This window comes from Henckelia pumila, unplaced genomic scaffold (genome assembly GCF_033568475.1).
Source record: "Henckelia pumila isolate YLH828 unplaced genomic scaffold, ASM3356847v2 CTG_461:::fragment_3, whole genome shotgun sequence".
In the NCBI taxonomy this organism is placed as follows: Eukaryota; Viridiplantae; Streptophyta; class Magnoliopsida; order Lamiales; family Gesneriaceae; genus Henckelia; species Henckelia pumila.
In genome coordinates this window covers 6,819,607-6,929,857 of record NW_027331831.1, presented here as the reverse complement: position 1 = coordinate 6,929,857, position 110,251 = coordinate 6,819,607, and the positions used below count along the sequence as shown (strand labels likewise).

Here is a 110,251-nt window from a genome sequence, read left to right as displayed (position 1 = left end):
CATTTGTCAAACTTTTTGCGTCACTTGCCACTCAGATTTCAACTCAGAAAACAAAACAAGTTTTTCTCATGTCTACATTGCAAGACTTTTTACTGCATAAGGTGACGGATGAGATTATATATTATTTTTAAAAAATAAATAAATAAAAACACTAGTGATGCTATATGTACATCAATTCTTACGTTACAAACAATTCAATGTAAAAATTTTCATTTATCAAAATCTTGTGATAACATTGAATACAAAATCTTGTGATATATACTAGCAAAATCTCGTGATATAATATATGTAATTCATTGAGGTACACGGTATTTGACTTCTCGTGATATATACTAGCAAAATCTCGTGATATTAATATATGTAATTCATTTAGGTACACGGTATTTGACTTGCTTTAGGTTTTAGCATTAAAAAAAAAAAAAAAAAAAAAGAGTGGTTGTTCAAATCCAATTAAACACACTAAAAAATGGGAAATTTGATCCTGCGAAGAGGGCATTATCTCTATGTAAGATCAAAGATCGACTCATGTCGGCTATGTGGCCAAATCCAATTAAATTTGGAAAAACACATTATTGTGAAGGTCGACTGGCCTTCTAATGGACAAAGAAATTTCTAATTTTGGATTTTTATATACCAATACAATAAAATAAAAACCAAAAACAAAAATAAATATTTGTTTTGAATCTTCACAAAATCCATATTCTATATTAGAATCGAAAAAATCCAAAATTATAATCTCAAGTCCCATATCTACTTTTGTCTCCAGTAATCTACTATCTAATTTAATATAGTACTCTTATTTTTATTTTTTATTCTCAAATATATTAGACTGTTATCACTATGTTATATAATGCTAACAACGATCTTATCAGTAAAAATGAAAGATTGATCCGCTCCTAAAAGCTGAGTTTTTCGGAGCATTACCGAATCATAATGATTTGGTAATGATGTAAGGTCCTACCTTACAAGTTACAATATCCTCGAGCGAAGTATTTCTATCGTATCTTCTTTTCATCTCATTTTTTTATAAGCATTTTTTCGACCGACATTCGAGTTTGATTTTTTTTAAAAAAAAAAATAGATTTGTTCCATTTTATGTGTTTACTGTGCAGTACAAATTTTTTTGCGTACACTTGTATAATATTACGTGTGATGTGATATAATTATGATTTGACAAATGCTTTACTGTGTTTATATTTTTCATATCATTTTGAGACGATTTTGTAAGCAAATGTGGAAAAATGAAAAACTACATTTAAAAAAAAATAAAAAATTATGACCGATTGTTTGAAATAAAATAAAATAAAATTTCACCATCGAAATAAAACGTCTAACTTTCTCCGGATCTAAGATTATTTGAATTATGTGGATAAGTAATTTTGAGTTATAAATTACATCGTGTTTGGTAGATGAGAAAATGTACATGACCCACAATAGCCAAAAAAAAAAAAAAACAATAATTTTGGTCAAATTTCATTTTTCAATGATAACCTCTCGAGTGTATTTGAGTGTATTTAAATGTACGTGAGAGGTTCATTTTTCCAACAAAAAATAAAAAATAAAAAATCGAGGTTATTTTCTTAGCTATTCCAATGAATATGGTTGACCAATAGATAACCGATCAAATTGTATGTACTTCTTGATATATCTATTTTACATAATTTTTATTCGTTTATGCAAGTGGAGTACTTGCAGAAGTGATAATGTCATTTTTGGTCCAATATCGTTTACTAAGTTATATGCCTATCTATCCATGCCATTCCATTCCATTCAAATTATTGTAATTATTAACGTCTTGATTAAATCGAAATAACATATATGAAATATAAACAATATATATACAAGTAAGATCATTTTATGACACACGCGACACATGTGCTTGTTACATTAGTATAAATATATTTTTTTTGTCAATCCAAAGATTTGTTAATAATTGAATTTGAGCATATTTTTAGTATTTAATTAATTTCAATAAAGATAAATAATACGTGATCTATAAATGATTTTAAAAAACTCCTAATATACCTTTCGTTCACTTCACAATAACAAAATTGTGATTTTTATTTAATCAAAATTCTAATCACAGACTTGTTAAACTTAAATAAATTATTATACATTAAATTCAATTAATTTTAATAATCACGCTATAAATTACAGCTAAACAATCATATCCCAAAATGAATCAAGCCAAATAAGAATTTTCAATCCCTTCATGTGAAAGGGTTGTCACACCATTTGCCTACCGCACAATATCACGGCCTTTGAAACTAGGTCGAGCTTTCTGAATATGCAGTATGCACTGAACCTATATAGGATGTCAATGGATGTGGTATCAATCGACTCTCTATTCATGTCTCATAGACGTCGTTTTATTCATACGATGAGATGATGAAATGTTATAATATAGAGATAATTAAATAATAAATCGATAACCATGGATAAAAAAAATGACACATATTTTTTATAATTGTATACATTTAGTGAAATATTGGACTAAGCTCGCATGCATACTTTTATTTTCTTGTCGTTCACTTTCGATGATGTCTAAGTCTAACAGTCTAAGGACATGTTAAATAACGTGATGAAGTGAACAATTTCGTCTCATTTCACGTGCTCATGCTTATTTTTATGAAAATAATCATTACATTTATTATAAGTTGATATACTCATTTTCACTTGCCATAAAATTTTCATTTATCTTTCGTATTAATCATTGTAATGAAATAAACGTATAATTTAATTTTATTTTTATGTCATATCGATCTTGACTTGAGAGAATAATAAAAGGAGAGGGGAGGAAAACAACAAGAGAATATTATGTGGTTTGATTTGTTTATGTTAGAATAGAGTAGGCATGCTTAATGGTTCGGTTCGGCCCGGAATCGAACCGGACCCGACCCAATAAACCCGGAACCGGATCCGGTAAGTAGGAACCGGACCCGGAACCGGGACCAATCCATTACTTAATGGATTGAACCGGTTCATATAAATATGAGCCGGTTCGTCCGGTTCCGGTTCCTGAACCGAATCCGGATAAAACCGGATCCGGAACTGGTCAAAAATATAAAAAAAAAAAAGAAAAAGAAAAAGAAAAAGGGGCCAATTAAAAAAAAAATTTTTTTAAACCCTAAAATTAACTATAAATAGTGGATAGTTTTTATCATTTTGACACAACAATTTGCTCTCAATTCTCTACTCTACTTGCTCCATAATTATTACTCAAATATATACTTATTTAAATTATAATTTTTTTATAATTATATCTCAAATATATATTTATTTAAATTATACTTTCTCTACAATTAATGACATTATCTTCACAAACAAGAGAGACAAAGCTAAAAGCGGGGGAGACGATTTAGAAACAAATATATAGTTTTTTTAAAAAAATACAAACCGGCCTGGAACCCATAAAAATGGGTTCCGGTTCGAATTAGCTTGGAACCGGAACCGGAACCGAACCGGTTCATGACCGATTCCTACCGGTTTCGGGACCGGACGGGCCGGAACCGGCCCGAAACCGGACCGCCGGGACCGTTAAGCATGCCTATAGATTGTCTTTAGTCGTTGAAGTTATTATTATTTGTTTTTTCCCATTATTTTGAATAAAATAAAAGCGAAAGCGAAAAATAAACTATAAATATATCTCATGTTTATCAAAATTATTAATTATTCTAAAATTGTAATTAATTATTTTTTATATTTTAAATATAAAAATAATATTCACAACACATTGGCACATTGCCAAAAGCCAGTGAACAAAATGGGAAAAAAAAAATGTTATTATTATTTAATTGTGAAACCCCTTTGATTTAAAACCCTAGTTAAACCCTAGTCACGGGGAATCTGGGATTCAGTTCCTGAACCACAATTCGTGAATAACGCGGCTTTCAGTTGGAAGTGAATCCAGCGTCCAGAATTCAATCTATCGGAGGTGGTAAATTTTCTTATTTTTGGGGAAATAATTTCAATTGAACTTGTCTGTTGCATAACTTGTTTTCCCGTCTTCCCAAATCTCATTTTACTAGAGTTTGCTGTCAGTGATTCGAAGGATAAGGAAAATGGGGAAGCTTGGGAAAAAAGCTAGGAAATTTGCGAAAAAGAATCTTCAGTCCGTGCTGAAACAGAGGCGAAAAAACAAGGCTATATTCAAGAAGAAATCATCCAGTACTCAATCAATGTGTCCCTGTCTTTGTATTATCTGTATATGTATTTATGTGTTTTATGCAGCATAAATGGACCCTTATGCTTGTTGGGCTTTAGCTTTTTACTGTCATGTGTGTATTATTCCATCCAGTTTCTATTGTTAACATTATTTGGTTCCTACTCCTCTATGAAGTTTGAAAATGGTATTTAGTTTTTATTCTTTGCGTGTTTTTAGCAAAAGTTTATGTTGGTTTTTTGTTTCCTGCCTTTCTTTCTTTTGTTCACTCTGTTTTTTTTTTCGTTTTAAATTTAAAAACAAGGGTGGTGGTGGAAACTTCTGCGAAATGTGCTGAGACTTCTGAATTCATGAAAGAGAGATTATAGGAAACCATGAAATTCTGGGATTTGCAAAGTCTTTTTGTGTGTTATTGATAGGATGCTTTGAAATTGACCAAGAAAAGACAATTAATTGTTCAGTCTTCATATGTGTGTTACTTGTTCTGCAGAAGGTGCTCCGAATGACAAGGAAAAATTGGTTAGTCCGACGGAGCCTTCAAATGAAAGGTAATAAAGACGAGTTGGATGTTATTGTCTCATGTTGTAGCTTTTGATGTTCTGTTCTGTTAACAAAGTATTCATAGAATAATCTAAGGCTATAGTGCAAATGAGAGACTTCAATCAGATGATTTTGAAATTAAGGAATACTTTAAGTTTAGAGTTTCAGAATTACCGGTCTTCAAATTTTTAGCATTGAATAACACTCAGAGTGAGATAGTTCATGCATTATCGACTTCACAATCAATGCTCTATCACAATACTTTTTCCTGGTGCACAAATTTTTTTTATTTGGACCAGACCCAGTGGGTGTAGTGAATGGTAGGCCGTGGATCCTGCCAATACTTATGTCCTACCTTCCTCTGCTTGACCCACCATCAACAATAATATTTGTTCAATGTCTATATGGTCTTCCATATGCTCTTGGAAATGCCGTATGATCCTTTAGAGAATCATGCCACCATGATTTTCTACTAAACATATCTACATTTGTGTTCAGGGCCACTGAATCAAGAGTTACTGAACATATTTATCTTGATGCAATGTTCGCTGAAAATGACAATAATGACATCGCGAATGAATCAGACAGTGATGGTTATCTTTTCGAGGTTTCAGGCGTACTACACTTCATTTTGAATTACATGACTATGATCTACTTGCCTACCATTGATTTTGTACTCTTGTATTCAGGACTCGAGCTGTTCGCATGTTGAAGAAAATGGAACAGAGAAAATCCTTGGTGACTCTTCCCATAGATTTTAATTTTTTTTTTCTAACTCAAGACTTTCTACTTCCCAAATCAAAATATCTGCTTGTTTACCATGTAGTCTTGTGTGCAGAGGAGACAGCTACTAGTACCTATTCGGCTCGGAACCAAAATTTGTTTGCCGATTTGACCATTTTGAAGAAGAAGCTGGATAGATTGAAAAGGAAGGTGATTTTCTCTTTATGATTTGTTGATCCAAAATTACATTAGCAATTACAAGTCTTTCATATGGTGAAACTTGATGGTTGATGTTAATTGCTGGTATTATCATGTCCATGCTGGCATGCTAAGATATATGAAGTTTTAGACGAAGTTCGATAATTTATTCAAACTTAATGATACAAGCATCTATGTTTGCTCTCTATTGGTTTTTGACAACCTAGCGAAGCTACGAGATGATTACTCAGCGCATGGGAATTGGGGAAGACTAAACTACTACCGAAGGGAGATTTTAACTCTCTTTTCTTGAAAGGGAGGTTCTAACTCCCTTCTCTCGTGAGAAATACCTTTGAACTGTGGATTGGTTTAAATCCCCCTGTTGATGTCTGAACCCTATTCTTACTCTCAAAACTGCCATAATGACATTATGACAACCAAGTATTCGGAGATCGATAAGCCATTCATCTAAGAATAAATCAGGAGTGGTGAGTTGTGCTTGACTCATGTTTCAACCAAGCAACATGTGCTAGCCACCCTGACCAAGAGTGTATCCAAACAGACCTTCAATAAATTAACAGGAGAGTTGGGGTTGATAAATTACATTGCTCGAGTTTTGGGGGTAGTTTTGAAATCCTTTCATGATTTCCTCCATGATTGAAGGGATATACCAGCTAGTTTAGGAGATATATCTTTGACAGAATCAATCCATACATTTTTATTGGCATCAATAGATTTTGGTTTCTTATCAAAAGAGAGTCACGGCACGCCTAAAATAGATTCATATTTGTGGTTTGGAAGGTATTTTTGTTTAATATATATTTGTTTTGTACCATTAATATGGGAAGGTCGGCACTGTGCACATTCTGATGATGTGTATTACTTTTTTTGCTTTTACTATTTCTATGCACTGTTCATTACAATCATTCATTGTTGCTTTTCCTTTGATTTATTCATGCAGCATAGCATCATTTGACTTTACTATTTTTGTCGAAGATTTTCCATTGCCAATCTGTGTGCGAAAATTTTTCCTTGGTTCTAAACTGACCATCTACAGACATGCACACACTTTCTGTATGCTTCTTATGTGCATTTCAATATTACTTCACTCTATTTAAACTTTTATGTCTTGTTAAGACTGCGTATCCCATTCTTTTTTATTTTTCTCCTATTTCTTTTGGATGCCCACTCATTTCTTCTGTTTTGTTACTCAAATTCTCGATCTTTCAAAAATTTATAAACTATATGTGGTATTTAATTTGTTGAAGCACCTTTATTTGAGCATTTCAGGATCCTGAATTCAGTAAGTTCTTAAAAAACAACACCACCAGCAATGAAGCATTTCCAGATGGAGATCTGGTGAGATGTTTAACTGTCTTTTATAATTATTTATATTTAATTCTCCCCTCTTTTTTTTTTTTTTTTCTGTTGGATGATTTATTTAAATGTTCGTGTGCTGTTTAATTTGTGTTTTTTTACAATGATGCAAATGCCTTCTTAAATCAGACATGTTCTTTGCATATTCGTTCTTGCCAATATCCAGACTGCAAAATGTAGATTCACATTATTAGTTAGATTATTAGATAATTGCCTGGATATGCACGAGAAATTGTTTTTTAAGTTGCTTGATGATGACTAGTTTCGAACTTGTACTCAACTAGCCAACCAGGCAATATATAAGTTTTCTTCCTTACCTCCTATTGACAATTTTTATACTTTGTACTAATCTTTCTGTTCTTTTCTATAGTACTCAGATGAAGATGGAAGCGATCAAGGGGAATTGGGTGAAGGTGGACTGGCCACAGAGAAGGGGAAACTCTTGACAAATAGTATTGTCAATACATGGTTTCAAATGTCTAGAGAAGGCCGTAGCCAATCTGCATTCACCAGTCTGCTGAATGCTTATCGCACAGCGTGCCACTATGGAGCTGGATCAATTGGCCATAGGATTGACAACAGTGAAACCTTCTGCAACATTCTGGTTCTCACAATTTCTAATGCAGATGACATATTCCGAGGGCTGTTGCAGTTATCATCGTCAAATTGCATGAAAGAGACAATATTGGAACTGAAAAAAGCTTCGAAATGGGAAAGCTTGAAACCACTTATCAAGTCATATTTGAGAAGTACGTTGTTTCTGTTGGATCAGGTCACTGACAGAGATATTTTGGCTTTTGCTCTGACAAGGCTCAGAGCTTCTCTAATATATTTTGTTGCTTTCCCATCACTTGTACAAAGGCTCGTGAAGGTATTTTTATTTGAAACACCTACGAATGTGATTTTGTTTAATAATTATTTGTCATGCTTGATTACTTTTTGCATGCTTATGAATTTATATGATCGTTGTGCTTTTGTAATTTCCCTTTTTGGATGGGCCATAGACGTGCAGGTATTGGGGTTTTTATTGTTCAAGGAGAATCCCACTTGGTATAGATGCCATCTGTTAGCTTTTTTTTAGGAAAAGGTGCAAGTTAATTTGGTGATGTAATCAATGTATCTGGCAGATAGGATTTGGTTGTGATTCTATTGTAAAATTCAATCCTGCTTAATGAAGGCGCAGATTCGCCATAAGTTAATGGGCTCAGCCTAAATGTGAGTGTTGAACTATAATTTTTTTGGTGGAGATTGTTATAAGTTCCCGAGTCCCAGGGCACATTCTAGTTATGGATGTTAATGTGCTTATGGCTGAACATGGATGGATTTTACCTGGATATGTAGTTAGACAGCATGAACTTAAATGGGTCTGGAAATTTTTTAAATAATACTTTTGTATAGATATTCGCAGTTTCTTAATTGTTAGTCATCTGATTCTAGCAATTCTAATTCTTTTAAAACAGGTGATTGTGCAATTGTGGGCAACAAGTGGAGGATTTCTATCAACAGCTTCCTTTCTTATCATACGAGATGCTGCTGCCATGTTTAATCCCATTTATTTTACTACCTGCTTGTCAAAAACTATGGTAGCTTTTATTTCGCGGTCTAGAGTTACAGAAATTGCCGATATCAAACATATGCAGTTTTTAAGAGATTCCATAGTTGATTTGTGCTCCCTGGATGTGCACAAATCATCTGTTAGCGTTGCTGCTTCTATTAGTCAACTTGCAAAACTGATGCAATACGGGTTGCAAACCAAGACGAAGGTAGTCTGATATTAACTCTCCGTTTAGTATAAGGATTATGGATGTTCTTCCTTGTTCTGCAAAAATTCGACTTACACTTGATGATGCAGTTACCACTCTTGTTCCTTTTTGCTATTTATTTGTTTTTTAATTAAATTCTGTTGCATATTTGTAATTTTGTGTTCATTTTCTTGCAAGACAGGAAGCTCTGAAAAGGATTTGCAGTTGGGACTATGTTAATTGCATAGATCTGTGGGTTAGGTTCATATCAACCAACTTACGTGACTATGATCTCCAATCTTCATTCTTTATGACTGTTCAACTTATATATGCCCTGGCTCTCATGTTTCCTGGTCCGAGATATTTCCCTTTGAGACTTAAGTGCATTGAGTGGCTTAATTGTCTCTCCAGTTCCAGTGGTAATTTTATTCCACTTACTTCATTGGTGTTGGATATTTTGGAATACAAGGTTGTTGTCAAGGAAAATAGAAAAGCTCAAAATAACTTCAATATTGCATCGGTCCTGAAGGTGAGGGGTTCTACCTACTCCATCGCATCAAAAGGCTTTACTGATTCCTTTTCTAAATATTTAAAGTAGAATGCACTTCAGAACCTTCTTGACATTAATTACGAATTAACCCTCTACAGTTACCCAAGCACTACCTGAAATCAAAACATTTCCAAGAGGAATGTATACGCTCAGCCATTGAACAGTTCTCACTTCATTTTGCTCAATGGAGTTTGCATATTTCCTTCCCTGACCTAGCTTGTATTCCCCTGATCTGTATGCGTAAGTTTATCGAGACCATGACTTCTGAGAGTTTGCGTCGTTTGGTGAAGCAGTTGATTGATCAGGTACTTATTCTGGGTTGTGCCACCTATATCATCAGGTTATACGCATGTACCATTTAGTAATTACTTCTCAGAAAAAGTATGTATGTCCCATATAACCTACCAAAGAAACTGTGTAAAAGAATGCTCATAAGTATGAATGCTTGTTTTGGATCTGTAGGTGGAGCAGAATGTGAACTTTGTGCAACAAAAAAGAGATGAGGTGCCTTTCTCTCCGCACGATCACCAATCAGCAGACTCTTTCCTTCAGGTTTGTGCGTTATGAATTCGGCTATCAATACCACTTCGAGTGGATGGGCGTGATTGGAACTAACATCTTGTTAGAAATGTGCAGCTTGAAAAGTCCAGCCTCAACAATTCTTTTACCAATTACTACAAAAGTCTCCAGGAGAAGGCCGCTGAAAGGCGGAAAAGAAGATGGTGAGGTGAGTGAAGCTACTTCGAACTGTAATCTGTGTTCTTTGAGGATCTCAAATTGGTTCACTGGACATGATGCCATAATCCAGGAGTAGAGGCGGGTGCCAGTCCTTGTACTCGAGGAAGATACAAGTGTTGAATTGGATGTTAGAGATTCGCGGTAAACTATAATATAAACTTAATAATTATATATTTTTATTTTTCAGTCGGGCATGGAATTTCCGGACTCGATATTTACGAGGATGAAGTGCAATGATCTGAATTCGCGAAATTGGAATTAGAAAATATCCATCCAAAATTTTGATTATAATTTTCAGTTTTTATTTGGCTTATCATGAACGAGTTTCAATAGATGAACGACAATTAGTTTCATTTATTTATTTACTTGTTTAATGCTGATCTATAAATTGGTATGTATTCCGAGTTTTAAAGGCATACATGATACATGCCCTCAAGTTTCCCCTCGTAGTTGATTTAAATTGCTAACCTTTCAGTTGATTTTATGAATGGTTTTTTGGACGAGTAAGTCGCTTAGAGTTTGTTGAGCGAGTTTTATTTGACTAGTCTGATTTACGAACTATTGCATTGGTCTTGAGGTTAATTTAGTATGTATCCAAAAATAATGAGTATCATCATTAAAAAAAGGTTGAATTAGTGATAGCATCACAATAATGCATGATTGTTGATTAAGGCTACTGATAGAGTCAGAGTTCTTTTGGAAAAGAATTTTAAAAATATTTTTAGAGTTTAATAAATTGAAAAAGAAAAAAGAAGTTAAAGCATGTGTTTGAACAAAATTTATGTAAAATGTTTCCTAAAATATTTTTAAAAAATGTTCTTAAAAAATAGTTTTTAGAAAACAATTGAGATAATATTTAAAACAATGATGAAAAACAAACATACTATTTTTAATTGTAAAAATAAAAACATAATATTTTTTAATTGTAATAATATGTTTTTAAAAAATATAGAATAATAGAAACATAAATATTCTTTAAACAATTTTTAATACATTATATATTATTTTTTAAAAAAAACACTATTATAAAAACATTTTATAAATATTTGTTCACACGAAATCTAAACAACAAACTTGATCTATCGATCAATTAATTTACTTTTAAGGCGTATTAGATGGTTACATCTTATATAACTCGATCAAGGTTTGAGAAATTAATCAATTATTTTAAATCCACCAGAACAAAGTCAAAACAGCAATTCGTAAAACATCTGTATAAAACTCAGGTTTCTGCTCTTATTCAATTTGCCCATTGTCAAAGGTATTTGTTCATATAAAAGTCTAATATTTTGACTTGGGCATTAACACGAAGCAAAGACATAAAGGCCTAAAAACATCCATGACAGAAGATATATGTGTGTATTTTCAAACATGTTAGGAAAAACTGTACACTATCATATATGACAGAAGAAGCATATAGAAAAAAAACAGGGAAAACAGTAAGTAGAGAATTTATCAACATTGGATGGGAAAATAGGAAACTGAACTTTCATGCAAAATGTAAAAGTAAGCAAGAGAGAGATGGTTACAGAAGTTAGTCGTACATTGCAGTGGAGATTCTTCTTTTGGCTATTCAACATTTATATAAGAGCTTCATAGTAAAGAAGAACAAAACATTAAACTAAACTAAACAAGCAAATAATGTAAACCAAAATATCATAGGTCGGAACTAAGTTTAGAAGAGTTGGTTAAACTTTGCTATTATTTAGTTACTATACTTATGGAGTTCTTTCAAACTGTGAGAGATAATGCTTACTCTTCGATGATATAGTTGTTGTTGTCATCCCTTTGGACTCTGAGAAACTTGTAGCTGAGAAAATGAAAGAAGTGAAATTTTAGCAAGAATAAACTAAACAATGTGAAAATATAAACGAACTTACTAAACGAACAAATTTACTTACTAACAAAGTAGTTGAAATGTAAGTATAATATATCTCTCAGTCTTCTTTATGATGTTTGACGCTTTTGTGTGCTGTCATTTCTTTAGAGTCCAAGCTTCTTTTTCCGGTTGTTGGATTTGTGGCGGCGTGTTCCTCTTCTAGCTTTGACGTGCTTTCCTGGGATTCAATCATCGACATGTCTATCACCAAATCTTTACCAACTTGTATAGGAGAAGTTAGTTCTTTAGAGCTATGCGTTGATGATGACGAATCATGTTGTTGCAGACATTTTACAACTGTATTTCTTACAAAAGTTTTTCCTCTGGTTTCATTCTTAATTGTTCTAATTTGAAAAAGGAACTGTAAATCTTTAAGTTTCTCGTTGATAGTACGAGGGTTCAAATCTTGTTCCTGTGAAAGATGAGGGAAATGAAATTTAGAAGTTATGGAAATTTTTGTGCTACCAATAATTACTTTTCAGCTAATATACCTCATGTTTTGTTTCCATTACTTTTTCAGCTGATGCACCTAATAACATATCTGCTTCTTCATTTTCTACATAGGCAGATATATTTCCTGTTCCATCAAGTAAATCCACCTGGAAACGTAACCTGTGTATATATGTTAAATAGTAGTTTAACCTCATAAGGATTTATGAAGATATTTGAATATTATATTAATTCTAAGTTATTAACATAACTTACAGTGGTTTTGGGCTTGGGAAGTCATTACCACAATAAAGACATGTAAATTCACATCCATATATAGCTCCACAAGCTCTTGAACAATCTGGACAAGCTAAAAAGTATAGATGATGTTGTGGCTCTGAGATTTTAAGTGTGGCTTTTATCCAAAAAGATTTGACCTGCAAGTACAAATATAGTTATGTTAATATGTGTTATCGAGATTTAGATAAACATAAACAAAATTGTCAATGAGTATTACCGTTTCAGTCAAACTGAGGATTTGACTGATCTTTCGAATTTGGAACTTTGATGGCTGATCTATGTTTTGGTGTGATTTTTCATACAGCTTTTCGGACACAACGGTTTCTATATAATCTTTGTTGCCCTTTATCCTACATATATGTTTACATATTAGTTAATTCAAGTTCTATCATATTGGGATGTAGACAAAACGACAAACAAGAACGGTAATACATGCGTCACACAAAAGCGTTTTCAGAAAATGTAGATGAAATAAATCTAAGAGGATATGAAGATTAATTTTTCTACGAGCAAGTGTAATTGGACAACAAGTGCATAAAAAGAGTCATTGATAATAATGTTAATGTAGGTACTGAATTTTAAGCCATGCATATAAGATAATATTTGGTAGAGAACAAAGATTCGTCAAATATCTTTGAAATAACATTAGATAAAGGTTTTGAATTACCATAGTTTCAAGTGTTCGACATGTGGAATTGGTGGATCAAAAAGGACTATACTGTTTGGTGCTGTTCCAACGGATAACCCTATTTTGATACAATTTAATGAGTAAAATCTATTATAGTAAGTATAATATATTGGGGTAAATATTATTTTCTGTCATATGTGAAAACAATGAGAAATTATTTTACCATAAAAACTGTTGATCGAAAGTCGCATGCCCAGAATGACAGGTATTTTGTGTATATTTTCAGACAAGTAAGGTCCTTCATTTTGCAGAAATTCTTCCCATAATGTAAGCAATATAGGTCGGCGCCTGCATGTATGTTAAATATGAAAGTTTAAATACAGTAAAATTGTAAGAAACTTGTAGCAACATTAACTGATTATTTTTCTTAAGGTAAAATGTTTTACTCTTCATTCACAACAACGAAGTCCTGCAAATTTATTCTGGTCTTCTGCACGAAGCGTGGTGGGAATACATGTATTACAGCACAAAGTAAGTCTAAAACATCAAATTTATAAAAATTAAATTATCAAGATTTGTCGTAATAAAAATAAACAGAAACAAAAAAAAATATAAAGGAAAACTTAGCTGATCTGTTTGTTTGTGACATCTGCAAATTCAGAAAGCTGTCCAAAAGGTGTAACCTGGTATATGTCATTAATTGGGATCTGCTCTTGTTGGCCTGAAATCTTGATGTATGTACTTCTATTAAGCACCATTTGGTACTGTGAAGAAGCCAGAATCGGTGTGTTCCCAGAGATTTGTCTAATTTTTGCATTTCCTATGAAGTATGTTTTGTACAAGTCAAGTAACTTGTCCAATTGTTCAAGGTCTTGATCATAAATAATGCTCTGCATTCTTCCGTTCTGTTTTAGAAGAAAACAGATGTAAGATCAGTTGGTGTAATAACTGGTATAAGTAATTGAACAGATAGTATATAAATATTACCTCTTTATCGATAAGAACAAGCTTCTGAAGTCTACCCCATCTTGTATTTCGTATTGGAGTTTTCTCAATAACTAATACTTTAACGAACAAGTTGTGTAAATTCGGATTGAGGTGTCCAAGAACTGTGCATTTATCTTCTAGCGATCTTATCAGACAGAGAAGAAAGAAATAGTTCGTTACTTAAGAGATATTTGTGAACAAACTGTTGGGAATAAATAATAAGGTTGAACTATTGATTAAAATGAATGTTGACTGGGAAGGAATGTCATGTGGAATTTTGAAATGTAAAAATTATAACTTCTTATATTTTTTTCAACAGTAATGGGAAATGACAATTAAATGAATATAAGAATTGAGAATCCATCGAATGAAAAAATCATATCATAGGTTAAAAGTATCTATCTTAAAGAGAACCTGATGTCTGTAAGACATCATGGTACACAACGTTTTTTGTGTAATTAGTAGTCTGGAGCAACTGTGTTGATGGTCTAATAAGCACTTTTAGCTGATCTATGGTCTTTGTTCTTGACAACGCAACATAAAGTTGTCCATGTGAGAAAACAAGTTCTTTTAAATAGACACCAACAAAATCTAGAGTTTGACCTTGTGCTTTATTAATAGTCATTGCGAAGCATAGTCGTATTGGAAATTATTTTCGTTTGAATGGAATGGACGAGAAATTATCGTGAGGAGTTTTTAATGTGATACGGGGAATAAATATAGCTTTTTCAGCATGTATACCAACTGATATTTCAGCATAGATAACATTTATGTTGAAACCTTTACAAAGAAGCCGTGTTTTGTTGCAAAGTCCTTCAGTTGGATTAATATTTTGAAGAAGTATGATTGGTGCATTTAGTTTCAAAGTTAGTTTATGTGGAGGAAGTCCTTGAGGAGTTAAAAAATGGAATAATTCTTCTTGATCCGGTACAATACAAGCACTTATGTTTTCATCTTATGTTTTCATCGTAGCTATAATATGTGGTTTCTCTATTCTGAGAAGTCATCACCAACTGAGCTAACTTATTTATATATGTACGTAAAAAATGATTAAGGTAGTGTTTGGGAGAGCTTCTTAGAAGCATTTCTCAGCTTTTCCGTTAACAAAAATTTAAAATTTTGTGAAATTTTGTTAACGAAAAGCTGAGAAGTGCTTCTTAGAAGCTCTCCCAAACACTACCTAAAAATCAAATGTAAAATTCTCACTAGAAAACTTCACAAGACGATGAATGAATATTTCATCGCTGACGTATAGTCATTTCATATAATATAACAGAGTGATTCTGCCAAATCTGATGGCGGAGAGATCGAACGACGCCGCCGCCGCGACGGCGAAGAATAGCAATAGCCATTTGGATACCAGCAAGGCCGACAGGCACGTGTGGCTCATGAAATGCCCCCCCGTCGTCGCACGCGCCATGCAACGTCACCACCACCCGCCGCCGCCCTTCACCTCCGCCGTACCATGTCCCACCGTCGCCAAAGTCATCGTCGCCGTCGATCCTCTCCTCCCCAACGACGACTCCTCCACTCAGGTTATATTTTTTACTCACATTGTATCCATCTTCTTCTTATTGTTGTCATTCTTCTTTAAATTGCATGTACAGCTTTGAATTGGATGCTTTCGAAGTGATTTTAGCTGGGATATATCTTGAAAGTTGTGACTTTATGACGTAATATTGTGAACGCGTCACTAGTCTACATTTTGCTGCGAGGCCTTTTGTCCTTTGGTTCTGGGTGATACTGATTTCATGGGAGACACTTCTTACTTCTCCCTTGTAATTTTGTTTGATTTCTTATAGTTTTCCCGAGGTCTTTTGGACCGTTTTCTCATTTCTAGAAAAATCAGAAAACGTGTAGCTTGAATGTATTACATTCATTAGGTTGTCAAATATTTATCATTGATGTGCAACTTTTAAGTTCAAGTAGGCTTTTGTTTTGCTTGGTTTGAGTTAAATAAGATTTGACTTCGGAGGCTTGCTCAGTGTGTCTTATCATCTCCAATTTCTATTCTCAAATGGGGGGTATACAGTGTACTGTTCAAGCTAATTTACAATTTTGTAGTTTCTTTTGCCCCCTGGTAGAGAACTCTGCTTTGTTTACCCTTTATCGATTAAGTGCTTATGTGCTAATGTGGTTTGTTATCAAGATTTGGGTAGTTCATCTTGTCTATCTATTGTCCCGTTTTTTGTGCTAATGTGAAAGTTAACGATGGGTTTAGTATTTATGCTTCATGTAGGGAGTCTTGTAAATGGAGTAGGTTATGTCACTCTCTCCCACTTGAAAGAGAAACAAAAGTTAGAATGAACCCACACAATGCCTTAAAAACATATTTCCTTCATGTCGTTCCTTAAATCTGTCATTCATTCCTACTAAGCATATCATCCCATGGAAAAAAATAATACCTGATACCTTCCCAAAACTCCTATATCGATGTAAATTGATTTAGTGGGTTCAATTGCATAATGTCTTTATAAAAGTGTGGAAGATTAAATGCTTTTCATAAGTTTGTGGATTTAAGATTGAAAAAATGGTGACAGCAGTTTTATTTCACTCATTTGTTCAATTTGCTACTTGCACTTGTTTCTCAAATCAGAGTACCGAAGGTCTTTTTTTCTGAGCGTGTTCGATTTTGGTACTTCATTCACTTCTTCTATTGGCTATTAAGTTTGTGATTTTCCTCACTATTCTTGGGACCTGCCACTCTTTTTCCTTTGGTTTTTAGTATTGAATCTGAAACTTCCAGAACAAATGGTATTTTCAGGACAGTTTGAAAATTTTTTATCTTTGTTTCACATATTAGGAAGTGAAATTTCTGCTCCTGATTTTCTGTTTACTTTGAGCTAACGCTCGATGATTCTCTATTTTTGGTTTTATCACAAAAAGTAACAGTTGAACATGTCATTTTTGGTCATGCTTTTTGGGTTATCCAAATTTGCGTGTATATGACTACATCTTCAAGTTCTTTTAATCCATTTTTTTAAAACTTTGTAATCTATTCCAGATTAATGGTAAAGGGTAGAGTTCTTTTTCTGAGCATCAACTTCTGTTGTTTCCCCTGATAATGATGAAATATTGATGTACTCAGTTTACAATGGAGGTGGCTGGCACTACTTATGAAAACGTGCCCAGTTGCTTCTCAATGGACATTTCCAAAGATATTATTCCTATGGCAATATTTTCTGAGTCACCAGAAGGTCAGTCAGCATCCCGCTGTTAATGTATGAAGAAATTTGGTAGGTTTCCCCTGTTCTAGTTGATTAGTACGCAAATATTTCAGTTTAAGTCGCATTATGGACATAGAGCATTTTTGCATAGCCCACACATAAGGGAATTCTTTGGTTGGAAAGAATCAAGCATGCTGATAAAATTCTAGTGAAATTGTCACCTAAGAGACACCTCTTTAAGGTTTTCTGAAATATGTTACCCTTAATCATTTTAGGACTGTATTGCTCTCTAAAAGAGTGCTGCCAATCCATCCGTTCTTCGTTGCCCTACATGTGACGGAGAATGAAGTAGATACTTGACAGACAGTGGATAAATTCTCTATAAATTTTATTTGCCGTAGTTCAACCCAATAATTTATTTAGCAATTGTAACTATCAAGTAAAGATCAATCACATGTTGAACTAGTATTCATGCAGACATATGATTAAGTGTGTGGACGATGTCACTACAATTATTTCTCCAAAATATAATTCTTATTAAGAGCTTAATCTCAGCTAATCGTAATTCCTAGGCATAATATGTATTTTTTAGGGAAGCTTGCTGCGAAGGGGAAAATCTACCGGAAATTTGACATGAAACCTCACAACAAAAACATCGAAGACTATGCAAAACTATGCCATGAACGAATGACCAAATATATGAATAAAAGCAGACAAGTGCAGGTAACCTTTCAGAAGAACAGTTAATTATCACCTTACTTGCATTACTTCTTTTATGAGAACTGTTACTTTGTTCTTATTATATTGTCTTTCCATGAAGAGCAGATAATTGACAATGACAGTGGAATTCATATGAGGCCGATGTTCAGAATGGTGGATGTCAAGGCATCTGGAGCAGCAGTGATTAATCTCACCTTCTAACTTTTACTTATCGAGCGACTTTCTTTAGTTGTTGGCTGTGCACCACAAATTGCTTGATGTAATCATAGAAATGAATAAAACTTGCTGTAACATTTGGATAGGAAAAGAAGAAGATGCCAGCAAAGGGACCAGAAACGAAAAGAACAAGAAGAGACCCCGAAGAGATGGAAAAGATCATGTTCAAGCTCTTTGAGAAACAACCAAACTGGACACTGAAACAACTGATTCTTGAGACAGATCAGCCTGAGGTATGGAAAAGATCATGTTCAAGCATCTTTAGCCCCATGTGTCAATCAACTCATGGCTCGATCTTATCGACAGCAATTTCTGAAAGACATGCTTAAGCTCCTGTGCGTCTACAATAACAAGGGAGCGAATCAAGGATCTTATGAGCTGAAGCCTGAGTACAAGAGATCAGAAGACAGATCAGCTTCAGTGTAGGCGAAACGCTTTGCACATTAACATTGCATATTCGGCGATAATCTTTGTTTTTTCAAGAACAATCAAGTGTTTGATGCATTTGATCTTTTCTGTGGAAGCATTCTGAGTAGGTTGATCGAATTTTCTATCTTTGGACTTTGATTGATCTGTGGCTCTTTTGTTTCTTCTCTTTTCATATAAACTAGTGTTTCGTGGCATGATGCTTGTAGCATCAGTTATTTTTTTAAACTTTCTTTGGATTTTAATCAATTTTTTTTAATTACTTTGATTTAGTATTTATAAAATATGAGTAGTATTGCAGTTGTATAACATTATTTTGGTTGGGAGTATAATAAAAATCTTAAGCGTTACGTATCTGTACACTCCTTTATCTTCTAAAACTTTTTGTTGGATTTTAATTTTTTAGTAAATATATAATATTATAGTTGTGAAATTTTGTTTTGGTGAAGAGTATAACAATAATATTTTTTTATAATAATAAAAATCTTAAGCGTTATGTATATGTACACTCCATTATCTTCTAAAACTTTTTGTTGGATTTTAATTTTTTAGTAAATATATAATATTATAGTTGTGAAATTTTATTTTGGTGAAGAGTATAAAAATAATATTTTTTTGATAATAATTTTATCATATAGTGTTGATATTCGTAGCTACCGGCGTTAAGTATAGTAAATCGTTACATATAATTTTGGTCAATGGTAATTGTATTTTTTTTTAAAAAATCAATAACTGATAATAAATCCATCCAATATACGTTTTTTGTGGGAAAAAAAAATGCTCCGAATCGGAGAGCCATGGCCGGAATTCAATGACGGCATATGCTACCGTGATACCGTCGGCGACTCCAATGCCGGTATGAATGGCGGCTTCCACTACAATTTATCCCTGTTTTCTGGAACATAGATTCATTAATCGTGTGCATGTGGAGTGAATATATATATATTTTTTCATGTTTTCATTTGTAGGTGAATCTATAATCGAATACTACTCTAGGAAACACAAGAATTCAGCTCCTTTACACGGGTGATAATCAAGTTCTTCTTGTTTTATTTTATTTATTTTTGAGTTGGTGGTAATAATAATCCCTACAAGTTTAGTTTAGCTCCAAGTATTTTGGGTGTCGATAAGAGCGTTAGATTCCCTCCTGTTTATGCTACGGATTGCGGGAATTTTTTTGATATTTTTACTGATTGTTGAACAGTTGGCTGCAAAGAATTCACAATAAGCAGATAACAGTAGATGGCTGCGTTGTCACAGAACCCGATACAGTTCTCAGGTGTGTATATGATATAACTTTGTGTTTGCAATGTGTCTGCAGTTTAAGAAAGAATTTTGATTTTTTAGATAAAAAAAACTTTTGCAGAGCAGGTGCAGAGCTAGCATACTACCGTCTTCCTTGGAAAGAACATGATGCTCCATACTTGCTGGAAATTTTGTACGAGGATGATGATGTGGTAAAAATCTGAACTTGAATTGGGATGCTTCTCTCTGTTGGGAATCATATGTGTCAGATTACTTGTTCATCGTATTGCAAGTGTTATGATGCTACTTTGGGCATTGGTGGGTTCAGATTCTGAAACCAACTAATCCGTTTATATTTTTTGACTTTTGTAATATCTTGATTTAGATTGCTCTTAATAAACCCTCGGGATTACAAGTTTTGCCTGGAGGACTATTTCAGCAGCGAACTGTGTTGACACAACTCCAACGGCATGTAGCAACCACATCAGGATGTCAAGAGCCCCATCCTGTTCCAGTTCATCGACTGGGGAGGGGCACATCTGGTTGGTCTCGTAGATTCTTGTACTTACATCAGGTTTTACTTTGTCAGCTCATGGTGTTCAGCTTCAGAGTTCTTTTTGTATTGTTAAATTCTAACTGGAATCGAGAGCAATCTGTGAATGATAAATGAATAGTCTGTTCTGGAATATTATGTCAAAATGGTTGTTTGTCATTTCCTATGTGGCACTAGGTATATTACTCTGTGCAAAGACGAAGCTCGCAAAATCTTGTCTTGCAGCTTTTTTCGCAGATGGGACGGCTGTTTTGGAGATCTGTAGGTAATTTAATATCTTCTTTTCAATATTTTTCTCAACTGCCATTGAATTCTTTTGCACATTATGGTGATTTTGCACTATTTTGCTCAACAACTGCCATTCAATTGTTTTGGAAATTATGGTGATTTTTAGAAGTATGGATGATATAATAATTAAAAAAAACTGCAATAATACAGGAAAAATGATTCACGGATGAAAACAAGGAACATCACAAAACAATATCGAGCCCTAGTAAGCGGGGTGATTGCTGTGGATGAGGTAATAATAGTGCAAATGTTATGTTTGTCATTCAGTTCTTCATCCATTCTTTCTCTATCATGTTAATGTGTTGAACCTCCAAGATAGAAAACAAATCACCTAACTTCTGCATGACGAGCAAGTAGTCAGTTCTTCCATCTTTGCTTTTTTCATAATTATGCATTGGATTATTTCTATGCAGGTCGCCATTGATCAGCCCATTGGGATTGTGAAATATCCTGGTGTTGCGAAGGGATTATATGTTGCCTCTGCTTCCGGTTTTGTAAATTCTCTCTAGAGATTTTCATCCAACAACAATATAATTTTTTTCTCTTTTTTCTTCTACCAGTCTATTGTGCCTAAATATTTTTGTCCTCTAAAACAAAAATTACCAGGAAAACCGGCCTTGAGTAAAGTAGTTGTTTTGGAGAGAGATTTACCGGGCAAGTCCACATTGGTTCAGGTGTGCTAATTAGTAGTATATGCCTGCATACTCCCTTCCTTCTCTATTTATTGTACCGTACGTTATGTTAAAGAGCCATTTATAACATATTGATGTTTTCTCTCTCAAGAAACTTCATTTGTTATATTTATAAGTGCTTCATAACTATCTACATAGCATAGAAGTGATTTTCCATTGGGATTTGTGGCTTGGTGAATAAAAGTTCGTAATCAATTTCCATGTTTAAATGCTATGCAATAAATAATAGTGTTTGTGATTTCTCAGTGGAGTTTGTGGTTCCATCATTCCTAGTGACGTTATAATGAGAGATGCACATCTAAATATTTTATAATTTTGTAATAGGAGAAGAACAATGAAACCTTCCTAGGATATGTTACTGCAATGATCGTTTTTTTCATTTCATTTTATCTCAATGGTAAACTGCCTGTTAACTTAGATTTCATGACATTGAAGATTGATTAACCTTTATGTTCCTTGACCATACATTAAATATTATAAAGAATTTACCTTCTTTTTATCTCCTCTGTTGAAAGGTTGAAATTCAATCGGGAAGGCCACACCAAATTCGCATTCATCTCTCTTACATTGGGCATCCACTGATAGGTATATTTGAAATAGGTTCTATGTTTTGTTTCACAAACTGACAAACATCTCACATCCTCGAAGGGGTGTAGAATTAATAATAAAAGCTCATTTAAGTTTCATTCATTCAACAATGGTGTTTACTTGCACACAAAAGGCGGCTCTCGTTGTGTCCTTAATCGACAATCATACTTTTCATAAGAACTGGATTTTGTTCCTAGTAATTATTTTTATGGGAATCTCACTTCTCAATCTTTATACTTCAAAAGTCATGTTGTTTGTTTCAACATCACTCTGTCCTTTGTTTACAATTTTTCGACCTTCTTGCTGATTAATGGAACACTATGCTGTGTTTTGGCAGAACTTTGAATGTTTTTAGCTTTTTTCCCTACACGCCGATGCCGTTTCCTCTAGTAATTGTGAGCAACTAACAATTGGTAGCTGCAGTACAATATTGTTTTTGGATTAATGTGTTTCCTCTGGACACAAAATTTAAAGAATTTTGAACTGCTTTAAGAGAAACAAAATTCGAATTCGACTATATAAAGGTAGTCGCTTGTAGAACAGATAATTGAAAGGAAGCAATAAATAAAATCATCACTGTAAACATACACCTACTAAATGTTCAGCAACTGGAAACGAACAATACTTACAAAGATCTGATATCCACAACCATTGAATGTGAGATTTTTCTGTACATACATCTTACTCGACGATGGTCGTAATCTTCAAGGACCATATATGCCTCTAAATTTTAAGTTCACTTTTGTACATTGAAATTTCTATACCTGTTGACATTCAAAAATATTTATTTGTTTGTGACTTGTAAGAGTCAAGATGATCTGACATCTACTTTTCATTGCTTTATAGGTGATCCTCTTTATTGTACAGGTGGGCAGCCAAAATGTGTCAATCATGAAATTGCAGACGAGTGTTTTGCTCAAGACGGGTATATAGAGTAATCCTAAATTTCTTTCATCCTACCTGTTTCCTTTAATGATCCTGAATCCTGTTAATGATTATGATTATCCGGAATGATATTCTTAAGTTGTGATAATCCATTATGTTGAAGTTGAACACATCGGGATGATAAAAAAATTGAGTGGTGCGAAGGGCTCAACTGATTATTGAATCAAACACAAAATTTATGGTTGAAGCAAGATGTGTTTTTTTAATAAACTTCATCTTTATATTTTTCTTATGTTTTCCCATGTTGATTTGCTTACTTAGTTAATTCACCACGCTTCTTCTTTTAGAGGTTACCAGAGACCTGAGAAACCTGTACCTGGAGACTGTGGGTACCGTCTGCATGCACATCGTGTAGTTTTTTCACATCCAGTGACAAACGAGGTGTGTACACATATTAGTTCACACATTATTCTTTCACATACTTTGCTGAATGGACTTCGGTGAATTCTTTTCATGTTACATAAAGGTAGTGTTTGGGAGAGCTTTTAGAAAGCACTTCTCAGCTTTAAGAGTTGGATGAGAATCAATTAAATTTCTCGTTAAAAAATTATGCATTGCGGTCAGTAACCCACCTAAACAACCATCGACCAGCAACCTACTCTTCAAAAAAAACATTACATATTGGCATCCGAAAAACGGATACTTTCGTCATTTAATTTAGGACAGTATATACTGCTGTAAGAGTTTGGTCAACTCATGGAATTGTCTATGTCGCATTGAAACTTATGTAAAGCTATACTCTCTGTGGCCTGGATCAGGGGCCAGACGCTATGGGAGTACTATGAGTAAGAATGTAAGATTAACCGCCATTTGCAATTAGGAAATTTCACATTTTATGCCTAGTTTCTCAAACTGATACATTTCACTCACGCCAAAATGCATCAAGTTGTTAAATCCTAGACCAAAACCAAGAACGGCTGGTTTTCTGAATGCAATTTCATGGACTAGAAGCTTTGATCGCACCGGAGTTTTAAACATATCTATTTTCATTTTGAAGGTTATTGAAGTCATCGCGCCTCTTCCATCTATTCTACAGACGCAGAAAGAATCTAGAGCAGAAAATGGTATGTGAAATATGCTGTATTTGACATCATGAACAATCCATTTGAAGCTTACACAAGCTTCAAATTTGTTGATTGAGCTATATTTATAGCTTTTCCACTAAACATCCAATGAATTTTCTCGATATTATGTTTGCATGGTAATTAAATTGTGATGAAGACCGGCAATATGATTGTACAATCATTCTTCGGGTAATTGCTATGCTACACAGTGCAACACTACTAGGGTAATCCCGTACCTTTGTTTTGCACTAGTTGAAGTCCTTAGTTTATATGCATGCATTCATAACAGTGTAGATTATTATTAATTTTTTTTTTCCAATTATTAAAAAACACAATTGATGTGATAATAATGCCATATCCATTTTAATTATTATATATGCTTTTATATATAAAAAAAAAAACCCCGTCAATTTCAATATCATTTAATATTTCAGTAATTATACTAAATCTTTTTAAGCTTCTCCATATTGTCATCATGGTTTAATATGCTAATTAATTTGGTTTATATATTCAATAAATTGAAAATTTTGGATGATGAATTATGAATAATTTATATTATTTTCCTGCACTAATATTTTTTTTACTATTTATTAAGTTTAAGCACCACATAAAAACTGAATGGTGTTTTGGTCTGGTTTTCCTAACCTCAAAATGCACCTCCACTCACCCACTTTTTTCTGTCATTTCCAATTAACACTTTTTTTCTCCTTTTCAATTAACTTCTTTTCTTTTCGAATTATGTGAAGAGAGATGTTCTCATGCCTATACATAAATATTCATGTATTACGTCGCACATACATTGAATGTGCCTAAATCGCTAGTATGCTAATAATAAATTAGGTTTAAATATATGTTTGCGGTATTGAAATTGAAATAGATTAGCAAGTGCAATAAATCAATTAGTTGTTTAGAATTTTTTTTGAATCTAGTTTAAAATTAAAATTATAAATTTTTATGTTTCTCCAAAAACGCAAAATCAGGAGAAATGAGAAATAAACAAATTAATAAATAAAATGATTAAAAGACCAGGAAAAAAATAGCGAAGAAATGAATGTTATTATAGACCAATGTTATACTATATATGGACTCGCAGACTTACTTGTTCCTAAAATTGGGCCTATGTATTGAGTAGGCCCAATTTGCACTGGACTTTACAATTTCCCACGCTGTGAGAAAGAGATCGAAACTTTGCTATCTTACGGGTTAACGAGATCATCCAATAGTTCAAGTATTGTTTTTACCGCAGATCTAATGACCACGGTTCAAATACGTGGAATTTGATTAAATACAAAAATTTCTATGCGTTGTTCTCTCATGAAAAAATATTATTTTTTATATTGAAAGTATTACTTGTTATCGTAATGTTGATTGGGTCGACTCGTCCAATAGACATAAAAGTGTAAAACGTTTCACAATATATTTACTCCGTATTAAATATGCATTATCGATCCAATCTATATTTGGCCTGGTGCCCCCGAAGGACAATCGAACGGATCCGATCTTTTCATCAACATGGTAGTACCCGTCTGCCAGCATAGACCGACCCATATATTTGATCCCAAAAAAAAAAAAAGAAAAGAAGAACTATAATAATTATTGCTTCTACCTTGAAGGGTTCTCTATATTTTCAATATATTACATAATTTCTTTTTTTTAAAATAATTTTTTTATGAGCTTAATCCGTGGAACTGCATATTTAAATATCCATTTCGTGCTTGAAGTTGAGAAAATTATATTTTGATCTTGTAGGTGCAACTTTGCTATTTGTTATTTTACATTATCAAATTTTAGTCTTACTGAACCAACTTGAATTTGAACTACGATTCAGATCAAGTCTTACCGAAATCGGATTTTGGTAATGTATCTTTCGATTTTTTATATATTTTTGTTAATCTTTTTTCATGAAAAATGCTGACACTCTGCTGATATGACACTACACATGGCAGTGCCGCATTTGTGACACATCAAAAAAATAACTAAACTTAAAACTAAAAAAAGTTAGCAACTAAAATTAAAAATAGAACCAAAAAAATCTAATTTTTCAAAAGATACACAGCGCACATTGTTTAATACAGGTTACGGATTTGTCGAGGATGACAATGTATTAACACTACCCCCAATTTATTACGTTTGAATGTAATAATAGTCAGCTAAAAAGAAAAGGAACGTCATGATAGTTTTTTTTTTTAATATGAAAAAAAAGTCATAGAGACTCGTAATAGTTATTTATTTTTTTTAATTTTTTTAAAAATGATTCATCTCAATATCTCTCCTCCCTGTCTCCTCCTCAGGTTTCGAACTCATGCTCAACAAGAGCTTTGAAAGCCCGAAGGCTGTCCCGTCCTTGTCGGGAGATGCAAACCATCTCTCCTTTCAACTAACACAAAACACTGTTTTTTGTTCGGATGAGATTTGGTGCATTATATTATGTTTGGATCCGCGGAATTAGACGAAATTTAGAATTGAAAATATCGTTTTAGTGTTTGGCAAGACGAGATTTTATATACTTTACTTATAAATTTTAAATTTTCTTTATAATTTTTTTTACAAAATATAATTTATTCAAATTTTATACTATTAAATTCCAAAATATATTTTAACTTTTTTTCAAATACCAAAATGAAATTTCAATTTCATAGATTTAAAATTTAATTCCAATTTCAATTCAAAATCCTAGTTTTTAGACATTCAAACACATTGTTAATGCTGATATGATTCGCAATCTAACAGGGTTTTTCTGACTCATAGTAGTTGATTACTTGATGTCACTGGAGAAATTTGACATTTACAAAATTATTATATTTATTTATTTTTTTTTTGGGAAGGAAGATGAGATCTCACCTGCGGCTGTGTTCCTGTTACACGTAGTCAGAAAAATGAAACTCAAAAGATTTGCGTCACTCCCAATTTTATCAGTATTTTCTTTGACGGGTTTTGTTTATTATGTGACAATATTTGTAATTGTTCGAGAATGGTTGGGGTTATGGAGCTCATCTGGTTTGCTACACGCCTTGATCTTCACTTTCTCGGCCGCTCTTTGCCTTTTTTCCTTCATTTTCTGTGTTCTCACGGACCCTGGTGGAGTCCCATCTGGTTTCATCCCCGATGTTGAGGAAAATCAAGTCCCGGATCAAGAATTCAATAAAAGTGTGAGTCTTGAAATCTTTCTCCGTTTTGTAGAGGCTTTTTTTGTTTTGTTTTGTTTTTTGTGAAAATAAGAAATCATGATGAAACCCGTGTCGTTTTGATGTTATTTTATTTCCTTTATGCTTTAGAATTTCTGATTAACTTAGTATTCAGTTGATTGAAAGTTTTGATGTATTTGTGAAAGTCCTGAATTGGGTGCGGTGTGTATTGGGATTGTGGGTACATAAACAATTATATTAGCGTGCAATTTTTGGAGTGGGTTTGGGACCCAAGGCCACTTTGATTCTTTGGACAAAAAGGGGAAATGAGTAGTTGAAATCCAATATTTTAGCACACTGGATTTTACCTGTAAATTTGTTGGACTTGAAATGCACTCCTAACCATTGTCGTTTGAAATCTCTTGCATCTTAATTTCTCCCCAATCCAGATGTATTGAGTGTGCCATTTTTCCTTGTCTCCACTTTTCCTATTCTTCTTCACGGGCGTAATTTTGATTCTATAATCAAGTATAGCATTAATGAAGTTGAATGCTATAATGTGCACATAACATTTTGGCCCTTTCGAAAAATACTTGTGTTTTGTGGCCATTTATTTGTTATAAATGCTCTGGTAGTTTATATCATGGTATATGATATGTTATTTTAAATGACCATAATGTTTGTTTAGCTATATGTGAACCGATATCTTCTAAAATTTTTAGCACGTATGCATGTATATATTTTTATCATTAAATGATTACGTTTCAACTTATCTAAATACTTTTTGCATATTCTCCATCAAAATAATTTTTTTTATCTTCACTTTCAAGAATTTGAAATTGTAAGTAATCCAAATTAAAGAAATCAATGTTAACTGATGTCAAACATGAGTATTACATTACCACAATACATGTGTAATTTAAAAATGTATGCATTACAATGTATAAGTCTTCTGTAATTTAAAGTTAACTTAAGGTTATAGATTTTTGGAGAAACTAATTTTGTTTTATGTGGGCAAACAGATCTCTAAGTTCAATTTCTTAAGTTTAAGCATACATACGTTTCTTTTCTTGGACGTGTTCTGAAAATAGATTACTTCATGGATTCATGGCTTTAGGGCCTGCATTCTAGACGCTGTGACAAGTGTTCTGCCTTCAAACCTCCTCGTGCTCATCATTGCCGTGTCTGTCGAAGATGTATTCTGAGAATGGTGGGTGCTTTTCTACAGATTTTTTGTATGGATAACTTGGATATGTGATTTCATACGTCCCAGATTTTATTAAATCTTCCAACGTTTCATTGAATCAGGATCACCACTGTGTCTGGATAAATAATTGTGTGGGCCACAGGAACTACAAGTCTTTCGTCACTTTAGTTTTCTACTCAACTTTGTCCAGCACTTATTCAGCTGTAGGAAAAATCTGTTCCCTTCCATTTGTACTCTTTTGTTCTTTTTATTTGCTTTCTTTGATGTTTTGTGCATTCTTAGATCATTGTCATAAGTTGCACGCTTCATAAAGATATGGACTCCATTGCAGGCTTATCTCTGAAGAACTTATGTGTGAGTGTTCAGTAAATCCATCGGTAAACTATTCATTATCTCTATTATTTCAATTAAGTTTGTACAGAGAACACAAACAGTTCATTGATTACACTTCCAAAGCGATGCTTTTTCTGGGACTGCATTGTAAAGAATTCTTTAGGCAGCATCTCATTAAATTTTTTATTTCAGGTTGCTTGCGGAATGATCACTGTGGGTTTAAGTCTGATTCTAGGAAGTCTCCTGGTCTGGCATATATACCTCATTACTCATAATCTGACAACTATAGAGGTATGAAACTTGTCTTGCTTACTGAGTCGGCTCCTTCTACACAAATTTTTCTGCTTCTCCGTCTTAACCATTGGATTAACTTCATTCATACCATATTCTCATTATTTAGTTTGAAACTGGCAATCTGATGGTCAACTTTCTATTTAGTACCATGGAGGAAAACGATCTGCATGGCTGGCAAGGAAATCGGGGCTAACATATCGCCATCCTTTTGATGTTGGTGCTTACAAAAACATCACTTTGGTCTCTCTCTCTCTCTATCTTTCTTTGTATGTATGTTATAAGAAATTTAACACCATATTTTGATCCACATTTACGTTGAGAGAGTCAAACAAAAGTATTAGTAGTTTTCTTGGTCACCATCGAGGATTTTGTACGACATACATATATTTGCTTCATGTTTTCCTCAATAATCGTCAGAAATGTAAATTCTTTACATCTTTGTTCGATAAAATCTATTTTCCAAGCATAGACAAGGTGTGACTATGCGTCTTTGTTGTGCTTTTAGATCCTGGGACCAAGCATGCTGAAATGGACGTGGCCTGCAGCAACTAGTCATATCAGAGATGGACTCAGCTTTCCGACTGCACGTGATAACGATAGCTCGTAACACCGTTTCTCCGACAAAGATTTCTGGTATTACTCCTAGTATTCCTTACAAGATGTGTGTTGTATGTAATTAATCTTCTTATGCTTAAAAGGCAAATCACTGAGAATTGAGGTGATTTTAGCAGTTGTCCATGGTGCGAATCCGCAATGTGCTTTTTGTCAAAACATGAAACGATGTATTTCAGATTCATATTCTTTGTCAAAACGTGAAACGATGCATTTCAAATTCATATTCTTGGCTTAATACTTTTGTAGTACAGTTGGACGAATCTTTTTCTCCTTTTTCTATGTGTGCTACTTACTACTTTGGCTTACACTTCACCTATTCCAAATCTTTCAAAGAGTTACATCATCGGGGAAAACATAATTTACAGCCCGAGAGATTTGAGTATCGTTGAAAATGTTGCAGCAGCTTTACTCGCTCTCCAAGATGAGCAGGTCTCCCCGACGAATCTATATTCGTAAGACGACGTTACTGTCTCATACTTTTGGATAAAAATAATGTTTTTTTCATTGTAAATATCGAATAAGATATCTGTCAATCTTGTGAAACCATCTCGTATGAATTGTTTTCTCCAAAATTAACGAGAATTTGAGCTTTCTGTTGAACTGAGAGCGTTGTTTATCAAATACGAATATCGAGACAGACAAAAATCCAGGATACCTGAGTTTTTTTTAAAAATAAGATTATAGAGAATTAGAGTTTTTGATGAGTTTGAACACAGGAGTTATAATTTTAAAAATATTTAAATAAAGATGACTTTTTAAAATGTTTTTTTATTTAAAAAACAAAAGCAGTTTGACGTTTACATGGATATTAATCGGCAAACTCCGCTTAATATAATTGGCAAACTTCGAAGAAATTAGGTGTTAGTATTTTGGGGGGAAAAATACTCCAATTAGCAAATCTATCAAGAATCGTTTAAAATTGGGATAAAAAGAAAAAAAAATGAAAATGATCATTGAATATTTGATCCAAATTTTTTTTTTATTAATATTCTAACATGTGGGATTATACTATTTTGTTAAGATATAATTAGTTAATTATTAATTGGATTGAATCAAGTTGTTTATTTTAATATATTGAATTAATTATTAAACATTAGTTTAAAATCACGCTGCATTACTAAATGGTAATTACTTAAACAGGATTACATAGATGGTTATACACGAGCTTTATCTTTTTTCATAGCAAGTTCTATGTTTTTTATTCAATGTGAAATTCGAGTTGTTAAAATTTTTAAAATAAAATAAGAGTAAAAATTATTTTTGTACATAAACTATTGATAAAATGTCACATTGGTACATGAACTATTGAAAATGGTTTAATTGGTATATGATCAAACTCAAAAGTCAATTTTGCCCTTTACTTTAATTTTTTTAAAATTGAATATTTTTATTAAATTGATTAATTGAACTACATGCATATTTTTGTCTTTTAAATTAATATATTAATTAAAATTATAAATATAAATTCATATTTACTAATTACTATACTATAAAAAGAATATTATATATCATTATACGAAAAAATATTTAACGTAACATTTATAGATTATAAATGAAAGACACACACATATATATTTTTTAGTTTGATTAATATAAAGAATAATATTATAACATAGATAAACAAAAAATATATATCTTTTATTATATATTTTTAATATATATTATTTTTGAATATATAATTTATCAATTGTTATATATATGTGTGTATGTATATGTTTGTATTAATTAATATTTACAATGTTTCGTACAATGAGTACGATCTCTTTTCTATAATATAAAATTTAAATAAATATAAATTTATGTTTATAATTGTATTAATAAAATAAATTGTGTACCATTTTAATTTAACAAAAATATTAAAATTTAAAATAATGTAGGTGAAGGGTAAAATTAACTTTTTAAGTTGATTATGCACCAATTAAACCATTTTCAATAGTTCATGTACCAATTTGACATTTTACCAATAGTTTGTGTATCAAAATGAGTTATTTGCACCAAACACCCCTGTGAAATATTGAAAATACATATTTTTCCCCTCTGAAATTTTAATAGGCATCTTCAACTCTAACATTTTAAAAAATTAGCACACTCGCCTCTTCAGATGAGTGATTGTTGCGCAAGCGCCCCTCATGCGACTGGGCAAAGATTTTGATATTTTGTTTGCACCAAATACCCCTATAAAATATTAAAAATACATATTTGACTCCTGTGAAAATAATTTTTAAATCTATTCAACCCATAATACACAATTTTTATTAAAATCTAATTATAAAATATTTAGCAAACACTTTTCGTTTATTAATTTTATTTTTAATTTTTAATTTATTATGATTATATAACTATTTTCTAAAAAATATAATTATTTTATCTTGTTATCATTATTATATTAAATTTTATTCTTGTTTCCAACTTTTCCATTAAACATGCATTCATAAACAAGTATTTAAATAATTTCAAGTACCAAAATATTGAACTAAACCGATAAGCTCAAACATATTGCTTTTTTCATTTAGAACTATATATTATTTAACCAAAATTTAAATTTTTCGAGAATATGCATTGCACAATTTGTGATAAATAATAATAAAAAATAACATTCTTATATAATTCTAAATCGAAAAAGTAACATTCATGAACTTATCATTTGGTTCAATATTTTGGTATTTTTAGATATTTAAATCCTTATTTATGAATCATGTTTAATGAAGAAGTTGAAAACACGAAGTGATTTGATAAAATAATGATAATGAGATAAAGTAATAATTTTTTTAAAAATAAATTAATTAAAAATTATAAATTTAAAATAAAAAATAAAAATAAATAAAATTAAAAATTTTGAAAAATATTTTATAATTAGATCTTAATAAATATTGTATATTATTATTTAATGCAAATTCTTGAATGGATTTTAAAAATTTTAGATTTTGGTTCAAAAATCTATAATTCTAAATTGAAATAATATGCATGAAATAATCATTTTGATTTAATATTTTGGTACTTTTAGATATTTAAATATCGTTTATGAATGCATTTTTAATTATGAAGTTGGAAACAAAAAGAAAGTTTAATAAAATAATGATAACAAGATAAAATAATAATATTTTTTAGAAAATAATTATATAATTATAATAAATTTAAAATTAAAAATAAAATTAATAAAACGAAAAGTGTTTGCTAAATATTTTATAATTAGATTTTAATAAAAATTGTGTATTATTTGTTGAATAAATTTAAAAATTATTTTCGCAGGGGTCAAATATGCATTTTTAGTATTTCACAGGGGTATTTGCCCAGTTGCATGACGAGCGCGTGCGCAACAATCACTCATCTGAAGGGGTGAGTGTGCTAATTTTTTAAAAGGTCAAAGTTTAAGATGTCTATTAAAATTTCACAAAAAAAAAATTATGCATTTTTTAATATTTTACAACGTATTTGACGCAAATAACTCATTTTTCAAACAACACGAAAAAAAAAAAAGAAAAAAAAAGCAGCTTCGTATTCGTATGTTCAAAAGATGCCTTTCAAGTGACAGCTAATGTTTAATTGTTCATCATCGTCTTGAATGATATGGAAAAATTGGCGTGGGTCAAAACAACCCACAATTCAAGAATTCCATCACCCTACTGTTCAAATCGCTTGATTGATTCTCATAGAAAACCCATTTCCATCAATGAAACGCATCTCAAGTTTGGGATTGACTTTCAACCGATTAAGGTTCAGGGATTAGCATTACAGAGTAGCAGTTATGACGAAGGAGGCTCGATTGCCCAGCCGGCTGCGGAAAGCTTGCAGCTTTTGACGAATCTGGAGCCCATTTCCAGTGAATCCCAGTTCGATAGAGTCGTTGCCGAGGCCCAACAGCTTGAAGAATCTGTCGTGGTTTTATGGTATGAGTTTGGATTGCTGTACGACCCTTTGTTTTTCTTCTTCATTTTGTTGTTACTGTTCTGTACAAATTCTTTTGGTTTGGGTTGGTTTGCTTTTGTGCAGTTTGTTGGATAAATTCTAAGTGCTTTAGTTAGGTAGAGGAGGAAACAGAGAACCAATGATGAACTCTAGGAAGTTTGGATTGATTTGGTCCAAGCTGTAGTGCCAATAATGGAAGCTTGCTGATAGGAGCAAAGTGCATCAGTTCCTCTCTGTGTAGATGACTTGGTTTACCCCTAAAGTTTACTACTCCCTGATGCTTCCAAGACTTTTAGCTACCTTATTCTTACTTCTCCCCCGGATATGTAACTCTTTAGCTAGTGCACTGGAAGCATTCACCGCGTTTCGTGTATCATTAAACACACCTAATATTGGTTTCATCTGAAACTCTTTTGAATCTTTCTCGAATCAAATCTATCTAACTGAAACCAGAACTTCCATCTAGAAGCTGACATATTGTGTTTGTCATTGGATTTTATACTTTCATGGATCAGTGATCGTAAATTACGTATTTATAATTTATCAGTCATGTGTAATCCCATTGCTTTGACTAAACCAGTGTTAATCATGTTGAAAATATGTATATTGAGAAAATTAATCACATGGGTTGATAAGTATCTCTTGTATAATTTCTTCTAGTGTTTGTAAGTTTCTGCATGCCAGCTTATCCATTCTTCTCATATTTGCATATGTTTATCTAAGGGTGTACTTTGTGGCTAAGTATGTGAATAATTTGGATATATAGGATGGCAAGTTGGTGCCGGAAATGTATATATTTGAAACCAAAGCTGGAAAAATTAGCAGCTGAATATTATCCAAGGTTAGTCATCATCCGAGCTTTGTTTTTTTTAGTGCTCAATCTGGTCTATAGATTCATTTCTCCTCCATTGACATGATAGTGAAACTTGTTGTATTATCAACTATTTCTTATGCAAGATGGTAATGGAAAGCATGAATACCCTCATGCATTCTCGAGGTTATGCATGTGCATTTTTGTCATCGTTTCAAATATCTTACCCACACTCTAAATTTGTTTCTTTGATATATTGATGCAGTATACGATTTTATGCAATTGATGTCAATAATGTTCCCCATAAGCTTGTTGTTCGCGCTGGAGTTACTGTAAGTTCCTTTTTGTATGCCGTTACTCCACAAATCAATCAACATCGTGTTTTGGTGTATCCATTAGTTTGAATATGCTCATAATGTGCTTTAGGAGCTGTTCGATTCATTTGCGTTTGCCCACTTATTATTTTATTTGTATTTATGCTTATGTGAACTTTACTGGAATTTTGATGGAAACCTTTTTCTATCTTTCCATGTTTCTGCACCCTTTGACTACAAAAACTGAACAGAGAATGCCCACAATCCAGGTATATCGCCTGCACTTCTTATATATAAAACAATATTTACCATCATTATTCCGAGCTTGATGGGAAATGCAAGTATAACCACATAGAGGGTTACATTTGTGTGACAGCTTTGGAGGGACGGGAAGAAACAGTCGGAGGTGATCGGAGGCCACAAAGCATATTTAGTAGTGAATGAGATTAGAGAAATGATAGAAAATGAAAATAGCTTGTAATCTATTGTTTAGGCATCTTCTTTCTGACATTTTCCCTCTCATTTGAAAAATATATCCCTTGTTGAATTTTCTTGTAGAGAAGGAGAAGATTGATCTTGTTCAGTTCTTCTTGTCTTTCAATATTCAAGTTTCAACACAAAAGGGGTTTATTATTATTATTTTTTAATATTCATTTAACATTTTGAACTTTGAATGTGATGATTTAATTTATGATGAAAGATTTGATTCAATGTAGATAAACTAAATTCATCCAAACAAGTTGAATGAATTAAAAATAATCGATAAGAAATATATTTCAAATTTCTTCATCCATATCTATTGTGCGAAATCAAGTGTGTTTTGTGAATTGCATTTGCTGTTTCAAAATATATAGAACAACTAAGTTATGTCGAAATCGTGACAATTGACCCAGCTCCAACCTCCAAGGCTTTAAAATTGAAATAATTTTATACATGAAGAACATGTAACTTAGTTATTAAGGAGTAAGGACTATGGAACCAGCTACGTATATATTGAATAAGCTATTGGGTTAATTTAGTAGCCTACATACAATGTCACTCAGATAATACATACTAGATAAACATTATACAACATGCTCGTTCAAAAAAATATTTTTAGGGGATCAAACTCCTGAAACTTGGTCATACGATAACTTACTGCATCAACCCGGTTACCACTCAACTAGAAAAATTAAGTCTTTTGTGCCTACAATGGTTAATTTCAATTTCAATGCCTGCACACAATTGACCCTCCAACCTCGAAGGCTGTAAAATTGAAATAATTTTATACATAAAAACATGTAAATTAGTTCTTTAGGACTATGGAACCCGCGACCGTATATTGAATAAACTATTGGGTTAATTTAGTAGCATGCACACAATGTCATTCAGATAACATATATTAGGTAAACTTTATACGACATGCTTGCCCAAAAAAATGTTTTTAGGGGATCAAATTTTTGAGACTTGGTCATAAAATAATTTATCGCAAAATCTGATACCACTCAACGAGAAAAATCAAGTCTTTTGTGCCTACAATGGTTAATTTCAATTTCAATGCAAACTAATCGATTCTAAGTAAGTTCGTTCGTTAGATTTTATTTTATTTTTTGAATTAAATCTATCTTGGTGACCATTTTCTTTTAACCAACATTTTAGTCATCCCTGATTTTAATAATATTATTTATTATTTTTGTTGCAGAATTTAAAAAACTATAATATTATCCTGCTATTAATGTTTTATTTCATATGATTTATTATTATTAGCTTTCTTTTTTTAAAATATTATATATATTTTTTTATTAGTAAATAAATTGAGCCAAGCGGTTGAGATTGGACAATATACGTCAATGGCTACTTTTCTAATCTGCAACCAAAATTCTCATTTCTACTTTCCCCGTCAAACTAATGCACTGCCATTATCTATAATCTCTCATGTTTCTTCTTCTTCTTCTTCTTCTAGAAGGGCTTCTCAGTTCAGCCTCAAGCTTAAGCGTAGAATCTCAAAAGCATCTGCTCAAGGTCCTTTCTTTAAATTGCTTACGCTGCTTTCTTCATATTTTAGTTGTATTTTTGGTGTTCTTGAGTTTCTTGGTCTTATGGGCCTCTTAAATTTTTTGATTTTGTTCTTGTTGAAATAATAATTTTGATGTGATTCTTGAATATTGTCATTGGTTTGCCTTTTTCAATTATGTGGATTTGATGGTTCAAAAGTACATTCTTGTTTTCTTTCATGTCCGACTTTTGGGTTTATTACATGGCTGCTGCATCAAGAAAAAGGAATGCAATTCTGTAGTATGCGTGCGTTGAAGAGATTTCTGATGTATTTTAATTCCTTATATTTTAGCATATGATTTTTTTTCTTTTTAATTTTATGGTTTTGAGCAATTTAATTGTTCTAAAATAGCTTCTGAAATTTAATTAATCGTTACTATTGAGATTATCAGAACAAGCAGAGATCTAGAGAATTCGTGAGAAAAAGAACAACTCTCATTTTCATAAATCTGTGTATCTTATTTACAACTACCCAAGTCAACCTATTTATATGTACACAAAAGATAAAGAAACGTGTTAGTCCAAGTAGCAACTTTAACACTGCCCCTCAAGCTTGGAACAAATTAAACATTCCAAGCTTGGACGATAAATAATGATGTTGGCTTTTGTTCAATGCTTTAGTAAACAAGTCTGCTAGCTGTTGATCTGATCCAATGTGTGTTGCCTTGATCAGCTTGTCACGAATTTTCTCCCTTATCATATGACAATCTATCTCTATGTGTTTCGTCCTTTCATGAAATAATGGATTGTGAGCTATATGTAATGCTGCTGTGTTGTCACAAAATAAATGCACTGGCAGCTTCATATCCACCCCCATATCATTCAGAAGTCCCACAATCCAGACCACTTCACATGTTGTGTTTGCCATTGCCCTGTATTCAGCTTCTGCCGATGACCTTGAAACTGTGGTTTGCTTCTTTGTTTTCCATGATATTATCGAGTCTCCCATCTTAACGCAATAGCCAGTTATCGACCTTCTACTCATTGGACATGTCCCCCAGTCCGAATCACAATAGGCTGTCAAAGAGAAATCATTTTGTGATGAAAGCAATATACCTTTTCCTACTGTAGCTTTTAGATATTTCAATACTCTTGTTGCTGCCTCCATATGTGATACTTTAGGGTCATTCATGAATTGACTCAAGGTTTGTACAACAAAGCATATGTCAGGCCTCGTCACATTGAGATATATAAGACGCCCTATCAATCTTCGATATGCTCCTGGATCATCAAGCAATGGATCTTTACTACTCACTTGACCCACACTATCATCATATTCTTTAGTTGTCAGCCTTAAGTTCTGCTCCATGGGAGTATCACAAACCTTGGAACCAGATAACCCGGCATCAGAAATCAATTCTAAAGTATATTTTTGTTGATTTAAACAAATCCCCTTTTTTGAACGAGCAACTTCTATGCCCAGAAAATACTTCAAGCTGCCCATATCTTTTATCTTAATGGTGGAATGTAAGTGCTTCTTAAGATTCAAAATAGACGCTTCATGATTTCCCGTGATGACTATATCATTAACATACACCAGCAAGATCGTGATAAACCTGTTCTCTGTATTGACAAACATAGAATGATCATGTTTTGATTGGTTAAACCCAGCATGTTGCATGATCTGAGAAAACTTGATATTCCATTGCCTTGAAGCTTGCTTGAGACCATACAATGATTTGGTAAGTCTGCATACTTTCACATGAGTTTCCCCTTTACTTCGAAGTCCAGAACATAGCTCCCCCTGACTTCGAAAACCCTGTGGCAGATCCATGTAAATTTCTTCATCGAGATCACCTTGAAGAAATGCATTGGTGACGTCCATTTGATAGATAGGCCAGTTGCGCTGAGCTGCCACACTTAACAAGCAACGCACGGTGGTAATTTTGGCCACGGGGGAGAAAGTATCATGATAATCAATACCATGAAGTTGAGTATATCCCTTGGCCACAAGCCGAGCCTTATACCGATCCACCGTGCCATCAGGATTATACTTGATTTTATATACCCATTTGTTTCCAATTGGAACCTTACCAGAGGGCAAGTCAACAATATCCCAAGTATGATTCAATTCCAAAGTGTCCAATTCGTGGTCCATAGCTGCTATCCAACAAGGATCAAGAATCGCTTCATGGTAACTACATGGTTCCTTCTTAGCAGAAAGAGAAGTTAAAAAAGATTGATAAGGTGCAGAAATGTTAGAATAGGAAATATAATTGGCAATAGAATGAGGAGAAGAATTTGAAGTATGCAGAGTGGAGCAAAGGTAGTCGTTACTCCAAATAGGTGTTTTGGAAACACGACAAGAGCGTCGAGTTGAAGGTAAGGAAGATTCAATTTCTGAGGAAGGAAAAACAGGATCATTAGGAACTGCCGAAAGATGAGAGGACACTGAAATGATAGGAGAATCACTATCGGAGGAAGGAAGATGGTCCTTAGTAAACAGAGATGATGGCTCAGTTAAGGACTGCAATGGGAAAAGAGTTTCACGAAATTGAACATCCCGAGATACAAAAATGCGACGAGAACTAAGATCTTGAACCTTATATCCTTTTTGTGTGTTGGAATAGCCAAGAAACAAACAAGCAAGTGCACGGGGGGAAAATTTGTCACCCCGGGGTAGACGAGATGCATAGCATAAGCAACCAAAAACACGTAAATGCGAGTACGAAGGTGGTTTGTGAAACAAGGCTTCATAAGGAGTACGATGAGATAAAATTGGGGTTGGAGTTCGATTGATAAGATACACTGCTGTGAGCACACAATCACCCCAATACTTATGTGGTAAGGAAGCCTGAAATTTTAGGGATCGAGCTATTTCTAAGATATGCCGATGTTTACGTTCCACAAGACCATTTTGTTGAGGCGTATAGGGGCATGAGCTTTGGTGTATGATTCCTAACGAGGCAAAAAGCTCACGACAATCATGTTGAAAGAACTCAGTAGCATTATCAGTCCTAAGGATTTTGACTGAGGCAGAAAATTGATTTCGAACAAGAGTGAGAAAATTTCTGATCATTGGGAAGACATCTAGCTTGGATTGCAACAAATACACCCAGGTAGTACGGGTAAAATCATCTACAATGGAGAGAAAATATCGTTCACCATTATACGTAGGTGTATGAAAAGGTCCCCATACATCCAAGTGAACTAAATGAAATGCCGAAGTGGTCTCAGAGGATCTAGTAGATGGAAAAGAGGATCGGGTTTGTTTAGCTTTGGGACACACATCACAATGTGATAACACAAAATTAGATGGCAAAAAAGACAACATTTTCATTCTTGACAGAGAAATATGGCCAAGTCTTTGATGCCAAAGTGTTTCTTTATTGACACTTACATGGGAATCACAATTCGTGTCTGTACTTATTCCTATAATGTCATCATTTACAGCAGAAAACAAAGATTTACAAATGGGAAACACGTCATTTTTAGGAGGACTAATGGATGTATCGGCTGGAGTATGAAGGCTGGAACTGTCTAGATAGTAGAGACCATTTGCTTGTCTACCAATCCCCGTTATTCTCCCACTCAACGGGTCCTGAAACACACAAAATTGAGGAAAAAATGTGACACAGCAGTGGTGATCTTTGACGAACTTGGAAATTGATAGAAGATTATAGTTAAAATCTGGAACAAAAAGAACATGTGGAAGGGAAATAGAGGCACTAAGGTCTACTGTTCCTATGTGAGAAACTCGAGTTGAGCTACCATTAGGCAATTGAATAGATCCTGTGGTACCAACATATGGCCTTGAATTACGCATTATACCATTTTTCCCAATCATATGATCATTAGCACCAGTATCCAGGATCCATTTTGAATATAAAGGAGCAGAACGAAGAGTATTACCTGCCATATTTGCTATTGGCACCTCAGACTCTTTGTTCAACAATTTCAAAATGGCTGCATACTGTTCTGCAGTAAAAAAATTTGCTGCATCTCCATTGGAACTGGATTTTCCATCATCATCAGGCATTGATTTTACAGATGCATGAGCTCGACTCATGGGTTCATTTTTGTCATTCCATTCCTTAGGAGATCTCTGATTTACTCCTTTGTTTGGACCTTTATACAGCCTATGTCCAGGAGGATATCCAACAAGTTTGAAGCTGTGAAATATATAGAGAAAGAAAGAATTGGGAATAGATTCACACAATATTATTCATCTAGGCATAGGTATTTATATATACATCACATAGCCTATACAAGGAAAGTTCTGACTTAGGAAAATATCTATACAATCAATCCCTACAATTAATTTATTTACTTCCTAATTAGTATTATTCTGTAACACTCCCACTCAAGTTGGAGCATAGATGTTAATCATGCCCAACTTGTTACAAAGATAATCAACTCTAACTCCATTGAGTGCCTTAGTGAAGATATCCCCCAACTGTTCTCCTGTTTTCATATAACCTGTAGAAATCAAGCCTTGCTGGATTTTCTCACGAACAAAGTGACAATCAATCTCAATATGCTTAGTTCTCTCATGATAAAACTGGATTGGATGCGATGTGAAGTGCAGCTTGGTTATCACACCATAGCTTGGCTGGCATAGAAACCTCGAAACCTACTTCCTTAAGAAGCTGATATATCCACATGATTTCACAAACAGACTTGGCCATAGCCCTGTACTCAGATTCAGCACTGGATCGTGAGACCACATTTTGTTTCTTACTTTTCCACGAGACCAAGTTTCCACCAACAAAAACACAATATCCAGAAGTTGATCTTCGATCTTCTTTAGATCCTGCCCAATCAGCATCTGAGAAACACTCAATTCTAGTGTGACCATAATTAGCATACAAAATTCCACGCCCAGGTGCTCCTTTTAAGTAGCATAAAATTTGTTCCACAGCCTTCCAGTGATCAATAGTTGAAGATGCCATATACTGACTTACTACACTGACTGAGTAGGCAATATCTGGTCTAGTCACAGTGAGATAATTCAGTTTTCCGACTAGTCTTCTATATCGTTCAGGATCTTCAAATAAATCACCATCTTTAGTGAGCTGCATACCAGGAATCATTGGGGTGCTGCCTGGTTTAACTCCCAACTTTCCTGTTTCAGATAGCAAGTCAAGCACATACTTTCTTTGAGACAATAATATTCCTTTCTTGCTCCTGGTCACTTCAACACCTAAGAAATAACGTAACATTCCTAGGTCTTTGGTATGAAACTGAGTGTGAAGAAAGGATTTTAGAGATAAAATTCCCGCAGAGTCACTACATGTAATGACAATATCATCTACATACACAACTAATAGAATGATGCCACTATCAGAATGTTTGTAGAAAACCAAGTGATCGGACTTACTCTTATGCATACCAAAAGTTTCAACAGCCTGACTGAACTTGCCAAACCATGCACGAGGACTTTGTTTCAAGCCATACAAGGATTTATGAAGGCGACATACTTTCGTCCCATACTCCCCCTGAGCAACAAAACCGGGTGGTTGCTCCATATAAACTTCTTCCTGAAGGTCTCCATGAAGAAAAGCATTCTTAATATCCAGCTGATGCAAAGGCCAGTGATGAGTGGCTGCCATGGAAATAAACAATCTGACAGAAGTAAGCTTAGCCACAGGAGAAAACGTATCAAAATAGTCCACTCCATATGTCTGAGCATATTCCTTAGCAACAAGACGAGCTTTCAGTCTAGCGACAGAGCCATCAGGATTCATTTTCACTGCAAACACCCATTTACATCCAATAGTTTGTTTTCCCACAGGTAAATCTGCTAAGGTCCAAGTACAATTATCCTCCAAAGCATTCATCTCCTCAATCATAGCATTACGCCAACCAGAATGACCTAAAGCTTCACGAACAGTTTTAGGGGTAGACACAGAATTTATGGATGCAATAAAAGAATAAGAAGAAGGAGATAAATGATTATAGGACACAAAAGACGAGATGGGATACGTACAAGTACGTTTACCTTTCCGAAGAGCAATGGGAAGATCATCACTCAGGGCCGGATCTTGTGATGAAGGTACTGGCTCATTAGAACATGAACTGGGAGGTTCGGGGACAGTTGCAAAAGTATGCTCAATAGCAGGAGCAGAAGATCTGAGTCGGCGAGTGTAGGTTTGGGTAATGGCCGGTTTGACAGATATTGATGTAGGAGGATCCAAAGAATGAATAGCTGGATAGATAAGCAAATCGTCATCCTCTCCCTGAGGAATAGGTTCTGAAGAAAATTGTGTATGCTCCAAAAAAGTCACATCAGCTGATACAAGATACCTGTTAAGACTAGGACAATAACATCTATATCCTTTTTGTACACGAGAATATCCCAGAAAGATGCATTTCAAAGATTTTGGATCCAGTTTAGTAACTTGGGGGCGGACATCTCTAACAAAACAAGTACAACCAAATATCCTGGGTTGAATGGGAAACAATGCTTTGTTAGGAAAAAGAACAGAGAAAGGAATTTCATTAGACAAAACGGAAGAAGGCATTCTATTAATCAAGAAACAAGTTGTGGCAACAACATCAGCCCAGAAATATTTGGGAACCTGCATTTGAAATAACAAGGCTCTGGCAGTTTCAAGCAGGTGTCTATTCTTTCTTTCAAAAACACCATTTTGTGATGGTGTATCAACACACGATGTTTGGTGAAGAATCCCATGTTGAAGCATGTAATTTTGAAAATTTCCTGATAAATATTCCTTAGCATTATCACTTCTTAAAGTCTGTACAGGCACATCAAACTGGGTTCAAATTTCAGCACAAAAACTAGAAAAATGGGAAAACAACTCAGAACGATTTTTCATAAAATATAACCATGTCATTCGAGAATAGTCATCAACAAAGGTAACAAAATATCGAATTCCAGTCTTAGAAACCACAGGACATGGACCCCAAACATCAGAATGAACTAACTCAAAAGGAGCGGTAGCTCGTTTATTGACTCTAGGACTGAAGCTAAGACGATGGTGTTTAGCAAACTGAGAGAATTTGTGACTTGGCTGTCTCATATTCATATGGAAGACCAGCCAAAAAACTCATCACAGCCATCTTTTCCCGCTGAATTTGTTGTACTGTCACATCTGTACTAAAAGGAAGTAATGTATTTAGTTCTTCATAAGTCTTTTTGAAATCCATGAAGTACTTGGTAAGAGGCTTGTCACCCTTATCTGCCCTGTAAAACGCTTTACATACATCATAAATACGAGAGATGTTTTCCTTCCCAGAGTACAGAAAGTCTAAATACTTCATCAATTCTTTAACAGTGCGGCAGTGAGTTACCATACCAATTACCTCACTATCAATAGAATTACGAATTTGGAGAAATAAACAAGCATCCTCTCGTGCCCATACTCGTTTAGAGTCATCCTTAGGAGGATCATCTGTCAAATGAACATCCTTGGCAGTACTCAGTAAATATAACTCAATAGTCTGTCGCCAATTAAGATAATTTGTACCATCAAGTTTGTGATCCGTGATTTTTGACATAATAGGAATTACTTCCGATAGATTCCCAAGTTTCTTTTCACCCTCAGTCATATTTATAAACAAGAATATAGCTCACAACTCAGAACCAGAGAGAAGAAGTGAAAAATAACTGAGTTACCAATAGAGCAGTAGGCTGTCCAGACAAACAGTGGCTGCAGAGAACCCAAACAACACTTGATAGACTGGGTGAAAAAAAATAATTTCTGATCTGCGACAGACGCTCCTTTCTGAGTGGCGGTGACGACCGGTGATGCTCCGGTGATGTTGAACAAATTCCGGCAGCTTTGTACTCTCACCCAAACACTCAGAATTTCAAATTCCCACAATACCGGTCTCTGATACCATGTGAAATATATAGAGAAAGAAAGAATTGGGAATAGATTCACACAATATTATTCATCTAGGCATAGGTATTTATATATACATCACATAGCCTATACAAGGAAAGTTCTGACTTAGGAAAATATCTATACAATCAATCCCTACAATTAATTTATTTACTTCCTAATTAGTATTATTCTGTAACAGAAGCAATTTTCCTTTTTTTGTCCAGGCCAGATACAATACGTACAATGAAGCACACTCCTCTTCTTCTCTTGTGTAGAGTAAAACGCAGCAGCTGGTGTATCACTCTGAAATGTATTCGATCCCAACAAATTCCTATGCGATTCGTCTTGTGATAAAATCGCAAAAGCCTGACTAACAGTCGGAAGAGGACTCATCATCAACAACTGACTTCTGACATAAACATAACTGTCATTGAGTCCCATTAAAAACTGTAGGAGCTTGTGTTGTTGCTCATATTCGATATATTTTCTGGCAGATTCGCATGAACATGAAGGCAAAGGTACCATAGACCCAAATTCATCCCACAACTGTCGTAATTTCGAAAAATACACAGCTATCGTGGTATTACCTTGTACCAATTTACCGATCTCTCGATGCAATGTGAAATCCTTGATCCATTGACTTTATCATATCGTTCTTTTAGATCCTTCCAAACTGCAACTGCATCAGATGCGTAAACAATACCTCCAAGGATTTCCTTAGAAACGCTGTTCATAATCCACGATAATACAATCGCGTTACATCGTTCCCCTTGCAACAACTGATCAGAAACAGAATCAGGTCGTTGGAAGCTTCCATCAATGAATGCCAGCTTATTTTTTGCTCTCAATGCAATCAACATCGCGCGACTCCATATTGCATAATTTTCAGTACCAGTAAGCTGTTCGGTGATCAAGGTGAGGCCTGGAGTATCCGAAGAATGAATATGCAGGGGATCGTGCAGATCGATCGAAGAATTTCCAATCGAAGACGCCATCAAAGATATAAAAAAAAAACCGATTCAGTGGATCAGATATGATCAATCAAAGAGCTTGTTCAATGAATTGAACCTAGCTTTGATACCATATTGAGATTATCAGAACAAGCAGAGATCTAGAGAATTCGAGAGAAAAAGAGCAACTCTCATTTTCATAAATCTGTGTATCTTATTTACAACTACCCAAGTCAACCTATTTATATGTACACAAAAGATAAAGAAACGTGTTAGTCCAAGTAGCAACTTTAACAGTTACTAATAAATTTTGAGTTCAAGCTCGAGATGTCGAAAATAATTTTCTATCTACCATCACTTGACTTTAGTTCTCTTTATCGCATAAATTTGATTCAGGCTTTCTCTTTGTCATATCACAGATCTTCCCACAGAGTTGATCGAGGATTCCAAGTTTGTTCCCTTAAATGCTGAGGATGAAAAATATGGTCCGCCTGTAAGTTATGGTCAACACGCTGGAATTTTGTTTGTCAAAATGATCAACGGTTCCGATAGTTATTGATTTGTGAAGAAATTTATGTACTTTTGATGTTATGTTACGAAGAGGCTTCATGCTCTCAAGCTAATTTCGAGCTCGGGAACATGCCCATGTTGCTTTCCAGGCCTTGTGGTGTGATAATCTGTCTTTGTTCTTGATTCGATATAAACTGTGATAATTTGGCAGTCCTCAGATTTTTTCTTTTTAACTTTGATATTGTTTGATGATCTTCGTTATTAAGTTTTTGTGGTTGGCTCCGATGATATAGGAATTTTAATTATAGGAATTGACCTCGCAAATACATAACACATGCTTAAGACGCCGTACATTTCAGTTAGTTCAGCCAAACTTGTGAACCAAATGCAGATGTAAACCTGGCACATTTTAAACTTCCGGTATTTCAAACATGTGAAAATTAAGTTTCAAATTTATGAAATTTTCAGGCTTTATTGTTACTGGGGTTCCGGATGGAAGAGTCGGCAGAGGTAATATATCTCGCATTTATTCTCTCCTTTGTTTTTATACAGGCTGAACAACATCTTATATTAAGGTTGTCTTTTGGAAGTCAACTGGTCTTTGCTTCCTATGTAAAAGGTAGTGCTTGCAAACTTAAAAATAAGTGATTATGAAATTTTCCTTAGCAAATTTCTAAAGAAAAATAATCACTTATTTTTAGAGGCTGCAAACACCAAGTAAGTAACTTGGCTTATTCTAGTGATTTGAACTGTGTGATCTGATCAAGGTTAATCCAGATAAAGTTGTTTTCTGCCACGTTGAATCTGATGTAGGCATAGAGAATTTACAAGTTTCAGTTTGAATACCGAGGAACTTCTTATTCTAGTGATTTGAACTGTGTGATCTGATCAAGGTTAATCCAGATGAAGTTGTTTTCTGCCACGTTGAATCTGATGTAGGCATTTAACTTTCTTGGGTTTTGAATCTCTAGCGTCACTTATGGTAGGAATTCATAGCATAACATGGTTCTTCATTTCTTGGAGTTGTTTCTTGCAGGACTACATTTTTTCACAAATGATAGTCGTCACTGTAGAATCTCATTCTCTTCCTAGGAAGGATTGTGTTATCTTCAAATCATTAACTACACAAACTTTCATTTAGGTAAAATAGGGTTATCCGTTTTTTTTATTTATGAATGTCATAGCTTTTGACATTTTGTGTTTTTGCAGATAAAACAACTTCTGAAAGAGTTGGATGGCGAGTTTCTCAAAGTAATTGTCCACACTGCATGTTGTAGTTTAACGTTATCACCAGTGGTGCATTAGCTCAAAATATGGTGGTTTAATTTTCTATGCAGATTATTTTTTGTACTGAAGACATGATTAATCTTTCGTTGTGGCAAGCTGTGAATGCTGAACAATCAAATCTGGAAGCATCTATGGTTGTACATCTGAAACTACCTTGTATTTTCTTTTATCATATAGAACTAGAGCTGCACGAATTAAAAAAGTTTGCTCATAACAAATAGCAATCGACCTCGTACTTGAGATTGAATCTTCTTGCTGTGATTTTCACTCTGTGAATGATGGTTTTGACAACTTGATGTACACACTTTTTATAATACAAAAACAAAATAAAAAGTTGATTAACTAGGTACGAAAAATGGAAAATATGTGTGTGGTTTCTTTATTTTGCTTGTTGTACCTTGGGAGAACTCTTTCCATTCAATGATTAAAAAATTATCCTCGTAGAACTTATTTGATCTAGTCACTGAACAATGTTGCCTTGCCTTCTCTGTTATTCCTTTCCTTGATGTACTTTAAGGTATGTAAGCTCTTGATCATGATGACGATGGTGACATTCTGCTTAAAATGGTGTAGGTTGCAGCATCACTGCCACGGATTTGCTTCCTATCAGGTCTATCCGGGGAGGAGATGATGATGTTTATTGATGCCTTCCCTGAATGTGGTAACCAATTATTCAGTGAATTTGTAGTTCATGCATAAAAAGATAGTTTTCTTCGTTTGCTTCTGGTTTTCGCCTTGGTCAGAAACTAAAAAGGCTTCCGAAAAAAAAAATTACATGCAATCAACTCCTTTGAAGCATCATATCTGAATAATCTTAGGATTAATCCGTCTGTCATCCAAGGTTGCCAATTTGAGATGAGAAGCAGAGTACATTCTGTGAGATTGCATTTTGCTTGGCAGGAGTGAACATAAGCAACTCAACGGAAACGGCGGCTTTGTTTAATGCATTTCTTGATCCTGTGCAGGTTTAGAGCTTCCAGTCTTTGCAGCTCTTGTTCCAAATAGTGCTGACAAGCCTGTCGCAGAACTAATCGAAGAGATCATGGGCGATCATCAAATGCTAGTAAGTTGACTGCCTCGTTCTCTTGTCGAAAACCAACGAGCAAACACTCGATCGACGCTGTTTCCTTAACCATTCATGTTCCATTACCTCGTGTAGTCTGCAAGGAAAATGAGCTAGAGGGCAGGCTGGCTGCGTCCATTGCATGTTTCATGGAGCATTTGAAACATATATGTTAGATTAGGGGTGACTGACAATTTCGATAATATGTTTGAAATCGTTTCAAAATGTTGAATGATAATTTTATAATATTTATTTGGAGACTGATAATTTATAATTTTGTTGTTTGAAAATGATATTTTATAATTTTACCTCTACTATTTTGCATCAAAATTTTAAAATATTTATCGATGACTATACTGTTAAGTCACTGGATGACGTATAATAAATACGTCAATACTATATTATTGAGTATTAAATTATTAATCCCATGTGGAAAAGCAACACATCATCAAACTATCTCAATTTTATCCAAGTTTAAATTAAATGACCATTGATTAAAAAAAAAAAAAAAAATTAAATGACCATATTATTCCCCATCCAAAAGTTATTGTAAAACATGTTTTTTTTAATGAAAGGTCTTATCGTAAAATATATCAATTTAAACTCAAATAATTATATTTTAAAACAACACGAGATGAGTGGGTTGAGGTTTGTATTTAATACAAAAGGTGATTTTTTAAAAAAAGTTACATTGGATGCCAACAATATTATCATTTTAAAATAAAGTATGATTCTTTGCTTTTGCTTTTTTTTTCAATTTCCTCGTTATCATATTTCTATGTTTAATGAAAGTTAAGTGTTCGTGATATTTTGCAACATATTTTTTTATATAATCAAACCTAATTAATTGAATTGTATATCTTTATTATTATTATTTTATAAAAAATGAGAGGTACATAAAAACTGTCTTGAGGACACCAACTTTATTATTTCTCGTTTTATCATTCTCTTTTGAAATTACTTTTACATTTTATATATATCACGCAATCTTCTTCACGATCTCTTCCACGCTTCTCTTCCAAACTTCTGCTCGCTACCTTTCATTTCAACCACGGCTTATCCACTCTCATCTTATCACGTTCCAAGCAAACCCCTTTCACGTTCTTCTCTCCCCATTTCTAAATTCTACACTACCCACCCCACCGTTGTCTTTCTCCCGATCTTCTTCTTACCATTGCCGGTCCTTCTTGCCGCCGTTCTACCTCCACCGGTCGCCGAAATTCGAAAATAAATATACCGTTGGAAAGCTCTCGACGAGATCTGTCTTTTGATACCAATTTCGCACGGTTTTATCGCGATCTTCGAAAACCCGCCGCCGCTTCACCGTCTATTTTCACCGCTGTAAGTTGGCGGAAACTCAAAATTGATTGATGGGTTTTGTTCTTCATGTCGTAAGTTTCGTTTTGATATCAAAATTTTATAGAAAACTCACGAGATTATAGTTACTGTGAAATTTCAGGTGCCGCGCCGCCTTGCCGCCGCCGCCGTGGTTGATCGGAAAATATTTTGAGTTCGAATCAAAGTGGTATGAGCAAATGTGCATCCTCTTATATTTTTAAGGGATAATTGCATATATCACCCTTGTGAAATTTTGTGTTAGCTAATAACCCCCTGTAGCATACACACCCTTTTCAGCTAAAAAATGATGAAAATACCCCTACATAAAATAAATGATAAATTAAATAGTTCATAAAAGTCGAGGGCATTTTCGTTATTTTTTAGCCAGAAAGGGTGTGTATGCTACAAATCTAAAATCACAGGGGGTTATTAGCTTAAAATTTTTTTACAGGGGGTTATTAGCTAGCACGAGATTTCATAAGGGTGATATATGCAATTTCCCCTATTTTTAGCGCATTTGTAATTTATTATATTATTATTACTTGGTCAATATTTTCTTCAGGAAATAACAAATGGTTCGTTGAGATGATCCTGTTGTACAAGAATCTGATGAGAACCATTTTCTTAGCAATCTTCATCTCTTTGATGTCATCGCTGTTATAGTCAAGTATTTTTTGGTTTTGTTTCTTATCTCAACATAATTTCACACCGACTGATGTTTACATTAATTAAACACAATTACTTTCTTCATAGGAGATTCGGATGATATTCCACAAGCATTTTGTGATTTATGTTTTATTACTGTGTAATTAATTAGTTTCACACTTTGACTCAAACTTCTTATTTATGATTTTGAGTTAAATTTAATTTCAGGTTTCTCGAATTATTGTTTAAAATATATGTTTGTTAATCTTTGAAGAAGATATTGAAGAATATGATGTGTGTTAATGTATCTAAACTCACAATTTTGAGAATGGTGAAATATAATATGTGAGAAGTTACATCTGGAGCATACGTGACTTCTAATTGATCACATCTTCCATGGGTTTATGTTAATTTTTTCAATTATGATTTTTTTCCAAGGTCTGCTAACTTATATGTAGTATGCTAACATTTTGAATATTCGTGGTTTGAAATAATCTTTTTATCTTTTTTCTTATTTATGTCCCTGTTTTATTAGACTATCGAGTTTCATGAATGACATAATACTGAGTTTATATATGTTATCAAATTTATGCACAAGTTTATGTTATCAACAACTATGTCCTTTTAATTGTGACCCAAGGTACAATTATTATTTTAGATTTTCAATCTCAGCATAATTTTATATCATAGCACACTTATTATTACACATATTGTGCTTAATATTCATGTACATCTACAAATTTCTATGTTCGATAGGTAATTGGTTTTTTAATATTTTTCTGTCAACACATTTTTAGATTGGATGTGTTTTTAAATTTAAGTACTCTGATATATAGGTTGAATGAGTTTTTACATTTAATTGCTCAAATTCTGTCCTTGGAAGAGGTAAAACTTGGAAATTTTGGGGAGGAAGCGAAGCAATATCATGTTATGCAGACGAAACTCTGTCGAGAATTAGACAAGGTAAAGAAACTATGGCTACTGAACAATTTTTTATTTTTTGGAAATTATTTTAGCACTGTTTGGAATTTCTCGCTGAATTTGCTAAATCTCTTTGGTATATAAATCATTATAAAAAAAGTAGGAGATGATTAAATACTACATCTTATTTTTAAAAATATAATGTTTTATATTGATTTTTTTCAAACTTAGCATTCGTTATTATTATGTTTGTTTTCTTAAAATGATAATTATTATTATTATTGTTATTATTATTAATGTTTACTTTAAATTTCTACTTAATATGCATATCAGGTTTAAAATATGAAAGTTAAGAGTGAGAATCATATAAATAATAAAAAAATATATTCTGATTATGATTATTTATCCATCAGTTTAAATCACATCTTATTCGTACCAAAAGAATCATAATAAATCGGAACAAATCTATTCTTTTTTGTTTCAACCATTTTAAAAAAATGTTTAATATTTTAAATTACTTCTTAAAAAATATTAGATGTTTTTTAATAATAATTTTAGCTTCCCACCCAATCCGTTATTGAAGTTTAAAATTTAAAAATTACATCAAAATAAAAATTAGGAGAGAGAATTATAAGAGTATGAACAAATTTAAACTGATTTTTCAATCAGTTTAGATTTTAAACCATGGATATAATTTATATTTTCAAAAGAAAATATATTATAATTTGAAAATTATTTACATTTCAAATATTTATCCGTTTGCATATTGTTTTCTCATATTTAATGACTAGAATTTGTTATTATCTCTTGCGATTCTCATCCGTTAATTTCAAAATTTAAACTTCATACTTATTCTCCTACATTGCTAAGCAATTCCATATTTTTACTATATTTACTATCTTATTTACTATTTACTGTTTACTATCTTCTCCACGAAAAATTTCATCCTACCACATGAGTTTTACCCCATGTGATAGGTGGAAGCACATGAATAGTCAAATTATGCGGGGCCCACATGATTGATGTGGGGCCCCTATGATTTGAACTAATAAAAGAGTTCCACCTACCCCATGGGGTAATGCCCATGGGGTAGGATTGAAGTAACCCTTCTCCACATTCTCTCATTCCCACGCTATCCTTCAAGAGTTTCTTCTCTAAATTCTCACTCAATCTTCCAATTTCCACGCTTCTGCTCGCGGCCTTCAAATCAACCAACAGTTTGTACTTAGACCCTAATTTTCTTCTTCTCAATATTATTGTTGTTTTGATTATTCAAATGAGGTTCATGAGGTTTATTCATTGTGCCAACAGTTTTAGTTCGTTTTGTTTGAACTATTTTTAAATGTGAATATGGTAGATTTTTTTGTTCCCGTTAATTTTAAAGAAAGACATAGCAAACCGAAGACAGATAGAAGAAACAACATTGTTCAGGTACATATGCGCTTATAGTTGAAAGAAAAAAAAAATAATAACCTTGCTTATTATGGCATTATACTCTTGCATTTTTACCCTTATTTATATATTGGCAGGAAAAAAAATCAGACCTGCAATGATATTGACATAAAAACGGTACTACATAAATTACATATTATTCTTACTGAATATTACTTCAATGTAATAGAATAAATTCTCAGTTTATAATTGTTATTCATGCAGTTTTACGAGCGTCGCAAATAAGAAGACAAGTTTTGAACAATTGATTCAAATAATTATATCTCATGTTTATGAGATATATATACATTTAATAGTTTTATGTCTAGCTATTATAAATATATGAAAATTAGGGGATAAAAAATGTTGTAATGTGAAGGTGAAGATGAATATTTCTTCTTTCAATATTTTTTTAAATAATGGTAGCTATTCAATTTAAATCATTTATTGGTTTTTTTATGTTTGCATAGATTAAATAGCTACCATTATTTAAAAAAATATTGAAAGAAAAAATATTCATCTTCACCTTCACATTACAACATTTTTTATCCCCTAATTTTCACATATTTATAATAGCTAGACATAAAACTATTAAATGTATATCTCATAAACATGAGATATAATTATTTGAATCAATTGTTCAAAACTTGTCTTCTTATTTGCGACGCTCGTAAAACTGCAGGAATAACAATTATAAACTGAGAATTTATTCTATTACATTGAAGTAATATTCAATAAGAATAATATGTAATTTATGTAGTACCGTTTTTATGTCAATATCATTGGCAGGTCTGATTTTTTTTCCTGTCAATATATAAATAAGGGTAAAAATGCAAGAGTATAATGCCATAATAAGCAAGATTTTTTTTTTCTTTCAACTATAACGCATATGTACCTGAACAATGTTGTTTCTTCTATATGTCTTCGTTTTGCTATGCCTTTCTTTAAAATTAACGGGAACAAAAAAAATCCACCATATTCACATTTAAAAATAGTTCAAACAAAACGAACCAAAACTGTTGGTACAATGAATAAACCTCATGAACCTCATTTGAATAATCAAAACAACAATAACATTAAGAAGAAGAAAAGTAGGATCTAAGTACAAACTGTTGGTTGATTTGAAGGCCGCGAGCAGAAGCGTGAAAATTGGGAGATTGAGTGGGAATTTAGAGAAGAAACTCTTGATGGATAGCGTGGGAATGAGAGAATGTGGAGAAGATAGTAAACAGTAAATAGTAAATAAGATAGTAAATATAGTAAAAATATGGAATTGCTTAGCAATGTAGGAGAATAAGTATGGAGTTTAAATTTTGAAATTAACGGATGAGAATCGCAAGAGATAAGAACAAATTCTGGTCATTAAATATGAGAAAACAATATGCAAACTGATAAATATTTGAAATGTAAATAATTTTCAAATTATAATATATTTTCTTTTGAAAATATAGATTATATCCATGGTTTAAAATCTAAACTGATTGAAAAATCAGTTCAGATTTGTTCCTACTCTTATAATTATCTCTCCTAATTTTTATTTTGAAGTAATTTTCAAATTTTAAACTTCAATTGCGGATAGGGATGACAACGGGGCGGGTTCGGGGCAGGTCCGGCCAACATGTGAACCCGCTTGGCCGGGTCGGGTTCAATGCGGGGCCGGGTTTAGACCGACCCATTGTCATTCCTAATTGCGGATTGGGTGGGAAGCTAAAATTATTATTAAAAAATGTCTAATATTTTTAAGAAGTAATTTAAAACATTAAACATTTTTTTAAAATGGTTGAAACAAAAAAGAATAGATTTGTTCCGATTTATTATGATTCTATTGGTACGAATAAGATGTGATTTAAACTGATGGATAAGTAATTATAATCAGAATAGATTTTTTATGATTCTCACTCTTAACTTTCATATTTTAAACTTGATATGCATATTAAGTAGAAATTTAAAGTAAACAACAATAATAATAACAATATTAACTATTATTATCATTTTAAGAAAATAACATAATAATAACGAATGCTAAGTTTGAAAAAAATCAATATAAAACATTATATTTTAAAAAATAAGATGTAGTATTTAATCATCTCCTACTGTTTTTCTAATGATTTATAGACCAAAGAGATTTAGCAAATTCAGCAAGAAATTCCAAACAATGCTAAAATAATTTCCAAAAAATAAAAAATAGTTCAGTAGTCATAGTTTCTTTACCTTGTCTAATTCTCGACAGAGTTCCGTCTGCATAGCATGATATTGCTTCGCATCCTCCCCAAAATTTCCAAGTTTTACCTCTTCCAAGGACATAATTTGAGCAATTAAATGTAAAAACTCATTCAACCTATATATCAGAGTACTTAAATTTAAAAACCCATCCAATCTAAAAATGTGTAGACAGAAAAATATTGAAAAACCAATTACCTATTGAACATAGAAATATGTAGATGTACATGAATATTAAGCATAACATGTGTAATAATAAGTGTGCTATGATATAAAATTATGCTGAGATTGAACGTCTAAAATAATAATTGTACTTTGGCTCATAATTGAAAGGACATAGTTGTTGATAACATAAACTTGTGCATAAATTTGATAACATATATAAACTCAGTATTATGTCATTCATGAAACTCGATAGTCTAATAAAACAGGGACATAAATAAGAAAAGGATAAAAAGATTATTTCAAACCACGAATCTTCAAAATGTTAGCATACTACATATAAGTTAGCAGACATTGGAAAAAAAATCATAATTGAAAAAATTAACATAAACCCATGGAAGATGTGATTAAAAAATTAACATAAACCCATGGAAGATGTGATCAATTAGAAGTCAAGTATGCTCCAGATGTAACTTCTCATATATTATACTTCACCATTCTCAAACTTGTGAGTTTAGATACATTAACACACATCATATTCTTCAATATCTTCTTCAAAGATTAACAAACATATATTTTAGACAACAATTCGAGAAACCTGAAATTAAATTTAACTCAAAATCATAAATAAGAAGTTTGAGTCAAAGCTTGAAACTAATTAATTACACAGTAATAAAACATAAATCACAAAATGCTTGTGGAATATCATCCGAATCTCCTATGAAGAAAGTAATTGTGTTTAATTAATGTAAACATCAGTCGGTGTGAAATTATGTTGAGATAAGAAACAAAACCAAAAAATACTTGACTATAACAGCGATGACATCAAAGAGATGAAGATTGCTAAGAAAATGGCTCTCATCAGATTCTTGTACAGCAGGATCATCTCAACGAACCATTTGTTATTTCCTGAAGAAAATATTGACCAAGTAATAATAATATAATAAATTACAAATGCGTTAAAAATATAAGAGGATGCACATTTGCTCATACCACTTTGATTCGAACTCAAAATATTTTCCGATCAACCACGGCGGCGGCAGCAAGGCAGCGCGGCACTTGAAATTTCACCGTAGGGAAAATTGCATATATCACCCTTGTGAAATCTCGAGTTTGCTGATAAACCCCTATGAAATTTTTTTAAGCTAATAACCCCCTGTGATTCTAGATTTATAGAATACACACCCCTCCTGGTTAAAAAATGACGAAAATACCCTTGACTTTTATGAACTCTTTAATTTATCATTTATTTTATGTAGGGGTATTTTCGTTATTTTTAGCTGAAAAGGGTGTGTTTGCTACAAATCTAGAATCACAGGGGGTTATTAGCTTAAATTTTTTTATAGGGGGTTATCAGCAAATCTGGGGTTTCACAAGGGCGATATATGCAATTTTTCCTTCACCGTAACTATAATCTCGTGAGTTTTCTATAAAATTTTGATATCAAAACGAAACTTATGACATGAAGAACAAAACCCATCAATCAATTTTGAGTTTCCGCCAACTTACAGCGATGAAAATCGACGGTGAAGCGGCGGCGGGTTTTCAAAGATCGCGATAAAACCGTTCGAAATCGGAATCAAAAGATAGATCTCGTCGAGAGCTTTCCAACGGTATATTTATGTTCGAATTTCGGCGATCGATGGAGGTAGAACGGCGGCAAGAAGGACCGACAATGGTAAGAAGAGGAATTAGATGCGAAGAGGAAGAAGATCGGGAGAGAGACAACGGTGGGGTGGGTAGTGTAGAATTTAGAAATGGGGAGAGAAGAACGTGAAAGCGGTTTGCTTGGAACGTGATGAGATGAGAGTGTAAAAGCCGTCGATTGAAATGAAAGGAAGCGAGCAGAAGTTTGGAAGAGAAGCGTGGAAGAGATCGTGAAGAAGAATGTGTAATATATATAAAATGTAAAAGTAATTTCAAAAGAAAATGATAAAATGGGAAATAATAAAGTTGGTGTCCTCACGATAGTTTTTATGTACCTCTCATATTTTATAAAATAGTAAAGATAATAAATTCACGTAATCAATTATATAGATTAATTATATAAATTATTATTTTTTTGCAATTATAAAATTTTTATATTGGGATATAAAAATTAAATAAAATTAATTATTGTATTCAATATGAAGTTTCTCACACACACAAGATTGAATTAATCTATTTTCTTTTTATCAGTTATAGTTTACACTATCTTAAATGGGTTAAACAACTTATCAAAATTGTCCATTAAATCTAGACAAAAACTATTATGAAACCACATCACAAGTTAATTTTGTAAGACGAATCTCCTGTTCAACCTAATCTATGAAAAAGTAGAATTTTTATGCCAAAAATATTATTTTTCATTGGTTATTATATGAGGCGAGATTTGGGGTGTAAATGAATCGAGTCGGTTCACGAGCTTTTCGAGTCAGCTCGATAAATATTTAATCCGTATTCGAATTTATCGAACTCGAGTCGAACCCGAACATTTTCGAACTTTTTTCGAATCGAACTCGAGTCAGTTCAATATTTTGCGAGCTTTAATATTTTATTAATATAATATAATGATATAATAAATATATATACATTTCGAACATTTTGAGCTTTCGAACGAATTTCTTGAACTTTAGTATCCGATCAATAGTTTGAATAATAGCTCACGTATAGGATCAAATATTTCGAGCCAAATTCGAACCAAAATATTTGAAATTTTCGAATTTCGAATCGAACTCGAACTCAAATATACTTAATTCAAGCCGAACTCGAATTTCAATTTTTTACTACTATTCATCTCGATTTAGTTCGGTTGTAAACATAAGTGAGACAACGACCGGTGATCTACTCATGAATCTAGATCTTAATGTATTCTAAGTAATAATAATAATAATAATAATAATAATAATAATAATAATAATGTGATATCATAATTTTTTTTTTTTGAGAGTGAGCTAATGTGATATCATTGATGGTAGCCGGTAGGATGAAGTCGAACCTACGGTCTTCGAACATGATTTAAAACGAACGAAATTCCATATTTGGTCAAATTTGGTGGTGATTAATATCAATTTAAATATGGCCCACACGAAATTTATACGTATCACAATTCACATGCACATTTTCACATGTGGAGTCCACGACGTCGTATTCCGAGTAGTTGTCTCGTATGTTTAGCCTTCTAGATGGTCTATTTCTTTACTTTTCTTTCTTTATTTATTATTATTGGATATTCTCTTGATCATTTACTCATTTGATATTTTAAATACATCATAATTAAAGTATTAGAATTATCAAAAATCTTATCTCAAAATATATCATTTGATATATAATATTTGAATATGTGCCAAGACCCACAGTTGCCAAACAGAAATGAACAAAATACACATTATCACATTTGTGCACACGATCGAAATATTCTAGTGGTATTTTTACTAGTGGGATTTGCTCGAGGGAACTGCTTGTAGATCAGAGATCCTAAGACTATCTTTTTTACGTTGAACAGATACACACGATTTATTGTTTTTAGAGATTAAATTCAAACCATTATTGTATTTCCAACTTACCAAGTATGTTTTTTGAAAGCATGCACGCTAGATATAAGAAGTTCATTATATTGAAATGATAATGATAATTATGCATACTATGAAGAAAACTAAAAATTGAACCTTGGTGTATATATGCCGGACATCAAGTATGTAAAGACGGAGTCTATTTATGCTGCCTTTAGGGTTGGCTATCCGAAGGGTAGATCAATGAATCAAATTGATCTACAGATCAAATCAATTGATCTGCACATCATCTGGGATCGTTGATTCTGGCAGACGGGCACTGCACTTTTGCCAGCAGATTATTTTCCGTAAAGACGATTGAATGAGTTTATTGTTATTATTATTATTATTATTATTATTTTTTTTTGATAAAACATTTGAAAATTTCAACTGTGTTAGATTAATTTCAATGGGTTAAGTAACAATTTTGCCAATTGCCAAAGACTTTTATTATGTTCATCCCATATAATTCAACACAAACAATGTAAAAGCATGGAATAAGTTCAATAATTCCAAATACTTGTGGGCTAATTAAATCATGTAGCGTTCCCACAATTGTCAAACATTTGTAGCCATTATACTGTCATAAATTAAATATTTGTGATGTCCCAGAGAACTACAATTCCATTAGGCAACCACCCCGAGTGCATGGACTTTTTTTAATAATTCTCGGTGTTCCACTTGTGCCGAGAAAAGTATAGCACCCCATTTAAAGAATATTTTCATGCAATTGTGCCAAATTCCAGCCAATATGCAGCCCCTTTGTGATGTAAGTACTAAGGATATTAGTTTCTGCGGATTTGTTTAATCAAGAACTCAGTTTTACGTTGTTCTGACAGAACAATCATTCATGTGGTGGTCTTTTTGTTGGAACTTTTGTGTCATCTTTGCTTGAGCGTTCAGTAAATAATATGCTCGATTTTATTTTATTTTTCTTGATGGGCACAGAAGTAACTTCAACATTTACGTTGCGGAAGTTTTAAGCTTTCTTGTAATGTAAAAGAAACGATATTATAACCAATAATTAAGTGGGAAAAGTTTTTATCTTTGATATTGATGAATTGGTGGGTCTGATTTTCGCTTTTGGGGTGATGTTTCTCTGCAGCTTCGGTGTGGAAGAATCGGGGTAAGGATTTGATTTGGAGAGGTAGTTCTAGGAATTGAAGAGCAAAGGGGTGAGTTTTCATTGTGAAGAAAAAATGGCTCTTGCTCCGGATGACATGGTAGCCGCAAGGTCCCTAAGCCGACGTTCGACCAGCAGGCGGATCAGTTTCGCCTCAGTCAGCACCAGAAGTTGGGCTTCTGCTAGTGTTAGGGAAGTATTCACTGCAGCAGGGCAGGATGCTTTTCAAAGAAGTGGGAGAGATCATGATGATCATGAGGAACTTATGTGGGCTGCCATTGAGAGGCTACCGACAACGGACCGTATGAGAAGAGGTATTCTAGAGCAAGTGTTGGATGATGGAAAGGTTGTCCGTGAGGAGGTAGATTTTGCTAATCTTGGAATTCAAGATAAGAGGCATCTCACAGAATACATGCTCAAAGCTGTGGAAGATAATGAGAGGTTTCTGCACAGGCTAAGGGATCGAACAGATAGGTTGGGATAATAATTGTCGAAGTTTTATGGCTCTGTTGATTGTTGCTCGAATAAGAGGGTATCAATTTATATTTTCATTTAGTTCCAAGTTCAGTTTTGAAGTGCTGGTTTACTGTTAATCAGGGTGGGAATCGACATTCCTAAAGTAGAAGTTCGGTTCGAGCATCTTTCAGTAGAAGGTGATGCATTTGCTGGATCAAGGGCACTTCCCACTCTGCTGAACTCTACTTTGAACGTGTTGGAGGTATTTAGTCCTTTTTTTTTGTCCCTTGTCATGCACTTCTAAAAAGCAATTCATCTAATAGTAATATTGGAATGTATATAAATGGATATTCACTTTCTAAACAGGGATTGTTCTTTTTGGCCAACAGGGGATTTTTGAAAAGCTGAGGATTATCCCTTCTACGAAGAGGGCTGTCAAGATTCTTCATGATGTTAGTGGGATTGTAAAACCTTCAAGGTTTGGTTTTCTAGATCTTGAGTTTCTTTATTAAGTGCGCGTTCAACTTTACATTGATGCTTGGTTCATTTCGCCACACCAAAACAATTTAGTTGGTTTATTACTTAAATGGCATGCACAGCTGATTGAAATTATGGACATGTTTATTTTAAAATTGTTAGGATGACCCTGCTGCTTGGACCTCCAGGAGCTGGGAAAACCATATTACTAAAGGCGCTTGCTGGAAAGCTAGACACAGATCTTAGGGTGTGTGGTTCTTGGTCTCATTTTCACATAAATCTCCTCAATTCTTTGGGATTACCAAAATTCATGATTTACTTGAAACTTTTTGAACAGGTCAGTGGACGAATCTCGTATTGTGGTCATGAAATGTCTGAATTCATTCCCCAAAGAACTTGTTCATATATTAGCCAGCATGACCTTCACCATGGAGAGATGACTGTTAGAGAGACGTTAAACTTTTCGGGACGCTGCTTAGGGGTTGGAACCAGATATGACCTCCTAGCAGAATTGTCAAGGAGAGAAAAGGAGGCAGGGATTAAACCTGATCCTCAAATTGATGCATTCATGAAAGCCATATCAGTACCAGGTCAAGAACCCAGTCTCGTAACAGATTATGCTCTTAAGGTTTATTTTTCTTCTATTAGCAAGTTCATGTTCTTTTAAACTAGCCAATCAAAGCAGTCATCTAATTAACAGTGTGTCATTTTTTGCTCGAATAAAGATTCTTGGGTTAGATATATGTGCTGATATAATGGTGGGAGACGAGATGAGAAGGGGAATCTCGGGTGGACAAAAGAAGAGGCTAACAACTGGTATATGTAAATACAATTTGTTGCTCCACTTGTCCATTTACTTTGTGTGAACCCAATTTGACAAGTTTCCCTCTCTTTTGCATAATGTTGCTGTGAATGTAGGAGAAATGTTGGTTGGACCAGCAAAAGTTTACTGCATGGATGAGATTTCAACTGGTCTTGATAGTTCCACGACATTTCAAATTGTCAAGTACATGAGACAGATGGTTCAAATCATGGACGTGACAATGATAATTTCTCTTCTTCAACCTGCACCTGAAACTTTTGAGCTTTTTGATGACATCATTTTGCTTTCTGAAGGACAAATTGTCTATCAAGGTCCACGTGAAAACATTCTCGAATTTTTTGAGAGTGTCGGATTCAAGTGCCCTGAGAGGAAAGGAGTGGCAGATTTTTTACAAGAGGTTACGTCCGTTAAAGATCAAGGACAATACTGGTTTAACAAAAATGAACCTTACAGATATATTTCAGTGGCTGAGTTTGTAAAGCGCTTCAGCTCTTTCCATGTTGGACTGAAGCTTTTTGATGATCTATCTATCCCTTACGATAAAACTAAAGCTCATCCTGCTGCATTGGTTACTGATAGATATGGAATATCGAATATGGAACTGTTTAAGGCATGCCTTTCCAGGGAATGGCTCTTGATAAAACGCAATGCCTTTTTGTATATATTCAAGACATTCCAGATAACCGTGATGTCTATAATTGCCTTCACGGTATTCTTTAGAACAGAGATGAAATATGGTCAGTTAGCCGATGGAGGAAAATTTTATGGTGCACTGTTTTTTAGCCTCATCAACGTTATGTTTAATGGAACCGCAGAGCTCGCGTTGACTATTGTTAGACTTCCTGTGTTCTTTAAACAAAGGGATGCTTTGTTTTACCCTGCCTGGGCATTTTCTTTGCCCATTTGGCTTCTGAGGATTCCCCTTTCACTCATGGAATCATTGATATGGGTCGCTCTTACTTATTACACTATTGGATTTGCTCCTGCTGCTAGTAGGTATGCTCTAATGTTCCTCTAGAGATGAACAATGTGTTTTTTTAATTTGTTTTTGTGACAATGTTTCCAACCTGACTCTTTCAGGTTTTTCTGCCAATTACTGGCATTTTTTGCACTGCATCAGATGGCTTTATCCCTTTTCCGATTTATTGCTGCACTTGGAAGAACCCAGGTTGTTGCAAACACTTTGGGTACCTTCACATTGCTCATGGTGTTTGTTCTTGGTGGTTTTATTATCGCTAAAGGTCAGCTACATTATCTAATTCTCTTCCCTTCAAAAGCAAACTCAGTCTCTAATAAATGGTGCATTTAGAATTCACAAATTACCCGTCGTTGTGAATGCTGTTTTCTCTTTGGTTTTAACGAATATCACTAACATCAGATGACATTAAACCGTGGATGATTTGGGGCTATTACGTTTCTCCGATGATGTATGGCCAGAATGCTATAGCCATTAATGAATTTCTGGATAAGAGATGGAGCACTGTAAGTTCTTATTGTAAACTTGAGTGTGCGATTATTTGCATAGTTGTATTCGGATCCCTGAGTTTCATTCTTGTTTTTCTATTTAGCCGAACAACGACCAAAGATTTTCTGAACCTACGGTTGGCAAGGTTCTTCTCAAAACTCGGGGCATGTTTACGGAGGAATATATGTATTGGGTTTGTGTCATTGCTCTCTTTGCCTTTTCTATTCTCTTCAACATCTGCTTCGTTGTGGCACTGACATACCTGAATCGTAAGATACTACCACTGTTTTCTTGTTTATCTTTATGCTTGAGACTTTTAAAATTTCTTCCTTGTGCTTAACCATTGCACAAAACTATACAGCTTTCGGAGACTCAAGATCCATCATCGTTGATGAGAAAATTAAGGATAAGAACAAGAAGAATACTGAATCCAATAGTAGTTCAACCACCAATGAAGGTACTACCTCTGCAGCTCCAATAGCTGAAGTTACTGGACGATATTTATTTTAGTGTTCAGTTCATAAATTTCATTTCCCTGAATATTTTCTTTGTTTGCTCATATTGAGATTGAGAAAAACAGATGGCTTAAGTGGACTGCTCTCTCTCAATTGTTTGAACTTCTCTATCTTCCAAATTTGTCATTTGCCTGATGTTTCAGATATATTTCTGTCGAGAGTTGTGTCATCATGCAGAATTCCATTCCCTTTGAAAACCCCGTTTCCTTCTTGTTTTTCCTTTACGTGACAAGAATTATGAATCTTAACAGGCCTAGACATGCCCACGAGGAACAAGTCCGACGGAAACAAATCCTCAGAGGAGGCAGTAGAGAAACGAGGAATGGTGCTTCCGTTCACACCATTATCTCTAGCGTTTGATCACGTGAACTACTATGTTGACATGCCTGCTGTAAGTGGCTTTTCTGCTATTCTAAATTCACAAGATTATAAGATGCATCCCTTCTTTCTGAGGGGCAAATATTACTCTCTGCGAATAGTTTGATGTGTATGAAAAGATTATTTTTGAAAAACCATAATCAAAAGTAGATCTTCCACTGACTCATGATGAATAAATCTTTTTCATTTATTGGGTACTTTATGCTACATTCTATTGAGTAGATTACAACAATGGTTGTACTTTGTTTAGGAAATGAAAATCAAAGGCGTGGAGGAAACTCGGCTTCAATTGCTGAGAGAGGTCAGTGGAGCTTTTAGGCCTGGGGTCCTGACTGCATTAGTTGGCGTAAGTGGTGCTGGTAAGACAACACTGATGGATGTGTTGGCTGGAAGAAAAACAGGTGGATACATTGAAGGAAGTATTAGCATATCTGGTTATCCAAAAAATCAATCAACTTTTGCCCGTATCAGTGGCTATTGCGAACAAACCGACATCCATTCTCCATTTGTCACTGTGTATGAATCAGTTGTGTACTCTGCTTGGTTACGGCTTGCACCGGATGTAAGCAAGGAAGCACGAAAGGTACACTATCTTGATTGATTTCGAGCTGAACGGCTTACAATCTAGCTCCAACTCCTCTCACAACCTTAGTTACACATAATTGTACTTTGAGAGCATCGACTCCTTTGGATTTTAGCATGTTTCTAAACGATTTTTCTGTTAGATGTTCGTTGAGGAAGTGATGGAATTGATTGAGTTGAATCCACTGAGAGATGCTTTAGTTGGTCTTCCGGGGGTGGATGGTCTGTCAACAGAACAGCGAAAAAGACTTACCATAGCAGTAGAACTGGTTGCTAACCCATCCATTATCTTCATGGATGAGCCTACGTCAGGTCTCGATGCTAGAGCTGCAGCAATAGTTATGCGTACCGTGCGCAACACTGTAGATACAGGACGAACCGTCGTTTGCACGATTCATCAGCCTAGCATAGATATATTTGAAGCTTTTGATGAGGTGAGTTTACAGAATATCAAGATTGCACAGGGGATCTTCTTGAATTTTTTCATGGGAAACTGCTGTGTTATTAACTCTGCTGCCACTTTCTGTGTAGCTACTGTTACTTAAGAGAGGAGGACAAGCTACTTACGCGGGGCCTCTCGGTCGTCATTCTTGCCTTCTTGTAGAACATTTTCAGGTAAGTTCTGAATCAGAAAAATATTCAGTGTGTAGGTAGAGCTAGGGGCATAAATTATATTTGTAATATACACGGAAATGAAATAATTTCTATGCTTTAACAATAACACTCCAAATAATTACTAGTATGTGGCACGAGAAAGTTGTTACCTTTTTGATTTAAAATGAATATGCCTCTACTCCAGTCTGTGCCCGGAGTTCCCGAGATCAAAGAAGCTCAGAATCCTGCAACTTGGATGCTGGAGGTCAGCACTCCTGCCATGGAGGCTCAGCTTAATGTGGATTTCGCAGAAATTTATGCCAGCTCGGAACTATACCGGTAACTGAAACACATGAATGCTATATTTTCGTTTTGCAGATAATTTCTCACCCTCTCTTTGTAACAGGAGAAATCAAGAACTGATTAAAGAACTCAGCACCCCGGCTCCAGGGTCGCACGATCTACATTTCCCGACTCAATACTCCCAGTCATTTATAACACAATGCAAAGCCTGCTTCTGGAAACAGCATTTATCATATTGGAGGAATCCAAAGTATAACTCGATCAGGTTCTTTATGACAGCTGTCATTGGGATCATATTTGGAGTCATATTTTGGGACAAAGGGCAGAAACTGTAAGCCATTTTGTTAAATCTTAGAACAAAGAATTGATGGAACAATATGCTTACCTTTCCATCATTATTGATGCAGGTCTAAACAACAAGACCTGATGAATCTGCTTGGAGCTATGTACTCGGCTGTTATGTTTCTGGGAGGAACTAATACTTCTGCAGTGCAGGCGGTTGTAGCAGTAGAGCGGACGGTCTTCTATCGTGAAAAGGCTGCTGGGATGTACTCTCCGTTGCCTTACGCATTTGCTCAGGTGGGAAGAGTATACGTACGCTTGAAGCGAGTTGATTTCATGTTATAGAAACTAACATACATCTCCTACAGGTTGCCATAGAGACCATTTACATTGCCATCCAAACATTTATCTACAGCCTTCTTCTTTACTCCATGATTGGTTTCCAATGGGCACCTGACAAGTTCTTCTGGTTCTATTTCTTCGTATTCATGTGCTTCGTCTATTTCACTGCATATGGGATGATGCTTGTATCCCTCACTCCAAATTACATGATTGCTGCAATCCTCATGTCATTTTTCCTCAGCTTTTGGAATTTGTTCTCCGGCTTCCTTATCCCAAGAACGGTGAGTAAACTGGATAATGATGGCTAGTACATATGTGCTACATTGTCCAGTTTTATGTCTTGGGACTTAGTAATTCACGGGGAACTGAAAATCTGATATTTGCATGCAGGAAATTCCTATATGGTGGAGATGGTATTATTGGGGTTCCCCGGTCGCGTGGACTATATATGGTCTGATCACGTCGCAGGTTGGGGACAAGACGAGTCCACTCGAAGTACCTGGAGTTGTTGTTAGTGTTCCAGTCAAGGATTATCTTGATAGTTCTCTAGGCTTCAAGTATGACTTTCTTGGAGCTGTTGCCGGAGCACATGTTGGCTGGACGATCCTTTTCTGTGTCGCCTTTGCTTATGGGATCAAGTACTTGAACTTCCAAAGGAGATAGAAAAGAACACTGGAAAGTATAAGATATTTTTTCTTGTATATAAACAGTTGAATATACTTGGCTTGTTTACTGTGGTTTTGATTTTGAATAGGAAAATCTTTTTTTTTGCTGTGGCTATCTATATATTTTGTTACTTTTATTTGTTTCAAGTGTTGTGCCTGTGGATGCTCTACATTCTCTTCGTGAATAATGAATAATATTAATATTAACCAGTTAAATATTAATAATTATTATTTTAGTTAGAGTTGGGAATCGGACTTTCATTGGAAATAAACTTATTGTTGAAAATACTAAAAATATAATGAGAATAAGTCAAGGTTTTATATTATTATCATATTTATTATAACAATTTATTTCCGTTGGCTGATGAGTGATGAACGTAGTTTTAATAATTTGACGATCAAATCAAATGCATGAATTTCATAAAATCGGAACTAAAATCAAAGGACAAAATGAAACACGTGACAACTACAAAATTAGGGAACGATCAAAATCAATCATTTAATTTTAAGCGTCGTAATTGGTCTCATGAGAAGTTCAATGCTTCACAAATTTCTCCTATACTATTTGACAAGAATTTAAAATATCATAAATATTTTTACAGAAGAAATGAATATCCCAATTAGAATTCGGTATGGTCGTATGGATATTGATAAAATAATAGTAGTAGTAGTACTAAGTTTTTAAACTGGGTTAAATACTTTAATACATAAATGTTTATAGGGAGACATTCATGATTTCTCTGAAAATAAAATATTCATATATATTAATTTAATCAATAATTATACATTCATGGAAATGACTAAATTTTGATGAAATGTGCAGTTAATGGTAGCAATCACAAATCGCACGATTACAACTTACAAGCTAAAAAAAGAGAGCGAGATTCAACTTCTGACGTAGAAACATAGCAATCACTTAACCATCACATAGGCAAATGCAATACTAGAGAAGCTGGAGCAACTCCCCAGTCCTTTTTGTTGAAATGTTAATTATCATAAGCAGTAACACGTAGCTCGCACTTCTCGTGTTTTTTGATTCATTAGTAGGAGTCATGCCTTCTCTTTCCCTTGCCTTTCTTATGCTTACCATGGTCGTCTGAATCACGAGAATGTTGCTTATGGCGCCCCTCACGCTTTTCCCGGTTCCTCTCCTTGCCATGTTTCTCCCGGTTATCCTCGTGCTTTCTTTTCTTTTCACTACTTTGATGATCCAACTCTTCATCATTCTTTGAAGATGAAGTCGTCTGAGGGACAACCATTTCAACCACATCAGACTTTGGATTGGATGGCAAATCCGACTCTGCTGCAGGGCCATGCCCTCTGCAAAAGAACCATCATCCAGAAATTGTTAGGATAAAATTCCAATCCTTGAACCACCACGGCCCAAACAAATTATATTTTTCCGCGCAATGGAAGAAGCAATAGTGACATTTAATATTACTTCACATAATCAAAGAATCAGGGATATCTATCTATCTGGTAACATAATTTCAATCTGTAGCTTTCAATTCTTACCTAGAAAAACCAAGACCCTGAACTTGAGCTGCCTCAGCATGGCCACCTCCCAAATCTTCTGCTGTAGAGCTTCGCTTAACCAGTTCCGAAAATTCATGTTTATCTAGCCGATTGCCTAGAGCTTTTGTTGCACGCTTTGGAGCTAAACCGAGAGCCTCTCTCATGGCCTGCTCCTCTTCCTCCTTGATTCTTCTTATCTCTTCTTTCAAAGCATCTGAATTCGAGCTTTCTGATTTTTTATCACGAGCATACCAATGTAGGTCTTTTCCTGCCGAGATATTAACATGGGATCACAAATCTTCCAGAAAACTAGTGAGATCAGACTTCAAAAGGATGCCAAGCGTCATTAATAAAAGTGACAAGTAAATTAAAAATCAAATGACAGAGAGTCCCCTAATGAACGTCCATAGTCGCAAAGCAGTTGTTTGGACTTTGGAGACAACATAAACTTTAGATGCAAGTTATGATCCTCATACGCTTTAGCGTCTATTGTTATTTGTTAGAAGCTTTCGATGAACTAACAGAGCCTGCAGACCAGTCAATAAGTTCTCTTACAGTACTTTACCCCATCCCCATCCACATCCACAACAAAATAAATCATTCTAGATTGAACCAGGGAGATCATAAAAGGGAGAACCAAAAAAAAAAAAAAAAACTGAATGCAGGATAAACATGAATCTCGGATATTCCAGACCTCCTAACACTATATAATTCAATTCCAGACCTCCTAACACTATGTAATTCAATTCATCACTCCAAACAACCAATTCTTCCCAAAAAGATTGAAAATACATGATTTGATTTTTTTTAATTTTGTCAATATTAACAAAACATTGACAAGTTAAGACAAGAGATCAATAAGATAAAACAGCCAATAAGATTGTGCGGTTGGCAACAGAAAAAGACAAGGTAGAAAAGGAAAACAGTCTGAAAGCACATCATTGAAACCAAATTGGGCTGATAGTCTAACCTTTCATGCAGTATATACTTAGATAAATATGGAGCAAAGAACATGCATTCATTCGCATGATCACACAAGCACAGAGAGAAAGAGAGAGACTTTACCTTTCTGCCATCTTCCAACAGGTGCCTTGAGGCTGTGACCTAAATAATTTTCTCGGTGTTTATCAACTTTCACATCATCCCAGCTAAATTCTGCAAACAAAGTTTTTCGGATATCTTAAGTACGTCACAATAGATAGCCATACTTTTCAAAAACTGGGAATACACGTTCCAAAACAGAGACAGGATTAAAAAAAAAAAGTAAAGGGTACCAGAACAAGGTCTAAAAAGATATCAATAAGAACATAATCATTTATCCAACATCACATACTGGTATGTCCCTACAGGTGTGATATTCAATCAACTCTAGTCTTTGAACTATACACACATAAGCAATTTGTAGAACCACGAGAGAAAGTTAAAGAAAACATATATGGCAGGTTCACAAACTTTTCTCCACAACCCACAAAGTACTAGGCTACCAACATATTTGGCGAGAAATAGCAATAGCAATTTATCTTAAACAATAAATTCATGATGAACACAATAGATAAGCAGGAGAAACAAAAATATCACAACAAAGCCATCAGGATTTCTCAATCACAACTAAAAGTCCAATCGCATCGAAGGAAGGCAGAAGCCCTATAAATTATGGGAAAAGGAGAAAAAACAGAGGGCTTACGATCACGGCCACCGCGAACTCCACCTCTTGACGGATGATACATAATTTGTGCAAACTGTGAGTAATTTGGATCTGTTTGTTCGATTGAAAAAAGGGGCAGAGATGCGAAGAGCGGCGATGCCCGGGTAGATACAGAATAACCGAGAATTGAACAGAACCCGTTTTCTATTCGGGTCCCTCCAATTTAAAACTCGGTCGAAAACAAATATACCCGGCTTAGCTTATGTTTTGTTACAAAAGTTGTTTAAAAAAAAAAACTTGAAAAATGTTTTTTTAAAAGTTATAATTTCTGAACTTTTGGTGTATGTTTTTACTTGTATTTAAAAATTTAAATAAAAATATTTTTTAATATTTATCCAAACGTTAAATTGTTTTCGTTTTTTTAATAAAAGCACTTTAAAAACTAATTTTATTTGTGTTTTGCTAAATTACGGCTTCTATATCCAAATTAAACCTTAATTTCATCCAAATATCACTAGATCTCCATGTAGGTTTTGCGTATTTGTATTGTTTGTTTTTTAAAAGGTAAAATACAAATATATGCAAAAAATCGATATAGTAATAACATAAATTTGAGGAGAAAAGAAATTGGAGTTCTTTCTTTTTATAGTTATATATATTATAGTTATTAGTTTTTCCATCTTTGTCCTTGATATGTGTATTAGTTTAGTTGAGATGGGAGGGCAAAATATGTAAATTCAATTTGATTTATAGCGTGTTATCCAAAATATGTAAACTCAAAACGCGAATATAACAAAAACAATATACTAAGAACGAAGTAAGATCGTATAACAATTCAGTATTATATTGAGCATGTAATTACTGTAAAGTATAAACAGAATGAGTAAAGAAACAGTTAAGCAAATCGAGGCCTGTAACTAGTACAATTTTCTTAAAACAGATTCGTCCCCTCCTGTGTGTGGTTTGAGGATTACACGGACGTCTGTCTCCCAGGATACAACGGGAAAACCTTGTAGAAACCTAGCACGAAGGAGGGACACTCACTTTTTTCCCACTTACACATCCACATAACAAGCCCAATTGCTTGTCCAAAATTTCATTCACATAATGAAAGCCCAATAGCTTAACCAATTTTCATTCACATAATGAAAGCCCAATTATCCTAAAAAGTCCAATATAGTGATGATATATATTAGTTATTTTCTCGTGTAAAAATAAAAATATCAAATAATCTGGTTGCGTAATGATCGATTTATTTGATTTGAAAAAGAATTTGAGGATTGGATTTCAAACTGCACTCATATTTTTAAAATTAACCGCAATAATAAAATCAATCATTAAAAGGTTAAAATATATACATTTATATCGTTATCCTTTTTTTTTCTCCCAGTTTTTGAATATATCTATATCGTTACGTAAAACAGTTGTCTCGAAAGAAATGTTATCATTACTAATGACTAATGAGTAGGTGGCAAAAAACCTGAGTGCCGCCCCGAGTTTTCGAAAAACCGCTACAGCTACCGATTCAATCAACCCATTTCCCAAATCCGACCGGTTTCATTGCCTATATATATATATATATATATATATATATATAGTTTTGATTATATAGGCAACCACCATGGGTAACTATGTGAATACATGTAATAAAAAATCTATATATATATAATAATAATAATAACTAGCAACCGATGTACACGCTATGTGTGTACATAAATAATTTAATGTCTAATTATAATTATAATAAATATGAAATTTTAATATTTTGCAAATAATTTGTTGATATTAAAGAAATATAATAAAATTGATTGGAATGAATCCTTAATTTTAGCAAGACATAAATAGTAGATAATGAAATTGATTTGAATGAATCCTTAATTTTAGCAAGACATAAATAGTGGGTAATGAGGTGGTTTTTGACAGTAGGAATGAGAAATGTAACTACATTTTACCATTTTAATCAATACTCTATATGAAGTACAATGCATATTTGAGGGTTAAATTTATAAATTTATGTTGGTGTCATCAAACACACCAAAATTAGTTTTTAAATGGGTTTCAGCTTTTATATAATAGTATATATTGGATATATAATAATAATAATCCTTGTTGGTTAGGGTTTTGACTTTTGATCTTGAGCTGAATTTGTAAGCTTAGGTTTAATCTGTGGGGTGTGTTGATGGCGATGCGATCTGTGATTACACGCAGCGGAGTTCGTGGTTTAATGGAAGGCAGCAGGGGAACATGGGCTCTGGGGCCGCGTTATTTCAGTGATGGCAAAGGCCGTGTTCTCAGTGAGGAAGAACGCGCTCAGGAAACCGTCTACATTCAGGTGATTTTTTGTTTTCTTTTCTTTTCACCGTTTATGTATCAGAATCTTGAAACGTCATTTCTTTTTGTTGGGTTTTGCGTGAAGAGAATGGAGAGGGAGAGAGCGGAAAAGTTGAAGAAGAAGGCTGAGCTCGAGAAAGCTGAGAAGGAGAAAGCTGCCAAGGTAATTTACTTTGTAAAGATTTATGAGTTTATCTGTGGAAGATGCAATCTTCTGATTCTTTTCTTAGCTTATTCCCGATTTTTTGTGGATAAGGATGATTGTATGGGCGGTGGAAATATTGTATATAGTATTGAAAAACCTTTCTTTCATTTCTTAGCTAATTTCGTCCACAATGCATCAAGTTCCCTGATCGACTATTTCTGCTTACGCCTTAGATTGATTTGTAGCTTTGATGTGATATTGCTTGCCGCGTGAATTGAGGATCATTTGTGTCTATCTCTATGATTTGAGATCACTTGGATTTTGGAAATCTCATTTAAGATCAAATTTGAGCTCGGATATGTTACATGAAAGTGATTTCTGTTCCATTGACAATGTATGGTAAAGCTCGCCGATCATGGAATGGTAGTGAATCAACGCTATAAGTTTTGGGTTTTTGTTTGCTTCTCATCTTGAAACGAGGTTAACATGGCATGGACATCCTCGTGTTAATTTCATTTATGGCATCGACGCCCCTTACATTTGTTAATTTTAACCTTTTAAATGTGGTATATGTATATCTGCTGTTGTTTTTTGTCATTTTTCAAAGATATTCGCAGCCTCTATTTTCTGATCCAGTATTGTTGATGTGATTTCTAGTGGAGTCTTTGAGACTTTTCTAGAGCCTTTGAGTCGTGGTTTGGAATTTGGATATGATTTAAGCTGTACTTGTAAAATCATAAATTTGTAAATTCTGGGTCGTGATTACGAATCTCAAATTCAATGAAGTTATGGATCGTAAAAATAAAAATATGGGAAATAGAATAATAAGATGTTGGAAGGATAGACAATTTAATGATGTTTTAAACCCATGAATCACCTCTTGATGTTGAGGTTTTGTGACTTTGAAACATCATTACCTCGTAACTGGCGTTCCAGACCATATATATGCATGTAGAGAGACTAGGAACTGATGCATGAATCAGTAACTGGTCCAAACACAGTATTTTTGTTGCAGAATATAAAGAGATAATGTGATCACTATTCACAGGATTTATAAAAACGAAATCCTACGTCTTTATTGAGCTTTGTAAAACATAGTTACTCTATTAATCACAGTATAAAATATAATCATCATTGAAACATGCACATCATTAATCAAATAGTATAACCAATCATGAATATGTAACCATCATATAATGATTCTATGATAAAATGAGGCTGTTGGTTAGTTATTTGCTGGAAATTATACAAATATGGCAAGTTCAAAGCCTAGTTCCCATGATAGTAAGAGTTGAGGGTTGTGTTATGAGTAAAATAAGCTTGTACGAATGATAAATTTAAGGACAATTTTACTCTCTTTGTCTTGATTATATAGTCCTGCCTTTTTCACGCAAATTAAGAAAAATCATTAGAAAAGTAAATTATGTAAAAACTTCCCATTTTATAAATATTTAATGTATTAAAAAATTGTCGCACAATTTTCAAGATGTAGTTAATAGGGATATGTTAGTAAAAAAAATATAAAAAAACATTACTAAATATAGTGTAAGCCTATATATTTGGACAAACAAAAAAGAAAAGGTGACCTATATAATCTGGACGGGGAGCATGTAGATTCAGATTTATTGACCATATAGCATCGAAACATACTTTGAAAGGGTGAAATGATGCAAGGGCTTGAGCAAATGTTGTGTAATCGATCACTGTTTCACAAGCAGTGATGTTTTTTTTTTTAATCTGCATTATGGAAACCAGTCAGGAAAAATTGCTGATTTGCTTCTTCTCAGTTCTCACATGAACCTGATGAGTGTTGATTACTTAATTTGCTTCCTTGTTGACTTATTTCCGATTTCCATGTTATCATGCTGTTTATTTTTAAAATGAGGATTTTAGTTAGTTTACTTCTCTTTTACCAGAAGGCTGAAGAACAGGCTCAAAAAAGCTGAAGTGGGTGCCCTGCTCTGTAAAGACTTGTGATCTTCTGGTTTTCTAGCCTATGGAGAAAATAAATGTAACCCGTCTAGGCATTACTTATGTTTAGGCGTCGGTCCTTGTACAGATTGCTTTTCTTGGGGTGGTTATTATGTTTGCTTTCCAAGTTGAAACGAAAAAATTGGTACTTTAAAGATTCTCTTTAATCTGTTTTGCATTGTTTCTCATTGTTTTGCTCACGTTGCCCGCCAAGCAATCAGGCCCTAGTCCATTCGTGACAGGAAAAGGTACCAAACAAAATTACAGTTCAGGGCTTCCTCCAGAGAAAAAAAAACCAGCAAGAAATCCATGTCTTGCTTCTCTTTAACACCAGCAACTCAAATTTAAGTATTCTTGTACAGATTCAGATTTGAGATTTATATTTCAAAGTTCTTATGGAAGTAATGTTATAGAATTCAGTGCTAGGATTAATGAAGAGATACGGTAGATAAAAAATAGAACCGAGAGAGTACACCACCGTTGGATCATGTGGACTCAATTGTGCTATGCGAAAAGTTGGATCCAGAGACCGAGCCAAGGGGGGGTGTGGTTGTGAGTTATAAGTTCCCCTCAACTCCTCCCAATCTACAAGGACAAAAAAATGAAAAAGAATGGAATGAAATTATTTTAATAATCAAATATTTTCAACCAAAAAGAAAAAAATAATAACTACTCATATGTTATTACTATTATTAATATTATTACTATTATTAAATACTAAATTAATAATATTATAAAATTATTTTATTTTATTTCATTTATCTTATATATTAATCGGAATATTTTTTAAAATAATAATATTTTTATGATAATAAAAAAATAATTATTATAATAATAATAATTCAAAATATAATAATAATTATTATTAGTATTAGTTAAATAATAAAATAATATAATATATTATAATAATAATAATAAATATTAATTTTTTAAATTAATATTTCTTAAATAATAATATCGATAGATAAATATATAATAAATCATATTAATAATAATGATATATACGAAATAATAATAATTTATATATAATATTAATAAGTATATAATAATTTGTTGTTTTATATATACTATTAAATATTATTGTTATTATTATATAAGGTTAGATTGATAAGAATAAATTAAATATAAAAAAAAATTCTTACAAAAAAAAAGGAGAGTGAAAATGACCATTCTCATCCAAAATGGATGGAATGACCATTCCAATGAACATGAGAATCGCGTTTCCCATGAGAATGATGTTCATACCAAACATAGATACGACTTATGAAGAATGAGATGAGAATGTTCATTTCATTTCCATTTCATTCCTTCATATCAATCATATTCTAAGTTTTACTTTTATTTTATTAAGAATTTTTTTTATTTTTTAAATAAGTTTAACATCCTGCCCGTCTTTTAATTTAACAAAAACGTCTCACGGTGTTACTAATTTTTTTAATTTAATAATCTAATTTTATTTTTTTGAAAAAAAAAAAAACTAAAGCTTCACTCGATCGACAGATACAATCATACAATTATTAAAAAATAAAAACAAATGGTTTTACTATTAATATTTATTTTAATAATATTTTTAAAAAATATCAATAATAAAATTTGGTCTCCTCAATAAAATGTCCCAGCTCCTTCCGGTTGGATCCAAATGAAATGTGTGTAACGCAATGAAATGGCTGACACACAAGCTATCGTGTGTTGGGTACATTAACCCATATTTTTCCCATTAAAAACATAGACATGTGAATTTAGCTTTCGCATTAATAATGGAGATGGATTGGTAGTGAGAGTATCCCATTTTCTCACATGCCATTTTAAAAATTAAAAAAAATAAAAATAGTTCGAAGGTGTCGTGTTTTACGATATTTCCAAGTTCAAGCTAATCACAAATTGATTAAACTGGCATTAATATAATAATGTCAAAATACGGGAAGATCTTTATGAGATTCGATCTCTTGGCTACGTGAGCCCCCCATTGGATGGGATCCATGTGGGCTTCACCATTTTTATTTATTCATTTTATTTTGTCTTTTCTGTTATACCAGAATACGAGTCTTGCTGCTTTCATAAATCAAACTATTTGTTGACGGGTATAGGTGAGTTGGTAAGGCCTAAGGTGACGTGGAAAGAAATTCTCCAGCGTTGCGGGTTCGATCCTCGTGTGGAACATATTTCCTGCTGAAATATTGTGAGGTATGCTCTGGGGATTGTGTCATGTGCTCCCTCCTTCAGGTCCCTGCCGCTCGTGCACATCCCTCGATTTACCCTCCGCATGAGCCAATGAGCCTCTGACTCATGTAGAAGGGAGTATCTTCGGGGTCAACCCTTTTAAAAAAATAAATCAAACCATTCACTACTTATTTAATCACACGACCCACAACTCACACTGCATGCTACGGCCTCTAAATTTGTATTTTTAAATTAATTCACAATATCAAGTCTTTTTTATTAAAAATCTTAATGACGTTACGACCACCAGCCGCTATATTTCGACGCACTAAATAAACTACTCTAGCCAAGTAAATCGCATTGGATAAATCCTCTGCGACAAAATAATCTAAGAAAGTGTTGGTAGGGTGAATTGAAATCTTGACCTCTGATCAAGTGATGACCTGGTCCACCAACTAAGACATTCCCTTGAAGACAATACTAAGTTTTGTTCGATGTCCAACTCGGTAGAATTGATGAAAGACGACTAGCTAATGTTTTATGAATTCGATTCTCACTTTACTAATCTTATCATAGATAATAGTTTGATGACTATTGCAGTACTGAGATGTACTCTGTCGAATCGTCACTAAAAGAAATAATAATAAGCATAAAAAGTTTTAAGGATTACAATTTATATATGCATATATAATTTATAAGTATTAGATTAATTATTATTTTTAGTTAAATTTAATTTATTTAGTAATATAGTAGAAGGGAATATTCGAATAGGCAGGATCGGTGATAAAGCAAAGCAATCGCCGTCATCAAAACACACACACACACACAGAGTCACACAGAACAATTCCAGCACGTAATGCTCAGTGAACTCTGCGTGCGGCCCAGGCATTGGCAGCTGACGTCACTCTCCTTATCATACGCCCACGGCTCGGCGTATGATAGGACTCCTGCTCAGCCGTTCCCCGCCACCGCCGTCGATCGGACTGATCATTCCATCAACGCTCATGCCCATTGCTGTGGCGCCTCTTCGATATGGCATGCCATCATCCCATCTATATGGAGGCAGAGGAGGCGGAGAACGGCGGCATTCGATGGGTACGAGAACGAGGCTCTCAGGAGGTGCGAGGGGTCGTGGAACGTCGCGTGGGACGCGAGGCCTGCGCGGTGGCTCCACCATCCGGACTTGGTTTGGCTCATTTTCGGCGTCTGCGCCTGTTTAGCAGCGCCGCCGCCGGATTCAATCCCGGATTCAGATTCAATCGCTAACTTAAATAATGATTTAGTGGTTTCTGATACACCTGAATGCGGGCGTTCTAATTACAGGGTCACAGGTGAAATTGTAGTTACTTGTCTCAATTTTTTGTTTTTCATAAATTGTTTTGAATGGTTTTATATGTAAATATGAACTATTATGAAGTGATAAGCATATTTGTTATACGTATCGATTGGGGAAAGGATTATTTCACAAGAGCTGATGTGGTGTTTATGTTATGATTTGATTGAGGAATCCTAATTATGGTTGAGTGCCAATTCAAAGGGGTGAATAATGTTGAATGTACATACGAACCCCACATTCGGATGGTTTGAATACAGCTGTATCTGATTTAAAAATGTGATTTTGAAGCTATAGACAGTAGTAGTTTTTTTTTTCGTAATCGCACCTGATAGACTATTCTTTTAGATGAATTCTGTTATCAAGTCAGTGATGTTGATGAGGCAGTTAATGTTCATGCTAGAGTAAGATTTTTGGACACCAAACTTCCATTGTTCGCAGACGTAAGTAGCAGCTTTCGACAGTATTGCACGTCCCACATATGCTCCACGTGCTAGCGTCCAAGCTTACAAAGCACTTCCAGTATTAGATTATAATGATTAATCTTTTAGGATGATTTTCAAGTCGTGTTTATGTCCTAAATGTTAATGTGTAAAAAACGGAAAGTTTTTGGAAAAATGCTAGGAGTGGCTGCTGATGGGAGGTGTTTGTTTAGAGCAATTGCACACATGTCATGCTTGATAGATGGAGAAAAAATTCCGGATGAAAATCGACAAACGGAGCTTGCTGATGAATTAAGAGCACAAGTACCGAATCTATCTTTTCCAAATTTTCATGATTCCTTTTTTGAAAAAATCAAAAGTACTATCCTTTTGGGTAAATATTTTCCTAATTCAGAATTAAATGAGAATTTTCAGGTTGTTGAAGAGCTGTTAAAGAGGAGAAAAGAAGTACAATGGTGATTTTTCACTTTAAAATATGTTTTATTCACGTTGACATTGACAAATTTGTTTTTGTAGTAGATATGTATTTATTGGCATTATTATTTGTGTAGGTTCATTGAAGAAGATTTTGATGTGTATGTAAAGAGAATTCAGCAGCCTTATGTGTGGGGTGGAGAACCCGAGTTGCTCATGTCTTCACATGTTCTTAGGTTAGTTTTCTTTCGAAGTGAATAAATCTTAGTTCCGATGGGCTATCTGTTTTTCGAGTTTTGTTCATTACAAAGTCAAATAGGCAGGTAATTTGCGAAAATTATTATCTTCTAATGAGAGGGATTGCCCCCTTGCATTGTTCCACACCCATTGAATTCAGCAAGTTGGTATGTCCTCCCCTAGTAAAATTATATGATGGGATTCTATATTCATATGATCAACACTCCAGAGGAGATATGCGTTATACTCTTGGTAGTTGGTACTATAAAGCATTGCAGCCTTAATAGTTTAGGAATGAGAGTTTTCCTCGCGAAATACAAGAAGCTTCATACAAATTCTGCGAGTTTGTGGACATTTCTTTTATTTCGTGTTTCATTTCCAATTTGATTAATTAAATGTGTGAATTCGAGCGCAATAGAATATCTGTATGACATATTTATAGTCATCGTGCTACCTTTTGTCACGTGTCATTGTAATCTGTCATGACAATTATGGATTGACTATTATGATTTTATATATGAACTAACTTTGGTTATCAAGAGGGCAAGGCGCACCAAGGCTTGAGGATGCCTTGCCCCCTGTTCTGTCACACGGTATATGCCTCAGATGTAGGGAAAATTTATGACGTTTCAAAGCATGGTAAATATATTGTCATGTAAAGACTGCGACTATGAACAGCATGCTTCAAGCTATGGCTTCCAACTCACTCACCTTGTCTGCTTTTAAATGTGCATTCCCCGGGCCTCTACATTTATTTGCTGTTATACTCGGTCAAACTTACTGGATTACAGGAAGCCCATCTCAGTCTTCATGGCAGAGAAAAGTACTGGAGACTTGATCAAAATCGCAGATTACGGTGAACAATATAAGAAAGATGAGGAAAAACCCATCAATGTTTTGTTTCATGGATATGGTCATTATGATATATTGGAGGCCTTGTCCGTTTCAAGACCGAAGGAGGTGTAGCATGGCCATGCTAGGTACGGAAACTTGATATTTTTGCCTTCGAATTTAAGGTGCCGGGTTTTATTATTCTATGAATATGCTGGTGTAGTTGCAGATCATTTGCTGAGATTACCGGGGTATTATTATCCTATGAATATGCTGGTGTAGTTGCAGAATGCAGATCATTTGCTGAAATTACGTTAAGATGAAGCAAATAGGCTAGTTCATTTTTTTTGTAGAGTTATTTGCGATCAAATTGTAGTTTTCATAAATAAGGCGCTGTTGTGAAGTACTCTTGTGAGCTAGTGAGTTGGAGACTTCGGCTTTTATTGTCTGAATCATTTTTATGATTCAACCTTCGAAAATTACGATGTATTTATGAAGTGAATGGTAAGATTGCGAAAAATACAAATCCCAAATGTTTTTGGACTTCATCATTTTATGTGTTGTATAAGCTCTCTTTTTATTGGAAACGAGCTTATAAAATGTTGCAAGTGGTGATAAAAAGTGAATCATATGTTCCTAAAAAATTATTAAAGTTTTAGATTACCAAAATTCAATACAGTGTTTTTTCCAATTCCAAAAAACTGTCAAGATGGACGACTTAGACGGATTTTATGTTATTTTTTAAAAATAATAATAAAGAGTGGAAAGATAGAAACGGAAGAGACTTTCGAAAGTACATTATAAAATACACGAGCAATTGTAAGTTAAATCTAGCACAAATCTACGCAAAATGCTAATTATGGATCCTCAAGAATTCGACTTTTGAGTAAGTTTTCTTTGAGATAATTTCACAAATATTTATCCATGGGTCCGTGAGATAGGTTGATTTGACTCATATTTATAATAAAAAATAATTTTTTTGGTATAAAAAATAATTTTTTTCATGTACCGTCTTATAAGAATTTTTCGATAACTTTTAAACACGCACACCACATTTATTTCCCCTAAATATAGAATACGTAAATAAAAAATGAGACGAGAATAATTAGCAAATCCTCGGGATAGTAATATGAAATAACTTCCAACTTGGTTTGCAAGAATTTAAAAATTATAATGCTCATAATTAATTTATCACGTCGAATTTACATTAACTTGTTCTTCGAAATTTTATTAGGGAAATGATCACACTATCAACTTTGATTCCATTCATGTTTTTTATCACCTGATAAATAAATACCATCACCCTTTGCTACCCAATAACATTCATCACCACTGCACCTTCTATCCCACGAGTCTTTAAAAGCATCGAAACTGACATTTTTATTACCCACCAAAAATGACAAAAGAATAAAGTACGGCCAAAAACCCGAGTGCAGAAACTCCAACCAAAATTCTGCAATCAAGTCAAATTGTGAAAACCCAAGTCGTTATTTTTCGATGCGCAATGAATTCGCAATTTGTGGGTACTGTTTGGAGGAAGTTCATTTGTTACGGAAAACCGTATAATCATCGGTGAAAACACATATACGAGCCTCCGAGGCTTGGAGATGACTTGCCAATACAAGGAATAAAAATAATAATGTTTTGGCTAAAGAGTTTAGCATTGTGTGTGTGGGGAAAATAATTTTGGTAAATAATTGGAGATGTGGGTTGTCACCATTTAAGTCGTTTTTTATAGAGTTATAATTCAGTCAATATAACAATCTGCATGTAATGTAATATATGTGATCTTTAGGCTAATGGTAATTAGTATTTATGTGACATAAACACACCAAATATGCGGTTTAAAATCCAGGAATTTGATAATATATCGGATTCCAAAAAAAAAAAACAATTACTAAAATATCTCAGTGATTATCTAAAATTATAAATCTCATTGAATCTTGTCAAAAAAAAAAAAAAATCTCAGTGAATGACCAAAAATGGTTTTTATCTTTTTATTTTTTATCTTCATTTTTCATATCTTATTTTTATTTTAATATATATATATATATATATATATATATATATATATATTTAACATCAGTACTTGTTGCTTTGTTGATTTCCCCTCTTGGTTACAGGACATTGTAACTTTGGATTCAGTTATTTGATGTAGTGTTTCCGTTCAAAAAATAAAAAAAAAATATGGGTATTTTTAATATTTTCGAATCTCACTCTTCTGTTATTACTGAGATTTAGTTATATGTATAAAAAAATATTTACTAACTCTGATTTTTGTAGTTATTGTTGTAATCTAATTTTTACATAATTAATTGAATTGAATGATGAAAAGTATTATCTATCGGTATCGTTTATAGGATTGGTTACTATAAAGTTATCGATGAAACAATGAAAATTTTGGCATTATACCTTTCGAATAACTTAATTCAAAACTTAGTTTTAAATTTTAATTTTTATGATCATCTTCTTGTTGAAGTTATAATTAAAAGGTGGCCTTATTTCAATTTGACGTGAAGAATGCCTTTCAACAACATAAGGGAAGGAGGGATCCACAATAATTTCTATTCAGCCTCCTCCAACTCCAGGCTTCTCTTCTCCTAGGAATCCTAACTTGGTATGCAAGCTCAAGAAAGCGATTTACGTTATGGCCTCCGACAAGCAAAAGCAGGAGGTTTCGGTTATGTCGAAGACCGAGGTTAGGTCCGCTTCGCTTTCCCTCGAAGATTATACTTAGGCTGCGTTTACTTAGGGTGATTATCATGTGATAAGACTATTAATACTAATTCATCCCATGTTTACTTAAAAATTTACAAAAAATCCTAAACTCAAGGGCCCGTTAATAATTAGATTTGAGCATGATTTTTAATCCTCAATTTCATTAAGGATAAATAATCTATGGCTTGTATAAATGGAAAGAAAGTTAAAAAACTCCCAATATACCCTTATTTTTAATCATTTTTATTATATTTAAAGGGTAAAATTGTGAATTTTTGTTTAATCACAATTCTAATCACAATCGTAATCAATCATAGTAAACAAATTATTATTTATCCATAACACTCTATATCATATCTAATTAGTTTAATAATTACCTAATAAATTATATCTTCACAATCCTATCAACATAAGTAAACGCAGCCTTATTATTATAATTTTGTGTCAATGTCAATTACAATATTTATACTTGTATTCTTTTGATAATCAAGAAAAATTTATTTACGCCTCGGAAGTTTAACATAAGTAGAAATTATATAACTCATTAATCGAGGTCATGGTTTTAATTAATACAAGTCCACATGCGATGCAAGTGCATATGATTTTCATCAAATATTTGACAATTTTTTTTATATTTTAATATGTTTAATAAAGTTAACGAAAAAATTTAAATAAACAGTGATTTTATATCATGCAACTTCATTGAATAAAAATCTAATTACATTACAGCTCCTAATGTCAGGCACATGATTCGTGTGCGCAGATTGTTTAGTGTACATTTACCGCTCCATTTGGTAGCCTATATTATTAATATGTGTATAATTTATCTTATCAAATCTCATGTTCTTCTCATCATATTATTTATATATCTATTAATTATTTATTTTACATCAATCAAATCATCAATTATTTATCCTACATCAATCAAATCATTTAATTTAAATTACTATATTACCCCTTATAAATAATATTATTCATATTTTATTCATTGTTAAAAATGTAAAATGGTAATTTGTCATTTTTAATATAAAATTTTATCAATCGAATCAATAAATTATAATCCATCAATCAAATCAAATATTATATTCACTATCATTATTTTTTTTTTATTACATTATATTACTTATCTATGTATTATTTATCCAATCATATCTAACAAGCGGTACCTAAATGTTTTTTAACAACCTCCCATAAATGTTGTTTGGAGTTGCTAAAAAACATTTATAGGTATAGGAAATACATACATGTTCAAACATCATATAAGACGGAGTTAACTGAAGATTCCGTGGTTTCATTCGTCATCCTTCAACTTTGTCTTATCTATAATATTATATTATTCAAATTTACAATAATACTTTTATTTCCTAAATGATTTATCAACGTCACTCATTTTCTTATTCCTTAATTAAATTTCTTGACTCCGTCTCTCAACATATATATGAGATCATTATACGTAATTGTTGTCTTTTTCTGGTATGCACGGGAGAAATCTTATGAGTAACTTATTAGTCTACAAATCTAACACACAAATAGAAAAAGATCCTTTTTAGTTAAAAAATAAGTGACTTTAGATCTTCTGATTACTAATATCTCTTCACCCGTGGAATGTGTGTTTACATTCATTTCTTTCGTGTGTGTGTGTGTTGTATCAAGTAGCCTTGTGTAAAAAGACAATAGAGATTATATTAAAATTATATTTGTTTTAGAATTTATGGTTTTTTTATTTTTATTTTTATAATAGTTTTTAGATGAGTAAATAAATATATATAAAAATAAAAAGAGAATATAAGAAGTGGACCAAATAGCAAATCCCACATGCCTTCAACAACCCAACTACCGTTCCACTCACTCTCTCATTAAACAAACACAAGTGATGGCCCTCCAAACCCCTAAACTTTTTCTGCCTCCACCGGAGCCGCCGATGCTGCTCCGCCACGGCCCCTCCCAGCTCAGTTTTCGCATTTCGGCCGTCTCCGGCGGCAATAGCAGCAGCGGTAAGAAGGGGAGTGCCGCCCCCGCCCCGAATTCCAATTACGTGGTGCCTTTGGACAAGTCTTCTTGCATCACTCGTCCCCTCGCTGAGATTCTGCGTGACCTCAACAAGAGGATCCCCGACAATATCATCAACACTCAGGATCATCAATCCACCTTCATCCCCTGGTAAGTAATTACACTTGAGAAAATCTCTGATTTGAAACCAATTTCGAGTTTTTTTTTTTTTAATGCTTCCAATCCCTAACTGTCTATGTGCAGGTACCATGCAAATCGTATGCTCAGCTTTTATGCTCCAGGTGATTTATTCTAAATGATTTCACCCTCTCTAGCTTTTGCCTGATCTTGATTATGCTTCTTGTCAATGGGGTTTCCCTGAATTGGGAGTTTAATGTTTGCACATTTCTTCTTGTTTCACTGTTTTGGGAGAATTATGCTTAAAGCTTATTTTTTGTCTCCAAAATCTCTTGCTTGACTATTTCGCCAAGTGTTAGGTGTTTTTTGAATGTCTCTTTCCTTCTTGAATTTGGGAATCAAAATAATGTCTCAAGAGTTGTGCTTTGTGAATTTACGATTGTTCTTTACAGTTTATTGAAGTTAAAGGGATTGATCATTATTGACTTATTTCTGTCAACTGCTATACGTGCTTAGGTATGTATTTGGCTATGCTTGCAGCGGGAGTAGATTTCATCGATGTAGCATAGGAAAATCCGAAAGATACAATCCCAACTGTGTTAGACAGTCAAAATATAATTGTTGACCAATGACCATGTCCGATAAATATAATGCTTGCATTTAGGGAGTGTTAGGTGAAGGTTTTTGAAAGTACCTCTTTCTTGGAAAAATGGAACTGTTTAAAAGTCAAATAGTGCCAGAAAGTGTTGAATAAAATTATTTTATAATATTCCAGATTAGTATGTTCTGGATTAAAATATTGTGTAATAATAAAGATCTTTTGGGAAATGATAAAAACTAAAAAGTTTGGCTAAGAGTGATGATTAAGTCGATTTGTGTTAATGTTAGCCACCATTCGCGGTGGCAGTGGCAGGCTGTGGGACGGTTAGTTCATTTGAGTTATCAGTAGTCGGTAGGATGCTCTTGCCAGAGCACATTTTCCGTGCTATTAGATGTTAGAAGTTAGAACTAATAACATGTGACAAATTTGCCTACTGATGACTTTTAGCCAGTGAATATATCCCAAATGTTACCCAAGCACTTGGATTTGCACCATCTCTTTGTCAGCTCAAGTGCCAAATAGTTGATCACTGATATTTCTTTCCATAGGTTGGTGTGGAGAAATTCGCGATGTTATATTTTCGGAGAATGGCAGCGTGACAGTGGTTTACCGTGTCACCGTACGAGGTTCGGATGGAGAGGTATGTTCATGGCGGTATTTCATTATGCCTGTTTTATGATGTTTGGAAACTGAGCAAATGCGTTGGATGTGCAAAATGATGCAGGCACACCGTGAATCGACTGGGACTGTGTCAGCCGATGATGACAGCAGTTCAACAGATCCTGTTGCCAAAGCGGAGGAAATAGCCTTTTGCAGAGCTTGTGCTCGGTTTGGACTTGGCTTATATCTTTATCATGATGTTTAGATAGAAACTTTAATCGGTGATGCAAGATCCGGGAGAACTCACACGCCATGTATCTGTTATTTTTTTCACTTGGTTTTCCTCCCTATCAATATCATGTACATATCAATGCTATTTATGTTATGTCCTAATTTTGTACTCTGATTGTAGAAACTTGTGTTTTTACAAGGTTTGATCTACTTGATATTGGATAAATATGGATATGAACGAATTCTCAGGGTTCATCATGGGCTCATGGCCATTAATTTAGAAAACCTTGTTATTGATTAAGGTGTAGGCTGCATGATAGATGACAAAAACAATGTCCGGAACCCAAAAATAATCTTGATCATCGTAATCCTCTACAAAACTTTAGCAAATTGACTATGCTTTTGCATGCTAACCAATTAGTGGTTAGTTCGATTTAGGACGTTGGATCAAATGGTCAATAGAAATCACACATTTTTTTGGTGATGCAATGCATTGAGTAATGCGAAGGAATTTGAGGACGGAATCTTTTTTCTGCCTCGTTTTCAAAACCATAACCGAGATAAATAACCAACTATTGAGTTCGACTGTATTTAATTTCTATTTCGATAAATTGCTCAACGTTGTTCCTTTTTTTTCACCGCTAAAGATGCAAACGAGTATAATTTGATTAAAATCTTTGCAAACCATGACCAAACTGTTGATTTTAGTTTAACTTTCCATTTGAACAACCACCATCGATTCTGTAATAGAGAAACCATAAGCAATTTTTTTATACATCTTACCTGGGAATTGTTAGTCTTATTTCATACACAATTACAACAAATATTACACAGTTTTGTAATAGACACAACATATCTATACAGGATAGTATTCTTGTCTATGCTCTCTCTGTGCATATCTTTTTTTCTTTCTATTCTACGGCCTTAAAAGCCTTGTTGGACTAGGATTGGAGGCTATCCATGTTGCAATCACATCGACAAGCCCATCTATTTCCTTGGCATTTTCTGCGAAAATTCTCGAGTCTGTGCTGAATGTGTTGCCCACTTCTTTGGCAACGGTCTCCCAGGGTGTACCAGCAGTTAACGTCGCCAGAAACTCTCCACTCCTGCTGACAGCATCCGCCATTGCTGGGGGAACATCGAAAGGAACCTGAAATTGAGAATATCGAAAAATAGAGTTTGGTTTCAATATCTTACCTGGGAACATATCTCCATCCTAAAACTAAAGTATACTGTATACACCAAAATAATAAAAGAGAGCACATCTCTGACTCATCATATATATCGTGAACATTTTTGGTTCACCTGTTGCAGAGGCAGCCCGTGATCCCCAGGTAACAATCGCATAGACATGTCCAGCATTGAACTGATAGCAGATTCTGCACTAAGAACCTGGGCTAGTAGTGAAGTCTCATCAATGGTATCATCTTTGAACTTTATTAGTAGATTCCTTGAGATGCCATAGTAAGACCTGATCTGTCAATTACACAACCAAAGGAAGTAACTTGTAGTCATTAACCATATTGCGATTACCAGGTACTAGTTTTCACCAAATAATGAATTTTTATCTGAAAACTTTTTCTTGGGATTTTCCCCAAATTTCACAATACCGAGCTAGAATCCTACCCAAACTAATTTAGGAAAAACATAAACTAGATTTAATGATATTTATCCCTCACGGCACAAGAAAATTAATACAACACACCAACTATGATAGAAAGGTAGCCATCTCATGATTATCAATGTTTATTGATATGATATTGGAAAGAATAATGAAAACTCTGACTCTACCAACAGGAAATTTGGTTTACCAGACGTCGAGTTTCTTCTGGCTTCGGAGAGAAATTTTCCCTCCCTTTAGCCAAGTCCATGTACAATGGAGGAAGCTGCTCAACCAAAGGAAGAACTTGCTTCAAAATGGCAGGACTGAGGTTCTCAAATTGCTTCCTGGTCATCTCCGCCTGCGAGTTTAAAATATAGTTCACAAGTCTGAAATTTTATCAGTAAATAATAGCAAGAGCTCACACAAACTTTTGAAAGTAAATCTAACATGAAAAAAAGAGTTACATGCCCCATCCATGGAGAGAGGATCAACATGGAGCAAATATTTTGCGTAAAACAAGGAAAAAATTATTGTAGAAAAAACATAAAACACCAGAGACATCACAGGGTTATGCTGCATGGACGCTGAGAATGCCATTGTAATGGCTTGGTCATCTATTCTATGGAGCCAACTATCTGAAAAACAAACCGATTCCATTGATCCTTCAAAGGTTAAAGAAATATGGATAGCAGCCAAGAGTGTATACTTTGACATAGAAACAAATCACATTGTTATATAGTCTGGTAAAAATCTGATACACCAACCAAGGTCATGACTGTCAGTGAGTATCATAGCATAGTCACAGAAGTAGGTCCCAGGGCTTTATGACAAACCACGGAACTCCAAGAAACGTGATGAGAACTCCATGGAAAGCCGCCTCATTTGAAAGTGAAGAAGAAAAAGAGTAAAATCGCATAGCTCTCATAGCAGAAAATGAAATTGTGATGGAGAGTGGGCTGAATTTCTCAAATAACAAAATGAGGTCTGTTACGAATCATCTGACCATATGACTGGGTAATTGACACTGGCTGGGTCACACTAATACAAGGAGTTGCCATGAGAAATGGGTTGGCGGCTGATGGAAGACGATCATTCTCCAAAAAGAGTTTTTTTTATAATACCATATTTTTAACTCAAACACTTTAGTTCAAATTTTAAAATATCTAACACGACAATATGATAACTAAATAATGTGATGTCATTAATGTGCCAAATTCTTATATAACATGGCAGTCGTGGTAAAATATGCCTATTCCGAAAATAAAATCAAATAGACATCAAATTCTGCAAAATATTCCAAAACACATCTTCCCGAAATATTTTCCATAATATTTAAGAACAGTACTAAACATCACCTGAGTGGTTGCAGAAAAATAGAAGTATTGAGAGGAGGCGCACAATCACAGTATACTCTTGGATTAGTTAAGTAGGAGAAGTTCAAAATCTTCACCTATGATGCTCAATTGCAAAGTGTAGAAAGCCATAAAGGAACAATTATTGATAGCACATAAAACTAGTTAATTTTCCAAGATTGGAATATTTGTTCATCATAAATTGTGAAGCTAACAAAGCTGCTTACTTTAGTACGTTAACATCTGAAAATGCATAAGATGGAAGTTAAGCTCACCCCAAAGCGTATTGTTGGCGATGATGCTATTTGTGACAAAAGTGGCCCAATGCTTTGAGCCATTGGAACAAGAACAGGTGAAAGCAAAGGAATGGCCAGGCTTGCGTCCTGAAAGTAATAAACATGTAAAGCACCTAAACTTTAAACATATATTAGTATGCAGATTATGAACTCAAAAAACACATACCAAAAAGGGACAACCAATAGATTTAAGTCAAACTTGAGGAACTTATGTGCACTACCATTAGATGATTATTGTTCCGAAATATGAAAAATACCATGTATTTGATATCTGTAAAGTAAGAGAAATTGTGCTGTTTTCATACTTGTATAAATGCGCTCTAGTCAAACAAGAACAGGTATCCAATCCAAGCCCGCTAAGCAAGCAACAATGTTTGTCATTTAAATTGATGATTATTTTTCTGTTCAAGGCAGAATGTTTCCAGGGTGGCATTTGTATTAGGCTGAGCCACTATCCATTATATGGATAACGTCTAACTTATGTTGCTACTGGTGAAAGCAATATAAGTGGAAAAGCATAAGAAAATTGTCATGTTCCTCGCTATCAAGAAATTTACGCGTGATGTGCAACTGTTTGCACAAAACACATGAATGTGCACCTTATTAAATGGGATTTCTCACTCTTCCATTCATCCTAATTCTTCCTTCATAAACAACTTTAGGAATATCACAAGACCTCTAATGAAGGTGCATCCTAATAAGTAAACGAAGAACTGTATTTCAATAAAAAAATTTAGAGGTGTACTTCTGGTACTAAGGAATCTGTCATTTGCAAAATCCGTTCAGCAGTTATAATTATCTTTCAAACCCTCAAATGAGAGAGTTGTCAAATGGTATTAATTTTTAAAAGCAAGCTTCCACTTTACCTTAAGGTTGCACTTAGATGGAAGATTTGATGCAATGGATTTTTAATCCATTTGAGTGCTTCCATGAATTTATGTTGGATGAATTTCAAATCCACAAGTCTGGATGAATTGTAAGTTGTACGTAAATTTTACATCATCGACCATGAATAGGTAAAGCCTAAGTTCTCTTTCCCTTCTTCTTCTAAGACCTATGGACATCAACTTACGAACTGGCTAAAAGCAATTGGGGTCCGAAAATGGCAGAACTACAGGATTAAGGAATATAGAATTGCCAACAATAACTTGATCTCACTCTGTGTATATTGGTCCCACAAAACCCATGAATACGACACTCAAAGAAGTCTTCAATTTCACAAATTCGGAGACAAACATAAAATGATCTGATTTGTCTTACCTTGTTGTTGAATGCCATAAATATATTCCCGTTCCTTTGTACAGCATACCTTGAGCCTGATGATCAGCAAACCAAATCAACTGAACCAGCTCTTGTCAAAATTACAACTGCTATAATGTAATTAAAAGATGCATAATATGTCAACCTATGAGAAGATGAACCACAGATCCCAGTGAATGTCCAATGCCAAAAGTAGGAATATCTTCCACCTGTTCGACAACACAACTCCACAATAAACTACTAGTTTAGTAAGCAAGCTACTTCTACACATTTGGAGCTAAAACTTACTGTTTCCTGGAGACAGCGAAGGCACCTCTCAAATTTAAACTGCACCTCATCAGCTATGAGGAAGTGGTCGAAACTGCTGGCAAAAGGTGTGGCTATAACTAGTATACCCCTGAATCAAACAGGCCAAAAGACACAAGTTATTATAATCAAGTTCTCAATGATGACACAACAAGTTTATTTATCCTATTCTTCCCTCTTCTTCCCAACCAAAGCCCAAAAGACAAAACAAAAAATGATAGTGAAAAGGAAAAGAAGAAAGGAAATCCTAAATAGATAGAGGGAGCTTTGAAAAAGCTTGAAAAAATGGTCCATCTTCTCTCAGAAAGAGCTGATAACAATTAACAACAAATAAGGAAGAGTCAAAAGGCAGGTAGTAAAATATTCCATATTTATAGCATTAGATCATAATATAACAAGGGTATGCCATCAAAGAGGTAAACGGAACAGGTAGAATTAAAGAATCAGTAAAAAATTTCAGAAGTAAAAAATCCCCACCTATCTGCAAGGCGTTCCAAGAACAAGCGATAAGTAAGCTGAGGAGCCGCCCCGACAAATATACCACCAACAAAATGTACAATAGATGTAGTTTTAGAAGTTTTTGGTTTCAATACCCAAGCTCCCTGAATGTTAAATAGAACTATTATCAGCAATCTCCGCACTTTAGAAATCCCTTCATCTATAAAACAACAGAGGTGCTCCACCAAGTAGTTTTAGCACTTTACAGGACTAGTAAAAAAAATATAAAAGAAACCAGAATATAATCCATTCTCAAAGAAAGCTGACAACTCTTGATAGAAGAATGCCAAATTCATAAGACAGACGAGCTGCATGACTGGTGTATACCTCAATTTCACTCCAGTCTCCTGAAGCACCCCAGCCACCTTGAGATTGTTTCATAGTCTCCGTAAGTATTCTGTATATTATCGGAAAAACAGCTTATTTAACGTAATTTTCGAATGAAGAATAATGGAGATTCTAAAATAGGTTGTGTGTTATAATCCATATCTATGCTGCCAGAAAAAGAAAGGGAAGGAATGAAGCTGAGAAATAACATCCCTCGATAGAAAAAAATGGAATAAGCTTAAACACCCGATCAAACTTGTGCTAACACAATCACATGTCAAGGGCTAACTCTAAACCCATCAGATCGAATTCAAGCAAAAACACTATCAGATGGCAAAAAAAAAAAACATCAACATAAAAAAAATCAAACCTGTCGATATCTCGGTAAAGCTGAATTCCCACAGTTTCTGTATCATTATTCGGGTCGGAGCTGCTACGCAATCTACTGGGTCTACGAGCAGAACCAAGTTTATCGATAAACGCGAGTGATGAACGGGGAAGATGATGTGGTTGACTGAGACGAACGGGACAGCCGCGACTGGGCGATCGGAGATAAAGAGGCGGCGGCTTCCACACACAACTCGCCATAGTTGTTGGTACCTCTGGTGAAATGGAATGGAGTATAATCTACGGAGGCGAGGATTGCACTCCGCCTCTCCGCATACACGAGACTCGCACCTCCGCTAGCAGCTGCGTTTGAGTATTGGGCTTCTTTTTCTACGTGGCCCCATACATACAACCAATTGGATAAATTTTTTTTATATTTTATTTATTTATTTATTTTTTTGAAGTCACACTCAAATATAGTATTATTATAAATCAAACTTAAATACGATGAAATAAAAGACGGAGATTCACTCCAAATTATGAGACTAGCATAAAAACGAGATGCTTTTGCTAAAGCGTAAGCACACTCATTTACTTATTATCGAGCAAAACCAACTGAGAAATCTTTCTCGTTTATGAAAATTTTCTGATATTTATGGACGATTGACGAAAACTCGAAAATACCAACATATTTTGCATTGATTGCTTCCACCACGTTTCTGAGAAATATTATTACAAACCAAACTTATATTTTATTGGAAAAATGTTTAAGGAGTGTTTGTAATAATATATATTAAAAAATGATTCCACTCAAAAATAATATATTAAAAATGATTATTATTATTTTATTTTAAAAAATTACTCTGATTAATTGAAATTCAAAAATTAGTTATATTTGCTCCAAAGTGATTATAACAAAAAAAAATATTAATATTAAAATCACTCTTATCATTTTTTTCCACTTTTTTTATGAACTATAAATTTAATCACTTATACAAAAGTATGATTTTTTGCAAACGCTTCTTTAATATTATGCCCTAAATCCATATGAGCTCTGCCGAACAACATGTGGTAATAGTATTTCATATTAGTTCTAATCAAATAATTGATTTCAACACGTGACAATGCTGTGTTATCCTATTTTACCTTACAACTCTTGGATCAGTGGATCCTACATGAAAATACGTGAGATCTACAATGATTCAGGGGTTGAATTGCACGTGCATGGTTTTCATGCCCGAATAGATAAACTGATTATATCATAATCGGATTCATTCGAGGTAATATTTTAACGGTAAATCTGATAACTCGGGTCATTCAGCTCATCAAAATTCAATAAATTCGAACATGTGAAATGTTAAATCCCGGATCTCCAATACGAATAATCTGTTTACCCTAGCATCGAATTCGAACCATTTTGTATTATTAATACCAAGTACGACGCCAAAGTGTATCGATGGTTTAAAGAAGTAGCAATATTTTGGCGCTAATGCAAGACCTGTGGGACCACGTGGCGCACAATAATTGGTTTGGATGCATGTATGTATGATGATGGGGCATGGCATGGTCATGTTTTTTCCCGCGCAAGCAGGGGAGGGTTTTATTTTTCCCACGAAAAACAAAAACCATCAAAAAGCCTATCCGATTAATAATTCTTGTACTTTAAAACAAACACCGAGCCGCCCCCCACCCCCCGTAGAGTGAGCGGCCGACCGGCAGTGACACGGCCAGCTCTCGGTGGTGTAATTTTGGGAATATTCCGTCTCCGTCTACTGTTGGCAGCTTCTTGATTTGGTTTCTTCCCATCTTGATTCTCCTGATCCGTAGATTAGTTAGATCGGGGATCTGAAAGATATGGACGAGCTGAAGAATTCTCGTCCCGAAGATTCAGCGGAGACCTCCATTGAAGCTCGATTCGAGAATTTTTTCAAGGTTTCACTTTTTTTTGTTTCTTTTTCTTTTCTTTTCTTTTTCTGCTCAATTTCTCATTTCTGGTACGCTGCACTGTTTTCGTTTGCTGTCCTATCTTTTGAAACACCGCTGCCGCTGTCATTGTTTTGTGTTATCGACAAGGAGCTTACTTTTGGTCTGTTTCTTCCTTTTTTTTCCGTTTTAATTTAATTAAATTTTTTGTACGGTTTTAAAGATTTTGATTTTACCCTATTATATACTGCTGATCTGCTCTTGCATGAAAATAATTATTATTTCAAGAAGCATGATTTGAAAAACCCCATGCCACGAGCTGTTCTGTTCAGGTTTTGTCTATTTATTTCTTGCTAATTTTTTTGGATTTTCATTGTGATTTGTTGCAATGTAAAGCAGATTCTGTACTTTTGATGTTACATGGTTCTAGATTTGAATATAAATGCATTCGATTTTTGAATTGAATTGTTGATAAGCATATGCCCCTATCCTATAAACAGAATGATTTACAGTTGGACGAGGAAATTTTTTTGGAGCAAGCCATGAAGCTGTTTGCCGAAACCAAGAGTATTTTGTTGGCAAATATATCCGCCGTTGGGACTGGGATGGTATGCGGTGACCCTAGCCATTTTGCTTGTCTCATTATAGTCACTGATTGCATGAAATCTCAATGGATAATGCCTCATCGTGAATTGACCATTTTACTGTCAGATTAACACAGTAATTGTTGATTGATGTTTTTGGATTATTAGCCAGAAGAAGCAGAACGGTATTGGTTTGCATTTGTGCTTTTCACGGTTAGAAGACTGATGGATAATGGTGGTACCACAGAAAAGGGACCTACTTTATGCCATATACTGAGAAAAGCCAGGCTCAAGTATTTTTCATTTTTCCTCTACTTGCTTGATATCTTTTCCGTATTGTGGAAAATTGGAAGTTTTAGATATCAAGAGAGTTTTATTTTTTGGGCCTGCAGCATTGTTGACTTTTTTAAAGAACTTCCTCAGTTCTTGATCAAGGTTGGATCAATTTTGAGCAACTTGTATGGAGGGGATTGGGAGAAGAGAATTGAGGTACTTATATCTCAGATTATCTTACCTTTTTTACCAAGTTATTCTATTTGTTAGCGTGTTTCACACCATCACCGTATAATCCGGGACTATGTTTTAATGATTCATTCCTTCTTTATGGTATCAGGCAAAGGAAATACAGACCAACTTTGTGCACTTGATCCTTTTGAGCAAGTGGGTATTTGTTTAGTATGTTATCTTTCTTTTCTTTTGCATTTATGCCAATTTTCAAAGTTTCAGCAGGTTTCGTTGTCTCGGTGAATTATTTTTCTACGTGTTTTCAGAGAATGATTTCATTATTCTATAAAAGTATTCCTTATTGTTTCCTTTATAATACTTGAATCTTACATTGGTCTTCCAAATATTTTTATCAAATGAAGTTGATATCATTTAAGCAGTGCAACATAACTTATTAGTTGTTTGGCATAAAGTAAATAAGCTGAAATTTTTTTCCTTATATGGTACTGACTGTCAATCATTAGCAACATCGGAAGCTTTGGTGTTCAACCTGCACAACCCCTGCCCTTTCCCAAGAGAATAAAATTCCAAACCCAGTTAAAAAGTAAAACAATGCATATTAGGACCATATTATCATAGAGAGTGGATGCTATACTCTTTTGTTAAATCAACATTCTTTTTCACTGACAATATCATACGTTTAGCACGGATAGATGCCCTGAGTTGATTCAATATTTGTACTATGATTCCAGGCATTACAAGCGTGCATATCAGCAATTTTTCTTGACAGTTGATGCTAGTGGTGACAAGCATTCAACTGGCGACAACAACCCTGGCTGTGTTTCAAACTATTATCGCTTTGGATGGTTGCTTTTCCTGGCGCTGCGTGAGCATATGCTCGGTCGTTTCAAGGACCTTGTAACATACACCAATGGTCTAGCCTCTGTAGTGGTTGGTAGATTTTAATATTTATTTTTTTGAAATTTTACTAAATTCCAATTATGTTAGTGCTTACTCATACAAAACAAGAACTGTAATATGTACTAGTAGATGCTAATTACAATATTTGTGTGCTCTGGCCCCAACCTTCGGGGACAGTGTAATCTTCTTATCATGATCTTTTTGTCGAATCTGGTAGTTTTACAATGCTTCATATTAAATTTTTTTTGCAGGCATTACTGGTCATACATGTACCTGCCCAGTTCAGAAAATTTGATATTTATGACTCTGAACGCTTTGGTAGTCTTTTTTTGGCCTTTTTTTCTACCTAAAAATTAGAACTGGGTGATGGAATCACATTATAGCTTAAGGCATCTTTCCATTTCTTCTTTTGTATACAGTTATGACAAATGGCAAAGCTGACATACTTGCATCACTTTGCAAAATGTATGAGACCTCGGAAGATGAGTTGAAGAAAATGATGGAAAAAGCAAATGACATGATAACTACTATATTGAAGAAAAGGGCTTGCTTGGCTGCTGAATGTACACCCCAAAATTTGGAAAATATTGTCACGGGTTGGTCTATTGAGTTGGCAATTCAGTAGCTTTCTTCCAAGGATTCTGTCCTTTGAACTGTCTAGTATTTAATATTGTGTTATGTCCAAGTGCAGATGGGTTGATCTATTTTGAAGATTTGATGGATGAATCATCTTTATCTACTAATATGATGTTATTAGAAAAGGATTATGATATGATTCTCAATAAGGGTGAATTGGATGAGAGAATAATCATCAATGAAGATGACAGCTTGCTAGGTTCGGGCAGCCTTTCTGGGGATTCAATAAATACGAGAGGAAATGGAACCAAGGTTTCTTTCTAATTAATTATTCCGCTGTTTCCATAAACCTCAAATTTCTGTCTATAAATTCTAATTTCTTTCATGCTTAGAGAAAATTCGACTTGGTATCATCCCCGACAAAGACGGTCACAAGTCCACTTTCTTGCCACCCGTCTCCTCTAAGTCCTTCGAACGAAATTCTTGCCGCTGGCTTGTCCAGAATTGTGGCTACACCTGTCAGCACAGCTATGACCACTGCTAAATGGTTACGAACTGTTGTAGCTCCTCTTCCATCAAAACCTTCAGCAGAACTGGAGAGATTCCTGTCATCTTGCGATCGGGATGTGACTGCTGATGTCATTAGAAGAGCTCACATAATACTTGAGGCCATCTTTCCAAGTAGTGGACCAGGGCAAAGTGCAAGTTTGATGGATAACATATGGGCTGAACAACGTCGACTGGAAGCAATGAAGCTTTACTACAGGGTTCTTCAAGCGATGTGCACAGCAGAATCCCAGATTTTGCATGCAATCAATTTAACATCTCTGCTGACCAATGAGAGGTTTCATAGATGTATGCTTGCCTGCTCAGCTGAACTCGTTCTTGCTACGCATAAAACTGTGACGATGTTATTTCCAACTGTGTTGGAGAGAACTGGAATTACTGCTTTTGATCTCAGCAAGGTTATAGAAAGTTTCATCAGGCATGAAGAAAGTCTTCCTAGGGAGCTTAGAAGGCATTTAAACTCATTAGAAGAACGACTCTTGGAGAGTATGGTGTGGGAAAAAGGTTCATCAATGTACAACACCTTGATTGTTGCAAGACCAGCCTTTTCTGCGGAAATTAGTCGACTAGGCTTGTTGGCAGAGCCTATGCCATCTCTTGATGCTATTGCCATGCACATTGATATGTCTTGTGGAATCCCTCCTGCTGTGCCAAAGCATGAAAAACATGGTACTTATTTATATGATTTTGTATTTTGGCTGCAAGATATGTCAGAATGAAAGTAATTATTTTTAAGATGTTACTAGAAGACTAACTTCCCAATTAAAATTCAGCATTGTCATTCTTTAATTTTCGTTTATGTTTTGGAATGGTATATAGTTCTTGTGCTCCAACATACTTGAAAATGATTGTCTCAGGTCAGAATGGAGATATCCGTTCCCCAAAAAAAACGTCCTCTGAGTACCGAAGTGTATTAGTTGAACGGAATTCTTTCACTTCTCCAGTGAAGGATCGCCTCATGGCTCTTAATAATACAAAGTCAAAATTTCCATCACCTGCTCTACAGTCTGCTTTTGCAAGGTATTTTGTGACCAGACCAGGATACAGGAAACTCATTCAATATTTTGCATTTTGATAAGTGGTTTTCTTCATACTTGTTTTTCAGTCCAACAAGACCAAATCCGGGTGGCGGAGGTGAAACTTGTGCTGAAACAGCGGTTAATGTGTTTTTTAGCAAGGTACAATATATTCAATGTTATTGCACTTGTCGGACACCTCCGGTTATGTTAATATATTTGTTTCCCATTTCATTATCGCCATAGATTGTGGCCGCGCTGTAATTGTGCTCGATGATTGCGTTAAAAGTTACTTTTTTTTATTAAAAAAAAATTATGTTTCTCATCAGGTCTATGAATGTATCTCATAAGCCGTATTTGTTGTGGCAAAATTTTCTCGTAAATGCTGGATGGTCTGTCTTATTGTAGATTTGTTCCTTAATGCACTTATTTAACGTTTAGTGATTTCACATATTTTCACACGTGTGGTGTCTCTATTCAGACTATAAAGTTAGCTGCCGTCAGAATTAATGGCATGGTTGAGAGGCTACAGCTGTCACAGCAGTTAAGGGAGTCCGTCTACTGTCTTTTTCAGAAGATTCTTGTTCAAAGGACATCTCTATTCTTTAACAGACACATTGACCAAATTATTCTCTGTTGCTTTTATGGAGTTACTAAGGTCTGCCTTACTCATTTTGAGTAGATATTCACCATGTATTTGCGGTTCTCTTGACTTCTGATTATTATATGTGCAGATTTCCCAGAGGAACTTGACATTCAAAGAAATCATTTTCAATTACAGAAAGCAGCCTCAATGCAAACCACAAGTTTTTCGTAGTGTCTATGTGGATTGGACAGCGGTGCGCCGCAATGGGGTATGTTAATCTTTCTTTATTGTCTTTTTCATCATACAGAAAGAAACCTAAGCATTTTTATTTTTTCTCCTGAAACAGAAAAGTGGTCCTGATCACATCGATATCATCACATTTTACAATGAAATATTTGTACCTGCTGTCAAGCCTCTTTTAGTTGAGTTTGCGTCTACTGGATCGGCGCAAAGTAGTAGCCGTGGCCAAGAGACCAGGAATAATAACGATGGTTAGTGTTATTGTTTTTCTTTCATTGGTTATGAATGGCCCATCAGGGCAATGGTTATGTTTCGATGGATTTTTTTGGACCATTGTTCTTTTAGGTACCATGAGGGGAGAAAAACAATAAACAAATAAGAGAAGAACTTTATTTGTCTGAAACATGTCTTGATTTTTATTTCCGACCAGGTCCATGTCCTGCATCGCCAAAGCCGTCTTCTTTTCCAAGTATACCAGACATGTCACCAAGGAAAGTATCCTCGGCACATAATGTTTATGTCTCTCCCTTGAGATCATCAAAGGTATGAAGTTTCCTCTTAAATTCGTTCTGTTGCATTATTCTATTCATGATTTATGTGTACATGATGTAGAAAATATTTATTCTTTCTTTCTGCTATTTTGTTCAAGTGAAATTAAAGATACTTCTGCTATTTAATGTCCTTTTTCCTGCGAAATGTCCAGGTACTTCTGGAATATTATTACATGTCTAATTTTTTTTATATAATGTACATTGTGTCTTGGCTGTTGTTGAATCTGTGGTGAGACATTTCTTCTTTTGTACAGCATGCATCTTTGTGATGTACAATTTTTTCAAGTGTTCTTCCATCTATTCAATGCACACCAACAATAAAATAGAAAATCCCAGTATAAACCAGGGTGACCCCTGCCCCCCACCTACTGATCCTCTAGCAGTCAACCTCATTGCCAGAGTCCATGTTCGTTATCATAAGCGTTGATCCTTTATAATAACAACAAACTGATCGTTTAAGTAATTTTTTAGTCTTCATGTTTTAAAAAACAAAAACAAAAAAACAATTTGGTTCCCAAAATATAAGATTTAAATTACTGAAGGTAGAAAGCAATGTGCTGCCAATCTCCACGGATCTATAATTCGTAAAGTCAGAAAAGATGATCTGCTTTGGCCAGACACCCATATGTATTTGTCATAGCACTGGAATATCAGTAAATTAATTAAGTATTCCTTGAAGTTTATATTTGAGAATACACTTTCGAGATGCATGGCACGGTACTTCAATGTTATATTCTTTTAAAAAAAAAATTCAGATGTCTACCTTACAGTTTGGGTTAATTCTGCTCTTTGTTTAAGAGGCAAAAATTTCTGGTAGAGCAGCACACACTCGGTAATTAACTAATTATGGTCACTGCTTTATAAACTGCTTGAGATGGCTGTAGAGGCTGTGAACAGTGATTGTGGTCAAGCTACATTATTTTTTTGTTAGGTTAGTTTCCTACATCCTCAATTAGGTGAAAGCTGATGTTGTTTTTCCAACGGTTGGTCATTAATTTGAGGTGCGGGTAGACTTCATGGCTGGTGTGGAAATTTATGCGGTAGAAAGTACCTATTAAACTTACTTCGTTGCTACACTGTCCGAAAGAAACAGGGTCAGGATTTCCATGCTTCGGTGGTAGTATAGATTAGAGGATGTTTGGTTAGGATTGCATTTTGCACCAACATCCACAGACTCTGCGCTCACTTCAAAAGCAGTGGAATGGACTTGTTTCTTTTCTAATAAATTCTTGATTAATGTTGACAGATGGACGCATTAATCTCACATAGCTCTAAAAGCTATTATGCCTGTGTTGGAGAAAGTACGCATGCTTACCAGAGTCCTTCAAAAGACCTTACTGCCATCAATAAGCATTTGAACGGGTAAAATCTACTAGAACAAACTTCATTGAATCTTCAATATATTTATCTCTGCACATTTGACCCAACACCTTGTTTTTTTGCAATTTTCAGAGCTCGGAAGCTCAGAGGGACACTTAATTTTGATAACGTTGATGTGGATGTTGGATTGGTTACGGACTCCATGGTTGCCAATAGCCTTTACCTCAAGAATGGAAACATTGCTTTGAAATCCGAGCAACCCGACTCCTAGGTGTGGTTCCGTAGTAACCTTACTTTGTAGATATTGTCATTTAAGTAGGGTATAGTTTGTTTAGGCGATGGTTTAGGATATTGTTTTCTAGTGTGCATCGGGCCAAACATGTAATGGCATTCTGTTAACTAATAAGGTTGTAGCATTTTCTTCTGAGTTTATAATATTTGGCCTTCAAAAAACGAGGAACTGCAAGAGCAGATATGAGTTACAGGTTACTTATTGGTGAATGCCAGTTTACAATCAACAATGATATTTCCAAAAAAATCTTCAGAACGAATAACAGCTCATTTGATTCAAAACATTTCTTAATTTTTGTTCTTGAAAATTTGGAAATTATCAGTTTCTGATGCTTTGCATTTAGTTAAGCTTTATATGCATGGAGGGCATGAGACGCATGACTTTGAAGGTGATTGCGTAAATTCGAGTGTTTATTCAATTTGTATTGAAAGAGTAGCGGTTGTGGGTTCTTACACGATACAAAAAATAAATGTTTTCATATTTATTATATATAGTGTTTATATGCTCCCACCAAAGTAAACGTGATATATTTCCTTTTTATTCGTATTAATGAGAAGAAAATAAAAATAACCGAGTAAATGGATTTTTATGTTTAACCATTATATATGTTTGCATGCATTTCGAGCACCAAACTTGAACGTAAAAGCATCTGTTTATATAAAATAAATTTTGTGTGAAATATAACGAGTAATTTTTAAAATTAATATTTGATCGTTTTATTTTATTGAATCTTATTTTGTTTCATTCAAAAAATAATGGTATCATGGGGTATGACTATGAGGAGGGAAAATTATATTTTACGAGGGATAAACTAAAATATTTTTATAATATACATAACATAAAATATATTTGTTCCCGCCAAAATATATTATATATTTGTTTTTAAAAAGGGTTGACCTCGAAGAGGCCTCATTCCACATAAGTCAGATGTTCATTGGCTCATGCGAAAATTAAATCGAGGGATGTGCACGAGCGGCATGGACCTGAAAGAGGGAGCAACATTGTCCAACTCCAGAGCATATCCCACAATATTTCAGAAGAGAATATGCTCCACACGAGGATCGAACCCGCAATTATGAAAAAAAAACATCTTTTATAGGACAGATCGAGTCGAACTTTACTTTTTTTGACAAAAGACAGTACTTTTTGTAATTATGAACTGATTCATCTTATAGATATAGATCAGTAAAATTGTCTCAAAGGAAATCTACTAAAAAATATATTATAAAAAAACATTTTGAAATTTAAATTTTAATGTAATATCCGGAAATGCAATAAATATATATATATATATATATATATATATTTAACATAAATATTTTTAAATATGTATACGTGTATCGCTTGCGAGGGTACTAGTTAGAGATAAAATCAGCACATGACATTTGTGGTGGGGTGTTAAATCCTCCTTTAAAAAATTTACTGAAATATGAGCACGAAGAAATATAAATCAATAAAGTCACAATATTTTAATATCACAACATTAATTAAATTCTCCGATTTTGACTCAGGTTAATTAATGTATTACTTTATATAGGGACTAGGGGTGCATAATTTAATCCTTTCGAAAATAAATATACTTTAGCCAACAAGTGCTGGTGAAACATGCACCATTGAAATTTGAAGGATATGTCTTGGAGTTAGGACAAAATTAAGCAATGGCTGATTTTGTCCAAATATTGAAAAGTATCATTTATCAGTTTAATAAGTGTCCTGCGACATAGATCGATCTCATTTATAGTGTAGTGACAACAAATATTTTTTTATTTAAAAATAATATTTTATATGAGTCGGGTTTATTCAAAAATCCATATAACAAAATCGACACGGCAAAAGTTCTCACAGAAATTTTGCATGATCAGTTTAAATGACAAGATCTCAATTTTTTAAGGTAATTAAATTAAAGCCTCGAGATTAATTTTTTAAGGTAAGGACTCGAAAGATCTAAATAACAGAAAGCCAAATCTACGAGAATTCTTAATCTGAATCAAATTAATAATGCTCAATCATGCATATATCTTAAACTCGAAACAATCACATTCATGGATTTCTTAATTAATAATTAATAAAAAGCGTTTCACAAAATAACCGCAACCTTCATTAATTGATATACACGTACGACAATATTTTGTATTGCAAACTCGAAAATATAATATAATATATAATATGTTGGTGTAAGTATTACAATCCAAACAATATAAAATTTGTAGGAGATGAAAATGCATATATATAATTCAAAGAGTGGGGGAAGCATGATCCGGCTCTCACATTCCGCCTCCGCCGCCGCCGGCGGAACACGGCCTAGCTCCCACCATGGAAAGAAGAATTAAGACAGAGACAAGCACTCGATCGTACGTACAGCAGGACCCTATATACATCGTATCGACGAAGGCTGGCTACATATAACTCCACAAACGTACCCTTAAAAATATTGAAATCCGACAATATATAATATGTATGTAATAAATTTAGTGCAGTGAAAATGATCAAAATTCAAAACCACCCATATCCGCTTGGTGACGCGAAAGCAGCAGCAGTAGTAGTAGTAGCAGCGGTGCTGGTATATGTGGAGTCGTCGAAATCGTATGGAGCTGATCCCGCCAATTCAAGATACCTCATGTCGTTGAGAACTCCGTGTCCCATTTCCGATAACACCACCGGCGGCTCTCCGGAGTAGCAGCTGCTGGTAATGTCTGGCGGCAACGGCGGGAGCTCGTCGTCGTCGGCATTTTCATGATTCTGCTGCTCCATGTAAGCAGCAGCATTAGACCCGTGAGTGAGAAAATAGTTGTTGTAGTTATGGTGATCATTCGCATTTTCTCCGCCAAAGAAAAGCAAGTGGTGTTGGTGTTGGTGGTGGTGTTCTTGATGATCATCATGATGATGGTGGTGGCGCGGTTGCGAATTCGCGAAGATGGCGAAATCTTGTTGCTGCTGATGATGGTGGTGGTGGCCGTATGATTCGTCGGGGGAGACAATGGAGGTGACCGACGAACCATGAGGCATGTCCGAGTAGACGAAGTTGGTTCGAGCCCTGGAGCCACGCATGGATCGCGCGGCCCGGTCGTACGCCAAGGCCGCCTCCTCGGCGGTGTCGAAAGTACCCAACCAATGCCTCTCTTTGGTCGAAGGGTCTCTTATCTCCGCCGCGTACCTCCCCCACGGCCGCCTTCTCACGCCAAGAAACCGGTTGGACTCTTGCGGTTGATCCGCCGAGGCGTTCGCCTTGGACCGTTTGATCTTGGAAGGGGAAGCCGAGTTGCTCTTGTTCGATTTATCCATTAGTAATGAAACAAGGTGTAGCTAGAGGTAGCTATATAAAAAGACCAAGTAGCAAGTATATATGTATATAATATGGTATGGATATATTTGATTTGATAATATTGATGATAAATAATGAGTCAACAGTTGTTTTAAAAAGGTTAGATTTTGTGATGAAGAAGAAAGGAATGAAACAGAGACAAAGATAGTGATAGATTTTTATTCAAACATCAGTTGGTTGTTCGTTGAATCTGTGTTGGGGAGCCACTTTATATAGGGAAGAGTTAGCTCCTTAATAAATTTTTCTTTTTTTGGTCATTTATTTTATTTTATAAATTAAAGTATGGTGAAATATATAAAATCTAGAAAGGGCCTTGACTAATTATATGATTTGATGATGGTCACATGCAAATATGTTTCTTTATTATAAGCACCATATGCATGCACTCATTTCTGAGACATATAAAATTATATATTTTTCCTAGCCAATTATTGGACGAGACTAAAATGAATTATGAACATGAGTTTCAAATTAAGTTGCTAAAATCTTCGATGAAATTAAGCAGCAGCAACTGCTTTTTCGGGAGCTACACCGAGAGTTCTACTTCATAGTGAATTTCTATAAGATGTTTGCATAAATATTTCAATGTAAAACAAAAAACTATTAATGAACCCATATCCTTTATTTTGTTATAAGATGTTCGCACCTACATCATATATATATAGAGACTTGATCTATCGCACCCTAGGGTGGGGATATTTCGTATGCACTCACGTCCCAAAACAACTTCAATTGTCTTGAAATTTTCACAGTAGGATCATCTTCAAAATGCGAATCCAACGATGTATCATATGATACCAATTTCAATCTCGGTAGCCGGAATCGTGAAGATGGCCGAAAATTGGGTGAAATCTGTAATTTTTGGTCATTTTCACGATTTCGGTCATCGTGATTGAAATTGGTATCATATGATACATCATTGGATTCGCATATTCGAGAAGATTCTACAGTAAAAATTTCAAAACAATCGGAATTATTTTAAACACGGGTACATACCAAATATCCCCGCACCCTAGGGTGCGGGTATATATATATATATATATATGAATAATTATCCCAGTATAACATAAACTCTTTTTTTCAGGACTGCAACTAATTAATGATTGCTTCATTCATGGGATGATGGTGGTATCATGAGATTTAATCATAGGATTTGGATTGGTTTTAATGATTGCTCCACATACAACATATGGTGATCATGGACCTTTTTAATCGACGTAATCTCCACACTAGCTAGTCTTTCATTTCCTGTCAATGAATTATAATCATATCCTGAAAAATTACTAGATTCGATCGGAACAAATTAATAGCTCCATGATTATGGGTTTTGTATCCAAGAGTTGAAAGTAAAAAATTTGTATTAATCAACTATGATGGTTAATTAATTTAAGGTGATGATGTTTGAGATTGCTTCCAAAACGCGTCAAGAGTGTTTCCTTCATAAAATTTTATTGTTTCCAAAAAGCGTTTATGAGCTCTTTTTTTTACATTTTGAAATTTTTTTTGAAGAAGAAACTCACAAGTGTCTTTTGGAAGCAATGTCAAACAGTACACCTAAGTCACATTTTATTCTGAACGAGGATCGACTTCAAGTCGAAAATCCCTTGTTATACACATGATATAGCTTCATATATGCATTAAATTGAAAATGAAATTCAATAAATGAAGAGGGGAAATGGTTAAATCTAGTTTTAGCTGAATAAAATTAATCTTATAACTAATGTTGACGTTAATATATACAAGAAAACTTAAAGTAGCATGCATGCGTGCATGTTCAAAAGAACAAACTCCACAATTTGTTTAATCACATCAAGTAAGAGCAAAAACTCAAAACGATATATATTATAGTGGGAATAATAATTATGATATAAGTTGAGCCATGTGCGCCCAATTCGGAGGCATCTTAATCTTGTTATTAATTAATTTCAATGGTGCTTACTTTTCCCAATAAATATCCAAATACATGCATAATAGTTTGGTACTCCATCTCTTGCTTTTATTTTTTATTTTTCAACGAATATCAATCAAATTATTATTGACATATATATATATATATATGTATATATATATGTCAAAAAGTATAATTAACATGCACTGATTAATTATTTATGTGTAGGTATTCTGTGACACGGACGGATTGACTCGATCCATATACAGAGTCAAAATTAATACTTTAACATAAAGAGTAATGTTTTTTTTATTATCAGATCGATCAAAAGATCTTTCTCACAAAATTAACCTATGAAATGGTCTCACAAGAATTTTTTTTGTTTAAATAAATACTTGTTTTCAATCGTTGTGTTTGTCATATATAATAGCGAATCGTGATAAACACAATACATATGTTCCGTTAAAACTAAATAAATAATGAAGTATATTTAAAAAATTTAAAATTAAACTTATTAATTTTTGAAATTGAAATGACAAGAAAGAAAAATAAAATATAAAGACAAATGTTATTATAACATGGTAAAACCATGCAGTTAGTTTGATAAGATGAAGAGTATTTTAGGCAAATCCAAAAATGCATGATCTTAACCTAAGGAATAACACATTGATTAATTACTCATCTTTACTTTGTCTAATATTGAGCTCAAGTTCTTCTCAAAATAGAAATTCTTTAGAGTACTTCCTATTTTGATTACTTTCAAGTAAAAGGATAGAATTAAAATACTCCCACACTGATCATTTAATTAAAAAATGCATGTCATAATAACTATTTTTTAATACTACCATATTGACATCCACACTTAATAAAAATGTCAAATTATTGAACTATTTCTTATAAATTAATCATCAAATAACTTCTTTTTTTTACATAAAAAATTCAAGTCTGCTACTCCATGTATTATAATTGTAATCAAACAAATTAAGAATCAAAAGATAATAAATTGATATTGAGTCAGAGAACAAAAATTTCCTGATATATTTGATATAAATGCAACATATAAAAAATGTTAAGAAATTAAATACTATGTTACTTAACTGCTCCACCGTTTGCTTTGATATAAACCAAAATAAAGTTAGGAAAAATATTAAAATGAAGTGGAATTGATTGGGTTCCATGTGACACCCGTTTAATTTGTCTTCTAGGGACAAAAACTAATTGTCGTTGGTACCTAACCACTTGTGAGACCAAAAGAAGTCTCATCACTCCTCAGTATATTCGAGTTGGTAGAGTAGGTGAACACTTTCAGTTGTCAAAATTTCAATTTCTCCTACTAACACTTTGTCAGACGAGTCTGTCATAGAAGAACTGTCTAGTATTGTTTACCTGGTTACTGTGGTTTGAAGAGTATTACGTTAGTCTAGAGATTTATCGAATTTGCATAGAAAAGTAGTGGTTGTGGGTTCTAATGTCATTAAAAAGAAAGTAAGACAAAAAAAAATCAAATAAACTTTATATATATATATATATATAGAGTTTTGCTATGCTGCCCACCTCCCGTGATCACCTCCATGCCCACCTATGAGGTGGCACTCATCCATTGGATGAATCATTTGTATATGATTCATCTCATCCATTGGATGATTGTCACCTCATATGTGGGCATGGAGGTTGGCACGGGAGGTGGGCATCATAACAAAATTATATATATATATATATATATATATATATATATATATATATATATATATATATATGAATAAGTTTTTAGACAAGAAATGTAATGTCAAATAAGTAACCAGAAATTTAGAAAATAAATTGTATTTTAATAAAATTTTGATTCACGATCTTCTCGACTTTGTTTATATATGTAAACCTCAGCAACATAGATATTATTCTCCGCACTTATTTTCTTTTTTTAAAAAATAAATTTTGATTAGAAATTTAGTTTTTGAACTTTAAAGAATCCAAGAAAAGAATTTGACCGAAATTATGGAGTTGAAAAATAGACACCGACTAATTTGTTTTTTTTTTTTCTAATAAACAACATTTGTTTAGTAATTATATAGTTATTATATTTTAAAATAATAAATAATTTTGTTTCGCATTTTTAGCAAGAGTTCATAGGATAGTCATCTTCACTCAGTCAAAGGACACACGCAATTACATTAAGGGGAAATGTTTAATTGTCGTACATTAAATTAATTAATTAATTTATTATTGTTGTTGTTGTCAATAAACTCCAAAATTTCCAAATTGACTTTTGGTCACACAAACAAACTACCTCGAGACTTGCCTTATTGGCAACTTTTGACCATCAAAATCAACAATCTATGATTTTACCTTTTCATGTTTTTATTTTTATTTCTTTAAAAAAAATACATTTTCTTACTACGCTATGTATTTATCCCTCACTCTCAATGTTAATATCTTTTTGCATTTTTTATTTTAAAAAATATTCATCCTCTAATAATCAATTGTATGAGAAATATTCTTAAATCTATGCATCACTGCATCAGTAACTTAACCAATTTATAAATTGTTTAATTTTTTTGACGGGATTTGTATAATGTTTAATTATTTTCTATAATACATGAAATTTAATAATTTTTTTTGAAAGGACATTTTGATATTTTAAAGTATTAAATTAAATTGTTTATAGAGAATGAGTGAGTTTGTTTGAATAGAGATGTTTTTAAGTCAAATTCGTCTTTTCTTCACAGGGAAATGGTGATTTTCCCAAAAAAAAAAAAGAGGTATCTGGTTGTTTTATTATTATATATTTTCAAATCAAAAATTGCTTAAAACCCCTAAATAAAGCCATAAAACGACAACTTTAGGCAATAAACTCCACCTTCTATATTTAAAATGTTATTACGATCTATCCATTCCAAACTTAAATTCTAGTTCTTCCAAAATAAAAATTATAATATTCTTCTTTATTCAAGAGCACATGGCAGGATTTTTTTATTTTAATTTTTTTTTTAAAAAAAAGAGTGTAAAATTACATTGAATCTATCCAATAGATATGATGTGCAATGGGTTTCGACAATGATACCAAAAACATGGCCTCCTATAATTCCTCTTCTTCTTTTTTTTTTTTTTTTTTTCCTTTTGATGTTCCGAGAAACAAAATAAAATCATTTCAAAAAAAAAAAACCAAATAAAATAGAAAGTTTTACATTTGACTATGCTTTTTGGTCGAATCTCTAGACCACAATGAAATGGCGATAGGTAAAATGAGTGCACGTGAGAAGGATAATTAAACCTCTAATCAATGTATTAGACATAGCCTTAGCACATAACTTTACTAGCATAAATCCCACACACATATATATATATATGTATGTACGTACGTGGATGTAGGTTACACACTGTTACATACACGTTATCTTTGAAATTAAAAAAAAAATTATTGAGATAGTTTTATAATTTTAAAAGTAATGTATCGTGTGTGTAATCCTCATCATACATATAACATGTTTTTATATATACAAGTATTAACACACAAAGAAAGAACGCACACACATATATTAACACACAAATATAGCATGTAAGGGAAATTTTGGTGGTATGTTCACTGTTGTTAAGTGGCATAGGATATATCTTAGAGGGTATTTATATATGTATGGATTTTGGCTTCTTTATGTTTTAGAACGAAATAGATTCTCAATCAACTACTAATATTTTGAAATTTCACAAAGTTTGTTATACACCATATTATATTGAATTTCTGGTGGAAGTCCTATAATACGTGATTTGTTCGCCTTTTGTGAAACGAATCAACCCTACTCATAAACAATATTTTATATTTTTGACATATAAAATAATACTTTTTATTTTTCGTGAATGATTCAAATGAAATATCTGTCTCATAAAATTGACATGTGAGATCGTCTCACAAAATTTTTGTCCTGACTCAGACATTAATAGAGTATGAGTAATTCTGTATTAAAACTATATTTATTTTCTTCGGACAGGACATAGTATTTGGAATTAGAATGTGAACAAACATTAACCAATACACACTGTTTCATGGAAAATCCACTTCTTTGTCATAAAATTTGGTTTTGTTATGGTTAAAGATTCCATGCATGTATGT

The 110,251-nt window shown here is 33.9% G+C and overlaps 13 protein-coding genes and 1 non-coding gene across 23 annotated transcripts; 11 read left to right on the top strand and 3 right to left on the bottom strand.

Annotated features, from left to right (window-relative positions):
• Positions 1-3,785: 3,785 nt before the first annotated feature.
• LOC140871434 (protein REBELOTE) lies at positions 3,786-10,321 on the top strand. Of its 3 annotated transcripts, XM_073273941.1 has the most exons (14): positions 3,787-3,934; positions 4,042-4,167; positions 4,653-4,710; positions 5,201-5,309; positions 5,392-5,440; positions 5,541-5,635; positions 6,914-6,982; positions 7,371-7,871; positions 8,461-8,763; positions 8,945-9,271; positions 9,391-9,597; positions 9,755-9,844; positions 9,929-10,019; positions 10,101-10,321. In XM_073273941.1, the coding sequence occupies exons 2-13, from the start codon at positions 4,062-4,064 to the stop codon at positions 10,016-10,018; spliced, it is 2,004 nt and encodes a 667-aa protein (XP_073130042.1). In that variant the 5' UTR covers positions 3,787-3,934; positions 4,042-4,061; the 3' UTR covers position 10,019; positions 10,101-10,321. The 3 variants fall into 3 exon arrangements, with proteins under 3 accessions (XP_073130040.1, XP_073130042.1, XP_073130041.1); XM_073273939.1 differs by having other exon boundaries at positions 3,786-3,934; positions 4,029-4,167; positions 9,929-10,321; XM_073273940.1 differs by having other exon boundaries at positions 3,796-3,937; positions 4,029-4,167; positions 9,929-10,321.
• A 5,169-nt stretch (positions 10,322-15,490) lies between these two features.
• LOC140872274 (uncharacterized) lies at positions 15,491-18,980 on the top strand. Its single transcript, XM_073275092.1, has 6 exons — positions 15,491-15,788; positions 17,342-17,450; positions 18,013-18,143; positions 18,246-18,320; positions 18,443-18,589; positions 18,663-18,980. The coding sequence occupies exons 1-6, from the start codon at positions 15,549-15,551 to the stop codon at positions 18,780-18,782; spliced, it is 822 nt and encodes a 273-aa protein (XP_073131193.1). The 5' UTR covers positions 15,491-15,548; the 3' UTR covers positions 18,783-18,980.
• A 527-nt stretch (positions 18,981-19,507) lies between these two features.
• Positions 19,508-24,544, top strand: LOC140871747 (RNA pseudouridine synthase 5). 2 transcript variants are annotated; one of them, XM_073274426.1, is made up of 13 exons: positions 19,508-19,638; positions 19,751-19,808; positions 19,987-20,061; positions 20,149-20,239; positions 20,413-20,569; positions 20,758-20,845; positions 21,019-21,100; positions 21,282-21,357; positions 21,475-21,542; positions 22,076-22,145; positions 22,995-23,073; positions 23,381-23,474; positions 24,091-24,542. In XM_073274426.1, exons 1-13 carry the CDS (start codon positions 19,560-19,562, stop codon positions 24,163-24,165), a joined length of 1,092 nt encoding a protein of 363 aa, XP_073130527.1. In that variant the 5' UTR covers positions 19,508-19,559; the 3' UTR covers positions 24,166-24,542. The 2 variants fall into 2 exon arrangements, with proteins under 2 accessions (XP_073130527.1, XP_073130528.1); XM_073274427.1 differs by having other exon boundaries at positions 19,556-19,638; positions 20,154-20,239; positions 24,091-24,544.
• A 1,859-nt stretch (positions 24,545-26,403) lies between these two features.
• Positions 26,404-26,541, bottom strand: LOC140872388 (U6atac minor spliceosomal RNA). The gene has a single exon (XR_012147808.1). It is a non-coding gene; the product is annotated as a U6atac minor spliceosomal RNA (small nuclear RNA).
• Positions 26,542-26,952: 411 nt separating this feature from the next.
• LOC140871893 (probable protein S-acyltransferase 15) lies at positions 26,953-29,966 on the top strand. Its single transcript, XM_073274636.1, has 7 exons — positions 26,953-27,306; positions 28,400-28,492; positions 28,591-28,692; positions 28,772-28,843; positions 29,015-29,113; positions 29,261-29,356; positions 29,622-29,966. Exons 1-7 carry the CDS (start codon positions 27,034-27,036, stop codon positions 29,721-29,723), a joined length of 837 nt encoding a protein of 278 aa, XP_073130737.1. The 5' UTR covers positions 26,953-27,033; the 3' UTR covers positions 29,724-29,966.
• A 3,283-nt stretch (positions 29,967-33,249) lies between these two features.
• On the top strand, positions 33,250-35,438 carry LOC140872149 (thioredoxin-like 3-2, chloroplastic). Of its 2 annotated transcripts, XM_073274922.1 has the most exons (5): positions 33,250-33,618; positions 34,404-34,478; positions 34,714-34,780; positions 35,014-35,031; positions 35,139-35,438. In XM_073274922.1, exons 1-5 carry the CDS (start codon positions 33,299-33,301, stop codon positions 35,241-35,243), a joined length of 585 nt encoding a protein of 194 aa, XP_073131023.1. In that variant the 5' UTR covers positions 33,250-33,298; the 3' UTR covers positions 35,244-35,438. The 2 variants fall into 2 exon arrangements, with proteins under 2 accessions (XP_073131023.1, XP_073131024.1); XM_073274923.1 differs by lacking the exon at positions 35,014-35,031 and having other exon boundaries at positions 35,032-35,277.
• A 1,144-nt stretch (positions 35,439-36,582) lies between these two features.
• LOC140871699 (uncharacterized) lies at positions 36,583-48,718 on the top strand. The gene is made up of 8 exons (XM_073274350.1): positions 36,583-36,763; positions 45,956-46,029; positions 46,515-46,556; positions 47,256-47,297; positions 47,384-47,467; positions 47,907-47,994; positions 48,299-48,396; positions 48,493-48,718. The coding sequence occupies exons 1-8, from the start codon at positions 36,592-36,594 to the stop codon at positions 48,511-48,513; spliced, it is 621 nt and encodes a 206-aa protein (XP_073130451.1). The 5' UTR covers positions 36,583-36,591; the 3' UTR covers positions 48,514-48,718.
• A 10,532-nt stretch (positions 48,719-59,250) lies between these two features.
• On the top strand, positions 59,251-66,785 carry LOC140871654 (pleiotropic drug resistance protein 2-like). 3 transcript variants are annotated; one of them, XM_073274264.1, is made up of 21 exons: positions 59,252-59,412; positions 59,749-60,240; positions 60,364-60,484; positions 60,612-60,700; positions 60,862-60,946; positions 61,037-61,327; positions 61,425-61,515; positions 61,618-62,518; positions 62,603-62,763; positions 62,901-63,004; positions 63,091-63,256; positions 63,349-63,444; positions 63,754-63,893; positions 64,131-64,463; positions 64,606-64,896; positions 64,994-65,077; positions 65,262-65,395; positions 65,463-65,690; positions 65,767-65,938; positions 66,010-66,264; positions 66,374-66,785. In XM_073274264.1, exons 2-21 carry the CDS (start codon positions 59,843-59,845, stop codon positions 66,644-66,646), a joined length of 4,413 nt encoding a protein of 1,470 aa, XP_073130365.1. In that variant the 5' UTR covers positions 59,252-59,412; positions 59,749-59,842; the 3' UTR covers positions 66,647-66,785. The 3 variants fall into 3 exon arrangements, with proteins under 3 accessions (XP_073130363.1, XP_073130365.1, XP_073130364.1); XM_073274262.1 differs by having other exon boundaries at positions 59,251-59,412; positions 60,862-61,327; XM_073274263.1 differs by lacking the exon at positions 59,252-59,412 and having other exon boundaries at positions 59,654-60,240; positions 60,862-61,327.
• A 623-nt stretch (positions 66,786-67,408) lies between these two features.
• Positions 67,409-70,030, bottom strand: LOC140872124 (uncharacterized). Its single transcript, XM_073274883.1, has 4 exons — positions 69,848-70,030; positions 69,229-69,318; positions 68,164-68,431; positions 67,409-67,968 (listed from the first exon to the last, which is right to left on the bottom strand). Exons 1-4 carry the CDS (start codon positions 69,888-69,890, stop codon positions 67,689-67,691), a joined length of 681 nt encoding a protein of 226 aa, XP_073130984.1. The 5' UTR covers positions 69,891-70,030; the 3' UTR covers positions 67,409-67,688.
• Positions 70,031-71,908: 1,878 nt separating this feature from the next.
• LOC140872096 (uncharacterized) lies at positions 71,909-74,443 on the top strand. Of its 2 annotated transcripts, none has more exons than XM_073274840.1 (3): positions 71,909-72,140; positions 72,225-72,302; positions 74,204-74,443. In XM_073274840.1, the coding sequence occupies exons 1-3, from the start codon at positions 71,988-71,990 to the stop codon at positions 74,228-74,230; spliced, it is 258 nt and encodes an 85-aa protein (XP_073130941.1). In that variant the 5' UTR covers positions 71,909-71,987; the 3' UTR covers positions 74,231-74,443. The 2 variants fall into 2 exon arrangements, with proteins under 2 accessions (XP_073130941.1, XP_073130940.1); XM_073274839.1 differs by having other exon boundaries at positions 71,911-72,140; positions 74,201-74,443.
• Positions 74,444-77,205: 2,762 nt separating this feature from the next.
• Positions 77,206-80,116, top strand: LOC140871814 (uncharacterized). Of its 3 annotated transcripts, none has more exons than XM_073274541.1 (6): positions 77,206-77,746; positions 78,373-78,494; positions 78,606-78,646; positions 78,743-78,841; positions 79,634-79,822; positions 79,903-80,116. In XM_073274541.1, the coding sequence occupies exons 1-5, from the start codon at positions 77,272-77,274 to the stop codon at positions 79,806-79,808; spliced, it is 912 nt and encodes a 303-aa protein (XP_073130642.1). In that variant the 5' UTR covers positions 77,206-77,271; the 3' UTR covers positions 79,809-79,822; positions 79,903-80,116. The 3 variants fall into 3 exon arrangements, with proteins under 3 accessions (XP_073130642.1, XP_073130643.1, XP_073130641.1); XM_073274542.1 differs by having other exon boundaries at positions 79,897-80,116; XM_073274540.1 differs by having other exon boundaries at positions 79,634-80,116.
• A 4,097-nt stretch (positions 80,117-84,213) lies between these two features.
• Positions 84,214-86,193, top strand: LOC140872120 (DNA repair RAD52-like protein 2, chloroplastic). Its single transcript, XM_073274878.1, has 4 exons — positions 84,214-84,551; positions 84,645-84,682; positions 85,668-85,759; positions 85,844-86,193. Exons 1-4 carry the CDS (start codon positions 84,265-84,267, stop codon positions 85,982-85,984), a joined length of 558 nt encoding a protein of 185 aa, XP_073130979.1. The 5' UTR covers positions 84,214-84,264; the 3' UTR covers positions 85,985-86,193.
• A 504-nt stretch (positions 86,194-86,697) lies between these two features.
• On the bottom strand, positions 86,698-92,304 carry LOC140871727 (uncharacterized). The gene is made up of 10 exons (XM_073274394.1): positions 91,963-92,304; positions 91,593-91,662; positions 91,245-91,369; positions 90,750-90,858; positions 90,607-90,670; positions 90,462-90,517; positions 89,181-89,288; positions 87,762-87,911; positions 87,256-87,426; positions 86,698-87,100 (listed from the first exon to the last, which is right to left on the bottom strand). The coding sequence occupies exons 1-10, from the start codon at positions 92,178-92,180 to the stop codon at positions 86,867-86,869; spliced, it is 1,305 nt and encodes a 434-aa protein (XP_073130495.1). The 5' UTR covers positions 92,181-92,304; the 3' UTR covers positions 86,698-86,866.
• Positions 92,305-93,555: 1,251 nt separating this feature from the next.
• LOC140871364 (retinoblastoma-related protein) lies at positions 93,556-101,189 on the top strand. The gene is made up of 18 exons (XM_073273843.1): positions 93,556-93,851; positions 94,343-94,450; positions 94,595-94,719; positions 94,819-94,915; positions 95,040-95,086; positions 95,623-95,821; positions 96,043-96,109; positions 96,211-96,387; positions 96,483-96,679; positions 96,760-97,603; positions 97,792-97,954; positions 98,040-98,112; positions 98,432-98,608; positions 98,685-98,804; positions 98,883-99,027; positions 99,207-99,319; positions 100,574-100,689; positions 100,780-101,189. Exons 1-18 carry the CDS (start codon positions 93,774-93,776, stop codon positions 100,916-100,918), a joined length of 2,985 nt encoding a protein of 994 aa, XP_073129944.1. The 5' UTR covers positions 93,556-93,773; the 3' UTR covers positions 100,919-101,189.
• Positions 101,190-110,251: the final 9,062 nt, after the last annotated feature.

Coding starts and splice junctions, on each gene's coding strand:
- LOC140871434 (XM_073273939.1), top strand. CDS start 4,062: ATGGGGAAGCTTGGGAAAAAAGCTAGGAAATTTGCGAAAAAGAATCTT. Junction 5,310..5,391: donor GTGATGGTTATCTTTTCGAG/GTTTCAGGCGTA, acceptor TCTTGTATTCAG/GACTCGAGCTGTTCGCATGT. Junction 6,983..7,370: donor CATTTCCAGATGGAGATCTG/GTGAGATGTTTA, acceptor TCTTTTCTATAG/TACTCAGATGAAGATGGAAG.
- LOC140872274 (XM_073275092.1), top strand. CDS start 15,549: ATGGCGGAGAGATCGAACGACGCCGCCGCCGCGACGGCGAAGAATAGC. Junction 17,451..18,012: donor ATTTTCTGAGTCACCAGAAG/GTCAGTCAGCAT, acceptor TGTATTTTTTAG/GGAAGCTTGCTGCGAAGGGG. Junction 18,590..18,662: donor TTGAGACAGATCAGCCTGAG/GTATGGAAAAGA, acceptor TCTTATCGACAG/CAATTTCTGAAAGACATGCT.
- LOC140871747 (XM_073274426.1), top strand. CDS start 19,560: ATGCTCCGAATCGGAGAGCCATGGCCGGAATTCAATGACGGCATATGC. Junction 20,062..20,148: donor GAACCCGATACAGTTCTCAG/GTGTGTATATGA, acceptor AAACTTTTGCAG/AGCAGGTGCAGAGCTAGCAT. Junction 21,101..21,281: donor GGGTGATTGCTGTGGATGAG/GTAATAATAGTG, acceptor ATTTCTATGCAG/GTCGCCATTGATCAGCCCAT.
- LOC140871893 (XM_073274636.1), top strand. CDS start 27,034: ATGAAACTCAAAAGATTTGCGTCACTCCCAATTTTATCAGTATTTTCT. Junction 28,693..28,771: donor TGTCCAGCACTTATTCAGCT/GTAGGAAAAATC, acceptor GTGCATTCTTAG/ATCATTGTCATAAGTTGCAC. Junction 28,844..29,014: donor TATCTCTGAAGAACTTATGT/GTGAGTGTTCAG, acceptor TTTTTATTTCAG/GTTGCTTGCGGAATGATCAC.
- LOC140872149 (XM_073274922.1), top strand. CDS start 33,299: ATGGAAAAATTGGCGTGGGTCAAAACAACCCACAATTCAAGAATTCCA. Junction 33,619..34,403: donor GAATCTGTCGTGGTTTTATG/GTATGAGTTTGG, acceptor TTGGATATATAG/GATGGCAAGTTGGTGCCGGA. Junction 34,479..34,713: donor GCAGCTGAATATTATCCAAG/GTTAGTCATCAT, acceptor ATATTGATGCAG/TATACGATTTTATGCAATTG.
- LOC140871699 (XM_073274350.1), top strand. CDS start 36,592: ATGGCTACTTTTCTAATCTGCAACCAAAATTCTCATTTCTACTTTCCC. Junction 47,995..48,298: donor TGATGCCTTCCCTGAATGTG/GTAACCAATTAT, acceptor GATCCTGTGCAG/GTTTAGAGCTTCCAGTCTTT. Junction 48,397..48,492: donor TGGGCGATCATCAAATGCTA/GTAAGTTGACTG, acceptor TACCTCGTGTAG/TCTGCAAGGAAAATGAGCTA.
- LOC140871654 (XM_073274262.1), top strand. CDS start 59,843: ATGGCTCTTGCTCCGGATGACATGGTAGCCGCAAGGTCCCTAAGCCGA. Junction 60,241..60,363: donor CTAAGGGATCGAACAGATAG/GTTGGGATAATA, acceptor ACTGTTAATCAG/GGTGGGAATCGACATTCCTA. Junction 61,516..61,617: donor AAAGAAGAGGCTAACAACTG/GTATATGTAAAT, acceptor CTGTGAATGTAG/GAGAAATGTTGGTTGGACCA.
- LOC140872124 (XM_073274883.1), bottom strand. CDS start 69,890: ATGTATCATCCGTCAAGAGGTGGAGTTCGCGGTGGCCGTGATC. Junction 68,432..69,228: donor TGTTGGAAGATGGCAGAAAG/GTAAAGTCTCTC, acceptor ATATCTCGGCAG/GAAAAGACCTACATTGGTAT. Junction 67,969..68,163: donor CAGGGTCTTGGTTTTTCTAG/GTAAGAATTGAA, acceptor GTTCTTTTGCAG/AGGGCATGGCCCTGCAGCAG.
- LOC140872096 (XM_073274839.1), top strand. CDS start 71,988: ATGGCGATGCGATCTGTGATTACACGCAGCGGAGTTCGTGGTTTAATG. Junction 72,141..72,224: donor AGGAAACCGTCTACATTCAG/GTGATTTTTTGT, acceptor TTTTGCGTGAAG/AGAATGGAGAGGGAGAGAGC. Junction 72,303..74,200: donor AGAAGGAGAAAGCTGCCAAG/GTAATTTACTTT, acceptor CTCTTTTACCAG/AAGGCTGAAGAACAGGCTCA.
- LOC140871814 (XM_073274541.1), top strand. CDS start 77,272: ATGCTCAGTGAACTCTGCGTGCGGCCCAGGCATTGGCAGCTGACGTCA. Junction 77,747..78,372: donor TTCTAATTACAGGGTCACAG/GTGAAATTGTAG, acceptor GAAAAATGCTAG/GAGTGGCTGCTGATGGGAGG. Junction 78,495..78,605: donor CTGATGAATTAAGAGCACAA/GTACCGAATCTA, acceptor GAGAATTTTCAG/GTTGTTGAAGAGCTGTTAAA.
- LOC140872120 (XM_073274878.1), top strand. CDS start 84,265: ATGGCCCTCCAAACCCCTAAACTTTTTCTGCCTCCACCGGAGCCGCCG. Junction 84,552..84,644: donor CAATCCACCTTCATCCCCTG/GTAAGTAATTAC, acceptor GTCTATGTGCAG/GTACCATGCAAATCGTATGC. Junction 85,760..85,843: donor TACGAGGTTCGGATGGAGAG/GTATGTTCATGG, acceptor AAAATGATGCAG/GCACACCGTGAATCGACTGG.
- LOC140871727 (XM_073274394.1), bottom strand. CDS start 92,180: ATGGCGAGTTGTGTGTGGAAGCCGCCGCCTCTTTATCTCCGATCGCCC. Junction 91,370..91,592: donor GAGACTGGAGTGAAATTGAG/GTATACACCAGT, acceptor TTTAACATTCAG/GGAGCTTGGGTATTGAAACC. Junction 89,289..90,461: donor TTATGGCATTCAACAACAAG/GTAAGACAAATC, acceptor TATTACTTTCAG/GACGCAAGCCTGGCCATTCC.
- LOC140871364 (XM_073273843.1), top strand. CDS start 93,774: ATGGACGAGCTGAAGAATTCTCGTCCCGAAGATTCAGCGGAGACCTCC. Junction 97,604..97,791: donor GCCAAAGCATGAAAAACATG/GTACTTATTTAT, acceptor TGATTGTCTCAG/GTCAGAATGGAGATATCCGT. Junction 98,805..98,882: donor CAGCGGTGCGCCGCAATGGG/GTATGTTAATCT, acceptor CTCCTGAAACAG/AAAAGTGGTCCTGATCACAT.